We start from the raw sequence: 116,080 nt of genomic DNA, 5'->3' as shown, positions 1-116,080 counted from the left end.
AATTCCAAGATTTTTATCCAGACCTCTTGGTAATTAAATCACACGCTGAGTTTTGTAAATACTGTCGGCCCAAATCATTTCTACGGAGGCTTGTTTATTAAAGCATTGTGAGACAGAATTGTATATATACTTATATATATTTGACATTTCAGAACAAAAAGATTCCATATACACAAAGAGATAGAAATGTATACATATTTCTACCGTATATACACATAATGTTTTTTTTTCTTATTGGCAATTCTACACTTTTTCATCTATCATATCAAGCAAACTTTATTTTGAAGAAGGTACTCTGTGAATATAAACTAATTAAATTAGTGATTAGGCCTGCAAAAAAATTGTTGTTCTGTAACCAAGTTAGACTTCGCGGGTACATGGCACAGCTTTCTAGTCCCCTGACGATAAAGCCACTTGTAAATGAGGTTCTCCACCCTGGTTAGTCCAGCTGGAAGAGAACCAGAGTGAAGGCATGCAGGCAATAACAGAGTGATTACTCATTTTCTCATGGCTCCAAAATACGCTCCTAGTCTTCGAGCCCGGCTTCCACCTGTGGCTTTTCTTCTGCAAACCACCTTCATTGTTATTTTCACCTTTTGTGTGGAAATCGAGGACTCTAGGAATGAAAAGGAAAACGTGTTTATTTATTCATATGCAAGTAAGTGGATTATGCATTAAATAGATGTATGTACATTGTGTGTATGCATCAAAGTTGTGTTATAGATATATTATAAATAGATAAATATATTATCTTACAAAAAATATGTTGTACGTTGAAGCAACGATTCAGCACATATTTTATATCTTTTCTCCTTATTTAGCTAAAATTTGTATGCAGATGTTCCTCTGCTGTATTAGTTTGTGGTGTAAAACCTGAGATGTGAGTTGTACTGGCATCATCTAAGAATTCTATATACACAGTATAAAGAGAGTTACACATATTTATGTCAACAAATTTAGCGTAAAAGTGTGTACGATTGCCATGTCGTTGGGGCGGGGATGGTATACACCACTGGGCTTGGGTGATAAGAGGAATCCAAAAAGCCAAGACAACACCTCCACCCTTTAAAACAGCACATGTGATGTCACTTGAGTTTGTAGGCATTGATTAAAAACAGTATTACACGCACAAATAAACTCTAAGGAAATGTCAATGTCAATAAATATTGTAAGTCAAATGATGTTGGGGTTACTCCTGCATTGTTTCTAACCAGATCGTTTTTTTTTAGATTGAATGAAATTCAATGAAATTATATTTGTTTTCTTATGAAAATGAACATATGGTGATTCGTTACATTCATTAATAAAAGCAAAATTGGAGATGTGAAGGATTTGTTTTATGTTTTGGTATGTAGACAAACAGGACATAAAAAAAAGAAATTTAAGATTAGATCAAATCCTCCAACGTAAGGCATAAACAATTCAAATATGGTCTATTCTTACCTCAGTCATTCATGCTTGCATATAAAATGACCACTGACAAAAATATTACATCGATATCTGCATATATAATACTAATACTAATGCACATATTTTTTCTGTGATGTCTTCTTGCTAGCTAAAATGTTGACCTTCCATTTTAGACCAACAGCTATTACAGCTCATATTATTAGACTTGCCACCACCATAGAATCACTGCATACCATTTATTCTGTACATTACACATTTATACTGCTTTTTAAAATAGAAATTTCCATGCAGAGTTCCAGGACATCCATGTGATGGTGTTTCTGGGCTTTGGCTTCTTGGCTACTTTTCTGGTACGCTACGGTTTCAGCAGCTCGGCGTTCAATGTGCTGGTTTCTGCCATGGCCGTGCAGTGGGCCACCATCCTAAATGGCATCCTTATGTCTCAACATTTTGGGGACAGCAAGATCCATATCAACCTAAAAAGGTAATGTAATCACTAAAAACTCTGCTCTGTACCAGACCACAGCACACTGCTTTGTGTGTCATAGATTTTTCTCTATACCAGCAATTACACTTATTTCTCCTGCAGTTTGGTAGACGCTGAGCTGTGTGCGGCTTCGGCTCTTGTGGCTATGGGTGCCATTAATGGAAAAACCAACCCAGTCCAGCTTCTGATATTTACCCTTATTGAGGTCACTGGGTTTGTACTAAACCAGTGGCTCATACAAACCTTGTTAAAGGTGAGTTGATGGGGGAAGAAAAAAAATAATAAAATAAAATAAAAAAATGTTGGATGGATTAACTTATATAACTTACAGAACTACTACACAACTACTGCTCTTTTATTAGAGACCGATACAGATGCATTGGCTGTACAGCACCACGCTCATCAACATATTTGGCGGTCTCTTTGGTTTGATGACAACACGCGTACTTTTCCGTAGCAAAATGGAGCCGAAGCATGAGAAAGAAAAGGTTGGCAGGACGTCGGGCCTCTTTGCCATGTTTGGTGAGTAAACACGACACCTAAACTGCTCGAACCGTCTTAAATCCTGCAATGATTTTTCTTTTCTGATAATTATGAGTCACATCATTTAATTTAAGATAAACTCTCGCAGGGACTTTGTTTCTATGGATGTTCTGGCCCAGTTTGAACTCAGCACTGGAGAGCAACATCCGAAGATCGGAAAAGCGCATCAGTGTGTTGTGCAACACGTATTTGTCTCTGGCCGTCAGTGCCATCACAGCGATGGCTTTCTCTGTGCTCTCCAGCTCTAAAGGCAAGATGAACTTGGTGAGTCAGTGGCAAGTCAATGTTATGGTGTGTTTGAGGGTAAGAATAAATCCATCTCTTTGTAAACTTTACTCTGAGAATGATGGAGAAACTGCTGTTACATTACACTAAACTCTTAAACTCTGAATAATAATTTTGGAGACAGTAAAACTGTGTCAGGTTTCTGTATGTAGAGTATCATGACCCTGTGTTTAGCTGCCGGTAAGCAGGTTGATTGGAAACTGGAGAACTGTGAGCCCCCTGTTGGCCAAATCATCCACACCCCCTATATTTCACTGGTTTTGAGATAAAACACACAGAACAATTAAAGCTTTTTAGATAACAAAAATTGTACCTAGTAAGCTAGAGAAAAAACCCAGAGTGTCTACTTTCATATTAGCCATTATTTACTACTGTGAACATCACAAATACCTTCAATGCTGAACAATGCATACTCAAAACAGGCAACAAACAAAGCGTTGAAATAATTGTTTTGAACTGTAAAACACATCAAGTTAACAGCAAGTGAATACAAGTCAGTTTAATGGGTTATCCTCTGAAACACCAGACTACAGAGCTAGTCAACTAGTTAGTATTGTAAAATGGTTTAGATGAATAAACAGTGATGTGATTTCACCTGAAGGTGCATATTCAGAGCTCCATGCTGGCTGGTGGCATCGCTGTCGGTGGTACCGTGACCTTGGCTCCTGCTCCCTGGGTTGCCATGACGATTGGCTTTTGTGCTTCTCTTTTGTCGACTCTGGGATTTCGATATTTGAAGGTAGAATACACATCTGGATACCTGATAACAATCACTATCACTGTAATTCAATGTTCAATGTAATTTGATATTTTACTACTACAACGGAGAACTACATTCATTTCATAGTATTCAATAAATAATTACTGCTACAGTAATTTATTTAAATTCACTACTTTCATTCAGTATTGATTCCAATTACTACATTCTTATATGCAGTACAATAAATCAGTATTTACATAGAATTCAGTACTATAATTCAGTATTTGATTAAAATACAGGAGAATAAAACAGTTTATTAGAATTACTATATCAGTATATAATATAATCCAGCACTATAATAAAATTTCCGATTTCTATTAATTAAAACTCAGAATTCAGTATTTGATTAGAATGTAACACTTTTTTTTTTATTATTTGATTATACGTCCAATTTAAAATTCAATAAATAAATAGTACTTGAATATACTTGAATATAGTACTAAAAGCAGCTTTTCCTCAGAATTCAATACTATAAAACTGTTTCTTTTCTACGTTTGGTTTTAACTCTATATCTTTGTCCCTCAGGACCACATGCTATTTGCTTTTGATTGCCACGATACCAATGGTGTCCTATTTGTTCATGCAGTGCCAGGAATTCTGGGATGGTTTGCTCAACTCATCTTGTGTCTGGCCAGTATCAGTCACAGCATAATGTAAAACATTTTACACTTCCTATAACCATGAAATCAATAATTAAATAAATAAATGAAATCCTTACTTACCTTTACTAACGTTATACAGAGCATGTATATACAGTTTTATATATATACAGATATATATATATATATACATATATATATATATATATATATATATATATATATATATATATATATATATATATATATATATATATATATATACCTGCTTGGTATAATATTTTATATATTTTATTATATTGGTCAAATTTAGTAATCAATTAAATTGGCACAAATTCAATTGATTAAATAAAATTAAAAAAATGGAGAAATGTGATTAAAGTAAATAGTTTACATTGGTTAGACCCAATTTAAGTAATACAGATGTGTATGTAAGTGTGTGTGTGTGGTTTATATTTAATATATAATTTTCTAAAAATATGAACCATACAAGTAGACAGTAGTCCTAACAGTTGTCTGGAGTGTTACCTATCATGGATGTCCTGCCCAGGGGATTCACTGGATTTTGGGATTCACTGGATTTCAAGTTCAGAAATAAATCTCTAATTAATGATTTTGGTATTTTGCTGAAAGTCTGGAGAATAGAACTGTCTGGATGCTAAGAGGGCATAAAGCTGCTAAGGAAGGATTTAAAAAAAAAAAAAAGGTGCAAAATCCGTACATTTATATATTGGTGAAAGTAAATCTTTATAATGTTACTTTACCAAATTTGTTGCATAGAAACAAAAGGAACTTGCATGTGACGTTTGTTAAAAGTCACATGCAAGTTCCTTTTGTTTTTATGCAACAAACTCAGTAAAGTAACTAAATAATGCTGAACACCATTTTTTGTTTATTCTCAGAGCTGTCCGGTTTGCTGTCCATCACATCTGTATTTTGCTCATCACAGTCTCAATGAGTCTGGTTATGGGTGTTATCACAGGTCTGTATTAGTATATGTCAAGTGCTGATAAAATCAAAAACCCTTGATTTTAACCTGTCAGTTCGGATTTAGTACTACTGTTTGGTTAACATGGTAAACCAAGTGACCATGTTTTAACCTGATGTTTTCTAGTAATGAGCCAGTTATGGGTGTTACGCCAGTTAAAGTTTATTTCAAAACTGTATTTCAAATCTGTAATCAAATGCTATTATTATTATTAAATGCTAAAATTATAATTTAGTGTTTGTACAGTATTTTTTTTATTAGGTTTTACTCTTCTAATTGTGTATTTCATTATAGTTCATGATTATATTTGAATATTTAATTAGAATTCAAAAGTAATTTGGAATTTGATCTAAATTTTATATTATGATTCACTATTTAATTCTGAATAACTGAAGTATCATCACGATTATCAGATCTTATTAGTAAAATCAGTTCTTAGGTTAATCACTTCTGTTATGAAAGCTGATGCTCCACAGCACTATCTTATGCAGAATAATAGAGATTTCTCTCTCTCTCTCTCTCTCTCTCTCTCTCTATATATATATATATATATATATATATATATATATATATAAAATTATATATTTTTTTTTCTACAGGACTGATTTTGAAATGGAAATTCTGGAAACCTCAGCTGGACAGGAATTGCTTTGATGACCAGGCCTTCTGGGAGGTGTGTGGGTTTTTTCTTTTTTGAAGTAACATGAGACATTCTTTCAAGTTCAGGGAAAAATCTAAAAAGTTTTTATTCACTTTCCCTGTGCACACCCAAGGAAAGTGTTTAGCAATATATTTAAGATTCGGCCTTAAGAAAATGCATGACACATCTGTTTTCTGTATAATTCTAGGTTTGAATTCTTCAAACCTCCTGCATAGTAAGCCTTATTAATGCTTTTTGTCTTTGTTCCAGTTCCCGCATCTGCTTACGCACAAGTAAGACCAAATGTTGAAGACCCTGGAAGAATTGATTATAAGAATATTGAGTGTTGTGTATATGTTTTCTGTGTATGATTGTAAACACCCCCCCCCCCTTTCAAGGTGTTTATTTAGAATTGTTGCATTGGTCCTGCTTAAAAAAAAAAAAAAAACGCAGATATTTTGGGTCATTTTATTTATTTCGACAAATACAGTTGCAAAAAAAAAAAAAAAAAACCCCAACCAAACAAAAACTTGTTAGACAAAATTAGAAATTACATTCCTCTAGTGTTTTGATTTAACAAACAATTCAAATGGATCAGCGCTGGACAGGCTGCATTTTTTTTTTTTTGTTTTTTTGTGCTTGCTTTTAATGACGTCTTTTGCTGTACAGCAGCCGTGTAACATAAATAGAGTGCAAACGTAAAGCAAAATGTGTGTGTGTATGTGTGTATATATATATATATATATATATATATATATATATATATATATATATATATATATATATAGACACATAATAGCAAAAAAAAAAAAGGGGGGGGGGCATTAAAAGCACTATTTGTGTATACAATAGGAAAATCTTATCTAATCTGGATGCTTATGATTTTGTGACAAATAAAAAAACAATCAGAGCAAAATAATAAAAAATTAAAAAAGACCCAAGTGAAAATGTTACCTTGCATTCATTTACAGGTGTTTTTCAATGGATAGAGTTGGATAACATGAAGACTTGCGCTTTAATTTTACATTTTCAGATACAAGTAGCGAAAAAATGATATAAATGGATGTCACACCTGTTTATCCCCCCACAAACTTCCAAAAGCGAGTGTGGAAGCATAACAGAACATAATGGTCATGCAGGTAAACTCCTTATGTATCCCAGTGGAACACAGATGATGACTTCCTCTGACTGTGGTAAATATGTATGGTGGTTTTGGAAACCTTGGAGTTGTGGCTACAGTGTGAAGAAGGAGATCTAGATACACCTAAATATTCAATATACTGGACAGAAGTGAGTGGAGGAAAGGAATCGGCGATCATTTCTTACCGAGGTTTAAGAGAAAACAGAAAATTCGATGAAGAAAAAGGTGATGAGATGTTGGTGATGTAGCAGATGGATGTAGAGGAAAAAGGGGTAATTTTCATTGGAAAGCTTTCAATACTAGAAACTTAGTTCTCTTCAAGAGCATGTGTGTGTTCGTGTGTGTGTGTGTGTTTAAATCTGACTGATAAGAGTTCTCCCAGGCCGCAACACGAACCAAGCGTGAACAAAGAAACTAAAACACAGTCAAGAAAACACCTTAAACTAAATGTGAGGTAAAAGAACAGTGCAACGTGTCAATAACAGGAGTGCAGGGTGTCGATGTTCACTACGTCAGTTTTCCCCGTCTCTTTCTCTCGATTTTCTTTTTACACCTGACATGTTTAAAAAAACGTCCAGTACTTTGGAATTCAAAGCCTGGATCCGTCACGCTTGGTTTGGAAAATGCAGCTCCTCACCACATCTATCTATCTCAACACATGTGCTTGTGAATGGGGAAAAGCGGCAATGAGGGAAAAATAGGGAAAAGAGAAAGAGTATAGACTGATTTAGGGGTGTGTGATGGTCAGGGAGGAACTTTTCACTGCCATAGGTCCTCTGTGCGTCCAAACTTAAACACCAGACCCCTATAATAAAAAATAAAAAAAAAACACAAATTCACTGAATATATAAATATATAATATACCAAATATAGGCATGGTGTTGTAAATATCCTGAACATTCTACTGAAGAAAAAACAAAAACAAAAAAAATTCACTTAAATAACATCTAACTAGTTAATTAACACTTAATTTAAATTTTTAATTAACACATTTGATTTTTTTATCAAATGTGTGTGAGACGTTAGGCTTTCCCTGATTTTACATCATACCCGAAGAAGATGAAGGCGTTCTGGAAGAAAACCGCAATCCCAGGATACACTGCATCCTTCGCTGTTAACAGCAACATCAAGAAAGAAAAATCTCAAATGATCAAAGTAAAAAATTCATTCTGGGTTCTAATAAATCCATTATATTTTATTGTATTGAATGCAAGACTTAAGACACAAATCTACTTTCATGACATACGAGGTGGTATTAAAGTTTCAAGTCTAGTTTTGTAACATGCCAACAGATGGCAGCAGAAGGCTGCATGCACAGTCACAGGGAGCACTGACCTTCATAAGTTATTGTGCCAAAAGACATTGTCCTGTGTACGTTGGGAGCTGTGCAAATGGTGCTATTCTGACCACGTACGTTACCACGTCATTATGCCATTATGTCAACTTGTGCACTTGTCACCTAACTCTTATCGCACATGAGTTTCTCTCTGGAAACAACATGATCTCACTTTTGCACCCATCCCACTCTTCATTTGAGCAATGAGGCTCAAAGGTCATCGTTTTGATACCAGTGAGGAGATCGAGTGTGAACAGCAGAAGGTGCTTGACATTCTTCGAAAAGAAGACTTCTAGGACACATTCCAGAAATGGCTGGAACGCTGGAAGTGTTGTATTGCTGTGCAAGGGAACTATTTTGAAGGTGACAGTGTGTAAACGTAGATAAAAAAAAAATGTTTAAACTTTCTTGTAAACAGAGCCAGTCTTGAAACTTTTTAATATCACCGCGTATATAACAATAGAATGTGTTGTATTGAAGCAGAACTGCGTTTATATTGCGCAATAGTGAGAACTATTCATATCATTTAGACCTGATGTCATTCCAGCCTCTACACTTTTAAAACTCCAACTATCCTCCCACCTGGTTCACACTAGTCTCAAGTCTCAGGTCTTGAATTTATTTCGATGTCTTTTATTTTCAAGGATTACACAGGAAGTGTTTTTAAGGAATGATGAAGAAATGATCTATATTCCCAAGAACACCACTACTTCACGTATAACCCCATGACTGTTGTAGCTATAATCTGGGAATACCACATGATATCACGTGACTGAAAAAAAACCCCACCCAAATGCATTTCACAAAAATAAATGAAAAAAAAAAAAAAAAAAAAAAAAAACTTACCAGGCACAACAAAGCCTCCAAAGAGAATCCACATGGAAGCAATAAGTGAACCAAAGGCCAGCATGAAGCCGATAAAGAGCCACACTCTCGCACCTGTATATAAATATAATAAAAACAAATTTCAATAAAGCAACACACAAGGTCCCTGCGCTGGTATTACAATCTTATAGCACATGACCTACACATCCACTCAACCGTCTTATAGCACATAAACTGTTACTTTACAGCAGAATGACATTCTTTCTTCGAACACCCTTCTGATCAGTAACCTTAAACTATAAGTATAGATGAATAAACATTCAGTAAAATGGTGAGAAAGTTTTAGCTCCCTCACAACGTGTGGATCATAGCCAATGCAAAGAGCACAATTATATATCATTTTGTGCTTAAATACTGATTTATATGAATGCAAAATATGAAATTGACTAAATACTGATATGAGATTTAAGTTTTTCTTCGGTCTAATATACACAACATTAGAACCAGTGAAGTGAATAATACTGATTATCTCTTCATCATAGCACCTGTTAGTGGGTGGGATTTATTAGGTAGCAAGTGAACATTTTGTCCTTAATTTTGATATGTAGAATCAGAAAAAAATGGGAAAGCGTAAGTATTTGAGCGAGTTTGACAAAGGACAAATTGTGATGTCTAGACGACTGGATCAAAGAATCTTCAAAACTGTATTTTTTAAGGGATGTTCCTGGTCTGCAGTGGTCACTATCTATCAAAAGTGATCCAAGGATGGAACTGTGAAGAACCGGCGACAGGGTTGTAGGTGGCCGGGGCTCGTTGATGCACGTAGGGAGCGAAGACTGGCCTGTGTAGTCCGATCCAACACAATTCTGTTAATGTTTGACATGTCAGAACTGTTTTGGCAGCAAAAGGGGGACCAAAACAATATTATGCAGGTGGTCATAATGGTGTACCTGATCGGTGTATATAGTGTGTTGAGGTTTGACTCCTGAATGACCAAATCAGTACAAAAACTCTCAAATCAAATTCTTGATTTCCAAACATGATTTTTCCAACAAAAAGTACTAAATACTACAGAAAACAATGTGTTCATATAAAGTAAGCCGTGATATTTTCAGAGAGAACATAAGAAACATCATGAAAATACTGCTTTACAGCTTTTACAGGTATGGTGTAAAACTTTTGCCTACAGAACTTTGTCAGACTTTTACACTACATTATGATTTTTGTGGAAAATATATTTCAATGTAGATCTGAGCTGACTTTATGGATGGCACACTACAGGGTGAGTGTGAGATAAGGAAATATGAGCACATCTGTAATGCGTGCTTTCATGTGCTAGATTGTTAGAATAACATACCAGAATTGCCTTTCTACAATCCTGAATGCTTGGTGTTGCACATAATACAGTTTCTGAAACCACGCAATCTCAGCTGACACTCAAAGTTCATACACACTCACTCTGAAAATCAAGCCAGACGAGTTTGTCTACTCAGGGGCAGGTTATTTATACTCACCGCTCCCGTTTAACGTTCAGTATATAATAGTGTAGGACTTAGAAACATGTCTTAGCGGCATATCAGAAACACGCACCTGTCTGTCCCATGCAGCCTTCGCTGTAGCTGTCACCTCTCACCTGCCCATTTGACACGGCGTTGATCCTGCACGAGACAAATAAATACAGAAATTAACCTGTGCCGTGTGACTGCTCTCAATTGCAATCCAGCGTATGTGAGAAACCTGTGCCTTACATGAGAAACGCAATAGTGGCGATGACCCCACAGGCATGGTACGCGTGGTGAAAGTCCTGCTCTTTGGGGTACATTATTGCCGCATCGATGATGATCCACCATCCTGTGAAAAACTGCGATAAAAAAACATCATGGGGGAGATGAATAATAATTCGGCTGAGGTAAAAAATATTATGATCAGCGTATTTGCATATCCTGAGGAGCTTGCAGGAACGATCTTAACACCACAGGATCGGTTTCTCTATTTCGAAGACACTTTCAATTAATGTCTACAATAATAATTTACCATAAATTATATTTGTTTTATTGGGAAACTTGCTGTTATTGAAATTCAGGACAAGTTCACTACAAACAAATCATCATAATCATAATTTAGTGTCCGTTTTTTTGAGTGTACACATACTAATAATATGTTGTTTCAAATATTCTTCACCAAACCACTTATTTAGTGAAGCTCAAAGCATTTAGAGCTCAAACCATGACTGTAAATATGCCCCGGTCCTACCAAACATACAGATAGATACAAGAACTGAAAAATGAAAGTCAAAAGAAGGTCCACTATTACTCATAAATCCACAGGGATGTCACTTAGGAGTGATAAACATTTTATCAATGAATTCAACACAAGCTCCGGATCAAACCCAAAACCCTGGAGATGTGAGAAGGACCCACTAAACCAGGTATAATGTCTTACCTGGTCTATAATATTTCAGTATCAGCCAAAAAAAAACCCAAAAAACAAGTAGAGAACCTCAAGAAGAAAAACGTCATTTCTGCAGCCCTGAGATATTATATTTAATATTATTTATGACTGTAGTTGTATAGTTGAACTTGAGTACACAAAAAAGATATGAAATAAATTAGACACGAATTACCAATACTCCAGCTGCTATTGAGGCAATGGTGTTTCTTTTTTCTGCCCAGTCTATGTTGCATTCACAATCCCCACATCTAATACCATCCAGGAATCCGGACATCTTTCTGTGCATGCATGCACACACACACACACACACACACACACACACACACACACACACACACACACACACACACACAAAGCACTGCATTTTTAGCATTTATATTTATTTACATAATACATGTAATAATATTATATTATATACTTGATAACATAAGTCTTAAACTATTTTATAATAAATTATATAATCTTCCTGAATTATATTTGAATCATACGCTTTTACAATAATTTATACATGTAGCTTTTATTTACACACAACCCAAACATGCCTTATAAATAAATACGTTGCACAATTAGGAACAGGCTGAACCCAAATCGCTTCTTCCTCTCTTGATTAGTGCACTACATTGCCATTGAGATAAACTACCAAGGAGTGCACTACAGGCGGAGAAAGTAGTCATTTGGGAAGTAGGCAATAAATACACTGTATTCAGGACGGATTATAAAGAATAGCCTTTGTGTAAACTATATTTTAATTATATGACATTATGATTATATTTTTAATCCAGTGGGAAAAAAAGAACTGTCGATGCGCAGTCTAACTAAACAAAACAAAAAAACCTTTCTACACGCAGCTAACCAGGAAAAGCTACAACTGGCTAATAATCCAGCTAGCTTTCAAGCTTGAACGGAGAATGCTTAACAAATCTACAATTACAAATACGCAATAATTCTAAATATATGCATTATAGACAATGTCAAGTTACAATTACCCTAAATCTCACATCATCTTTATGAGCTAGCGAAAGTAAGCACTTAGCGAAGAATCTAGAGCCGAATCTCAAATTGCGGCATCCTCCCTAGTTTAGCGCACTACATTGGCGGTGATAACAGGGCGCCGTGCCACACTACGTAGTGCACTGTGTGTCAATTTGAAACACAGCCATCGAGATTATATCGCTAGCGCGGTATTGTTTGGGGAATAATTGTTCCATTATCCATTTCAAAAAGCAGCCTGTTGAGCTCGTCTCGGATTTAAAACCGCACTGGTACATTTATTCTATAAATGTAGATGTTTATACGAATAAAATGCGTAAATGTCCTCACCTTCTGATGCTGTTATCGCCTGTAGTCAACAACCAAACAATTCAGTGTCTTCCTTTTGAGGCTTAGGAGTGCGCATGCGCAGACAAGAACCTGTCTGGCCCTGCAGTACACAATAACATTTGTTCATTTACGCGTCATAAAAAATGAGAAGGATTTATGGTATCATATTTAGTTAGGAAGGTTTCCTATCTAGCTCGAAGGACCAAATAAGGGGTTTCACTATCTGGTGTCCGCTAATCAGGGGATTGTACTCGCCCCAGCGTGTCAGTAAAAACATGGTACAGGATTTAGAATACTCAAACTTTACTGGGTTTTTTTTTATACTTTTTTTTAATTAAATGCCAAAAGAACAAGAGTTATTACTGTAGCAAACCCCCAGCCAGACAATGGTGAAGCGTACTGATGTTTCAAAAAGCCTTTATTTTGTGTTCAGCCGTCAGCCTTTTCTTGGGAAACACAAAATCTACCTTTCCTTGATGAAAAACCTTTTATAAGAAGCCCTTTTGTGACGTCACACATTGATGTCACAGATGTGACAGTGTCATGTGACACTGACGTATCATATGACATAAGTGATAACAACACATTAAAACACTTCTTCACAGTTAAATAGATTAACCCACATATTAATGCATATACACATGAAACAAATCAAACACAGTATCTTGTTCCCGTTCCAGCTAGGTGATTAATTATCCCTTACTTTTATTGAGAACTTTGTACGATTTCAGAGCATTTTAGCGACATGAATTCCCTTTTCCATGTATGCGTTTTACTTACTAGTGGGGGCGGAGTTAAAGGACTATACCGTATGTGGGCGGGGTTAAAGAACTATACCGTATGGGGGCGGAGTTAAAGGACTATACAGTATGGGGGCGGAGTTAAATGACTATACCATATGGGGGCGGGGTTGAAGGAATATACCGTATGGGGGCGGAGTTAAAGGACTATACCATATGGGGGGGAAGAGACCAAACAAAATGGAGCTCAAAAGGATTACTTTATTTATTTTTTTCTTAGAGTTAGTTAGACTCCCACCAATCATGAGTGAATAATGGGATGTACACAGACTGCATTAAGCACGAATCATTTCAACTGAAAATTGCCTTCCCGGAACCCGTATAGGGGCAAAGACAACTTGTGCCAAAGTTGGAAACTTAGCAATAACTATGTATTATTATGCACTATAGAGGGAAGGAGCAGATTTAATTTGACTCCAGCAAAAGAACAAGCTTCTGGATTGGGCGCTTAACTTCTGACAACTCGTGAAGACGCTCCCCTTTCTTGCCAAGCTTACGGTCACCAAGCTGGAGTTTAACTCTCCGTACAAGTCCATCTTTGTCAGTTGTGGCTTTTGAAACTCTACCCAATCTCCACTCATTCCTGTGCAATCCTCTCCTTTCAGGATTACAATATCTCCAACTTGTAAATTCCTTCTTGGAGCATGCCAACGCTGTCTAAGAGCTATGTTGGCGAGGTATTCCTTTGTTCTGCAAGGTATTGAACATGTCTCCACCTTTTCTTGCCATACATATCTTCCCTGGCAAGCTGAATAGCATCTTCAGTGTTTTCGGCACTTGCGAGCCCATTGTCCACATAAAGGTCCCTCATAACAAATCTCGAGCCTTGAGGGTAGATGTCACGATTCTCCTTAGCTAGATTTAAGTGGAGAACTTCACTTAAGTTGTGTCAACATGTCGGGCCCAGAGAGGAGGTGATCATTCAAGCTTGTTCCTTTGTATCTGGCTGAGCAATCAAACACTACACAAAGTTTATCTGGCTTCTTCGCGTGATGCACACCATGATGGGGAATGTACCATCTCTCCTCTTCACTCCCACCGTCATTGACCTGCTCAGCATCTCCCTTCCCAATGACTTCCTCCATGAACTCAACATAATTTTCCTTATACCTTTCATCCCGTTGTAATTTTCTTTTAAGTTGAAGGAGGCGCGTCATAGCAGAGCCTTTGTTGTCAGGCAGGCTGGGTCTGGTTTTGAAGGGCAGAGGCATTTCATAATGTCCAGACACATTTTTCCTTATTCCCTTCTCCAGTATGTTAAAGAATGTGATGTCGTCTTGTGACACAATTTTGCTGTCGTCATTGCCATCTTTGAAGTCAGACTCTAGAATGCGAATGACGTCGGTAGGAGTTAACGGAGGTAGCTCTTTAACTGTAATTCTGTGACACAGATGATGTGTGCTCAACGCATCCTGGGTTTGTGGTGAGCGCCCTTCAATACTCCATCCTAAATCGGTCCTTACAGCATAGGGTTCCTCGTCGTCTCCTAAAAGGACCTTCCTTGGTGCCATAGCTCTTGAGCAGTTGTAACTGATCAAAAGACCTACTACACAGTCCTTCGGTAGGTTGTATTTCATGCCTTATTTCTGCCAGATGACTCCATTTTTTAGCCGTCTCACAAGTGGGAATGTGAGAGCGGTTGACAGGTATGCAGTCCTTTGTATAGGTGACCGGAAGATCGACTTGAACTGCAGAACTATATCCTCTAACACGAAGCCCAAAGACACCTTCGCTTGTGATCACCGTATCCCTGCCACTCATAGTCGTCAACTTCAGTTTCACTGGATACTTATCAGCATTAAGACCATCACTCACTTCTTGGTCAATGAACATAGTATCGCTTTGAGTGTCGAGCAGTGCATAGACGAGTTTCTCAGTGGTTGGATAATTTTTAGATGAAACCCAGACTGGTATCACCATAGATGTGTTTGATGAGCCTTCACCTGCTACTCTGAGTGACGTTGCAGCAGCGCTTTGATTTGTTTCTGGTTCTGATGTAGTCCTTTCTCTTTTATAGTTGTTATCATGCAGGGCTGTAGGATGCTTTCCTTTACAGTGGTCACAGAAAAGACGATGACGGCAGTCTCTCACGCTGTGGCCGGATTTCAGGCATCCATAACAGAGTTTCTTCTCCTTTATATAGTTGCGTCGCTCAACTAACACCATCTCAGTGAACTTGTAGCATGCGTGTAGTTGGTGTCTATTATCTTAACAAAGGATACATGAAACCTTAACTTTCCCCTGTTCTGACTTGTGTTTTCCATTTTTAGTGACTATTTGAGTGGTAAACACACTAGCTTTGGTTTTCTTCACATCTCTGAGGTTTCTCTTCTCAGTGATAGAATCTGACAAATGAAGGGCATGAAAGGACGTGATGGGATTACAAGCAATCTCGGCTTCATCTGACGTAAATCTAGCGAACTCTTTAAAACTTGGGAATTTTCATTTAGGCTTTGCGTGACTTGTCGGTTCCAGCGTAAAGCTGCCCAGTCTGGTAGTTTGTGAACGAGCTTCTGATTTTCTTCCCAGTCGTTTAATATGTCGAAACCCTTGACATGAGGCATGGCATACTCATGTTAAATTTACACTTACACTTTCCATATGGTGAAAGTTCATGCGAGCAAAACCTAGAAACATTAACTACTAATATGATAAAAGCTATCGCGATTTTATAAACAGGTGCCACAAGTTTGTGGACAGCCTACTGGCATACCATCGTGTGCTTTCAGAGAGTTCAGAGATTAATTTTCGGTAAATAGACCTTGGGTGCAGTCTGTGTTCAATTTTATTTTTTTTGACACCTATACATTACAGCAGTAACAGTGAAATGCTTCTAACAAGCTGGGATCAGAGCACAAAGTCCAGCCATGATAAAGCACCCCTGTTTGTTCTCATAAGGTTTACTTCAACATGGCAGCCCATAGTACACTTCATACACATTTAGTGACATTTAGCACAGTAATAAAAGACAGATATCTTCCTGGAGATTATTGTATATACCACTTAATCACTATAAGACTATAAACAGGGCAGATTTAAACTCATGTTTACACAAAACAACACAACTTCAGTTATTCTGATTCTTTTGGTCAACATTCTCCTATCAATAACATCTAATCATTACAAAATCTCAGGATTTTCATCCATGCAGCATTTTAGAAATGGCTTGATATTAGGCCTATAAAATTAAGGCCTTCTAGCAACCAGTATGCAAAGTCTTCGTGACTTCTGGTCTGGTGGAAAATCTTGGCCCCCTTGATTAAATAATATTGAAATGTTTTTTGCATTACATTGACATTGGTTGTATGAAATCTCAAAAGGTATTGTTTACTTATTAAAAGGCACTCAGCAGACCATGTTCATTATTTCATTCAACTGTTTTTTTTTTTTCCCTGGTCAGGGTTTTGGGTGATTTCATTCAGAAATCTACCAAGGATTCAGAGTTCATTCAGAAAACAGCGGGCTTAAGTTGACTCATTTCATGTTACCGTTTATTTAATATGTAATATCTTCAATATCTACTCTATATCTTTTAGCATTAACAATTCTATCGTTTTACCTCAAATCTAATTTAAACATAACAGTGGTTACTGCATATTTAACATTGGATATCCAAGTAAAACAGAATAAATATATATAAATAAATATCTTTATGAAAATGTAATGACAGTTTAAAATATGAATGTATTTTATTCTGATGATGATTCCAGCTGAAATTCAAGGCACATGAAAGTTACAAAATATGTATATTTAGTTTACAGTAAAAGTTCGTTTCACTGTATATTTATGATAGAAATACAAATGCCATGACTAATGCTTTAGAAATGAGTGTTCACAGTTCTACAAAAAAACATTTACTGCGTGCATATATGTGCACATTATGGTCAAGGATATGGAACAATGTATCTTGGGATTACAGATAAATGAGTGAATAACTGTGAAAATTATTAACAGGATATACAAAAATGTTTTTTTTCAAGAGAACTTGGTCAGTGTTATATACGAGAGAAGAGCTTATTTATATGCTCTTAAATGACTCCAAGCAGTTGCAGTGCCACAGACATTGACAGGAAGATCAATCCGAAAAGGCCAATGTAGCCATATGCCCCGATCATCCTCTTGGCTGGGTCTTAAAGAAAAGAAAGAGAACACAATGAATACACTCAGGATGGCATGAGGTGCCTTAACTTCCTGGTTGGTCACTGATTTCATCACATTGGGGAGGAACTAGTGACCAACCAAGAAGTTAAGAATCCCAGTTTAAAACCCTAGCTTGGGCTTCTGTCAGACTTTCTCCGCCTGTTTTCACTTTTTGTCAGGGTTCTCTGGTTTCCTCCCACTTCCCCAAACACATGTCAGACTGGCTACTTTAAATTTCCCCTCACTGGAAGATTAATTAATAAATGTTGATAATCACCGAATCAGAACCTCTTTTAGAGGTTGCAAAGTGTGGAAAAAAATATTTCATGTATAAAATACAGTGAACTCATTCAAATCTCCACTGGGTGACAAATCAAATAAAACCAAAGAACTTACCGCCAGTGTAGTAACCCCAGGCATATGAGAATCTGCTGGTCACCCAAATAACCCCCAGAACAGCGGCAGCTGTCTAAATAGAGAGAATTGAGACAAAAAGAATTAAATGAACTTCTAGAACCTTAAAAAAGGAACTTTGATATTCAGTATACATATTTATGTGGCCTTGTATATAAAAAACAATGTATACTATTTATTTATACTATACAGGTTTTGCATACTGCCACTTGTCTGTTTGATTAGGTGTTTCTGTTTGCTTTAATCTGCCCTGTTAAACATCAACCAACAACTAAAAACCTACAAGTTTAGAAAGAAGTTTGCGGACACCAAACACAATGAAGAAAGCTAAATACAAGTGCTGTGTAAAGTGTATGGGTTTTTACACCAGTGATACAAAGCATGACAATTTACACAAAAACAAATCACCACACATACACAGCCCTCAATGCACACTCCTTTTTGAGGCCAGATATAATGAGGACACAATAAAATTATCTACTTACAGGATATACCAGTGCAGCAATGGTCTGGAATACCAGCCACTGTGGATAAACCTCTAGGGTGTTCTGATGAGCTCTCTGGATGCAGTTAAACACGTCGTCCTTAGTGCTGTACATAGTGGGGTACTGCAAACACAAACAAAATAAGCCAATGTAAGTTTGACCCAGGTATCACACTAAGAGCACACAGTTTATATAACATTAAGTAAAGAATTTATACACAATTTACACAATCACGTTATAACTGTTCTTCGGAAGCTTTCAAATGACACAGAGGACGAAAGATCAAATGCGGAGATCAGGCCTTTTTACCCCAAATTGTTTATTTCTTTTAAATATGGCAAACATGTAGTAAACCTTATTTACAATAATCGGTGTGCAAAAAATGCACAATTGTATTATTTCAAGATTTATGATTCAGACATAAAACAGGACTCTTCTCAGTCACAAAAAGACTAGTTTTAGTATTTTTATATCCTTAATCTTTGATGCTTCAAGTTTACCCTTTGGATCAGCCTGTGCCCATTTCAGCTTTTCCATTATTGTTTGTGACTGACAGAAGTGGAACCTATTTTGGCCCATTCACCTCAAGCTTCAATAATTTGTGTATGCGTAGATGTTTTTTCTATGTGGATGTAAAGTGTGCTTATTTGAGTTACTACAGTCTTCCTATCAGCTCAGACAAGTCAAGTCATTCGCCATTGAAATCTTTCATTGTGGCAGAATGTTTTTTTTGCCACTAGCCGCTGGAAAACCCTGAAACTGGTCCGTGATGCAAATACGGTTGAGCAATGCCAGACATCCATACCACGTTTGGTCTCAAAGATTACTTTTCTATTTTGATTTTTGTCTGTACTGTACATCTTGACTTGCATGTCCATGCGTGTCCTGTAACAGGATTGGGTGACTCATTGAGCATGTTTACACTGATTGCACATACAAACGTAAACTAAAATCACAGACTTTGTGGTCTGACCGTCAGACCAACAGTTTTAAGATGTATTACTTAGTTATAACAAGCCTTATTGAGTAATAACACATTTTTTACACAAAGTGGTATCCATTGTTATACATTAGTAGCTAGCATAATCCATTAACCATCTTTAACATGTCTGGTGTGGTTAATATCGCGAGATTAATGTACCGCCATTTGGTAAATGGACGATGGCCCCGGGTTTGGCCGAATATTAGCAATAATACCACTACAGAAGGATTAAACTTGTCGTAAGAGACTTATTTTTTTAACCCCTTTTATAAACTTTAATATTATGCAAATTATTATTCGAATGCAAATAAGCTAGGATCGATCGGCCTGACAGGTAAACAAACGCGCGACATGTCAAATCTTCTTTCTTAAATGTTTACCTTGACGTCATACTTCTTCCGCGCTCGGCCGACGTTCACGCCGAGGTAAGTCAACATGACCCAGCTGTAGAAGTAAGTTAGGATCACATAGCCGAAATTGGCAGGGAGAATGTCCAAAATCTCCATGATCAAACTCTCGAGGTGAAAGCTTTCCCAACGACAAACAAGACGCACACTCCTAATCTATTTAACAAGGCCAATAAAGTGCACCGTCACGATGATGCAAGCGATTTGTATCTGTACAGAGGGAAAGGGGGGTAACGAAGCTGGCTGCGAAATCTCGCGATTAAACGCGCGACCTTTCCGAGACGTGTCATTTGTGGTTCGAATCGGCTTGTTGGTTGATGGGAGCCGACTCGCGTATATTATACGATAATTTGTTTAAAAAAACATAAACAAACATGATATATATCAAGTATATATATTAAACTTTTGTACAGATAAAAAGAAGCAGCAATGAATTGTAAGTAATGAGGTGTGTCCTCGTTTCCGGGGTTCAACCAAACGAACCGACTCACTAAAAAGAGTCGGAGCACTAGGAACACTCGGGGTCAAAGTTTCAAAATAAAAACATGCACCCTAATGTGACTCTGTACACATTAACACACTGATTCCCCGCCCTGATCATGGAGTAACCCCTGATTTGGTTATTTTTTTACCTTTTAACCTTTTTTTGTGTTTCTGTCATGCATGAAATATATCTTTGTGGTATAATCAGCCAAATCAGTATATTTAAATAAGTAATTAATGTGTGACTAGAATCAGTAAACCTAAAACAGTTAAAGATCACAAATGATCTTCTTCTCAAGGCGTGATACTCATCAAGAGAAATAATTGTGGATAGAGTTCATGAAGCAACAGTAAAACCATAATCCTGGATTGGGAACTGCCATAAACATTAGTCAGTGTGTGTTTGGCTAGTTACATTACACAACTGACTACATTTTGAATTGCAATCTTATATCAACATTTAGCTATAACTAAAATGTCATGCAAAAGAAAAAGATTTTGTCAATAACTGCTATAAAAGTGCACTTTGTTCATGTACAGTTATAACATAGACCACAGTTTCCACATATATATTAAATTTATCAGACTTTAACTTGACCCAGAGTAAAAACAGTATATACACCTGGCCTGTATGACTCAGACATAGAATCATTGCCTACTTTATCAGGAGTGTGCCTGCTATAAACATGCACTTTGTTCATGTATAGTTACCACATACACCAGCTCAGTTGCCCTTAGCCTAAAGATTACTTTGTTGATACTGTATATGATGACATTTTCTATGAGAAATGTATTAGTTCCTTTTGCAGCTGGATGTTTAAAAACCCCTCACTGAAATATAGAGATAAACTATAAGAATACTGAATACCTTGGAATAAAAGCTAAAGGCACTCTAAACACACTCAAAACTGTGGAGATGATAGTGGACATTAGGTAACACCCCTCAACACTACTCCCCCTAACAATATCCGACAGTCCTGTGTCATCTGTGGAGACCTTCGAGATCTTCAAGTCCAACATAAACTCAATTTTTAAAAAGGCCCAGCAGAGGATGTACTTTATATGCCAATTAAGGAAGTCTGGTCTGCCACAGGAGCTGTTGATGCAGTTCGACAATGCAGTCATTGAATCTGTCCTGTGCACATCCATCACCATCTGGTTTGGAGCAGCAACAAAACAGGACAGGAAAAGACTGCAGCAAACAATAAAAAAATAAAAAAAAATTGGTGTGCTCCTACCCACGCCTTGGACACAACCTCTTTCAACTCTTCCCTTCTGGCAGGCGCTACAGAACTTTGTTCACCTAAACTGCCAGTCACAGGAACAGTGTCTTTCCCCAAGCAATCACATTCATCAACCACTGACATTAATTATATTCCCTGCATCATATCTATAAGTACTTGATTATCAGAACAGTCAGTCATTAGATCATCCCCATATGTTACACACACTGTTACTGCTGTATGTTGTACAAATGTTCTCAAGTAACCTCTTTATCTTACGTGATGCACAATACTGTTATTTGCACTACCATGCACTCTCACACTTTACGTACATTACTGATCTGTATTATACTCTGTACATTGTTTTATTTAATACTCATATTGCTTATATTGTCTCATATTTTCTGTATTGTTTCGTATAGTCTGTTTTGTCTTGTATTGTCTGTTTTGTCTTGTATAGTCCAAGCTAAATGTACAGTGTTTTTTTTGTCTATACTTTTTAAAATCACCAACAGCTGGAACCAGATTTCCTGTGTGTGTGAACACACTTTGCCAATAATGATTCTGATTTTGATGAAATATTTATATATATTTACGGATGTAATAAACACAGACATTCACAATCAAGAATGACAGTAATAACACAAGTAGAAACAATACTGATTCTACAATACAAGAGAGAATTTAAGAAATACATTGTGCTATGTATATGATGCTTTGTGCAGTAAAATTGTAGTCTGTACATTCTCATGAATACTAAAATACTAAATAAAGTCAATGTTCAAAAATATTTTGAGATCATATTTAACAAAATTGTACACACATACACAGACTTATGTGGCTTTTATGCAACACTTCAATATTAAATAACGAGCTGGAAAAAAAAGAATTGAAAATAGTTATAAGATCGTATTTTTTTTTTATTGAAATTAAGCAACAGTTTGAAGAACCATCCCAGAAAGTATTTAAATGAATGCTGTTGTTTTAATACATACACTATATAGACAAAAGTTTGTGGACATCTGATTATAAATTCTTATGTGCTTTTCGAACATCCCGTTCTATAATTAGTCACAATAGGCTGTTATGCTCTTCTGGAAAGATGTTCCACTAGATTTTAGAGTGCGCTTGTGATGACCTGTGCTCAGGCACATATGTGTAAGTAAAGTCAGGTACTGAAATAGAGTGAGGAGGCCTGGGGTTCAGTAAATGTTCCAATTTATTTCAAAGGTGTTCAGTTGGGTTGACGTCAGACGCTCTATAGCAGCCCGGGTTGAATTGAAGCTCTTGTGTTGAAAGGCATTGCCATGCTGGAACAGGTTTGGGACTAGTAGTTCAAGTGAACTTGAAGCACATCCAAAGAACCACACCCTATGCTATTGTGTGCCTCTAATTTTGTGGGAACAGTTTAGGACCCACATATGTCTTGTAAAGTCAGGTGTCCTAACACTTTTGTCTGTGTAGTTCATCAATGCCAGGGTTATACAAGAAAGAAATCCAGTCACATATACAAAACAAAATTGCAGAAATAGCATACAGAGGACACAGTGGGCATTGGAGTTGCTGGAGGTAATAAAAATGTCCAGATAGGATTTAAACCCCATATAAAATTTTTTGGAAAAAATAGGGCTTAGGAATTGTATTAATTAATTATTTATTTATTTTTAAATCGTAATAACCAAAATAAAAAATCCTTGCATTACAGTGATTTAACGAGAAACCACTACTTCCTGTTTCTACGCATTTGCGTCACCGATGACTAGCTTCAGCGTAAAATCTTATTGGTCAACTGGTGTCCCGTCTCTACGCCCTAATATCTGTCAAACGAAACTTTGCCTCGTTTCTTCCACCTAAAACGAAACCAAAGCCGAAACACACACCGGCAGCTGGTTGTGTTTACGTGGAGCAGGAGTTTAAGTATTACAGTTGGTCAGATATCACGCATCTCTGAAGTTGTATTGTTTCTATTTGATATTGTTTTGTTATTTTTATATTCTCTAAATGGACGCCGGCCAAACGAATTACGTGGGAAGACTGAATGAATGTGCACAGAGAAACGGCTGGTCTGTGAAGTTTGATCTGGTGCAGTCTGTTGGACCAGCACACAGCAAGATGTGAGTATATCTCTAAAACCATATTCTCTAAACCAGAAGAACTCCGTTTCTCTTCTCTTAATCAGGACAATAGGTGTGTAAATGTACACTATATTGCCAAAAGTATTGGGTCACCTGACCTTTCCTGCTATATGTTGTTCTTTTTCAAACTGTTACCACTCGAATTGTAAAATTTTGCATTCACTTGAACTTGGAAACCCAAACCTGTCACCAGCATGACAATGACCCTGTGCACAAAGGGAGCTCCTTTAAGATATGGCTTACATGCTTTGGAGAGGATCTTGAGTAGCCTGCTATAGAGCTCTGATCTCATCCCTACTAAACACCTTTGGGATGAATTGGAACGCTGACTTCACCCCAGGTCTCCTCACCTACATCAGTACCTGCTTTTTGTAATACCCTTGTGGCTAAATATCCATAAGCACACTCCAAAATCTAGTGGAACATCTTCCCAGAAGAGTGGAGGAAATTGTAAGAGAAAATTGGGACTAAATGTGGAATGCAATGCTCAAAAATCACACCGTACTTACGACCAGGTGACCCAATACTTTTGGCGATATAGTGTATTATCAAATGCCTACTCATACTCACTGCTACAGTTTGTGTGTGTATGTGTGTGTAGGAGTCATGTGAAGTAAATATGTACAAAATCTTGAATACAAATTCATACTTCACCTTTTTTTTTTTTTTTTACCAGCATCACTCCTTTCTAACTTTAAGTTGTTTGTCTTCTAGATTCACTGTAAAGGTAGTGGTGAATAATAAGACTTATCCTGAGGCAACGGGACGAAACAAGAAGGATGCCAAGCAAAATGCTGCAAAGAAGGCCCTCTCCATTTTAGAAAACGATGAAACGGTTAATACAGTATGGACATGTTTTATTTATTACGTTTTTTCTTTCTTCGGTGCACTTATGGAATTGAATGTTTTTTGTGCCCATTAATATACACTTATATATAGCTTTAAAGAAAAGGTTTAAGAACAAATTAGTGCTTATTTTAAAGATATGTAAGACAATATAATAAACGTTACAACAGGCTACTGAAAACAGAGCTCTATTAAACACTTTATAACAGTTCATGATTGAGGAATGTGATTGAAACAGACATGTAATGGTTTCCTGCAGGAAACAAACGTGTCCTCTTCTGTTACTTACTTATGTTTAACTCAACCCAACTACATATGCTGGCTGAATGAACACTCCCAAAAGAATAAGCTACATTTTGTTCCGAAAGAAACAATGCTGATGAATTTGGCCTCTAACCTCCAGTAAGTATCAAACCTTTAAAACGTTAATTGTTGAATAACTGAACAACAGGAGATTTTTGATTGTGAATTTGTTTTTTCTGTTTAGGATATGCACTTATGCTTGTAATTATGTCTGTGGTGATAAAGAATTCCCTGAAGCCATAGGCAACAGCAAAAAAGACGCCAAAGAGGCAGCAGCAAAACTTGTTTATGAGCTTCTTACAGAACAGAATAAAGAGCAAAGTAACAAAGTAAGAAATGAAATGTTTTCGCTTATTTTCAAACCTGGTACATTTTTTTGGGCTGTTTTAAGTAATTAAATCAATTTCATATTGAAGTTCCTTGATGAAAATGGCAACGGGGAAGAAGATTTGGATGGTGCGGATCTCAGGTACGCCTCATTTCCTAATTTTATTCTTATCAAACTTATTTTGTTTCTTACTGTGCAATATATAAAATCTTGAGTATGCCTGGGTTTGGTTAAATGGAACTAAAGAATGATTTCTCAACATGTTGTTTTAGTTAGTTCCATTAACATATCCGCTATAGTTTATCTAAATATTTTTCATAACAGAATAATGGCAAAATAATGCTAATTAACATATTCTAATACATATATGAATTAATATTATTAGTCCTGCTAATTAATCTCTGTCATCCCTCAGCACCAGTCTTCAAAATCTAGAGCTAAACACACCTGCAGATACTGGAAATACAACACCGGACAGTAACTTCATAGGAATCCTTAACAGCCACTGTCAGAAATATAAACTTGTATGTGATTTTAAACTTGTGGAGCGAAAAGGGCCTGCACATGATCCTGAGTGAGTACTGAATGCATTATTTTATTGTCCCAAAATGTATCCTGTATGACAACCTTTTTGTCTTCTAGCTTTGTATACAGAGTCGTTATAAACAACGAAAAATATCCAGAAGCACAGGGAAAGAGTGCAAAAGAGGCAAAACAAAAAGCAGCTAAGCTAGCCTGCCTTAAACTTCAGGACTCTGGTTTAAGCAGTCCGGTAAAACGGATATATATTTGTTTAATTTGTTTTAGTTTTGAAATAGGCATCTTTTGCCTTAGTAAAATATAATTACTTTTTTTTTCAGATTTCATCATCATCCAAAAACATGTAAGGTTCAAATAAAATTGTTACTTTATGATATGTTACCTATTCAGCAAGAAACAATTTTTGAAATTTTGAAAAAATGTTTTTGAATTAATATTGAAAGATTAAATATGCTATATATGTGTTTTGTTTTCCCCCCCTAATTAGTGAGTCAACAGACGACGCTAGCATGTCTGAGAAAACTTCTCAATGTCATAGCAAATCGGAGTCTGTCACATTTAGAGATACATTTTCTGTAAGTCTACTATTTGTGGTACTTCATGTAATAATACTGTAAAATTACACACAATAAACATCCAAGTACTGTTTAAGGCACATTTCAAAGAAATTAATTTATGGATCTAAAATTGCCCATGTGATGTAAAGATAGATGGGTTGGATGATTTGAGTTTTGAAATACTTGGATAATATGTAAATTGTTAGGTTAAAATTATGGTTCTATATTTGAATGTGATTTTAGGTACCAGAACCACAACCACCAGTCGTTAAAACAAAAATAAAGTAAGTGACAAATGCATTAAAAAAGCAAATTTATTTTGTACACAGTACATTTAAGTAAGTTTTGTCTCCTCTTTCAGACTGGCTGCAAATTTTAACTGTTCACCAGTAACTAGTAAAAAGGTATTTTGTTAAAATTCTACTTATTTTATTTATTTATTTTTTTATTCTACTGTTGCATTTCACCAAGGGCGCCGTTAGGGGGGGGTGCAGAGTATGCCAGGCATATGGGCCCAAGAGAACGTTAGGGGGCCCCACAATCATCAATTAAAATTTTTCCCATTATTATTATTTTTTTTATCGTACATACACACATATATTTAAATAATAACACTGTGGTGAAATAAAATAAATTCCCTGTAAATAAAATTAAACTATATTAACTTTATTTTTAATAATATAACATTGATATATATATATATTTTTTTTTTTGGGGGGCCCAAAATTTTGTCTTGCATACCCCCCTTAAAACTGTTAATTGCGCCCCTGCATTTCACTGCCATTGCAGTTTTACTATGAAACTCATTTAAACATTTCTGGTTTTTCCCCCTTCACAATCTGCTTTGGAGCAATCTGATATTAATGTGCTCAAAAAACCAAAACCCTCAGTGAAGAATACCACACTCTCCAACCAATCAACAAAATCAAGGTATGTGATCTCTAAATTGTGTAATTTTTGTGCATTTTTAAGGTTTTAAAATGTTTGTGAAAACCTTTTCTCTTATTTGTGTCAGTGTTTGCCCTGTAAATATATATATATATATATATATATATATATATATATATATATATATATATATATATATATATATATATATATATATATATATATTATTATATATATATATATATATATATATTATATATATATATATATATATATATATATATATATATATATATATATATATACATACATACATACAATATATAACAATAAATGGAAGCTTCATACTTCACTAAGAATGCACTAAAGTGAAATCACATGTTCTTTTTTGGTTTCCCTGTAGGTTTTTAGAGGAGTTTGATTCAATAACTACAATCGGAAATGGAGGTTTTGGTCGCGTTTTCAAGGCCAGGCGAATGCTTGAAGATAAATTCTATGCTGTCAAGATAGTGAAGTTCACTAAGTAAAATCTAACAAAATCATTCCACTACTGTTATGTACAGAGTGAAGACCTTATCATTCTACTGTTTTTTTATCATGCTTATTTGTTAATTGTTTGTGCTCTAGAAAAGCTTGCAGAGAGGTCAAAGCTTTGTCCAGTCTTGTCCAAGCTAACATAGTGCGTTACTACACATCATGGATAGAGGAGACTGCGTACAAAGATGAAGCATCAGAAACTTCCAGCAGTTCATAGTAAATTATCTTTATTGTGTTTTTTGTGGGTTTTTTTCAGATATCAGAGGCATTAATTGAGTAAAAACACTAACAGTATATATTTTGCTCTTAAATGCTAAAAAGTTATAATGGTTTTTTACATTACATGTAATTTTGTCAGTCATTTATTTTTATTGTTTCTAGCTGTGACAGTGGATCACAATACCTCTATATTCAGATGGAACTCTGTGAGGGAGAAACTTTGCGTGAATGGATTGTACAAAGGAACGATCACCCTGAAAAATACCCAGAACGGAGGCAGGATGCAACAATGATAATAAAACAGGTCTTGGAGGCAGTGGATTATGTCCATTTAAAGAATCACTTTCACAGGGACCTGAAGGTAGACCAATGATTAAAGCAATTCATCAAAAACACTAGGAGAACTAAAACTAAAATATAGATGATAAATGAATCACTGAATCTTATACCTGAAGTTTTTCAGTATTGTAATTCCTAATGCTGCTTTGTTTATTTCATTTAAATCAGCCAGCAAACATAATGTTTGGACATAACGGCGAAGTGAAGGTGGGAGATTTTGGACTTGCTACCAAAGAAAAGGAAGAAGAAGACGATAAAAGTCTACTGGAACGTTCTAAAGCCGGGACTTTTTCTTATATGAGCCCCGAACAGGTTAGACACCTGTTCTCAATATTCACATAATACAATTAAAATGTGTGCTGTACATTCTGTCTTTTTAACATTTGTATATACTTCAGAGAGAACAGGAAGCTTACAACAGAAAAGTGGATATTTATGCTGTGGGCCTTATTTACTTTGAGATGCTATGGTGTTTTAAAAAACAAAGTGGAAACGGAAAGGTTGGTTAACTTATGCATTTGTTACACAAATGCTTATGTTAGAAATTTAAAAAAAAAAAATTGAAATGTATAGCTGAAAAATATTTTCCACTTTTGTCATTTTCAGCTGTGGAATGATATACGAAGTAAAAAATTCCCAGAAGACTTCTACAGAATGTTTGCTTTTGAAGTAAGTGAGATTTTGCCTCTTTAGAACGCATTTGATGTATGTAGTATTAGTGGTGCAGCTGAATTTAAATATATTTTCCACCATGTATAAATCATGTCTACTGGTAAGAAGGTTTTTAATTGTCAAAGGTCAATTTTATGAAGGTTTTTATACTTGAGAAGGCATTTTAACACAACACCATTTTATAATGTTTTGAAGCATTGTTTGAAAAGTGTTGCTATTCTATATAGTGCATTATGGGCCTTATTCAAATGTATTATTTGTAGGTGTGCAAATAAAATTAATATATTATTGTGCAAATTGGTATTCAAACCTCAGTCGTAACTACAGACTTTTACTGTTCGGATAGTAGTGTGTATTTTGTGGTGTTGGGGTTCTCTTGTGCAACATCAGTTTTAGTGTGTGGCAGTTTCTTAGTCCGGTTGACAGTCTGGTTGAATTACATGCAGAAATGTATGTTTTGGCTGGAAATACACAAGAAACCTGAATGTTAAGCACATGATTATACCACTATTCGTCAATTAATAGTATCAAAAAAGTTGAGGCTAAGTTTTTTTCAGGTGGATTAGTTGTCACTATAATTAAATTTTGTACACAAAATTAGGAACTTACAATTGTAGCAAAATTGAGTTTTTCTTTCATCATTGCCTCATGCAATTGACATTATTTTATCAATCTGACAGCTCAGAAAGTCTTTATTCTGTGCCCATATAAAATGTGAGTTTGATTTTGTAGCTACGAAAACTTATTGAATAATGAAGGACAAAGCAATTGTGATACGTTGATAAGTAATTGTGATATTAAGACCAATGTGATAATTGTAACCGACTATTTATCCAGCAATATATTGGCAATATTAAAGACTTTGCATAGATTTTTTTCAAAACTTGCCACCTTCTTATTCATTTTAACATGATCATATTGATGGTTTCGTTTTCTCTTAAATTTTTTAAAAATGTCTCTTGCTTTTCTGTAACATTATATTCTATTTAAAAGAACAACAAAAAAAGCTATAGTCTTTTTCAGTCTATATTGTTTGTCATTCATTTTATTTCATGCTTTTCAATACTACAATCAGTGTTGAGTGCTTTAATCTTGGCCATACTTTTAGACATGAGTTTCCAACTCTGAACGTTCACAATGAAGATGTAGTTTATTAGTGTGATATATAAGGCATCAAATATGATTGCATGTCTCCAAACTCTTTTGTTTTTTTGTAATTGCTTTTGATTTTAGGAAAATGTTTATATGCTTTAAAGTTTACCATTTTAATCTAATACTTGGTTACTTGCATTTTCTTTTTATATAGAGCAAGCTAATTGAACAAATGCTATGTGGAAATCCTGAGAAACGACCAGAAGCTAATCAGCTGCTCAAAAACCTGAAGCAGCACCCAGCCCCCACAACCTTAAAGTACGATGTAACCAAAGAAAACAAAACATACTAATCTGTAGACTTTACTCTCACATTTTTTAATAATATCCAATAATCCACTGTGGAAATAAAGATTCTGTAAATTATTATGTAGATAGTTTCATCTGGCACTTTATGGATATTAGAAAACTGCATGCTGTGCTGTTTGAAGCACTTTAGCAAATTGTGTAATTTTTGTGCATTTTTAAGGTTTTAAAATGTATGTGAAAACCTTTTCTCTTATTTGTGTCAGTGTTTGCCCTGTGTATATATATATATATATATATATATATATATATATATATATATATATATATATATATATATATATATATATATATATATATATAAACAATGAATGGAAGCTTCTTACTTCCCTAAGAATGCTCTAAAGTGAAATCACATGTTCTTTTTGGTTTCCCTGTAGGTTTTTAGAGGAGTTTGATTCAATAACTACAATCGGAAATGGAGGTTTTGGTCGCGTTTTCAAGGCCAGGCGAAAGCTTGAAGATACATTCTATGCTGTCAAGATAGTGAAGTTCACTAAGTAAAATCTAACAAAATCATTCCACTACTGTTATGTACAGAGTGAAGACCTTATCATTCTACTGTTTTTTTATCATGCTTATTTGTTAATTGTTTGTGCTCTAGAAAAGCTTGCAGAGAGGTCAAAGCTTTGTCCAGTCTTGTCCAAGCTAACATAGTGCGTTACTACACATCATGGATAGAGGAGACTGCGTACAAAGATGAAGCATCAGAAACTTCCAGCAGTTCATAGTAAATTATCTTTATTGTGTTTTTTGTGGGGTTTTTTCAGATATCAGAGGCATTAATTGAGTAAAAACACTAACAGTATATATTTTGCTCTTAAATGCTAAAAAGTTATAATGGTTTTTTACATTACATGTAATTTTGTCAGTCATTTATTTTTATTGTTTCTAGCTGTGACAGTGGATCACAATACCTCTATATTCAGATGGAACTCTGTGAGGGAGAAACTTTGTGTGAATGGATTGAACAAAGGAACGATCACCCTGAAAAATACCCAGAACGGAGGCAGGATGCAACAATGATAATAAAACAGGTCTTGGAGGCAGTGGATTATGTCCATTTAAAGAATCACTTTCACAGGGACCTGAAGGTAGACCAATGATTAAAGCAATTCATCAAAAACACTAGGAGAACTAAAACTAAAATATAGATGATAAATGAATCACTGAATCTTATACCTGAAGTTTTTCAGTATTGTAATTCCTAATGCTGCTTTGTTTATTTCATTTAAATCAGCCAGCAAACATAATGTTTGGACATAACGGCGAAGTGAAGGTGGGAGATTTTGGACTTGCTACCAAAGAAAAGGAAGAAGAAGACGATAAAAGTCTACTGGAACGTTCTAAAGCCGGGACTTTTTCTTATATAAGCCCCGAACAGGTTAGACACCTGTTCTCAATATTCACATAATACAATTAAAATGTGTGCTGTACATTCTGTCTTTTTAACATTTGTATATACTTCAGAGAAAAGAGCAAGCTTACAACAGAAAAGTGGATATTTATGCTGTGGGCCTTATTTACTTTGAGATGCTTTGGTGTTTTAAAACACAAACGGAAAAATACAAGGTTGGTTAACCTATGCATTTGTTACAGAAATGCTTATGTTAGAAATAAAAAAAAAAAAATTAAAAGTATAGCTGAAAAATATTTTCCACTTTTGTAATTTTCAGCAGTGGGATGATATACGAAGTGAAAAATTCCCAAAAGACTTCTACAGAATGTTTGCTTTTGAAGTAAGTGAGATTTTGCCTCTTCAGAACGCATTTGATGTATGTAGTATTAGTGGTGCAGCTGAATTTAAATATATTTTCCACCATGTATAAATCATGTCTACTAGTAAGAAGGTTTTTAATTGTCGAAGGAAAAATTTTATGAAGGTTTTTATACTTGAGAAGGCATTTTAACACAACACCATTTGATAATGTTTTGAAGCATTGTTTGAAAAGTGTTGCTATTCTATATAGTGCATTATGGGCCTTATTCAGATTTATTATTTGTAGGTGTGCAAATAAAATTAATACTTTATTGTGCAAATTGGTATTTAAACCTCAGGCGTAACTACAGACTTTTACTGTTCGGATAGTAGTGTGTATTTTGTGGGGTTGGGGTTCTTTTGTGCAACATCAGTTTTAGTGTGTGGCAGTTTTAGCAGTAAGTTTAGTGTTTACTAAACTTACTGCTTTGACAGTCCGGTTGACAGTCTGCTTGTTTGACAGTCTGGTTGAATTACATGCAGACATTTATGTTTTGGCTGGAAAAACACAAGAAACTTGAATGTTAAAGTTCAAGCAAAGTTTTTTTCAGGTGGATTTATACTATATATTATAGTTGTCACTATAATAATATTTTGTAAAAAAAATTAGGAACTGTAAGTGTAGCAAAAGTGAGTTTTCCTTTCATCATGGGCTCATGCAATTGACATTATTTTAATCAATCTGACCGCTCAGAAAGTCTTTATTCTGTGCCCATATAAAATGTGAGTTTGATTTTGTAGCTACGAAAACCTATTGAATAATGAAGGACAAAGCAAGTGTGATACGTTGATAAGTAATTGTGATATTAAGACTAATGTGATAATTGTAACCGACTATTTATCCAGCAATATATTGGCAATATTAAAGACTCCCCATAGATTTATTTCAAACTTGCCACCTTCTTATTCATTTTAACATCATCATATTAATGGTTTCGTTTTCTCTTAAATTTTTCGAAAACATCATATTCTATTTAACAGAACAGAAAAAAAGCTATAGTCTTTTTCAGTCTATATTGTCTATCATTCATTTTATTTCATGCTTTTCAATACTACAATCAGTGTTGAGTGCTTTAAACTTGGCCATATTTTTAGACATGAGTTTCCAACTCTGAACGTTCACAATGAAGATGTAGTTTATTAGTGTGATATATAAGGCATCAAATATGATTGCATGTCTCCAAACTCTTTTGTTTTTTGTAATTGCTTTTGAATTTAGGAAAATTTGTATATGCTTTAATGTTTACCATTTTAATCTAATACTTGGTTACTTGCATTTTCTTTTTATATAGAGCAAGCTAATTGAACAAATGCTATGTGGAAATCCTGAGAAACGACCAGAAGCTAATCAGCTGCTCAAAAACCTGAAGCAGCACCCAGCCCCCACAACCTTAAAGTCCGATGTAACCAAAGAAAACAAAACATACTAATCTGTAGACTTTACTCTCACATTTTAAAATAATATCCAATAATCCACTGTGGAAATAAAGACTCTGTAAATTATTATGTAGATAGTTTCATCTGGCACTTTTTGGATATTAGAAAACTGCATGCTGTGCTGTTTGAAGCACTTTATTTGTTTATACTGGATGTTTTTAATCATGTTATTTAAGCACTTAAGTGTTTTATAGCATCTTTTACCTGATGTTTTAGAAGGTCCATAAGTCATGAATTATTCTAATATCTATTTATAGAGTATACTATTAATGTATTAGTGGAGAATAAGCAAAAATATTTGTTCAAATTGTGTTACATTACTGATTACAAATCATTGTCGTGATTATGGCTTTTCCATAGTCCTTATGTGTGTGTGTGTGTGTGTGTGTGTGTGTGTGTATATATATATATATATATATATATATATATATATATATATATATATATATATATATATATATATATATATATATAAAATGTTATATTATTGGATATCATGGGAGTGTAATGAAAGGTCAACTGGGATGTGGAATCATCATATCAAAGATATTAAAATTCATGATTAAATTCATGATGATGGTAAAGTCTCCCTCATCCTCGTTGTTATATAATTTTATAGGCATTTTAAAATAATGTAAACATATATGTTTGATATGAATTATTATGAATGGATCAACACATTCAGGAGTACACATTTTCATGTACACTAGCCTTCTGAGTAAACTTATGTCTATTAAATACTGTGTACATTTCTAATTCTATTACATCGAGTTTGACTGACTTAAAGATATGATTATATGTATGGTTTTAATTAAGCAGCAAGTAAAATTTGTAATAATAGGTGTTGAGCTAACATACTGTACATAGGGTCAGTGTTGATTGAGTTGTTGATTATGGTTGGAGGGTTAGGGCTCATGTGCAAACATACATTAGTGGTAAATCATGTGCTGTAAGAAAGATGGTCATTTTTTTAAGAAGAGGAAAGAGAACACGTTCATGGATCAATTTATGGCATTTGGCAGATGCCCTTATCCAGAGAAAAAGGTCTAAGAAAAAAAAGTGGCAAAGATGAAGCACTTAATGTAATTTGTTTTGTTTAATTTCATTTTTCTCCAATCAATGAAATCTGTTTTTATTTTATTTTATTAATTTTATCTAATTTTTATTTTTAATAATTCAAATCATTTGGGGAAAAAATGTATTATGTAGGGTTGCTGTTTTGAAGAAATTGTAAGTCTGTTATTAAAACAATTTCATGTACATTTCTACACATCATACCCATGTTTATGGGTTACTCTTAAAAAAAAAAGCTCATGTTTAATTAAAATCCAATAAATGTTACTAATTGTTCTTCCTTTTTACTCTCAATCATTTGTCAATTCTCAAATCTTGTGACTGTTTACTGTTTATTGTCTGCTCGCAGAAAAAAAACTTAAAATAATACAAAATAAACTTATTAAAAAATATTGAAGAAAAGAAGTGTGTGTGTATATATATATATATATATATATATATATATATATATATATATATATATATATATATATATTATTTTATGTAAAAAAATAAATTTTTTCCTAGTTTCTTTCGGTAATTTTCGGTTTCTTTCTAGAATTTTCCTGTTTGTTCTTGTGACGTCAGCACGCTTGTGCGCGGGCGCGCGCGCGTGTGTGTGTGTGTGTGTGTGTGTGTGTGTGTGTGTGTGAAAACAACCGGTCTGTTCCGGTTCCCGTCATTTAGTCAGCGGCAGTGCTAGGGGAAGGTTCTGAATTTTCAAGCTCTGAACAGCGACTTATAAAACGTTTAATTTCGCTTTTTTTCTCAGAGGATATACCATAATTCGATAAGGTAAGCTGCATGTCAATGTTATGTTTTTTTTGTACGTCGTTAAAATAAATGATTATCTATGAGCCGTTTTCGATTTTTGTTTGTCCGTCGTGTTAGCCTGTGCTATTAGCATAATTCAGACCTAATGTAAACAATGAAATGTCTTATTCATGTTCTTACACATGTTTAAATATTAAAGATAAATTAATTGCAGCGATTTAAGGTCTATTTTATGGTCTATATTTAGAACTAAACATGGTGGACAAGTAGGGAAGGATTCTAATAGACTTTGCCTTATGAGGTAAGTTGTCGGTTATAAATAGGTAATAAACACGTCATGAACTTAAGAACTGCTACGCAACTAATCAGCGTTGGTTTTGAAAAACCCAAACTGGAGTTAATAAGAGAGAAATTATTGAACACTTGGTCATTTTGTCGAGTAGATAAACAGGGTTGTTTTGCTGTAATCCTGGGCTCAGTTGTGTAGGATGTGTGGGAGAAGTTTCCACAATGTGACCTGAATGTTCCAGAAGATTCGTGGCTCAGCACCCTGCTCTCTTTTTCCATTTCTCTGATCATGTCCTAAGTATCTTATCATTACATTTATTCATTTCTTTTCTACTCTGCCACCTTTATTCATCACTCTTTCCCAGTCATTCTTGACACTGATTTGAAAAATGCATTTTGCAGGTCTGACAATGAGGACTGAAGAGTCTACTAGGCTTAAAGGCTCTCATCTTAGTGAGGGAACGCCGCCTGCTTTCGTCCAGGAATCCTCACCGACGCCCCGATCTTCACGCTTGAGCAGTCGAAGCATCAGTGGTAGTAGTATTAGCAGCAGCAGCAGCAGCAGCAGTGGCCATTCTTATTCCAGCAGTGATCGAAGCAGGTCACCCTCAGTGTCACGCAGGTCACAAAGACACTCCCGTCACGGATCACGCTTCTCTTCAGATTCAAGCAGCAGTTTCCGCTCTCGCCCTCGCTGCTTCCGAGTTTCCGATCGTTCGCGTTGCTGCCGTCGCCACCGATCTCGCCGTTACAGCCCGAACCGAGGGCGCTCAACGCGCCGAGGAGATCGCCGGTATTCGCGGTCTAACAGCCGCTCTTCTTCCCGGGAGAGGTATTACAGAAGGTCGAGGAGGTCCCGTTCTCGCTCATCAAGCTACAGGAGAACAAGAGGCGCTCACATTGGCAGGTACCGGTGCAGATTCTCCCCTTCACCTGTGAGGAGATACTCCAGGGACAGGTCGAAATCCCCAGAGCGCTCCATTCGTCTTAGTCAGAAAGGTAAAACTAAATTACTCCACGTCAATTTGATCGATGCCAAAGTATATCTGAACCTGTACGTATTACATATTTTTTTTTAATACTGTTTCTCTCCAGACAAAAAGGAACTTCTGAAAATTGCCAGAGAAAATGCAGCGACGATTCTCGGGGTAGATGTCGTGAAAATGCCTACCAGTGTGAGCTATCATGAGGAACAAGTGACAGAGGTGTTAGAGTTTGACTCTGATAAGAGAGTGAGACCAGACCCTGTGCCACTAAAGAAACGATCACAGGTGAGTGTTGTAATGATTCTCATTTTTACCAACTGGAATCCATAACAAACTGCTTTAAAGGCAAGAGATCTTTTCTGGTTCTAGATGACCCTATTTCATTAAAAGCTGGTAAAATGAGAAGTCTCTACTATGCATGTGACATGGACTGTTTAATCTTTGGCTAAAGAGAAACAGAATAAGTGTCACAGATCTGTCATAAAGCAACGTGGATCATCATGCAATTATCTCCTCAGATATGATTGTTTTTCACTGATGGATGTAATGGAATCGTGACGAAGACAAAAAATATAGACCACCTACATACTGTCTTGTCCGGATTAGGTAACAGTACAATACAAGAGTGTGTGTGTGTGTGTGTGTGTGTGTGTGTGTGTGTGTGTCCCTTTGCGAACAAGAAAAAGTGAGATGCAACACATTTTTTCTTGAATATCTTGGTGAATGTCTGCTGGAGCACTTCAACTGCATTGTGTTTGTATCGTTTTTTTTTGTTCCTGTAGATCACATGACAGTGGTCTGCACTAATCCACCGTGTGGAGTAGGAGAAAGGGGAAAATCATTTCTCTTGAGAGACGCCATTTTTCACGACGGTTTAAAATCTTGTAATGCGCAAAGGTCAAGTAAATTCAGTGAAACAAATCTCGTTAGTCCTAGAATTTCCACATGTACTGTATTGACTGATGCAGCACTTCATCACTTTTAATGTTGTACCTGATATGAGGTACCTGATGGTTGAACTGGGTGCATTGTTATTTACCAGAGTTTTCCTTGGGTTCTGTGTGTCTAAAGAACCTCAGCTGTACGGACTGGCTATTAAAGGGCCTTAAATCAGAAGAACCTGCATATACAAAGACAAGCCTGCGCACAGAGCGCTGGATGGGGGTTTGGACTTTCTTTTTTTTACTGAATGTTATTCACGATTCAGTTTTATTATTTTATTAACTCTCTTTAGACATTTTGTTCATTTTCTCTCTGACTGCAGCACAAGCGGTTGGCAAAGATGGGTACAAACATATGCACTACAATGCCAAAGCACTATAAGTAGACTTGGTTTCCTTGTTTTTTTTGTTTTTTTTATGCATGTAAAATGTTTTGTTAAAAAAATAACTTTTCATTGTGTTAGTGTTCATAATATCGTCTCTTCTTTTCATTTCCGCAGAATGAAGGCATGGCAGACGAAGACGTTGGGATTTCAAGAGTGTCTCCAGCAAGAAAACCAATAAGCTTCAGTCTAAGTGTAAGTAGAGATCTGCTTCATGCCATCATAGACTTGCTTTTATATTTTTTTCTTTAAATATTTTTGACATATAATGTAAATGTTTAACTTACGTTTTCTCTCTTCTCAGAACACTGTTGCCAAACCATTAAGCACCTCAACAGTTCATGTTACAGAGAGTAAGGTAACATCCAGAGCAGACAGCACGGGGAACAGACTGCCATATGGACATTGGATCCCTGTCAAGATGGTTTCCTATAAAAAGCACTGATGTTCTTGTGTTGGATTTATTAAAAACTGTATATACTGTAAATATTTTGTCAGTGTGGTGAGGAAATGTGCAAAATAGTGCATTCATAAGGCGTGTTTTCTTTCAGATGTAAAGTGGTTTAAGTTGGAAGAAGACAAGTGGATTTCAAACAGGTGGGAGGTTTCGTACATAGCGTTTTTTTGTATTTATTTTTTTACTTTTTTGTTTTTTTGTTTGTTCTGTAAATAGTTTCTGATCAAGATTTTTAAGTGAAATGAAAGAAAACTGTACAATATAAGACAATAAACTACTACATTAAATTCACAAGTCACTGGTTACCTTTGTTCTTACTGTTACCACATTAGTGTGTGTGTGTGTGTGTGTGTGTGTGTGTGTGTGTGTGTGTGTGTGTGTGTGTGAGAGAGAGAGAGATTGAGGGTGTGGGTGTGGGTGTGGGTGTTTAATGTTCACCAATATTAAACCATTTGTCAATTATAAAACGTTGATCTCAGACACATATACACACACACAAAGATCCATAAGTTCTTACTTCTTAGAAATACTGCATACATAATCATTACTGCATATTGCATGAGGTGAGAACTGCATATGCCTCTCCTGTGTTGGTGTAATGTGACTGATTTCGTTATATGTCCCTTATGTTTTTTTATTCTTTCTATTGATGCTCAGTTAAAAACAAGTGTGTGTGTCTTTAATATTTGATCAAGTTAAGAGTTGACACATTTATTCCTACTGAAATTAAAAGCTGTCTTTTGATATGAGTAACACTTGTATGTGGTGGTGTTTTTTAACGCTGAGCTCTGAGTCTCTCATTCCCAGTTTATTACAATCCATAAATAAAGCACAGCTCTGTGTGTAGAGTAGAACAGTGGGGATTTAGGTTATAAATATTTAGGGTGAACAAAGTAAAATCATTTTCAGTACATTAAATTATTGTAGTAGATGAAGTGAATGTGCAGTGTAACACCATGACAATGTTCACATCTGCCTTTCAAACGTGCATAAGAGGTTCTCAGATCTTCAGTTTTGTACCTTAATAAAGATTAATAGAACAAAACCAGCTGCACTCCTGTGTTAGTCCTCATCCCCAACAAATCCTGTGAATCTCGCAAAATATGTGTACAGTCAGCTGTAATGTTGGTTTATTGTTTACTTTATAGCAGCTCTATGATCACACACTGTCACATAATATCAACAGAGCACATAGAGCAGAGCAGAGAGATGTCTTTACAGGACATGGTTTTGAATCTTCCCAGGCTGGAAATCATCATGAACTAAAACGCAGAAAATATTCATTAGGAGAAATACATTATATATGTTATAAACAGTAGATTGTATATTATGTACTCACTGGGTTGTTTATACTGAGTCAGAATTGGATTATGTCATAAAACTTCATCAACTGCACTTCTTGGTTATGAGTGTCAAAGGTTACATGTGTTATAAGAGCAGAACATGAGTCTCAGGGTTACAAAAACATCTGAGCAGCAGATGATCAGAAAGAGCTGATGAGATTAATTCTGCATATTTCATTTAAAATGATGGTTTAGAGCCTGTAAAACATCCCTACCTGCACAGATAAAAAAATATTGTGATTTAGTTGTTAAAAGCAGTCAGCTTTGTACTGCAGTCATCACTGCTCGTGTTCCAGATCACCAGAGGTGGAAAGTAAAGAAGTACAAATACTTTGTTACTGTACTTAAGTAGATTTTTTCTGGTATCAGTACTTTACTCCATTATTTATTTTTCAGACAACTTTTTACTTTTACTCATTACATTTTTACACAAATATCTGTACTTTTTACTTCTTACATTTTCAAAACAGACTCGTTACTTTAGTTTTAATCCATTGATTTGGTGAAATATTATTTTTTATTTTCAACCGATTTCCTGTTACTGTGCGTCTTTTTCAATCCGCTGGTGTATAAAGTCCTGACTCTCACCACAGATGTAGACTAGTTTACGAAGCTAAGAATCAGCAGGGCAGAAGGCAGTCAGAAGTTTGGGTTTAATGTGGATGAGACAGAGGGAGTCAGTGATGTAAACATGACTGAGAACAGACACATTTCTGATCATCATCATCTTTTTTCTGCTTGTGTTCTATATGTGGATCTTCAGCCTGAACACATTCATTAGGTAACAACATTTTTTATTAGTTTTGTATTAATAAATAAATAAATAAATAAATAAATAAATAAATATATATATATATATATATATATATATATATATATATATATATATATATATATATATATATATATATATATTTGGCTGTCAAAATAAAAATAATTTTAAACGGCACGAAATTTTATTATTTCTTTCTTTCTTTACTTAGATATAAAATAAATAAATGAACTCCAGATAATAATATTTTTAATCAGTAAACTTTTGTTTTATTTCTGAGTCTCAAATCAAACACCAAAATCCGCCATGATTATTGATCGTACAGATAAAAAACAATACATCATTTAAATCTGTAAAATGTCTATAATTGTATATATATATATATAAAAGCTTTCTGACTTGAAGAGGTGCATTTTCTCCGGTATCACCTCATTAACTGTCCGTGTGGAAACATAGCAAAGGCTCTAAATGATGTCCACACGTCTCTGCACTGATATAGACTTTATGTTTAATCACTGCACATATGCTTACATATATATCACATGCTGTACATATGATACAGGTTTAACATCTCCAAGCTGCCAGTTTTGGGCACCTGAGCAAGCCCTTAACTCACTACTGCTCATTTAGTAAATAAGATCATTAAGAGTCACACGGGATAAACACTTCCAACAGGAAGTGGCTATATCTCGCTATCTTTGTCTCTCTATTTTCTCTATCTAATTGTCTCTGTGTCTCTTTTAGTAAATGTCTCTGTCTCACTGTATATGTCTCTCTCTTGCTGTCTCTCTATTTGTTTCTCACTCTTTCTAAAGCTGTGTCTGTGTCTCTTTGTCTTTGTCTCTGTCTTTCCTGCTTATTTACATGTCTAACAAAGTTTTGAGTTTTGAAGTAATGCCATTAGTGATCTATGATGAAAGACTTCCCTGGTTCGATTCTTACCTCTAGTTTCATATTGAACATTATAAGAAGTTTTTAAAAACAGAACAATGAAAGATCATTAAAATTGGTTGCTGGCAAATCATGGTATATCAGTGGTGCAGGTGTTGGAGATGTGGTTCTTGTACCTGGGTCACTTCTCATAGACTTCGAGTTACTGAGAGAATGTACAGAAAGGAGAAGTTTTGACCCTCTACCATCATGATCTAAGAGAAAACACTGGCCTCCTAACTATAGAAAAGCCAAGAGTCCAATAAGCAAAGGCGTGTTGGTATAATGGTCAGTGAAGTGGTCGCTGCTATCTGACTCACCCGGTTCGATTCCTACCCCTTAGCTTTCCTTTAAATTGTTTAAAAAGTTTTTAAAAAGAACCAAAAAAGGTCCTAAAAATCAGGTTCTTGCAGGAGATCCTGTGGCTCAATTGGAAGAGCTTTACCTCTGGGTTGAGAGGTTGCCGGTTCAAACCCTGGCCAGGGCTCAAAGTTAAGAGTGTGGAAGGTTCTGGTGGCTGTAGTAAGGAAGGTGTCAGGAATTGCTGCGTGGGAGGTTGGATGTGGAAGGTTTCAGAGGGCGTATCCTGAAGCAGGGGGGCAATATCCGGGCATCTGCCCCCCCGGTGTCTGAGAAGCTGAAAACAGGGGGTTATGAAGCAAAAACGTTCAAAAAAGTATCGACTTAGTTTTGCATATATAGGGAAAAATTCTGCCAAAAACCTATCACCCTGACTTTTTCTGAGGCTGTGAAGCAGCAGGTCTTTACAGCCTTTGTTTACAGTCAACTACATCATTGCTTACCAGACACTACTTTCCACACCACTTACCCTGTGTGGGTACAAGCCAGATTTGAACCAGCAACCTCTGGGCTCAGAAGCAAGGCTTTTATCACAAAGCCATCAAGTCCCACAATACACCTTCTTTTTTTGGGGGGTTTATCGTTTGTTTCATGCTTCAAAACAAGAAATTCAGATCAGACAGAAACACAGAAAGTAGGATTCGAACCCTGAACCCTACCAACAGCAAAGTATCAGTCTTAACCCACTGAACCATCGGGAAGGACCTGCTGTGATGATTGTTTAGAGCAGGTCTATCTTTTCTCTCAAACCATCAACACAAGAATATAATGCTAAAGACAGATATAGGAAGCAAACCCATAACATGACTAGCAGGGACAAAGCAGGATTCAAACCCTGATTCACACCATTAGCGAGGCACCAGCATTAGCCCACTGAACTATCAGGAAGGACAAGCTGGGAAGCTTGTTTAGAGCAGGTCTATCTTTCTTTTTACCCCTCAAAACAAGAAGATGAAGATGGAGGAATCAGGAATTTAACCTACCTCATGACTAGCAGACAGAAAGCCAGGTTTGAACCCTGACCACCAACATTAGCAAAGTACCAGCCTTAACCCACTAAGCAAGCAGAAAAAACCGGATGGGAAGCTTGATTAGAGCAGGTCCATCATTCATTTCAAACCATCAACACAAGAATTTAACAGTAAAGAAAGCTGTAGGAAGCGAATACAGATGTTAGTAGCGCAAGTTAAACCCACATTGTAAATAACAGGAAGAAAGCAGGATTCGAACCATGATCCCCACCACCAGCGAGCTACCAACCTTAACCCATTGAACCATTGGTGAGGACAGGCTATGAAGCTTATTTGGAGCAGATCCATCTTTCTTTTCATCCCATTAAAAACAAAAATATATTGCTAAAGAAAAATGTAGGAAGTGAATCCTGATCGTGACTGGCAGACAGAAAGCAGGATTCGAACCCTGAACCCTACCAAAAGCAAGAAACCTGATTTAACCCACTGAACCATCAGGGAAGACCAGAAGGTTGTTTAGAGCAGGTCTATCTACCTTTTAACCCTTAAACCCAAGACTATAAAGCTAAAGATAGATTTAGGAAGCAGAAAAATAACCTACATCGCAACTAGCAGGATTCAAACCCTGATCCTCACCATCAGCGAGACACCAGCCTTAACCTACTGAACCATGGAAGAGATCAGACTGGGAAGCATGTTTAGATGAGGCACAAGCCTTAAACCACTGAGCGACCACTGCTGAAAAGCATGTGTGCTTTTTGGAGAGTTCATACTTTGTTTCATCCCAGCGCAGTAAGAAAGAAGGCATGTAGGACTGGCTTTGAAACCTTATAACCAGCATGGACTATATTAAAGACCATGTTCAGGCACAAGCCTTAACCCACTGAGCTACCACAAAAGTGCCTTTTTTTTGGTGGAGTTATCTTTCATTAAAGACCAGGAAATCAAGAAATTAATCCAACACAGAAAGGACAGAATTGAAATGTTTCCAGAGTGGACAAGGTCCTATCTATCTATCTATCTATCTATCTATCTATCTATCTATCTATCTATCTATCTATCTATCTATCTATCTATCTATCTATCTATCTATCTATCTATCTATCTATCTATCTATCTATCTATCTATCTATCTATCGATCTATCGATCTATCTATCTTATCTAATCTTATCTAATCTTATCTATCTATCTATGATGTGAGGTCCAGTTAACAGCTAAAACATTTAGAAGTAATAACTACTTTTTACTTAAGTACATGTGAGAGCCAAGACTTCTTTACTTTCACTTAAGTAAAAAAGTTTAATCAGTACTTCAACTTTTACCTGAGTATTTTAAAACATGAGTATCTGTGCTTCTACTTAAGTAAAGGATGTGTGTACATTTGCCACCTCTGCAGTTCACTGAGAAACCAGAAAGTACAGAAATCTTCTGTCTGAGTTACACAGAAGGCAAACCCTTATTGGATAATGGTGTTGGCGTTATGGGAAAGCTTGGCTTTTAATTCCCTTTAAGCATATGCTCTAAAAGCTGTTAAAAAAATGTCCCTGCTGGAATACCTGGTGTGAAGGAATAAAAGATCTTTGACAATATTGTTAAAAAGAAAAAAAAAAAAATCTATCATCCAATAAAAACTGCACATGCACCATATGTATCAAGTCAACATATGAAACTGGAATGATTGGCAGCTGGACAGATGTTTCGACTCCGATAACTATAATTAATATGCATGTAATGAAACCTTTTATTTATGCACATTATAAACGAAATAATACCTGTTTGTAAAACGTCCTTTATCTTCACTTAATGTCAATATATTATCAGTGAAATTAACTAAATCATACCCTGCACCTGAACGCAACTAGAACAATATCCACTAGATGGCGGCAGTGCTACAGAAAAGCAAGCCTCATATAAAGTTTTAGTTTCCTTTCTGTGCATGCGCGTCACAAGTTCCGTGAGACGCTTTAACTCAAGGGTGTACAAACTTTTTTTCCCTGAGGGCCACATACAGAAAATTATACGGAGGACTGGTCCAATCACTAGACGTAAGGTATACTGCCTCACTTTTAATGCACTAATATGGGTAAAATCAGTCAAATGCAGGTAAATTACGTTGGATAATTGAACATGTTTGAAGAAGAAAAATGTATTTATCACAGCTCTCCATTATTAGATTTTTTCTTTATATTTTACAAAAAGGTTGGCAGGTAATTCTCTTAGTAGAGCCTCAGATTGGCACGTCTCTTCGGTTCCGCCATTACAATGAGCAATTTTATTTTTGATTGCATGCGTTGTGGAGGCGCTGCCTTGTTCAAGACAGTACTCCACCTAGTGTTGAAATTAAGAAGTACAAAACATTTAAGCGCATAGGCCAGGGGTTTTCAACTGGTTCTGTGCCAGGGACCACCATTCTGACTAACAAGTAATCCGCGGCCCACTATTGTGTGTGTGTGTGTTTCTTAACTCCGAGATGCTGGTCTATTTCGCGCGCAAGATGAATGTGTACGTATATGACGCAAAACACAACGTTAGCAAAGCATAGGCCTGATAGGTGCAAAGCTAGCCTATCCTGTGTCAGTTTGAATATTTTAGATTCATTCATTCATTCATTTTCTACCGCTTATCTGTAATTCGGGTCACGGGGACAGCAGTCTAAGCAGGCCCCTGCCTTCGACTGCTGCACAATCCTCACAGCACCGTCCCTTACGGTCCCTCCTGCAGGTGGTGAGCCCACGGGAAGGCGGCACCACGTCACGCCGACGTCACGGACCTTGATATTTCCCTCGTAAGGGACCCCCGGAGCATAGAGGGTTAAGGGCCTTGCTCAAGGGCCCAAGAGTGGCAGCTTGGCGATACCGGGGCTTGAACCCCAGACCTTCCGATCGGCAACCCAGCGCCTTAACCGCTGGAGCCACCACTCCCCCTGAATATTTTAGATATTTTCATTAAATTCAGTTTTCCCACTAATGTGCAAATATTCTGGAAATGTTTGGAAAAATAAATTATGGGAATAAAGTGATTTTAATATTGAAATTATGTAGGCTGTCACGGACCACATGCAATGCCGACGCGGACCACCAGGGGGCCGCGGACCACCGGTTGAAAACCCCTGGCATAGACTATTAGAATTTAAGACTTTGATACGGGCCAATTTAAAATGGATGGCGGGCCGTAGTTTGAACACCCCTGTCTACGGCTTTCCTAATCTTTCTCCCCTAAGCCTCACTGAACTGCACACGTTAATGTTTTTAATGTTCTATCACATTTATGATACGAGCAAGAAAGCAAAAGAAAGCCCATTTCCATTATATATATATATATATATATATATATATATATATATATATATATATATATATATATATATATATATATATATATATATCGTAAAGCCTAAATTTAGACGAATTCAGTCAATCAAGCGATAGCTTATCATTTACACTTACGGCATCTGGCAAAACCCTTCTCCAGATTGACGTACGACTAAGCAGTTCTGGGATTTGAACTCATTACCATCCAAAATATATATCAATGCCTTGACCATTGAGCTCCCACCTTCCTCTTGATGATAAGTTAGTTATGTTAATAGCAGCTATAATCAGCCCCTCTCTTACCAGCCCCACTTTTCTGTTTCTTGATGCAACACTTTGTTATGTCAGTGAAATGCAAACTCATCCGTTCTAAAAAGTTCTCCAAGTTCTCACTGGAGACTCCTTCTGTTAAATTTCCTCTCAGAAAACTATATAAATAACACCTTTCGATTTTAAAACCCGTTAGTCCCTATGTAAGATTTTCCTATAGAAACAGTAACATACGAGAACAAGCACAATAACAGAACCCTGATTTCTAGCCAGAACTACTTTTAGAGCTTCTGTTATAAAACAGTTGATTAGCAGTCAGATTAGAGAAGTATTCAGTACTGAATGATGAATTAAACTACAGCATTGATTTTGAATAATGTGCTATTAGTTATCAAACAGCAGAGGATCCGGTTTCCTTCTGATAGATGACATTTTAAATTTATGACGACTGTCAAACCATCATATCTATAAGTTTATACACATCAAATAAAGCTGTCAGAATGAGGCTCGGGTTTTGGCAGACGGCCATGTTCAACCGACTTTGTTCTTTCTTTCGATTATAAATACACCAACGAGCCTTTTTGGCTTCCTCGCTTTATATGTCGTGTCATAGATTCCTGAAGTTTGCCTTGGCATGCATGCTTTTCCATTATACAGTCATTTCCATTAATACTTTGGAGTGAAACTTGCTTATTTCTGGAACAAGGTCATTGTGGAAGACAGGTCATCAAACTCAATTTTGGTGGATTTTTTTTGGTCTGATCACAAGATCTCCTCATGTCTGAACTTCAGGGCACAGTGTGAATAGTTGCCCTTAACCATATACATAGATGAGGTTTTGTCCTGCAATCCTAACAAATTAGCTAATTCAAGTTGACACCAAGTAGACTGCACCAGCTGTACAGATCGAAGGAATCAACCACAGAATTCACCCTGGGGGCACTGGCACCTCTCCTACAGACAAAGACGTCAAAGTAAAAGAAGTCAAAACTCAATATTGCACAGGGGCCAACATGAACTCTATTATTATTAACTCAAATCTTAATCGTTCCTAATCATTAGGCACTTTAAATGTTATGGAAAGGTGTAAAGTCATACTGTACAAATAGCGCAAAGAGAGAACAAGGGGAATAAAGGCACATAAATGACCTGTTGTTAGATCTGTGAAACACTTTCCCTCTCAGAGAAACTGCACTTGACATCTAATTAGCGGTCCTTAAAGCCACAGCTGGCAGGCACTTATTAAAGCAAATCACATGTGTAAAATGTTCTCCGAGGCGCCTGACTCTACAATTATTCAACAATAAAACAGTCTAATAAAATGCACTGACAGATTGTGGGAACTGTTTGGTATTTCAGATGAGCTGAGAATCAGTAAACCCTAGAGCTTCTCACCAACATATTATGTTCAAGTAAATGATCTGAAACCTGATTCTATGTTCCTGGTATTTCTATGCCGCTCTAAAAATACGTACAGAAGGCCATATTTTGTGTGATTCTAACCAGTAGTGTGCACTTTATTTTCTTATAACAGCACAATCAACAACTGGGTGTTAAAAATGCAGCATGATGCAGGAAGTGACTCCAAACTTTAAAAGGGATGTATTTTTCCTTTAATGGGAGATCATAAAGTAAATTACTAAACTTTAACCACAGCAATCTGGCAACGACATGTTTTATATAATAAAAGAGGACAGTTTTATAGGAGTTGTAGTTAAATTTAATATTGTAGAATGTCTACGAATCAAAATCTTGCTTTACACAGAGAAGGACAATCCCTCACCTGTCTGTCGTTTATTCATTGTATGGAAAGAAAAAAAAGAAAAGAAAAAAAAAGTCATTAAAAAAAAAAAGTTACGACAAAACAAACTCCTCTGCACTGAAAACTTTCCCCAGAAAATGGAAATTGGAAAAGAGATTAACGGTTCATATACATCAAGGCTGATCAGAGCGGTGTTCAGAGTATAAATGGACCACATTAAACACAAAAAAAAAAGATGTAATGGCAGCTCGCCATGATAACGACACTGACGGCTACACCGCGGTTCCTCTCTCCAGGTTTTGTTTGATCTCGGCGGTGTATTTTCCGTAGAAGCGCTCGGCTTTCTTGTTGAACTTGGCGTTTCTTTCGTTGATGTAGTCGATGTCGGCGTCGTCGTTGTAGGCTCTGCGCCGGCTGAATTTTAAGCGCTTCTCGATTCTGTTCGGAGAAAACCAGAAGATGTACAAATCAGAGTCTGAAAGGGTTTAAAAAAATGGTGTTTTTTTTTTTATTTTATTTTTTTAGTTTTTTCTATCATGTTTTTTTTTTTACAGACACGTATCGCGAACACAAAGAACCGGATATATAATTCACTACAGGCTCTCTCTTTCCATCACACACACACACACACACACACACACACACACACACTTCTAAAGCCAGTCTCTGTGACTCTTACTGTTTATCGATGTCCTCCTGCATGCGGTCGATGGCGTCTCTAGAGGGAACGTGTGTTCCGTGGATCAAACTGTTGGAGGTCGGATGGAAGTCTTCACCGCTGAAAGGAAACACGAAAAAAGAGCTCAATATCAATAAACTTTATTCCAAATCAACTGTGAACTGACTTATGCTGCAAAACTGTACAATAATATAACAATATAATTAACACTATAATGATAAAGTAGAAATGAGCAGTGATGAGTAACTGGAGTATATGGACGCTCACCACTCCTCTCTTTGCCTTTCGTAGTCTTGCATATCAGGCTTGATCTGTTTCGTAAGTCTCTGGTATTGCCTCAGCTGGGCCTCGGCATACCCTACAGAAAGAACCAAGACGGAGAGACAAGAGATGATTGATGACAGAGGACAGAATGTAAATACTGTAACTGATCGCAAACTGTCCGACCAGGCACACTTCAATTTCTAGATCTGTTAATCTCCCCACATGGGAGACAAATTGGAGCGAGACGGCTTTTAACTCACTAACAAATCAAAAAGTGTGAACCCGTATTAGGGTAAAAAAAAAAAAAAAAGCCAAATTAAAAGTCACATTTAATCTTCCAGAAAATATTTCTAATCAGAGATTTTAGATATAATCAATTATATATAATACAATTTATATCTCTAATATCTATTATTCTAGACATTATACACACTAGACTGTATGACATCCTCAGTAACTCAATATTTATATCAGCTTAGACCCAATGTATATGATGTAGCACCAAGATGGCTGCCTCAGTGTGTTGGTTTGTGTATGGTTAATATATTTGTCTTTATTTGTTATATTTCCATTTTTTTTATTTTTTTTTTTATAGTTTTCCTATTTTAATAGTACCGGCACACCACAACAAAGTTCAGGACAACAAAAATCCTTCTGCCACTCTATCAGAATCACACTGTTCATTACCTAAACTTTGCATATTACTAACATCGGATACACTTTATGTGATTCAGAATGTCGCTAATGACAGAGTGTGTGTGTGGTGTGTGTGTGTGCGCGCACGCACATATTCAACGGAGGATTTCAGGAAGTAAAAAAGAGCCCAAATAAATTTTACAATAAATGTTTCCCCTCATGTAGAGATGGAAATATTCTGAGTGCTTACTAACAGTAGAAATATGTAAAACCTAATAGTGCTAGAAAGCATCTTTTACCTGAGAAGCCAGGATCAGGATTTTTCTTCTTCTTTTTCCTCTCCCATCTCTCAGCATCTTCAGCGCTGATCTCCAACAGTTTCACACGATTATAATCCTCGCCTCGAGCTGCACACTCCTGATAGACATACAATTACACTGAATTAAACTGTAGACTGGTGCATTTTTATACTTGCATTTTTTAGGCAGCGCTAATATAAACCTGTCCTCACACACACACACACACACACACACGAGAAACTCTTGTGCAATGGCATGGTACGCTCTAACGAGTTTACTCAAAGCAGGAAAACATAATGACTGTTTTGTTTATCATTGCTGCATAAAATATGTCAGTACTCAGAGTCTCCAAGTGACACATTCACAGGGTGGATCACACGGTAATTTAATTAATACATATTATTGTAAAATGTTCAAAACAAATTTCCTGTGCTGAAATTCATGACATCATCATGCTCTTTACCTTCTTCTTTTCATCCACCATAAGTTCGTACTCGAGTCTGGCTTTTTTAGCCTCCCAGTTGGAGGGCAGCTTTAGCCGCTTGTCCTCCTCCACTACTTCCTGATGATTCAGTTTCCGAGCCTCATTCTGCAAAACAGAACAGGGACAATTTATTTATTTAACAACATGCAATAAATTATAGTTTATTAGATTGTTGCCAGACGCTTTAATGTAAACTTGAACTATAGATCAGAAACAGTTCAGTTCAAACACAACCTGAAACCATTGACTTGTGTTGTATTATGTGTTTCGTCTCCATGGAAACACAAACACTAACAATAACACCACCATACTTACATTTATGTAGTAAAATAAGTTAAAGCAGAATAAATTAACAAATAAAGTGTAAAAATGCAAAACCAGGCAGGACACTCACTCTCATAAGAATAATACGAGATGACAAAACAAATAATGGCACCCCTGACATTCTCGCTTTCCAGAAACAATCCTAGACAATTCTCTGGTACATTTTCTATGATAGTTAGCTTTCTTAGCATTTTTGCATTAATGTATGTATAAGTCCAGGAAAGGTAAATTTGAAGAATTTTATATAAGTAAATCTTCAAATAAATAAGTATGCAGTGGTGTTTGTTTTCTCTTACTCTTTTTAAATGAAGCTCTCGGAACTTTCGCAGTCTTTCCTCTCTCTTCTGTGACGCTATAGTTTCTGTCGATTCTTCCTCGCTGGCTGCTCCACACACCTATATTCAAAACAAGGAGATGATCAGCTTGTATTTTATCACTGGACGTGAATTTAGTCAATTCACAACATAAAAATCGTACGAAATCACACAAAACCACAAAGGCATCCAAAATCCACGCTAATTAGCAAGAAAAGCTAAAGCTAGCTAGCGAAATGAACTCACACATTCAAAAAAAACGTCAATAACCAAAATGACAAGCCAATAAACGTGTCTTATACATTTTCCTTGACAAACAAATACAACAACAAACTCGATGAGATAAAACAAATCACTTTTCTTGAGGTGTTCGTTTGTGTTTACCTCTGCGCCGGACGCCATGTTGGATTATCACAAAAGCAGAAGTGGTCCGTCACTGTATTACAGTCCTGACGCACTGTTCAATTTTAAAAAGTAGTTCCTACCCTGTAGGTGCGCGTGTGTTGCTCTTAAATATTTTTCACCTTAAAAAGTCAATCGTTAAACACATATTTTGCTAAAACTATTCAAATTAACAAGTGTTTAATCTGTCATAATAATGAAACAATAATGCTCTCATAATAATAAGACAAATAATAAAATAAAATCTTTTTTATAATGATATTATTTGTAATTTACATTATTTTTTTTTGTAAAATATCTGGAAAAGACACACTGGTAAAACAATATATATATATATATATATATATATATATATATATATATATATATATATATATATATATATATATATATATATTTTTTTAAACAAGACACTACAGGCAACTAAAGTCATATATATTTATAAATAAATGCACATTTTGAATGCACAATTGAGGCTTTATCTTAATAAATATATGTGCATTTGCATACTTCAAAAATCTTGTCTTCAGATAAAGCTGATGAGGCTCTCAAGAACTGTTTGTTGTGATATTATTAATTTGTGCCTTTATTTAATCATAAACGTATTGTGAACTGTTATAAAAAATATATTTATTGTGTATGAAATTAGTCCATCAATTAGCAACATTTAAGGAGGTTCGTCTGCATAAAGTTTTTTGTTTTTAATAAACAAACTGACATGCAACTAAATGAACTAATATCATCTAGAACAGTTGTTTGTTTATGAATAAAGAAAAAATATTTTTTAATGCAATGAAGCATAAGGTGTTTTTTTTAGTCTAGGCTGTGTAGATTATTAGGTTTATAAAGGTAAGGGTTCTAGAGACAAAGCTTCACATTAGGAAATATATGACATGATGTGATTGTGTTGAGTGGGAGAAGCTTAAAGCTTTGCTCAGTGATAAGTATCAGATAATGTAGTTGTTGCAAGTCGAGGAGTGTTTAGTTTTTTAAAATAGAGGACAAGACTTTAATGCTGAAGGTGGATAAATTATTATTACACTTGAGATAATTTATATGCAACACATGCAAATCAACCAAAATCAGAAAGAAAATCTACTTGTAATGACTTTCCATGCAACAGTCTCCAGTCTCAGTGAGTGCGGGACATGGACCAGTCAGCTTTACAACTGCCTCTGAATGCATCTGTTCAGAGAGATAAAATCTCACCAGGAAACTAGTCACAAGTTCACACCCAAAAAACAGTTTACAATGAAGAAAATTTTTCTGACCCACTATTCACTTAACAGCTAAGCAGAATAGATGAAGCCGGTAGAAATAGTTAAACCCTCGGGTCTCTCATCGTCTTCAATGCCTCATTAGCAGCAACATGTTGCTCAGACCCAGTGGCCACTTTTCCTTCACGCTTAGTGTTGTTATAATTAAGCGTGCTTTTTTGGAGGATGTAATTAAGTGGAGTTTATAGTGTTAGATTAAAGCGATCTCCAGATCACAGGCAACGTTAATGGACTGATGCACTTTAAGTGTACACCAGATGGAAGGGAAGCATCGCAGCTACAGTATAAGATAACTAAATAAAGCTCAGCAGATCCTCATTTATCAGCTCGGGCTTCTGGATAACTGCACACGAGGGGACACTATCAGGCTTAGCTGTATGTTTTGTGCACTGGTTACAAAAAAAAAGCAACACATTTAAAAGTATTTCGCACAAATGAAATAATTCAGGACATTTTCCTTGACATTGAATCATTTTCTTGCCACCCACTGTTGCTCCCCACGTTGCAGCGCAGTCTAATGCAGCTGCCGAACATCTGGTGGGATATAAACTTTGTGGGCAGTAAAATCGCCCAGTTTCCTTAATTACTATTTCTGTCATTTCCACAGCCAAAAAATTATTAACACTGAGCCAAATCAAACATGGCCCCCTTCACTGGAGGCGCTGCTGCGCTGTGCGCCAGGCCGAGTCTGTGCACATACCCACTGAGGTGAAACCACCATATTGTTCACCACATCACCTCAAGCCATCGGGCACATGTAAATAAAATGTATTGTCATTGGTTCTGATACCACCACCTCTACGAACCACAGTTACAATCAAATTAGCTCCGAGATACAGGCCACGTTCAATTGCTTTATAATTGATTTCGGTGTTTCACAGATTTTTCCTTTTTAACATTTGGCCTCCTCCTTGCTTCCCTTTTTTTCTGCTCAATAACTCCCTGCACAAGTGGTTTGGCTTTCTCTACAGTCTAGCAAGAAAGAAACATTTCGAGATCTCTTCCTGTCGGAACAGTTTCTCACCTGAGACAAGACACCATTCCGAAATTCATAGATCGGCTGAAGGAAAAGTGGTTAAAAAAAAGGTGAATGGACAAGAAAAAACTCTATAAAAACCTAATTATATTCTCTTCACACAACCGAGACATGCAGACTGAATCAGGAAATCTCAGTTGTGATCTTGAAGAGCCGAATGCTTGGCACAGATTTCATGCTTTTTAACAACGCTGATAATAGTCATAGCCATGGGGTGTGCAAAAAAAGGGCTGCCTCAATAAATGAATATAATTGTGGTATTTGTGAAGAAAATGCCTCGCAGATCCAAATGCAGCCGTTTCATGTGTTGTTAGACGTAAATACTCAACATTTTAGTCGAGTTTTTATATGTGCTGTTCGTTATTGGCTACAGGCTAAAATATAATATGGAATGCGGATCAATTTGGAACAAACAATGCAAAAAAAAAAAAGAAGCAAGAACTGAAAACTTCAAGAATGCTATAAAATATTTGCATTTGTGTGTGTGTTTTTTTTAAAGCCTGCTGGTGGCAAAGAAACACAAAAAATTGTGTTCCTGACTGGACACCTCCTCTGTTATTATGTGAAACATAGTGCAAAAAAATCTTTATACACATTTAGTACTTTATATATAGTTCTTAAAAAAAGATTCAGTAGAGTGTAAATATCCCCAAAAGTCAAAAGACCTTTTTAAAAACTGCATTTATAGACTTCATTCTGACTGTGATCTGATTACAAAATCCCCAAAAGGCTTGTATCTATTTCACTAAAATATATATCTATCCAACAGTTAAATGCACTACATCAAACAAATATCTAACTGAGATAGCGAGGTCTTTGACATCTCTATAAAGAATGCCTTTTTTTTTTATTTCCAAGTTTGTTCAGATGTACAGTAAATAAATGTAAATAAAACACTTTTTGTCATTTCTGTGAAATATACTCATGGATTCATCAAAATTAAGTGTCAAAGTATGTTACAGGCAAAACAAACCAATCTGAATTCCTCTTTTCTGACTCAAATCAGTCAAACTGACAATGATGGGTTTTCCCAGACCACCACACACACCTTATGAGTCACATTTTATAGAGAAAGGACATGGAAGGTTAGATCATGTCAAAAAGATGCTACAAATATTTAAACATACAAATATATACAAATGTTTTATGGTCTGCAGAGTAAACAGTATATAATCATATCTTCATCTTCTAAATTGTGTCTTATTCTTCTTCATCTTCCTCTTCCTCCTATTCTTTAAAATTGAAACATAGTGAAAATATCAATGTGCATTTGCCAGTAAAATATCGAATCATCTGAAGCGAGTTAAATAAAGCACTAAGATGCATTACAATCATTTTTTAAATCAGTATATCTTATATAACTGTGTGATTATGAAATTGTACATAAAACATCAATACTTGAATTAAGTAATTATCAGTAACTGACTTTCACTAACAGTAATTATCATTATATGACTCACCGCTACAACTTCATTGACTCTTGAGACAGTGAAATTTTATGTTTGCATAGATATTTGCATTAATCGTGTTTTATGATTCTTCCACCTGCCTTCATGTGAAAAGAAACCGATTATGGGTGAGAGTCACATAGTCCTGTTTAGAATCTGCTACACACCATGGGCATGTGACTACTGTAGTGAAAAGAGTTCAATTAGGAGTCAATTAAGATTAAGAGTCCACTGTGTCTCTCCATCAAACCTGAGATTTTAACTCACAACCTTCTGTAGATTAGTTCAGAACCGGTAATCCTGCATGCGCCGAGCTGTACTGCAGGAACAGCTGCACATTGAACATGGAACATCCTGTTTTTGTGACTGATTTTACATTACGTGAGTCGAAAGACACTGAAAACAAGTTCTGAAGGACACTGAGTTGTAGTAAGCTGTAAAAAAAGATGGGAAATCAGTAGGGGGAGCTACGCAACACACAATGATGGCATGAGCGTTTTGATCCGTACGCTGCAAAAGAATGTTTTTAAATGTATATAATATTTACTAATTTCACATCAGTCTTTGTCTTTGCTAGTTATAAGACCATTACAATTATTCCAATGCACCTATTTGTAATTGCAAATTGTCTTAAGTTCTTCACCTGAAAAACCTAAAAAAAAAAGAATATATAAATAAATATTTACATAAATAAATATATATATATATATATATATATATATACATACATCCAACATACATACATTTCACTTTAAAGCTCTAGTCTGGCGTCAAGACACACATTTGGCCATATATGTTATATATTTCACAGGAATCAGACAAAAAAAATACAATACTCGAGTTGTATATAAAAAATGATTGGAATTCTGTTATGGTAAAATAATGAACGACAGGGATTTTTTATGAAGCACAGTTCCTCTAAAACCTCAATATGTTCCTGTGTTTGATTCCTTTTATTTTTCCACAGCAGCATTTTTCAAAAACACATCATAGTTTTTAATAAATTTATAGTAATGTTGTGCAACTTCTGCCAAACAAGTTTGTTCCTGTTTTTAATGTATGGTGAGGCAACACCAGCATCATCATCCTTCCATGAATTCTAAATAAATCTCCTTACAGAAAACTTCACCAAAGCAAGAGAGAGACAATTTCAAAAATGTTCACATTGAGCATCCAACTGTGTAGAGCGTACAACATATGATTGGTTACCATAAAAAACATAACATATTATTAATGTGTTCATTCAAACTTAAGATTTGAACTACATTTAGAGCTGCAGTTGCAAAAAACTAAGCAAAATTCTGATAAAAAAGATATAAGAATTGGTATACAGTACAATGGATAATATGATTGTTGTCATACATTATAGCATTCATTACATGCCATGCATATAATCCCAATATTCATATTGTTTAGCCTACAAAAATATCTAGTGCAGTTCACCTCAGGCGACACACACACACACACACACACACACACACACACACACACACACACACACACACACACACACACACACATCCGAGAAAAGAAGACGAGCTTCCACATGCAAATGTTTTCTATGCCACCCCTCTCTCCCTATCTGACCTTAATTAGATTGCGTGTTTTTGAACAGTAGGCTGTTGTGGATGTTTTTTGCTTAGCAAACAGCCCATGGACACGCAGCTGTGACGAGACAAAACCCTGTATCTCATCTTATAACTCTCCGTCTTGTCAAGAATGACATAAAATGAGAGACAGAGTGAGAAAGAAAAAGTTCTTGATTTTGCCAGGGCCAAAGAGATTCTTTGTTCATCCTGTTCATGCCGAAACACAAACATAAATGTATTTTTTTTTATATATTTCACATCCCGACCTGATCATGGAGCATTTTTATAAGGACACTTATTCTAAGAAGTGTTTTTTCCTCAAAGAGTAAACAGATTAAAAGCAACAAAGGAATGCAAGAAAACTGGGATCAATGATCAGATCAATTATGGCAAATTGTACATTCTTCCATTTACATCTTATCTTTCAGCCAAAGTGACTAACAAGTGACACAAAATCCAATCTGAATACAGACACTGGTACAGAACCAGCGCCTAATGTTCACTGACTGAACAGAAAGCAGTGCGAGACACATGCTGGAAGATCAGCGAGCCATAACTAAACACAACGGCACAATAAAAATGACTTGAATCCTTATAAAATGTTTTTTCCCCCCCTTTTGTTATTGAATCCTTTTTATGAAAAAGAAATTGCTGTGGTTTTGTATTAAAAAGCAAGCGATGAAAAATGTTCGGAAAATCTGAGTGTCCAAAACAACAGACGGCTGCATCTCGAATCCTTTCTGTTCAGCATATTAGAAGTCAGCACAGTGCTAGCTAAAATGGTTTAACTTAACAACATTGCAAAGATATATATGGTTATTGCTAACAAATATTCTGATCAGAAATAAAAGCTTTTCTTTTTTACAAAAGACGAACTTGTCACAATTCCTAGATTCAATATGCAAATACAGTTTATACTCTATATGTACACTTGAAATATTCTATAAACAATTTCTCATAATATGACTAAAAAGGCCAAACCCTGTTCTACCATGAGAGCTCAATGAGGATATGATGGGTTAAGATGCAAATAGAGGAACTCCTGCACAGAGCCCTGACCTCAAACTCAATAAACACCTCTTGGGATGAACTGGAACTCAGACTGCACCTTGCAATTGGCATCAGTGTCTGATCTCACTAATGCTTTTTTAGCTGAATAAACAAATATCCCCACAGCCACACTGCAAAATCCAGTGGAAATCCTCGAAGAGTGGAGTTTATTATAACAGCAAAGGAGAAGAACCCTGGAACGGATGGATGTTCAAAATGTACATATGGATATCAAGTCCAGGAGTGCACATACTTTTGGACATGAAATGTAGTGCCAGTGGTGGACAGTAGTGGACAGTATTGTAAATTGTAAAACGGAGGGGCATGTAATTTTCGAGCCCCAAGTTTGAAGAGTTTGTCAGAAACTTGTTACAGATTAAGTTAGGCAACATAAAGACAAGTTCATGAAGCTGTGATAAACGTTTATCTCAATGAAGCAGATGTAATGTGGAATCTTATTACAACTCAGAGGGCTGAACGAATTCTCTGTCTGCCAGGAAAGGTTGAGAGATGCGCTGAACCGCGAGTGTGTTTGGTTTATTGCTCTCTTTCGGCGATTATGGAATATCTTTCAGGACTGCTGGCAAGGATTACATCATCGCCGTTAGATGTTGTATTATTATAGTGCAGATTGCCAGAAACTGTAGTCTTGCTTCTTCTTATGCAGAAAAGAGGTTACAGTAAGAATTGGGGTCTCAGTAATATATAAGTAACAGATGAAACGCAGCTGGGCATACCTTAGCCTGTGCCAAGATACCAAACCAACCTTTGTTTTTGTTAAGATCTGCTAAAAATCCTTCAGAGAAAAAGTTGTGCACTTTCTATACCTAATTATATTTTCCAAGGATAAGTGGAAAAGCGTAATTTGTGACATCGCCATGAAAAAGATTTGACTTTCTTTTTTTCAGCAACGTGTCCGTCATACATTAGAGAGTGAGTATAAATTACATGATGCCTTTTCAATGAAAAACTGTAAATAAAAAAACCTATATGACAGTCAAGAAGTGATCACACACAAAAATGATCTAAAGCCTCCTCGACTTATACAATAATCACAAAATTGTTAGCTAGAATGTGACCTATAGGCCTGCTAGATACTGTAGCTGCTTTTTGTGTTATTTTGCTAAAAGCTGGACCACATCATTAATATACGTGAGCTGCCTGCAAGCATGGCATTAATTGCATTAAAATGGGGGAGCACATCCAGTATGATCCTCTCTTTCTGGTCCACCGAGGGTCTCTTCCTCACCCACAGTGGTTAGTGGCTTTTGGAAAAACTCACACACACACACACACACACACACACACACACACACACACACACACACACACACACACACACATGCATGTAGATTATTAGAAAGCTGCTGTGCCACGCTGTGCTGTGCCAAGCCATGGTGCATGAGCTCACTTCCCTTTCCCAGTTACGGTGGTTTGAGATTGGCCTCTCGCGGGCGTGACGGTTTGCGCCCCTGAACAGAGGCGAGCGTTCGCCAGATGAGACTCTTGTGGTCGTCATCTTCAATCTCTCTCTCTCTCTCTCTCTCTCTCTCTCTCTCTCTCTCTCTCTCTCTCTCTCTCTCTCTCTCTCTCTCAGGGCCCTTAAATTGCTCTTTTCCTCTAATGCACAGGAATTAACATTTTGGTAATCACCCATAGATCTAACCCACGCCAGGTGTTATAGGCACAACAGTGCGAGGTAGGACTGAAATCTTGGTTAATGCATTGATAAAGAATTTGGAGGTACAACCAGGTTTTGGTGGTTGTGGCCAATGTGGGTGCCCCAGTTCTTTACCCAGTACAGTTATCACAGATGCTAATCACCTCAAGCCAGACCGCTACTGTGGGATATGGCTTTGTAACCCAAACCCATGAGGTAGTCAAAGTCAGAAATCAAGCATTGATGCATGTGCTCTGAATGACTGTGTGGCCTGGAATGACTGCTAAACCTCTTGTTATTAGTAATGGATGCACAGTTTGCTCAGGAATAATTTTGTGGCATCGTTTTTACATCACACACAGTGTCCCATTATAAGACTTAATCCTGGGTTGGAGATTTCGGGGTATATTTAAAATCCTTATTTGCCAGTTTATTCAGTTCTATTTGTACCACTGTATAGGAATCATTACCTTTATAGCTTTTATACAAACACTTACCTAATGAACTGTCAAATATAATATTCAATTCACTTAAACTCAAATCAATCGTCCATCTTCAGTAATCGCTTTATCCTGCTCAGGCCATTGGTGAATCCGGGGAACACTGGGAATAAGGTGGGATTACATTCTGGTTAAGATACCAGTTCATTACTCTGCACATTGCATACACACATTCACAGTTTTGGGCAATTTACCATAACCAATCCAAAACACCGTTGGGTTGTGGGAGGAAACCCAAGATCCAGAACACACAATGAGAACCTACAGAGAATCTACACAGCGCTACAAAGGATGTGAGATGGATGTTTATTAACAACTAAAATCAAATAAATTTGTGATTAAAAAACAGGTGAGGGCTCAAACAGCAGTCGAAGAAAGCAATAGAAGAAAATAGAAATAAAAATAAGGAATAATTAACAAAGAAAATAACGCAGATGCAGATGAAAATTCTGGCATGTTTCTTTAATTAAAACTATTTTTTTAAGTCTCATTTTGTTTATCCCGAAATGTTTAAAATGGGAACGGTGAGGTGAAAGTAGGCTTCTGAGCTGAACAACACTATTTCCTGTACAAAAGCAAAAGCAGCTACCAATCGGAGTATTTTTCTGTACCTCCTGTTTTTGTGGCTTTATAGTTTCACAGTCGAGCGACACTGCTTCATAGGCGCCCGCCTCGCTGCACCAGGGCCAGGCTTCCAATAAAACCTAATAGTTTCAATTTCCTCATATCTTATTTCACTCGTTTGCTTTAATCTCTCTCGCTTTTTGTAGGGATGCCAGTGTTACCCATGAACAACTGTGGTAAAAAGAGAAAGAATCAGAGACAGAGAGAGGAAGGAAGGAAGACAGCAAAAGATGGCAGAAAAAAAGTGAGTATGAGCAAGAGAGAGAAAGAGAGAGAGAGAGAGAGAGAGAGAGAGAGAGAGAGAGCATTTACTGTATATTTTTACATTGAGTAAGTTTTATGGCTTTGTAAATGAGAAGTTTGAGGGATTTCCTCCAGATTTTCCTTAAATATGTAAATTCTGTTTTACCTACAGCAAGGAAGTCTGCTTAAGTTAAAAACATAATCAGGTTTTTCCCTAATGGTACAGTAATGCACCTAAAAAATACTGCACCTGAGCAAAAAAATGGCAGCCCTTCAATGTTACTTTTTATTTATATATTTCTGAAACATCATGGCTTCTGTAGCCGACCCGCTGCTGTGTCCAGGCACGTGAATTGTAACAATAATGAAGATTTTTTTTTTACATGCAGAACTTTTAATTTAAGTTTCGCTTAAAATTCAAATGAGGCATCTCACCCGTTCACCCAAAGGTTTTACCGTGAAGTGCCACTGAGAAACAAATACTAATCAATTCAAATTACTTATAGCCATAAACTAATTGTTACGCATTAAAGTATATGCATTAGAGTATAGAGCCAGGTCACTTCTGTATGTATAGCACTGATCTAAGGCACATATTCATATAAGTTTGGTCTATTTGTTATAGATATGTTGCATTTGCATGTTGCAAATTTGATAAGCCTTCTGAGATGATAACATTTACTGCTCTTTCTGATGAATACAATGACATATGAAGTGCATTGTTCGTTCAAATTATTTAACTTTAATATTTGCTTAATAAAATCAGTGTATTCAGGATAATTTTTATGTCCGGAGGAACCCATGAGTGTTTGTGAGGAGTCCCCCCTTCGCTGATATGAGTGTGTTTATTGGAATTCGCAAAGCACACAGTGGATGAGCGCTGAACCACTGGCACACCACACATTCAGACTGCACTTTGTGTTCTTCGGACTGTGGTTAGCTGCATTTGCTGGAAGTGGGCTGTGGGTTCGGGGCTGTTTTCTGCCATTAGTGCTTTTTTTTGCATTTGTTTGCGCTCTGTGCTGAACGGCGAGTACGGTAAATGCCTCCTGTCGGTCAGCCGCACTGGAGAGAATGGCGGCCACAAGAAACCCTGGAGATGGAAGACAATGGATGAGGTGTGTCTCGCTCTCTCTTAGCGAAAGAGTGTATGAGTTTGTGTATGTAAGGTGTACATTATTCTGATTCAGACTGTGCGTATTAGTTTCTGTAGTGAGTCCAGATATGTGTGCTTTCGCTAGCTTTGCACATTCTCTTTTACCCGATCCTAACCGAAACCTCAGAAAGTGTAGCTTTCATGTGGAAAAAACCAAATCAACAGAATCATTCGGTTTTGTGTGATGTGGAAATAAGATTTTTCCTCATGGAAACTCGGAAAATCGTGCCTCGAAATGTCATGCTTTCCTGTAAAAGTAGGGATGAGTGCATACACGGGCAAACACACACGCACATATTACACATAATAGCTCTATATTTTTCATAGTTTCTCCACTGACTTAATCATAAATCAATACATAAACTGAATCATCAGCCCAAACCAAACAGGAACATTTCTGAAGCTGTTTAAAATAAAACCTCCAATCTGGTGTACATAAAAAAAAAAAATCTCATCAAAAATAGCAGCCATGATGTTTTTGCAGACTATTTTCATCCAACATAATGGGTGGCTTTAATTTCCTCTTCCAGGCATGCATTATGATCATTTTCATATTTGCACAAACCTGCAATCCCTCACTGTGGACATATAATCATTGGCAGCCAGGCCAGAGGATACCTGGATAATGTGGTTAACAGAGAAGAACCCGTTTAGCGCCGGACTCTGTTTGAGAATCAGAAAGTGCTGATGGTCAAAATCAATTTCCTCATGGCCAAATTACTCCCTCGCAGGCTTAAGGTTTCATCTAAATGGCCAAACCTGAAAACACTGATACTAATAACATTAGCTTAAAGCCCCAGTCATATAGTTCAAGTTATGCTTAATGCTATTTGGTTTATTTATTGATGTATCAGGGGAGGCTGTGTGTGTGTGTGTGTGTGTGTGTGTGTGTGTGTGTGTGTGTGTGTGTGTGTGTATCCTTTCAACAGACAAATGTGTCAGTACTTGCAGTGATAGCACCCTGGCTACAAGCTTCATTAGATATTAAGATGTCTGCTTGGAACAGGAAACAGAGTGAGAAGAGACAGAGAGAGAGAGTTCATTATGTGTCAAGACAAGCTTCACCTACTGTTAAACACACACACACACACACACACACACACACACACACACACACACACACACACACACACACACACACACACACACAGACACACACACACACACACACACACACAGACACACACACATACACACAAACACACACACTGGCAATTTAGCTGTATCCATCCATGCTTATTTTGGAGGTGGCAGGAAACTGGAGAACCAGCAGGAAACCCATGCAGACACGAAGAAAACATGCAAAACTCTATATAGACAGTAACCCGAGCTCAGGATCAAACCCTGAACCATGAACCACGGAGCTGTGAAATGGCACAAACCGCCTTCCCTTTACACAGTTTTCAAGTCTGTTAAAGACTTTGGAAACAGTTTATATTTCTAACATATTAATTAAATGGTTCAGTTTTAGACCATCGCTGGTATGTTGTAGGTACTCCAGTAGTCCACTGAAATTACTAGGTCTTTTCGCTTGTGACTCCACATTGAAAAGGAAGCTATAGATCTGTGGGAAATGTGGGCACTTGGCAGACCAACTGAACAGGCCACACTATAAACTACATACACGCCTGTCGCTTTAGTCTAAAAGAATGACAGGGAAAGACACAAAGACACGTCTTATTTTAGATCAAAATTAGTGATCGTATGCGCTTTCCTGCTGCATCCGTGAACACCTCAGTGATAAGCCTAATTAAAGCCCTCGGCTCGATGGCCGACTGGTGAAAAAATCTCTTCCCTGAGGAACGGCTCCCGGGTCACTATAATCACTTCTGACAACTCTTCAGGCACGAAAAGGGTGTAGGGTGTCCAACGTGACCGGCTTTCCCGCTCACACATACACGTGTGCTAAAGTGACATTAATGGGGCATCGATGACACAACGAGGTGAGCGCAAGGGACCACTTTCCCGCTTCTTCGTGCTCACCGATGTCGCCTCGAGTTTCACCGTGCCCTCTATCTGCCACGGCCAGGCCGGGATCAGGATGTCCTGGTGCGGAAATGGTCACGTGATTTACTGTTGCTCCCGCGCTCCAGGTGCTACAAGTGGCGGGGATAAAATGACGGAGGAGGCTCTGCGTGCTCTGGATCTGCTCCTGATCTGACAGGATTGGGGAATATGCCGTCACCTTATACTCTGGAAACGCACTCTGGGCACTGGTTAATTATTAATGGGAAAATTAGAGCCTGAAAGGCCAATGATCATTGTGGGGCACATAAAAATCATCACAATCTGTGAGATATTTATAAAAAAAAAAAAAATAAAAAAAAAGCATGGGGGTTAATTATAATTAACTTGGGCTATGTTTAGGAAGTACATATTGCAAAATATTACGTGTAATGTGACACATTGTTATTTGCCATTTGAGAAATATACCATTGCATACCTTTAGAATGATCAAAGTTATATAATTAGGCCTTCAAGATTATTGTATCTGAGTTTAAACGTTTTAACAGTAGACTAAATGTACCTCAATCAGTAAAATGTACTGTACGTATATATTATAAGGCAATACCTCAAAAACAAAGTTTTTTCTTAGTGGACAGACCCCTTATAATACACTATATGGACAAAGGTATTGGGACACCTGACCTTTCCTGCTATATGTGGTTCTTCTCCAAACTGTTACCACAAAGCTGGAGGCACTCAATTGTATAGGATGTCTTTGGATGAGGTATAATAAAATGTTGCCTTCATTTGAACTTGGCAATGTTCCTGTGCACCAGGCGAGCTCCATGAAGATTTGGTTTACATGGTTTGGAAAGGAAGCTCTCCAACACCTTGGAGATGATCTGGAATGCTGACTCCACCCCAGGCCTCCTCACCCTACATCGATACCTGACTTTACTTACACCATCGTGGCTGATGAACACAAATGCCCATAATCACACTCCAAAATCTAGTGGAACATCTTCCCAGAAGAGTGGAGGGAATTATGAGAACAAATTGGGACTAAATATGGAATGCGATGATCAAAAAGCACATGCCATACTTATAACCAGGTGGTCACAAACTTCTGGCAATATAGTGTATATAATGTGCACTATTTGCACATTATAGATTGAATTCAGTTTTAGTCGACGTCACTATAACGTCTGTTTCCGTTGTTCTCACAGTTCTTAACGATCAAAACGGTCATCCATTTACATTCATTCACATTCATTCATTTATTCATCCCATTCATCAGCCTCAAGCCACATTGCATCATCTGATACACCGAAAAGGCCACTGTGGCCTTCATAATGAAACCGAATACCAACATGTCTTTCTCTCTCATCCAAGCCTTTTGGTCAACCAGTGTATTTGGAGACCCAATTCAGGCCAGACATAAGTGCTTAATTTGCGATGTGTGTGTGTGTGTGTGTGTGTGTGTGTGTGTGTGTGTGTGTGTGTGTGTGTGTCACCACGGCTTCTTGGATAAAGTCGAATGGTATCGGTAGACCAGAGTGTATGTACATTTAACAGAATGAACCCACACGAACACAAACCTTACAGTACTGAGTCTTCTCTTAGACAACATCAACAGAATTGCAGTGTTAATTCAGACTGTAGTTGGCAGGATTTCCAGTGTTTTTTTTCACACCACTCACCCTGAGAAAACCTCACACCCAAAATGCACTGCATCCATCGTGTATAAAAATTTCCCTAATGCTTCAAAATGAGTGACTAAACAATGTGCATTGTTTTAAACTATGCTTGCTTTGTGTTCTATTTTTTCCTATTTTTCCCCCACATATCTTTCATCCAATAATACACTGCAGCAGAGACTGTCTGCACAGTCAAATACATATTCAAATGGCTTCAGAGACATGAAATGGATCCTAGCTTTATTGGTATAAAAACATATGCAAAGCCAGAACCTTGGCGCTGCAGAAGACTCGCTTATGGAGATCTCAACATTAGTGTCATGGAACAAGTTTTCAATAAATCTGTTTATGTCCTAAGGCCTTCATTTGACTACAGTTGCCTGGTCAGACCCTCATTTTTCAGCTGTCTTTTGTTTGTTCATTCTCGCATCAAAATGATATCCAAATACATCCCTACTCTTTTCTGGTAAAGACACATGATCCAGTAATACTAGGAATATAGCACATTAGAAAATAATAACTGCCTTGATTTTTTAATTTTTTTATTTTGAAATTCTAATTCCTGATTACACTTTCTTACTATTTACATTAAGCCCTGGAGCTTGTTTTGATTTAAATTCTACAAACGAATCACACAGCTATGCATTGAGCTCTCTATATACTAAACATATAAATATCAAATAGGTGTTGTTACATCTGCAACACTACAGGGAATGATATCTTGTGTGTGACCGAAACAAGTTCCTCTTTACAGAAAACAATTAAAAGGTCATGAATAAGGTGAAATTCACATGCCATCCTGCTGGTGTGCCCTTTGAGCATGACACGTAAATCTAACTGAACCCTGGAGCATGTCGGGGATAAGCGATGGGTTTAAACAAGTCAAAAGAAACGTTATTACAAACACAATATGTTTAATAGATTTAATAGATTGCACCAATAAGTCTATTAATGCTGTATCCTGGCAAAGATTGGACCCCCCCCCCCCACCTCTCTCTCTCTCATGTGAACCTATCCATTCACATCGATCTTCAGCAGATTCATTTCAGATCCTTGTTACAATATATCTCATTGATCCTCACATCTCCTTTGATTAGACGTTTGAGCACAACACACGGACGTCGCTGGTGGGCTTCAGATAAACATCCTCAAGAGGGAGAAATGAAGGAGGGAGTTTGTATTTAAAGGGTTGGTTATTTCCTGTATTATTTTTTGCCGCCCATTACATTTTGGTTGCTATGTTGCCTTATAGAGCGCTCTAAGCTCTTCATACTCTCTGTCCATGAAACTTTTTTTTTTAATCATTTGTATTACTCACTTTTCCATGATTCCCTCGGGACTTTCTTCTTTTAGGATCGAATAGGCTGTTAATGGCGGCGGTTGGCCACCCTGGGGGCAGACAGAGTTCTTAACCAGACCTGAAAACTGTTTTTATTTTAAGCCCTGCCAGCAGGCTCATGTGCCAGGAGAAGCAGTATGTAACACATACACACACATGCACAAACAAACAAACACACACACACACACACACACACACACACACACACACAAACACACACACACACACACACACAGAAGCCACACCAAGTCACCAAGTCCCTTAGTGCCTGCCATTACAATTCAATGCGCCAAGGCAGAAATCATGCTTGATCAAATATTATATTAATTATATAATAATTTAACATTTGGAATATGGGATTAATTTAGAGCAGGGGTCACCAAACTTTTTAAAACTGAGAGCTACTTCTTGGGTACCGATTAATGTGAAGGGCTACCAGTTTGATACACACTTCTAAAATAACAAATTTGCTCAATTTACCTTTAATTATATGTTATTATTAATCATTAATGATACTCATCTATGTGAAGACACTGATCATGTTAATGATTTCTCACAATAATTATCAACAACGATTTAACAAGGTAGGAAACAGATAAATATCAATATGCAAAACTAATTTATATAACTTATATAAACTGATATAACTTTATATAACTTTATACCAATGCAAGTGTTATTTAAAAAAGAATAGCAACCAAAAAAATGAGATGCAGCTCACTGGTAAGTGGCGCTATGGTGAGCTATTTTTAGAAAAGGCCCGCGGGCGACTCATGTGGTCCTTGCGGGCGTCCTGGGGCCCGCGAGCACCATGTTGGTGACCCCTGATTTAAAGGGTGTTCATTTTCCTTTGTCTCAAAACCCGGACACTACAGCAGAAAGCGGAGCATAAGAACTTGAAGAACCTGATAAAAAATACCTCAATTGTTTATTTAATATTAAAAGATTTATTTATAGTACTTGTTTTAATGAGCTGTTTTGACAGTCATATTCGAAATGTGATAATTGACAGACAGATGGCTGTACTTTATTTAGACATTGGGTTAAATGCGTATGTTGCTATGAGTTATTATGCAAAGTAGACAAAAAAATCCAGTCTTCCCATGAATCTAGATTGACTGACATTTGTATATGTGTGTCAAACTTATTAATAATAACTGATCACTATGTAAGCCCTGTCACCTTGTTTAATAAAATAACACATTAAACACAAGTGGAGCTGCTACAGCTTAACAAAACTTGTCTTACAATAAACGGAGACTCTGCCTCTTTTGAGCAAAGTTGTTAATGCAAATATTGTAAATAATTTTGTTAATAATAAAGAAATACCATGTACATCAATCCAAATTTGTATAGCACACATTGGATTAACTGAGTTTACATGTATTTGCCTGATAGTCAGTTTGAAAAGTAGGAATCATTATAATGAAGGACTTAATACTCAAATTATGAATATATAAACAACAAGGCTCTGCTCAGACCACCAGGCTGACGACCAAATCATTTCAAATCAAAGAAACCGTAAAGAATCCAGTGTTGACTTGACTAGTCTAAAAATGAAAAACATACGAATGTGCACCTTCAAACATGCTGAAGCAACTTTCAGTGTTTTGGTAGGTGCACATGCAGACACACACACACACACACACACACACACACACACACACACACACACACACACACACACACACACATTTGTGGGAAGTCTGTGAACACTGGTTTTGGGGGCGCCATCATGACCGTACAGAGAAAACTGCTTCTCTCAGCTCTTCTCTATGGGTGGGCTGTACTGTCTGAATGTGGGCATGAAAGATGGGCACCAGGCACACACACACACACACACACACACACACACACACACACACACACACACACACACACCAACATACAGGCATCCTCCAAGTGACCCACACACACACACACACACACACACACACACACACACACACACACACAGCACACCAAAAAATCCTCATAGATGCACACCTTATAATTTTAACTAAAATAAAAATATTTTTTCTTCCTTTTTCTCTCTCTCCTTCTCTTTGCTGCGGTTATTCGACTCCTGCAGATCTGCAACATTTACCATGTGGACATTAAACAGACACTGAGGGGATTTTCTTTTCATCAGTTTGACCTTTAAGTCTGAGGTTACTGCAGGGTGCAAAATGTCAGTGACCTCCCTAGAATTATTTATCATATTTCATTCATCTATTCATCACTTAGTATCTCATAATTCGAAATTGTGTTTCCTTCCTTAAGCACTTATATAATAGAGAGCTATACTGTATTTCCAAGCTGCTTCAAATGAATCTGATTAACAGCTGAATATCAGCTCAAATATTTCTTCCCTCTTTGCATTTATTCAGAGAACAAGAGAGAATTTTGATACTATACTTTATGGTCTATTTCTGTTTTGGAAAATATTTTCAGGCTAGCTAGACATAAACACCATTCTTTTACTTTCACACTATTTGGCAGATGCCCCTATCCAGAGTGACTTACAGCTATCTCAGTGGCTTTATAGTACTGGGATTCAAACTCACGTCCTTCCTATCAGAGGTCCAACATCGTAAACACTGAGCTCCGCTTTCCAGTTTAACAAGACAAGTTTTCTGCATCGCTCCTGACTTCTAGGTTTGAGACGGTTTGGATGAAAAGGCCCTTTGAGTGCTGTAGCTGTGTTCAATGGGCCTCTATGGTAATTCAGCCCACCTCTGAAATTAGACTGCTACATTCCCCTACTCATGTTCACACATTTCCCTCTAGACTAAAATTCAGTATTAACATATGCTATAATGTCTATCTATTTATCCAGTTGTGAGTCAGTTTTCTTATCCACGCACTCAATCAAGGATTCATTCGTACACCAGTATACAGCAGTATCTGGGATCCGAGAAAAGCTTATGGAAACTAAACTGCTTTCTTAATAGATAATACTCCAATATAAACTCACAGGATAAGTATAATGTAAGGCATAAAACACTTGGGGGAGTTTGGGGGATATTTATATTTTGATCAAAATCTCATGCAGTATCTACAACTTTGAAAAGCTCTTCTGAAAGCTCTAGAACCATTCCTGTCTTATTATTATTTGATTACATGTAATAACATTAAGCATTGCTTGAGTGGTATGTGTGAGAAACCAAACACAAACGGCACTTCCATCAGAGGACCAAAGAGCTATTGGCCGACTCCAAAAAGAATTGTGGGCAACCACCTTCTACAACCTCACCCACCACTCCACAGCAATCGTTACAGATGCTCCTGGTGACTTGAGTGTCTTTGCGTCTGCAGCCGGCACTCAGCTGTGGTTTTCTGAGGCACTTACACTCCTCCAAGTGGCCATAACTGCCAGAGATGATACAGTCCTCGGCCGCTTTTCTCTCTTTTACTGACTTCCTGCGATCGACAAGCTTGAAACCAAAGAGAACTGGGCAGGAATCGTGGCTAGAGAGACTAACCTCAAGGAGATCCTAATGCAGGAAAAGCTCTTCGCCAGATGCCTCAACTAGCAATGGCACGCTCGCATAAAAGGCAATGGCATCAATAATTAAGCGCTGATTGGGTTTAATATTTAATGGTGGCGACATGTAATTTACACTCACGGACCAGAAATCACAAGGTGCACACCCTGAAATAAACAAGCATGTCGGTGCATGTAACATGAAGCCTTTTCACTGATTTCCATTCACCCTCTCTCTGTCTGTGCCTCTCTCTCCGTTTCTCTCCCTCCCTGCTCATAGACGAGGGATATTATTTAAAAAAGAGACATTTCCATTTGCATTCATTTCCATTTATTCATTTGCTAGATGCTTTTATCCAAAGCAACACAGATTTGAGAAAGACCAAATATATACATGCAGCTGAGGTTTAAAGACCGTGCTCAGGTGTCCGGCAGTGGAGTTTGCTTCTGAACTCACAACCTTCTCTTCACTAGCATGAAAACTGGCTGTAAATGTCTGCATTATTCTACCATACCACCATTAAGGTTATTGGAAACATCCAAATAATGCATTTTACATTATATAAAGCCTACATTCAGATGATCTGACACAAATATGGACTTCATATATATCCATCTTTTGACCAACTCGTTAGATCTGAAAAATCAAACGATGCACGTTCATCCTATGAAACATCAAAACATTTATATACAACATTGTGGAAGCTTTTTATTTTGAAATCAGTAGAACTGTGGCATGCTGAAGTGAAATGAACCACAAGAGGATGGTATTGAGTCTGTGTTCAGTAAAGGTAGTTTCTCTCTACGTTTATAAGTTTAAACACTGCATGTCAGTGTCTTATCTCCTTACACTGGTTTCAAAAGTCTTGATCGGTTTGTGAAATGATTTTGTTTATACGGTGAGATTTTCGTTGGGAGTGATGAAGATGGACAGGATAAGAAAACAAGTTTATTAGAGGAACAGCGCATGTAAGACGTTTTGGAGACAAGGTGAGGGAGGTGAGATTGAGATGGTTTGGACATGTGCAGAGGAGGGGCATGGGGTATATCAGTAGAAGAATGCTGAGGATGGAGCTACCAGGAAGGAGGAAAAGAGGAAGACCAAGGAGGCGGTTTATGGATGTGGTGAGGAAAGACATGCAGGTAGTTGGTTTGAAAGAGGCAGATGAAGAGAACAGGGGGGTATGGAGACAGATGATCTGCTGTGGCGACCCCTAATGGGAGAAGATGAAAGAAGAAGAAGTAGTGTCACTATAGGCATATTTTCTTCGGTTTAATCCAGTATATGCCATCTTCTAGTTGAATACTTCCTTTGTGGACCTCAGCGAACACAGGTTTAATGTGTTGATGATAATAATATTGACCACACATGAACTGTGTATATTATTAGAATTTGTGACTTTAAGCATAGGCAGCCATTGTTCGAATTTGAGCGCTGCCAATAAATCAAATGTGCCAGAGTCAATAGAACATGAAGTTTCAAGGCATTTACTTGAACACACTGGACAGATGAATCAATATTTCCAGTTCTTCTGGAGCTATGTCATATAAACAAGTGATTCGGGGTTCTATTTATACTTAGTATTTAAAGGTTGATTTTTAACAAAAATATGTTCATTTTTATACACTATTTGATTTAATATTTGTGCATTCTATTCCTGTTTAAAATTATGGAAATACAGCAAGAGAACGTGTGCAATAGTGGAAAAAAGAAGACAAAAAATTGGGAAGGAAAGAACATGAGATGGTACCACTTCTAGCCAATATAAGAAGAAATAAATAAATATAAGAGCTTTAAAATGCAAAACAAGTGTCAAGTTATTAGCACAGTGCTTTCTCTAGAGACTTTCTCCTTGTAATACATTTGTAAATTGCCTGGAAATTAAAGCACAGTGACAGTGGCTGACTGAAATTAAAGTGTCATTGACAGTCATTTCTTTCTTTTTTTTATTTTTTTTAATACAATTCTTACAATACAATACAAGCTGAAATAAAATCTGCTCATAGTAAAAGACAGGATGAAAGGGATGAAAGGGATGATAATGTATAACACACAACAAGGAATGTATTAATCTGTATCCCAAATAAGTGTAATATAAACTATGTAAAGAATGTGCAACATCGCTGAAGTGTTAAACTCATTGGACTCTGGATGTATGACTGGGACAAGACTGACTGGAATACTGATTGTACTTGAAACCAATATGGCTGCTGAGGGGACAAGCCGAATTGCAGTGTCCACATTGACCATGCAAAAGCAACCAAACTCCAAAACCAAAAACCTCAGCAGCAATCTTAAAACCAGCTTCCTACTTCTGGTCACATGACTAAGGGTCAACAGGAAGCCAAGTCGTGGGAAGCGGCGGTGTCCGTAGTTACTTGGGTTTCTTCTCACTTGCATGTGATGGTCATTTACAACCACAAAGGTTTAACTTCCCAGGAGGAGCTTCCGTGTATGATGTTGGATTGCAGGGTTTTGAGAAGTCGTAGCTGCTGGATTATAGGGCTTTTTTTTAAGATTATATGTTTATGAACGGAGCATAATTCACCCTTTGTTGTCTCAGAGTGAAAATTGACCAGTAATGAATAGCTTGGCGTTGCCCAAATAAACTTGCAATCATTTTCCTGCTTTTGAAATGTGTATTCTGATAAGCCTGTAAACTGTTAAAGAAAAATGCAGAGGTTTGCAGTTTAATAAACTATATTTCAGGGCAGTGGTGAGAACTGGGACAATCAAAAGTGGGAAGGAGAAGCTAGTGGGGATGAAAGAGGATGGAGAAATAAAAAAACAAGAAAAATAAATGGAGGAGAAATATGGGATGAGCATCAATACACATTAATAACACTCCTAATCACCCTAATACCAAGTCCAGAACCAGTACATTCCAACAAAGTCTCTCTGTCTTTCTGTCTCTTATTGGTATGACCAGTGTTAAACAGGAGGTTTTTGGTAATACATCGGCTAAGAAAAGTTGCCGGAAACCTTGTATAATTTGTGTGTTTGTTTAAAGAGAAAGATGAAGAGAAATGGTGATTTTTGAGAATGACAGAAGAGACCTTCTTATCCAGCTATTGTTTTATTTACTGTAACATTTTGCTTCACAACAGAACTGTTCACTGGTGCAATCTAAATACCAGATTCAACCCAAGTCCAAATTCTTAAAGATACATGGCAATTTAAATAAATTGATTTATTGATCAGGGCTGCTGACTTGATGAATTAAAGAACGCCACATCACAATTTATGCGTCTTTGTTCCAAAAGGAACACTTAAAGAACTGTGTTTTTCTATGAGCACATAAACAAAGACAAATCACAAACAAAAATGTAAATCCAAAACTGGGAAAAAGTCCAAAAAACAGTACAAGAAACCAAATACCAGGAGGTAGGGCCCAAACATGAAGCGACTTGAGAGGTGAAATCAATAATCAGGAGATATAGTGTATGTTAAACGATTTCTTGTCTGATTATGACCTGGAATATCCCTCATATGTCAATAATTCATCATATGTTACAATACTTATATTGTAACATATGATGAATACTTATATATAACATTTCTTGAAAGAAAAAAACCCCCCAGAACCTTATGGAAAATGCTCAATAGCAATTTTAAACAAAAGTCTCAACTATTGTTAGAAATGAACTCAATCGCAATCAGAATACTTGGGGAATTCATACCAGCTGACTCTTTAATGCATCCATGTATGTGTATATTCATTTCTGTATTTCCTCTGCTGCTTTACTAGAGGACTCCTGGAGATCAATCAAGCTCTGATTCATTTGGATGTGATTTGGTTTCAGAAATGAAATTTGCAGTACGGAAAAATCTCAAGTTGGCAAACCTCACACTTTTATTTAATTTAATTTAAAAGAGAGCCTGACAGTGTTTCTCCAGGTTGCCAATCAGAGCACACAGAAAACACTGAATTTACAATGTGACTCACGTGTATGCTGAACTATTCCTGGGTTTCTGGATATGACAGGAAAGTATACAAAGCGTTTGAGATTGGCTGCTGTGTACAGAAACTAACACACTGACCACATCACATTTGTATAATAAAGGAGAAACATTGAATGATGATATATAAATATGACTTTTACATTCTTGTAGAACAGCTTATGGCAAAGAATGTCGGAAGTATTCCCACCCTTTACTCAAATACTTATTTTGATATTAAACCCACCACATATCAAAGTAAATGTTGTAGAGCAGAGTGAATTAAAAGAACAAGTAGTTGAATGTAGGGCACTAGGTAGGGTGTACAGCGGCATTCTGTTATGTCCAGTGTAAAACATATATATTAAAAAAGGAAATAAACCCTTAATTAAGCAAAATCAAAGTTTTAACACAGTTAGGGTTAGCCTATCTTTGTAAAATGTAACCACTGACCCAAACCTTGACCTTAACCTTGTGTAAGGGTTTACACAAACCAAGCTGCACTTCCAACATTAAAGACAAACACTTTTTTTCATCCTTAATTCCTGGCCTAGAAAAGTTCTCAGGTTGTGAGGTAGGACAGAAAATCCTCCGTTCAATCATCTTTCTACCATAATGGAACAATCACCTCCTGTCCACAGATGCATCTGTTTCCCAATGCCCAGATTATCACATCCCTCAGTTGTACAGGACACAATATGTTCGCAATTGGCACCGTACATGGCTGGGCAGTGCAGGAGTCAACAATGCTTCTGGATATGGCTATAAAGTGACGTTTTTCGTACAAATTTTTTCCGAACATAAGGTTAGATGATAGCTGATATTACAGGTCAATTGCACATTTGGTCAGACATTACTGCTACTAATTATTGGCTCAAATGTCTGCTTAATAGTGTAGGCTGATGCTAAAAGTGTGACCCCTCTCAGGCCAGTAGGGCACAATAACAGGGAGACTCATTGTCTTCGACGACGTGTTTCCTCTCTCTAGCAGCTTGTCCGTGCCACGTGCCTGACCGCAGGAGCAACAGGAAATAGGCACTCGCTGCTTAAGGACAAAAGCAGGGGTCACGACCTCGCACTTGCCCAGACGGACCTGCGGTCTGCCCGGTACGTGAACACCACTGCACAGCTGAGACCTTTTTTCCCTGGAAATGGGACCTTCAACCCTTGACCTTGAACTTGACCTTGAAGCTTGTGTCTGAGCAGGGCCAGACCTTTTCAAAACCCCAGAGGTGAAAATGCTGGACCTTGGGAAGAGTGTGGCAGTAATGGCATTGATTAGGACAGCGATTAGGGAAGCATGTCATTTGTTCTTTCTTTCTTTCTTTCTTTCTTTCTTTCTTTCTTTCTTTCTTTCTTTCTTTCTTTCTTTCTTTCTTTCTTTCTTTTTTTTTTCCACCGATGAAAAGTCGAATGAAGCAGTGAGGAGAGGTGAAGGGCACAAAGTGGGCCTCTAAAGTGAAGGGGCAGGGTGTGAGGTGATGCTAATGATTTTTAGAAAGCAGTTTGAGCAGGAGCAAAATGCTTTAGGTACTTGTTCCTTTTAGTCAATTGTGAAACTCATATAGAGTTCTGTAAAATGATAAATAACATGTTGGAAGACTGAAAAACTAGAAACATTTGTATTGTCCTACTCCAAAATACCGTATGACCCATTAATTGTGCGACAAAGACTAAAATCCACATCTAGTATGAGCCATGAAAATGGGCATCTCGAGGATATAACCTCCATGCCATTGTCTATCAGGGGTTATGGGGATTCAGCAGCCGTCATGTTTCTTTGTACGAGATTATTAGTCATTTTGGATAAAAGCATCTGCTAACTGAATAAATGTAAATGTATTTATAAGAGGACAACAGGGGTTCATAAACCCATGTGACTCGTCCTGAAAGTGGATGAACGAATGGCTTCTAACGGCACATTCCCACTCTCCAGAGAGTTCCACCTTAATTGGACACTGCAGGACATTAGGCAGATGAGGACTGATGGCATGCATTAATATTTAAAAGCACATGCTGGGATGAATGTATTTATGACATCTTTGGCAGGAATAAAATTGAATAGAAATGAACACTAAATAAATACATAAATGCAAGGAGAAATACACACTTGGGAATGTCTCTTCTTTTATTTATGTGGTGCTTCTCCAAACTTTTACCACAACGTTGGAGGCACACAATTGTACAGGATGAAAAATCTCTGGATGAAATTTTCCCTTCATGTGAACTAGGAGACCCAAACGTGTTCCAAACATGCCCCTGTGCACAAAGCCAGCTTCAGGACGATATGCTTCAGATGGGCTGGACTGGAAGATCTTGAGTGGTCGGCTACAGAGCTCTGACCTCAACCTTATTGAACACCTTTGGGATGAATTGGAACAGTGACTGCACCCCAGACCTCCTCAGCTCACATACATGCTCTTTTACTGCTATTTGCACTGCCATGAACTCTTACACTTTATGTACATTACTGATCTGTCATAGAGTCTGCATATTGGGGTCTTAAACTGTGTAGTCTCGTCTAGTTTGTATTTTATAGTCTTGTCTGTGAGCTAAATGTATAATGTTGTTATTGATGTCTGTGCTTTTGAGAGTCACCAACAGCTGGAACCAAATTCCTTGTGTGTGTCAACACACTTGGCCAATAAACCCGATCCTGATTCTTTTCTAACACCCTTGTTGCTGAATGAGCACAAATCTCCACAAACACACTACAAAATCTAGTGGAACAGCTTCCCAGAAGAGTGCAGGTTATTATAAATGATAAGTATGAAGTGCTATTTTATATTCAAGCTGCTAAAAAAGTAAGCCTTGTTAAATCACTGTACCCTGCATGTCATCATGATCAGCATATCAGCAATGTACAACCCTTGTGAGATCATTATGTCAGTGCCATCTTCTCATTCATGTGTCAGTCAGTTACGTTACATGATGTTACAAAAGATTTTGAGTCTACATTGTCAATCTCTTGGTTGTTTATTCGCTTAAAGGCGGTTTAGATTCGAATGACAAAACCCTGCCTTGGTCAGTTCTGCTCAAGCTACTACTGTGTGTATGCGAAACTACGCCCAGCTGATTTAAATAATCTGAATAATCTGAAATGTGTGTAGCTCGGGCCCTGAATACGAATACTCAGAAAACCTACATTTAAAAAAGCATTGAATTATTTTCCAAAAAAGATTGAGTCTCTACTACTAGGTCTTTGCTGAAGATGAACGCACACATATACACACAATTTTTTTTTTCTTTTTCCCAGTTGTACCAAACACTGGGATGGCGGAACAGACGCTGCCGCTTCGTCTGTAACATCTAATCATTTCCAGGAGTTCCGCTTGATGCAGGATTTAACAGCTGAACTTATTTTTCACTTTTTCACATCAGTGACATGCATGCCCTCCCTCTGGAGAAAAAAAAAGAGCATCACTTTTGATGCAATTAACACCATATGCCTGCAAAGGAAGATGAAATAAGGAAAAAAGGCAGGAAGTATATGCGTGTGTGTGTTTGTTTGTGCATGCGTGCATGTGCGTGTGCCTCTTCTTCCTAACGCACTGCTTTGATCAGTCCAGTCTTTTCAGGGATCTGAGTTTGTGTGTGTGTGTGTGTGTGTGTGTGTGTGTGTGTGTGTGTGAGATAGTAGTTGATTCCAGGCCGTGGTATAAGGGAATAAAACATTGTTTTTTTGAAGGCACGGCTTTTCACTAAAGAAGAAAGATGAGCTGTAACCTCAGTGCAGTAATCCGTTGATGCCGAGATCAGTTGCCTCGTGGACACGTTTACGGAGTATAGACAATACTCAAAACCACAAAGCGTGCACACAAAATCCCACAGAACTTTTATTTCATCGTGGATTTTTTTCCCCTCATCATAGTGGCTCCACATAAACTGCTTCATGGGTGAAGGTTTTTGGAATCTTTGGTATCATGCCAAAATCCTTAACAAACTGCTGGGTAATGTAGGGAACCATCCAAGCAATTGTGATGCAAGCCACAACAAACAAACAAAAAAAACCTTTAGCAATCAAGAAATAACCTAAACCTCAACTTCTGTCAAAGGTAAAAAGGAACAGGCTCTGTTTTTGATGGTGATTTAATCTGAAATCAAATCAGAGACCAGAAAGTGGAATTTGAACAAGCAAATATAGATATCACACACACACACACACACACACACACACACACACACACACACACACACACACACACACACACACACACACAGAGTAACCAGATCTCAGGCTAGGAACCAGGAATCAGGGACAATGTAGATTTGAGGTAGTAACGATACTCGCTGCACCACCTCCCTGAATAAATTTAATCATTTGTATGATTAAGCCAAAATGCAATTTCCATGCCATACCCTGTTAACCCCTGCAGATGCATGGTTGCTACCAAGCTGCATGATCAGAGGATTACCTGATAAACTTGAGGGGCAGCTTCATGGGCATATGTATGTACTTTGAGAAGATTAACTGTCTCACGCAACATACATGAGCTAGCTGGAAAGTAAACTTGGTGTAAAATCACAAGTCTTCTGTGAATCTTTGATCTAGCTATAGGACTGGACTCCGAGACCACCTAAACTCACTACATAACACAGAAACTTTTTATCTCTATGAAGTTCTGTTCTTAAAAAATGAGACAGGACAACCAGCCTGTGGATGAAGCACATCATCATCTTATTTTGGCTGCAAGTCCTGATAAAAATTTTTGTTTCTAAAGATTAAGTCCTACGGTATGAACCAAAAACATTTGGGCTTAAAAAGAAAAAAAAAATTATCTGATTATATCATTATAACTACGATGGCATTTTAGTGTCACGTAAAAAATATCAAAATCTAAGATCACGAGAATAAATTTAGCACTGGCTGTAGTGTTACTTTATTCTCATAGTGTTACGACTTTATTCTCCTAATTTCGACTTTATATTCATAGTGTTACAACTTTATTATCCTAATTTCGACTTTATATTCATAGTGCTATGACTTTATTCTCCTAATTTCGACTTTATTCTCATAGAGCTACGACTTTATACTTGTAATCGTAATTATATATATATAAAAAAAAAAAATGTGGCACTAAAACGCCGTTGTATTAAACTCGTTTGAAACGTTCAATCGAAATATATTTGGTCTCATGACAGTGCTACTTTCCATAACATGAGCAGGAAATAAAGCAAAAACGATGCATAAAGACTGACCTTTCCATGAAATTAGACTCGCATGTTTTGGATGAGGGAGTTTATTAATCTTATTACCACGTGCAACATGCAAATGCAAGAAAATTGAAGTCAAAGTTGTTTCAGAGATTCTACCAGCTAATCTAATGCGCAAAGCCATGCTAGTAAGTCCGTAGAAAGGGAAAATGCCCAGTGTCAAGCAGACGCCCATCACCAGCCATCATCTTCATTGATTTATTAATGCCAGTGCAGCCTGCTCCGCTAATAGAGTTTAGATCCAGGAAGTGAGTTAATGTAGCTGACAGCGATACAGGAATGTAATATCCCTGGTGTGCGGAATTATGACTGCTTTCTATCTGTGCTGTCGGCGGGGCACAGAGTAAATCAATCTCCGCTTCAACCACCACGGACAGACAAGTGACTCTTCATGAATGTTTATAATTCAATATTTCTAGAAGTTACGTTTGCTTAACAATGTAGCTTTTTTTTTTTACCTGCATTTCTCTCTTTTTGCTTTGTAAATGACACGCTGATGTGTCTCGTGACAAAATGTAAACAGTTTACGCTGCTGAGACGGTACAGAGCCTGTGTGTGTGTGTGTGTGTGTGTGTATGCTGCAGCATATGGTGGTTAGTGTGTATATGTTTGCTTGGATCGAAATGGCTGATGGTTGGTTGGCTGAAGTAAAGCAGAGATGTCTTGAATTGGCATCCAGACTCCATTCATTTCAGCATTTACACTAAGATTATAGAGGGTTCTATAGTCACACCTGGGCACCTGGGAAATCTTTGCTGATATTTTGCTATTTTGAGTGCCTATACATTTATATATCTATACTATCAGTAGCATTTTTTTTTTATTATTTACAGTTTAAGTTTTGTCATTAATATTCTGCTATTTGTGAATCCACATTTCACATTTCATGTCAAAACAGTAATGTCAGGATCGGTGTTTGTATAATCAGGGTTGCCAGATTGGACTCAAGCTAAAACTGTCCAAATAACATTTAAAGTTTGCTGATTGCAAGGCACAATCTAAAACTGAATCATTGATCTAGTATTAACATTTATAAATGAAAAAAATCCACGAAAAAAAAAATCCAGATATGATAACCAGAGTTACCCAATGGCACGTCTGGAGTACATTTAAATATTAAATAATTGCATGGGCATGTAACCCACCACTGGCACCGACACAAGCGAAGTCATACAAGGAAAAGGAAGGGAAAAATAGTGAATATAAATCGAGTGGATTAAAATAGAGAGTACGAAAAGGAAAGAGGGAGACTGAACAGGAGACATGAACACACACAGACATGCTGTGCAACTAAATGGCCAGATTCATGTGGTTTGAGAAGGGGGAAAGCTTCTCCTTTTTGATGGTTCATAAATGCATGAGTTATACATTTATTTTTTGCCTCTTTCATCCTGAAATGCATTGCGCACATCGCCAAGGCCATCCGCAAGTTTCCTACTGCCCCTGCCAACGGACACGCGCGACAAAATAAATACGGCGCTGCTAAAAACATCCCTGCTTTAAACGACTTCCTCCTCTTAACACAGCTGGAAGTGAGTGATTAGTGATAAATATTTTGTCTAAAATGGACCTTTGTGTAAAGGTTTGCACTGTCATCGCGTCTGCACCCCAAACCGCAGTTAAAAAAATCTAGCTCTCTGAAAGAGACAGAAGCCGCCGCCATCTTGAAGAAAATGGATGGTGAGATGGACACTGCATTAGAGGACTAAGATTCGAGACCTGTGGTCTCTCAGCCTCTCTCTCTCTTCTGAGTGCTTAACTGGGCGAGGAAAAAGACCACACTGGCCGCAGTCGGAGTCCTTGTGCCCCGAAAACCACATCTGACCACCAGGACCTCAGGGAAACCACTGTCTGATGGAGAGGAAAAAAGCATGGAAAAGAAATCAAGAGAAAGTGAGAGAGGTGAGGGCCATGGCCCCACTGCAGACTGATGGAGGTATTAAGATATTAATTGCTTTTTGACATGATTTGGTTGTGGGAAAGAAGGGCAAGTTGCGGCTTTTTAGACTCACGGCCACAGAAGGCTATAAAAGCAGATGGCACATTAAGGTCAATGTATGGAAAATAAACAATATTTATTTATTTATATAAAATCCGAAGCGAATTTGTGGAAAATGCGGGTCAGCAATCTGAATATCACAGACTAAGCAGAATCACTTATTCCGATATCAGTAAATGACACACACACACACACACACACACACACACACACACACACACACACACACACACACACACACACACACACACACACACAGAGTGAAAGAGAGAGAGTGAGAGAGAGAGAGAGAGAGAGAGAGAGAGAGAGAGAGAGAGAGAGAGAGAGATCCCAGAACTGGTGAATAAGCATCTCCACAGCTCTGATCTCTGATCCCCCAGCTAAATAGAAGGAAGAGAAGAACAGATGAAGAACACAAGTGTTTATAGCCCTGAGGTGAACACACACACACACACACACACACACACACACACACACACACACACACACACACACACACACACACACACACACACACACACACACACACACAGGCACAGAGTAAAACATTAAAGGATTAGGAGAAATCCATGTGTTATCTTCTCTATCCTCAGCATTAGACATTGTATATGTCTCTAAATCCTGCAGATCTTCCAAACACTCAACTGTAGACTTCTGGCATTTTGGGGATTTTTTTTTTTTTTTGGTAGCTCATAATGGAATAATGTGATAGATTTAGAGCACACGACAGCACTATACAGATTCATTGCAGAACATAAAATTATGGCCACCTAAATTAATGAAACCAAATTTCTGCTTAGTTTTTCCTAAAAAGCAATTGTTTTGCAAATACTGGACTTTTTCGGATCATTTCTTATACATGAATCCAACATGAGATTCATTTTCCAACACCAAAAAAACCCAAAAAAAACCCAAAACATAATTGTCTCATAGAAGAAGGACGCAAAATAAACAGTGTAAGATCAACCGTGGCCCAACGTCAATTACGCATCAGAATGAAGCACAGGATCAAATTTGGCTGTAATGTTTACGGCTAACTAAAATCTCATCACATGGCAGTAACCCACCCTAACATTTACTTGTCAGATGTTGCCAGCTGTTTATAGGATCTTTCACAGTTTCACAAAACAGATGTTTTGCTCAAATGTAACTGAAAGGTATTAGACATTTGCTGTTTATGTCATCTAATTTCAAGCTTAAAGAAAAAAAAAACGAGGGGAAAAAAAGTAGTTCAAAGTCGTACTTTCTCCTCCATCTATCTTTCTGTGTGTACGAGATTCAGAGACAAGTTAATTAGGACTTTCAGCTCATTTGATCGATTACACTCTGTCTCGATGCAGCTGCCGGTGCCAGATGAATAGTGCACCTAAAAAGATGAAGTGGGGAAGAAGATAAATGCCTACGCTACTGGAACAGACACAAACCTCCACTGACAGGCCTGTCCAAGCAACAAAGGGACAGCCAACCCCCCCATTCCACCATCCCCCCACCCCAACCAAACTAATGATATAAGTTTATATCATACAGAAAAAGACGTTACAAGCAGAAAGATAATTGAAGACATGTGACTATGCTTTCAGGAAACAGAAATTCTTTGATATATAAAAATTCCTGCAATAAAATTAATGTTGTTGGAAATCTGATCAGAAGTTTAAATCCCATCACCACCAAACTGCCACTGCTGGGCCCCTGAGCAAGGCCCTTAACCCTCAACTGCTTGATTGTCTCTCAAATGCCATAAATATAGTCTGGAAAAAATATTTTTTAACTACCAAGAGTTGGTGAAACTCTTATGATAACAATTTACAAGAAAGAAGCCAATAAAAATGTGTTTCTATAAAAAGAGAAAGAGCTTGTGCGTGTCTCTGATAGTGAACAGACACACTTTAGTGGCTGAGCTGCTTTACTGGAAAACCGTGTTTTCTCATTTTCAGCTTTAGGTGATTTATTTCTTTTTTGCCTTTTGAATAGCTCTGTGGCTGTCACTAAATTTGATTATAGTTTGGTCTACAAAAGCACTGACACAACTGTACTAAACAACTGATAAATAAAGCCAACTGTTTTTTCCCTCTTCTTTCAATTACAACACGAGCACATACTGTTTGTTTCCATTCAACAAAACACATAAGATACCTGGCTTTGAGAACATGTTCTTCCCCCATGTATAATTCACCGCTCTTATGAGCAAGCCGAGTTTGCTTGCACAGTCTGCTGCAAAGCCTATTGTCTCTCATTAAAAATAGAAGGGGCATTTACTGAGAGTAATAGTCATAATGTAAAATCTTTAGCAGAGGCTTAAGCACAGTACAGCATAGGAGCTGCATTTTTGCTGAGTTCGCGACTTCACTAAATTAGAAAACTATGACAGAGCGAGCCGTGATGGCAGGCGTTTTTACTGCGTACTGGGGTTTCTTTTTTTTCCTTCTCATTAAAAGTCGTGGAAGTCATGGAAGAAAAACAAGGTAATTGATGCTTCCTGTTTGGAGGCGACTGTGCTGTTTACTGAGGCACATGTTAAAAGCTTTGCTGTTTAAAAACCTTTTCGTGTGCAATTGCACATTAGAGCTCAAAGCTCTCGCAATCTCCCCCACCAGGCCTCTCTTCTTATTGGTAATAAAAAGCCTGAAAGTGCAAAATGTCCCCCAATAGGCAGCGGCACGCTACAAGTAACGCGTTAAAACGAGTTCCAGACTGCACTGATTTCTGATCAAGGAGAGGAGCAGGCTGGGGGGGAAACACAAAGCGAAATAAATGATTTGCAAATGTACTGTAGAGCAGTTGAAAAGACGAGAGTGACGGAAGAAAGGAGAGCAGAGAGGAAAGGGAGGAAGAGCTGGAGGTCTGGTCCTGGTTAGGCTGCGATCGTGAGGGCTCCGGGTGGGCCGAGGAACACTGACAATGATGAAGGAGCTGAGAGATCGAAAGACAGTCGAGATCACTCAAACACCTGTGCCAAGCAGCGTATAGGTCAAAACGGTGAATATCAAAACAATATGGGTATAAAAAGCAAAAGAAAGGAGTGCAGTGGACCTCGAACATCAACAAAAGCCAAAAGGGCTGGTGATTTTATGGAAAGATGATATGCTGGTAGTTACATCTATTTTGCACCAAATTACTTTAACCTTGCTATGATTGTGTGTATGAACTGTCTCTAGTCCTGGACATTTCATTTGCTTTAATCGTTCTTTACCATTATAATGAAATAAAGGTGTTTAAAATGCCCATTAACACTGCTGTTAACACTGCTCTACACACTCAAACCAGCACCACAGTGCCACTCTGGATAGTTACTTGGTATCAAATAATATCTCAACATTGTTATACTTATTTACTCCAGCTTGATTTAAATCATAAGTGATCAGAGACTCAACCTCACTGTAGGCAGGATGCAAACATTTTCTCTGAAATCAACACTTTACATGCTCCCTTTCCACAATCGACTTCATCCAGATGCTAGATTGAAACCAAAAGAAATAATGGTCGGTATCCTGATAAAATGGCCAATGAGTACGAGGCAGACGGCAATCTACCGAACACTTGCTAACAATTGAACCCTTTTGATCAGCGTACCATAAAACTACATGCGAAGTGCATCTTTACAAACAATGTCCTTTAGTTCGAATGCTATAAACCTGATAAAGCGGTATGTTCACACCACATTCAGCAGTTCCTCACTAAGGCCAGCCAGTAAAAAAAAGAGGCCATATCACTCACTGTGATGGCACGTAGTCAACATCGTGTTTTAATATTCCCCCGCCTGGTGATTTCATATGATTGCAGGCCGTAAATCATCTTCAGATGATAGCTACTAAGGTTATGGACTCTGAGCGACGTTTCAAGCACCACTCTGCTAAGTTGTTGGCTTGTAGGAAGGTTTTGCTGAACAATTTGTTCGTGCTGACTGATTATAAGTGACGTTTTTTCTCTGGTTCTTGTTAGACTCCAGTAGTGTGTCCTGAAGATGCTGCAGCAAAGTAATGGGTGTAAAAAGTACTACAGGCCGGCTGAAAGCCCACTTTTGACCGAGCTTATGCTGATTATGGCCTGAAATACAATAACCCCCCCTTTATTCATATATATATTTTTTATTTTGTATGCAGACAATATTTCTGTCTGTTCTCATAAAACAGGTTTATACAGAAATGATGTAACATTAACAATCTCTCACTATAGAAATATTCTATTTGGTTTAGTACTAAACAGAGAAGTAAAAATCAATGTACAGCAAATGTATGTATGCAAGGCTGCAGTATGTTGCAGTGTTGGATGTATATATCTCTCTCTCTCTCTCTCTCTCTCTCTCTCTCTCTCTCTCTATATATATATATATATATATATATATATATATATATATATATATATATATATATATATATATATATATACACACACACACACATCCATGAATCATTCTAATTGTAACGATTTTTATGTTTTTATGTTCATAGTCTTGTGTAGATGTGCAGTAGGTTAAGATCATAATTTCTAATATAAATCCAAAGGATTATATGAGAGAAGAAACGTGCCAAACAACTAATGCACTGGCCTCCGACTATTAGCATGCTTCAGTAACACACTCCCCTCGCTTCCCTCCTGATCTCTGATCTCTGCAGACATAATCCGATCACTGTTGACAGCAAATATTTTTCTGTGTTGGAGAACGTTTTATGAGGGTAAAATTGAATCAAGTCTCAACCTGCAGTGCACTAATCTCCCAAGGGGGAAAGAATAAAGTAACAGCACAGAGCGAGATAAAGAGAGAAAGGGCAAAAGAGAGAGATGAAAGTGAGAGCAACAGCAGGGTAAAATGGCATAGTGGAGCAAGAAATCTCGAGGAAATGTGTCATCGCCTAAATGTTGTATTTATTATCGAAAATATACAGCCTGTATGAATTATAAATTACATTTAATTGCTGCTTCATTCTTCCTGTAACTATCCCTTTAAAAACTATTGTATATTTGTTGAAAACATAATGCCAGCCATGAACTTTGTTCACTTATGGATTCACAAATAAACATTACGAAGATGTAGATTTTACAAGGCAGCATTTGAGCAATTCAGCTGCTTATGCATTAATATCTTGGACTGTATACTGTATATCCAGTGATGCGCTTTACAATTCTGCCAGTAACATTAGTGCTGTAGTGAACTAGTAAGTTCTTGAGTCAAGAGTCTTGGTCTCTTTTCCAACTCTTCCAACTATATCTATATATAACGTTTCAAGACTCTGTTTACAAGAAAGTACTTTATTTATCTACATTTACACACTATCACCTTCAAAATAGTCACCTTTCACAGCAATTCAGCACTTCCAGCGTTTCTGCCACTTCTTCTATTTGAGCTGGATCCTCATCTTTGGGACCAGGGAAAAGTCTGCTAGTCTGTTCTCTGATGATCATCATGCACAAGTTGCCAAATGGTTTTTTCAAACAACATTTTTGGGGGTTGAGCTTGTTAAAGATCTTCCTGATCTCTTGTCGTCTTCCAGTGATGTTCTTCAGCTCTTGAAGTGCGCGTGCCACTCAAAACCCCTCGAACGACTCGTTGCAGCATCTGTCAACATCAAAGGTCATGCCAAACGTATGTCATGTCAAATATCTTTGTGGCAGATTTTCCCAGTATATACATATGCATACATGCATACATTTATGCTACAGGGCACATGCATGTCCTTTTGTTACAATGCAATAAACAAGGTAATGTAAAGGTACGAAGATCTAAACTGACCAAACAAATATATAAATGTACAGATATGAAACTTGTTCCATTGAAAAATCCCCCCTTAGCATGGATAACAATTTTACACACTCTTGGCACCCAGACAGATCATTTCTCCAAACATTCAGCTGAAATACTTTCCATGCCTCTTGTACAACTTGCCAAATGTGTTCTTTACTAATTGGAGATTTCTTTCTGACCTTGTCCAGTTCATGCAAGAGCAGCTTGTTGTATGATGACGTTCCAATGAGCCGCAGTCCAGACGGAATTCCATGGTGTTGCAGTTGGTAGCCATGTTGGTTCAATATTCCTTTCACAATTGAAGCTAAATTGATCTACAGGTATATAATGAGTTAACATGTTTTTAGAATATTAACAGATACTTGTGAAGTGGGACGTGACATACCTACATGACATACCTACAGTACTTAATCAAAACCATCTGTTATTGCCTGAGGTGACAGTTTGATGAAAAGTAATATCGTTAAATTCCCTACCATGTGTCTCTCGAAAAAGATAAAAGACTTGGGGTTTCCATACTTTTGGCATGCATTATTTATATATATATATATATATATATATATATATATATATATATATATATATATATATATATATATATATATATATATATAAGCGTAAAATTATTAGCTGCAATTGTAATACAGGGTGTCCCACACATGTCCAATTATTTTAAAGCTTAATATATCTTCCTGACTGGTTGTAAAATAATTTGTCTTCAGGAAGCCACATATTTCTGTCTGTTCCATGCACTACTTGTAGATTTAAACAGTGTCTCGGAAGCAGACATTGCTAGGAAACACGGAGTGGTTTGTTTAAGGAAAGCTTTAAAGCCACAGTCCTTTGGAACTAATAAAGCTGTATTATATTATAGACATGTGTCAAGTGTCCCATGCCGTTACTACCTGCAATCACTTCCTCCATCCTGTATGAAAATAAATAAAATCAAATCAAATGGTTGGCCTAATGAAGGTACTCTCTTTGGAGTTAATGATGTGAAATTTATAAGTTAGGATTAAAAAAAAAAGAAGAAAAAAAAAAAAACACACTTGGTTTTAATGTAGTTCATTTTAGTTCAAAAGAGACTTTTACAACCACTAGTTTGAAATTAAAATTAGACCATGATTAGTCTAAAAAAGTAGGAAATTAGTAGGAAAGTCATCTGAGCTGGCTTTTCTCTTCCCTCTCTTCTTGTGCAGAAGGATTAGTCTGTCTTTCATTCCCCACTCCACCACGGCTGCTGAACGCTGTATGTATCATAATTAGAAAATGTTATATATAATATGCACAGCTTGGCATTGGCTCCTGAGGAATGTTTTCAAAGAAGCCTTTTTAGCAGTGATCTCCACACATCTCTCATAGAAATCTCCACTCCTTCACCGGCCGGACACGGTGCATTGCTGAGGGAAACCACTGACTAAAAATACTCAAGTTCTACAAACACAAGATCTCCTCTTTCTCTCTCTCTCTCTCTCTCTCTCTCTCTCTCTCTCTCTCTCTCTCTCTCTCTCTCTTTCACACACACACACACACACACACACACACACACACACACACACACACACACACACACACACACACACACACACACAAATGGCATGGCCAAGTTTACCCTCAGTAGCAGCCACATTGGAAGTGTGAGACATCTCTTGTGGACACACACACACACACACACACACACACACACACACACACACACACACACACACACACACACACACACACACACACATACACACATACACTCATAGAGAGATCAGGGTTTGGTGTTCTGCCACTCCAGTGGGTGGTCTAACTTCTGTGGTTCTGGCAGTCTGCTCATCCGCCTTGCCGACGACTACTCTCTCTCTCTCTCTCTCTCTCTCCCTCTCTCCCCCATTATTCACATTCCTGCATTTATTACTAAAGTACTGAGTCTGTCTATTTATCAATCTACAAATCTGTCTAACTGTTCATCTGTCTGTCTTATTATCCACTTGATAATTAAGTATCAGTCTGTTTATCGGATTGCCTGTCTGTGTTTCTGTCTCATTATTCACTTATGTACATGTAATTAAGTATCTATCTATCTATCTATCTATCTATCTATCTATCTATCTATCTATCTATCTATCTATCTATCCATCCATCCATCCATCCATCCATCCATCCATCCATCCATCCATCCATCCATCCATCCATCCATCCATCCATCCATCTATCTATCTATCTATCTATCTATCTATCTATCTATCTATCTATCTATCTATCTATCTATCCCCCTCCCTTCCCCTCTCTTCTCTCTCTCTCTCTCTCTCTCTCTCTCTCTCTCTCTCTCTCTCTCTCTCTCTCTCTCTCTCTCTATATATATATATATATATATATATATATATATATATATATATATATATATATACAGTGAGGAAAATAAGTATTTGAACACCCTGCTATTTTGCAAGTTCTCCCACTTAGAAATCATGAAGGGGTCTGAAATTGTCATCGTAGGTGCATGTCCACTGTGAGAGACATAATCTAAAAAAAATATCCAGAAATCACAATGTATGATTTTTTAACTATTTATTTGTATGATACAGCTGCAAATAAGTATTTGAACACCTGAGAAAGTAAATGTTGTTTGCAATTACAGAGGGCAAACGTTTCCTGTAGTTTTTCACCAGGTTTGCACACACAGCAGGAGGGATTTTGGCCCACTCCTCCACACAGATCTTCTCTAGATCAGTCAGGTTTCTGGCCTGTCGCTGAGAAACATGGAGTTTGAGCTCCCTCCAAAGATTCTCTATTGGGTTTAGGTCTGGAAACTGGCTAGGCCATGCCAGAACCTTGATATGCTTCTTACAGAGCCACTCCTTGGTTATCCTGGCTGTGTGCTTCGGGTCATTGCCATGTTGGAAGACCCTGCCTCGACCCATCTTTAATGCTCTAACTGAGGGAAGGAGGTTGTTCCCCAAAATCTCGCAATACATGGCTCCGGTCATCCTCTCCTTAATACAGTGCAGTCGCCCTGTCCCATTTGCAGAAAAACACCCCCAAAGCATGATGCTACCACCCCCATGCTTCACAGTAGGGATGGTGTTCTTGGGATGGTACTCATCATTCTTCTTCCTCCAAACACGTTTAGTGGAATTATGACCCAAAAGTTCTATTTTGGTCTCATCTGACCACATGACTTTCTCCCATGACTCCTCTGGATCATCCAAATGGTCATTGGCAAACTTAAGACGTGCCTGGACATGTGCTGGTTTAAGCAGGGGAACCTTCCGTGCCATGCATGATTTCAAACCATGACGTCTTAGTGTATTACCAACAGTAACCTTGGAAACGGTGGTCCCAGCTCTTTTCAGGTTATTGACCAGCTTCTCCCGTGTAGTTCTGGGCTGATTTCTTACCTTCCTTAGGATCATTGAGATCCCACGAGGTGAGATCTTGCATGGAGCCCCAGTCCGAGGGAGATTGACAGTCATGTTTAGCTTCTTCCATTTTCTAATGATTGCTCCAACAGTGGACCTTTTTTCACCAAGCTGCTGGGCAATTTCCCCGTAGCCCTTTCCAGGCTTGTGGAGGTGCACAATTTTGTCTCTAGTGTCTTTGGACAGCTCTTTGGTCTTGGCATGTTAGTAGTTGGATTCTTACTGATTGTATGGGGTGGACAGGTGTCTTTATGCAGCTAACGACCTCAAACAGGTGCATCTAATTTAGGATAATAAATGTAGTGGAGGTGGACATTTTAAAGGCAGACTAACAGGTCTTTGAGGGTCAGAATTCTAGCTGATAGACAGGTGTTCAAATACTTATTTGCAGCTGTATCATACAAATAAATAGTTTAAAAATCATACATTGTGATTTCTGGATTTTTTTTTTTAGATTATGTCTCTCACAGTGGACATGCACCTACGATGACAATTTCAGACCCCTCCATGATTTCTAAGTGGGAGAACTTGCAAAATAGCAGGGTGTTCAAATACTTATTTTCCTCACTGTATATATATATATATATATATATATATATATATATATATATATATATATATATATATATATATATATATATATATATATATAGTTGTCTATTTATCATGACTCACTTCATGTGTCTACATGTGACTTATGATTTATTTTCATCATATCATTATCATAAAAAAAAAAAAAAAAAAAAAGCTTTTTGGTTCACACACTGTAAAGCTCCTGGTGCTGGAACAGGAAGTGCAGCAACAGGTGCTGAAACAAATTAATATATGAGACAGAGAGTGGAGAGAGAGAGAGAGAGAGAGAGAGAGAGAGAGAGAGAGAGAGAGAGAGAGAGAGAGACAAAAAGAGAGAGAGACTGGCCATCTGGTTTGTGTTAGCTGCTGTTGCGGTCCGAGCGCCGAGGTTTTGCTCCCTATAAATGTATGTTTGTGCAGGTTTGTGTCACAATAACTTGAGCAAAGGAGAAGCAACAGTTCCTTAAAAGTTAAGACTGTTCTCCACCCCCTCAACCACATTAGCACACACTCTACCTTCCCTTTTTGGATGATCCGAACCTTCACAACCTTTTATTGCTTCAAGGAGTCAACGGTAACGCGACCCAGGCAATGGATCGAGATTCCCGTGCGCCTTTTGATAATGAAGGCATGTGGAAGTGATCAGGTGATGCTAGCACTGGATGTCCACACTTAGCAAGACTACTGTGTGTACAGGGACAGAGCAAGGCTTAAAGACTTTGGGCAGTGATGGTTTACACATGTGGGGGAAAATGGGAAACTTGTGTTTACGACATTTTCCCTTTTCTTTCTGATTTGTGGGTTTTACCTGGGATTTCTTCTCTCCTCTCGATTTCGGTCTGCCATGCATAACACCCAGGCCAGGGATAAAGCCTACAAAAAAATTTCCACTTTACTTGATGCTGTTGCTGCCTATAACCACTATAACCGCTTACATTACTCATTTGTACCCTTATTAGGAGGTTTTTGTTCTATTAGGTCACATGATTAGATGACTTCACGTGTTTGTGTGTGAATAAATAATACATAGAACACCTGTGCTTTACAGTGCTGGAGTCCACCCAAATTTATTTGAGTAGTATTTTTTAATAAGTAAGGAATTTTGGGGATCATTTTGGGGATTTTAATGACTGAGCACTTCCAGTAATTCCAGAATCCCATAACTGAAAACTCCACAATCCCACAACTGGAAACTCCATTGAAGAAGTTGTGCAATTCTTATAAAACCAATCTGATTCACCCAAACTTCAGACTCCCTTTCATTCAACTATTCTCCTTCTCTCCTCATCTTCTTGTCTCCTTTCTCTTAGCCCTGTATTGTAATAAGTGCTTCAGCCATTCATCTGTACTCTAGCCAAAGAAAACTAGTCTCTCTCTCTCTCTCTCTCTCTCTCTCTCTCTCCTCTTTCTCTCTCTTTAGACTGCCTTATACTACTGGTCTGATTGCGGATGATTAAACTCATTAGTGGTCTTCAGCAGGCGTCTCTTTCAGCTGACTCTGCTTTGTGGGTGGGTGGGAGAGAAAAGGTGGGTGGCATTACTAAACATGTGGAATGGGCTATGTTAAGTCTCTCTCTCTCTCTCTCTCTCTCTCTCTCTCTCTCTCTCTCTCTGTCTCTTTCAATTCCACTAAAGCAAACCAATCCTGGATCGCACAATGATTTTTTACGAGGTTATGAAGAATTTCCAGCTATGGCTCTACATACCAGGATGGGCATTTCTGCTTGCTCTCCTCGCGTCTCCTCTTTCGTATGAACCCTTCTCCTGCTCTCAATTTAGATTCGTCTCCCACAATTCTCCTTTGTTTCTGAAGTTTACTGACTGGTGACTGGAATAAATAAAGCTCTGTGCGTGCTCTGTAATTATGTGGATACACGACCCGTTGCTAGATTGGACCAAATAGCATGTTTAACATGTTCAAGGCCGTTTCTCTGCTGATCTCATAACCGTGCTTGACATCACGAAGCTCGGCTTTGGCTTCTTACCGCTGTGCCTTCACACTGTTTTACTTTCGGCCTGTTTCGGAGAAAGGAACATAATGCTCGACAGCTTGCAACCGCAAACAAATGCAACGTGCGCCGGCGTCCCAGTATAGAGGGAGCCATTTTATAACATTAATTGACCTGGAAGCTCATTTTAGTCTGATTTGGGTAAATTACTAAGAGTTGAGCGTGCACTCATTAGGACTTAACGGTGATGTCAGTGCACTACAAAGTTCCAGAGAAACAGAGAGTTTACTTGTAAGCCGACTGTGCTTTCAGAAGCACTCGTTTTCTTATGTTTTTATTTTTTATTTGTAAGCAAAGGTCAATAAATTAACCAGCTTTCATCCCGGCTCTTTACATTTGCCATTTTTATTTCCTGAACCTTAGGCCTTTATCTAAAGTGTTCGGTGTCCCAACCAGCAGCAGGCACATTAGTGCATCCCAGTGGACAGGCAGAACTCCTCAGAGGAATGTAATGGATTAAAAGTCAAACACCAGAGGACCCGAGCAGGCATGATGGCGGCAGATGTGCTGAAAAGGCGACCGTTGTAGAGCAGCATTAACTTTGTTTTAATGAGGGCAGTGGTGAATAAGGGACAGAGAATACGTCCGTGTAGTTCAGAGGGAATTCAGACATCATTTGAGAGCAATAAAACCATGAAGAATGTATTTAATGCAGACACATGACATCATTGCCCTTAAAGGGGAAGCGGGATGGAACGGGATAAAATGAGGGCAAATGTCTATAATATGATAAAAAAAGATATTTAGAGAAAAATAAGTTTCTTATATTTTCCTATAAATTAAATGAATAATGTAATGCTACAAAGTCAGGAGATGCCCTGAAATAGATTTTAACATCACTGCTAAGTTGCACAGAAGAAAAATGATTGTAGCCTATTACTGAAAACTACAAATCAGAGTAAATTGCAATTCTATTGTCATTTTAAATTGTATTTATTGAACATTTCCACTCATGTGAACATGCGTGCACAAAAGATCTCTCTCTCTCTAGCTTTCTTTTTTTAGGTTACGCAGTTTCCAGAAACACCATGCTTTTTAAAATGGCTCGTGTCTATTAAAGCCCTGGGTGCATGCTGGAAAACACACGCATGATGTTTCCATGATCAAAGATCTGCCAAGTACCTTAAAAGCAACACAGCCGAAGGATTCTTCATAACACAGGCTGCTTAAATCTTTCTCTCCAACCTATGTACAGTAAAACATATCTTCATTGAGCTGGCTTTGTACACAGGGGCATTGTCATGCTGGAACAGGTTTGGGTCTCCTAGTTTAAATAAAGGGTAAAGTTAATCATACTGCTTTCAAAGACATCATATATGATTGTGTGCCTCCAACTTATGGTCACAGTTTGGGGAAGAAACACATATGGCTGGAAAATTCAGGTGTCCCAATACTTTGGTCTATGTAGTGTATAATGGTTATATATTTATACATTTTTATTTATCATGTATTGAAGGAATCTTCAGTGTGAGAGCTTTGTAACAGTCTACAGGGAAAGTCTTTACGAAAGTCTCCAAACTTTCCAGTGTGAGCTTCTATTATTCTATTATTGACTTCTAGAGAATACAAAAAATTGATGGTGGATGAAATAGCTGATTATAGCTGCTTTATCATAAGCAGAAGGTAAAAAAAAAAAAAAAAAAAAACATTGAATAAATTGCAAAATTGATGTGTAATGAGGAATAAAATACTTTGGGGAAATCACACCAGCATGTCACGCCCCATGTTGTTTAATAAGGGATTTATTGTTTTCTTCCTTACATATTAACGATTTTGTCACGTGTTGTGTATCAGTCCAGTGTGTGTGTAAAATGATTTAATATTCAGGTTCAACACCTGATAACCGGCATAACCTTTAATATACTGTACATGGATTGAGGTATAATAGGTAAATAAGTGGTCCTTGTCTCAGTTATAAAAAACATGTCTAAGAACGACTCAGAAACTTTGTAAAAGTTTTCAGTGGCTTTTTGATCATGAATAAAAATAAAAAAAGACTACACAAAGAGTGTGTGGTCTTGGCGCAGTACTTTGCTGGATGGTATGGATTTACAGGATTATTTTAAGCATGTTACTGTATTTGTTACAGAGTGCATGGCCGGATGAACAGATAGATTGATGAATGGATATGATGCTTTGACAGACTGGTCTTCCCGGTAAAGGGCTGCAGATCTGTTTGCAGCTGGTCGTGAATAATAGATGGTGTTTATGAGTGTATGTATTCAATCTGACCCCAGAGGTTACAGACTAGAACGAGAGTAGCTCTCCCTGAGGAGGAAAAAGAGGACCAGGCTGGAAAAGAGAGGGAGAAAAAAAGAGAGAAAGAGAGATGGAAAGGAATGACAGATGACGTTCATTTAGGGAGGTGATTAGCTGTCAGGTGGACAGGGACTCTCCGTCAACCTTTGTTGACAAGGCCAATCAGTCCAAGAGGTTACAAGTGAGGCTAATATCATCTTAATCACAGCATCGAGACAGACACAGCAGGTGCAAGTCACAATGAAAGTTCCAGAAAGAAGCCAGAACTGACAAGCTAACAAGCCGATGTGTTTAAATGGAGAAACTCATCAGGGCTTAGTCTGAAGCTCTACTGGACGTGTCCTTATTAGATAAGAACCTGTTGAGATGTCTACAACGTTTCAAAAAATTGTGGAGTTCCTGTTCGGGAATTCAAGAACCCTTAACCATTCAAGTAACCCGTTTGAGGAACCCTTTGTTTTAGGTGTAAAAGCTCAATCCTAACTGCATTTACACAAGCAAGGGAGACACGATACTGTCTAAGCACACAGTAGCTGATGCTTGAAGATCTTATACAACAGTGGCTCTGTGGCAGTCCTGGGATCTGAACGCAATGTTCTGATCACTTTAAACAAACTTTTTCACAAACTTCAAGCCAAAAAACTGACCCCCATAACATTAGACCAATAAAAATTTCCGAACGGAAACGAAAAAACGCACCTCACCTGTGTTCTGAGCTGCACGGCATCGGGAGAAAAAAAAAGTTTTTTAAATGCACGACGATGCCGAAGGATAAACTCCCGAGAGAAAAAGTTGTGAAAGGAAGGAGGAAGACAGTAAACAATGACTTTCTTGGTAGGCTACTGTTTAGATACAAGCCGTTGTAACGTGTTGAATCTGGGTGAAGGGAGAGCTCGCTAACTCCAGTTGCAACAGAAATCATATAAGCACAGACAGGTTTCCAAAACTTGTGCTTTTTTTTTTTTCTTGGCAACAGCGTTATGGGTTAGTCAAAGAAACTTAGAAATTAGCATCAGAAAATAATAAGGACATAATCCTCGTCTTGCACACATGCAGTAATAGCAGAAAAATGCAGTGCCATGCTATTCCCAAAATACCGCTGTGCTCCTAAAAGAAGCGCAACATATTTCACCCGTTACAACTGTGTGTCTTTCGTTAAAGCCTGTGTAAAGTTCATTAGTTTCAGTGTAGACACGGCTTATAGACAGGTGCGGCTTATTTATGTTCAAAATAAAAATACAGTGGAACCCACTCATCTCGACCTCGGTTAACTGGACAACCCTATTAAGTCGACGGTTTTGAAGTGGAACCGCCAAATTCTCGCTTTGTCTAAGCATTTTTTTATCGGTGATGTTGACATTTTTTGGTCACCGAACCCTAATATCTTGAGCACAAGGGGGGAAAAATTTGCCATTTAACGTCGGTTATCTCGATCGGCACTGTGCAGCCGCAGAAGAACTCGCGAAAGTGGCGGAAAAATCAAGCCTTACAGATGCTACAGGTGTTGTATTGTATACTGGTGAATCTCTGCTGTTAGTTAGTGCACATATGCCTTTTGTTGTTAAATGTTATGCGATGAACGGGAGGCAAAGCCGCGCTTGGTAGGAGCGCGGAACGTGGGATGAGCAGCAAAAGCATAGAATTAACAACGGCAGGTTTGGGGGAATCCGCGATGCGCTTTGGGAAGAAAAAAGCAGCCGTTGAGAAAGTGCCGGTGGGAAGACACGTACCGGGATACGCATGAGCGAAAACAACGACCGCCGTGAACCAACATATACCAACAACAACGGACAGTGAGAGTGTGGAAGTTTAAATAGGAGCTGGTGATGAGTGATAAACGAGCACCATATGTGCGCGATTGAAGCCGGAAGCTTCAGAGAAAGCAGCCGAGAAAGCACCTGCCACGCCGTAGGGGGCGTGGCAGGTGGATTCCTGACAGTTAACAAACATGTACTGTATGTAAATTTTTATAGCATGCCTTTATCAAACAAATCGCGGCAACACTGTTGTGTAAAAAACCCCTCCAAAAACACGTGCATGTACATTCTCATTTATTAACACACATCATGTACATAAAGAAATTTCAAGCACGTTAATATATTGCCACCATATTGATTTTCGTTTATCTCGATCATCGGTTATCTCTATGCTTTTTGGCAACCTCCAAGGACATCGACATAACCGGGTTCCACTGTATTTGTAAAATTCAGTGGGTGCGGCTTATATATGGGTGCGTTTTATAGTCTGGAAATTACGGTTTGATGTTATGGAATATCTGTAAAAAGAATTGTTCTGGTCATCGCTTACATTAAAACGTCTGACTGTTATAGTGGTGTTTCAAAGCTGTTACTATTGTGTTTGTTTTCACTTATATTCTACCATATTCTACGTCTCAGTGGTCCAAGCTGAGAATGCAGCCAACATTACCTCAATAAACGATAAATATATACTGTGGCTCAAGATAACGAATATAATTACACATAGAACTGAAACCTAATTACTCTGTTTATCTGTGTGAAACCTTCATCTGGCACATAGCTCTGTCTGAGACTGAGTGCAGAGGTTAAGGACAGATTGAAAGCAATTAGCAGGGCCCAGTGTGTGTCCATGTGTGTGTTAATGAGAAAGGGGTGATCACAGATTTAGCCTGTTTAATAATTCATTTGGTTTGAGTCGTGCGCTGACACTCACGACACTGTCCATTAGGGATGTGTTTAGAGGGTGCCGCTGACACTTATGCACACATATGTGCAAACACACACACACACACACACACACACACACACACACACACACACACACACACACACACACACACCTCCTTTCTCCAAATGAGATCACTCAAAAGCCAGGTCTCTGACTGGTGCAGGGTCATAGGTTAGCCTAGTGAAAACATTGCCTTAAATGCTAATGCACTCAACACATTTAAAGCCCTTTAGCAGGTTAAAAACCAACACGTGTGGTTCTTCGACATACCCCTGACACACACACACACACACACACACACACGCACACACACACACACACACACACACACACACACACACACACACACACACACACACACACACACAAACAGTGTTTGGAAAATCTTTGGAAAATCAGAAATACATTTGAAGCAAGGGTTGCCATGTCTCAGCAAAACATTCCAGTCAACATTCAGAAAGATTGCACAAAATGGCCTGGAGAGACAAGAAATATATATTGATTTTGAGTTTTTGACATATACTAATATGTATAGCTATTATCTACATTTCTTTTATCTCTCCCAAGATGAAGATATGCTAGGTATGCAATACACAACAGAAACTATTCAATAGATTGTAGTTCTATTTGTGTGCTATAGTCAGTTTGGATAAAATTCTTAGTACTTGCTTTAAATAAAGATCTTGTTGAGTTCAGTAATGGCTCAAAAGTATTTGAAACAAAAAACACCTGCAGACTAAACCAGTTTTGTGGAAAAACTCCAACCCCACAAGAGTTCATCAAGTAGCTTATAATGTGACTGTTTTATTGGCAGATGTGCATTTCTTTTAAGTGTGTTGGATCCACTCTGGTCTAATCAACACCATTGGGTTGTTTCTTATATACATTATGTGCATAGGCTATTTCCAAATTTAAATTTGGCTGAAATCTTAAAAAAAAAAAAAAAGCTAAACAATCCCTGTTTTGTTTTGTATTTGCTAATTACTATCTTCTTTTTTTCTTTTTAATGCTATCCATCATTGTTAAAAATGGTAAGATTCATATCTGTGGTGTCCAATCTTATCCACAAAGGCCTGAAAGGTACATTTTCATTCTAATTAACCATCAGCCTCCTGTGTTTCCACTTTGCATAATTAATCCTTAGTGAGCTGATTTAGGTGTGAAACCTGCCGCCTCACTGACTGGACTCTCAGAGTAAACGCTCTTTGCTTAGATGTTTTTCTCTGATATCTCTTGCAATTCAATAGGGATTCAACCTAGAATTTAACATCTCTCTCTCTCTCTCTCTCTCTCTCTCTCTCTCTCTCTCACTCTCTTTCTCTCTCTCTCTCACTCTCTTTCTGAAGAAAAGAGAATTTGGATTTTTCTTACAGAACATCAGGAACTTTTTAATCGATGTTAAATAGCCTTTTCTGTTTCTTGTCCAATGTTTAGTATACAGACAGATTCAAATAAAGAGACTTTCATTTCTGATTTTCAGGTGTAATTTATTCTTAACATTTTAGTAACTTGATAATTTTAATGCAAAAGACCTAAATATTGACCACACTCACATAATTTACAAATGTATGAATACAACGACAACTACAATAGCGGGAATATAGAACACTTGGCACCTAGTACACCTTTTCTAAAGAATACTGATTACTAAAAAAGTATTGGGACACCTGACCTTTCCAGCAATATTAAAGTTGGAACACACAATTGTATAGGATGCCTTTAGATGCAGTAGAATAAAACTTTCCCTTCATGTTAACTACCCAAACCCGTCCCAGCATGTCAATGCCCCTGAGTGGCATGCTATAAAGTTTTGACCTCAAACTTATTGAAAACATTTGGGATGATTTGGAACTCTGACTGCACTCCAGGCCTCCTTGCCCCATCTATATCAGTACTTTACTAACACCCTTGTGTTAGAATGAGCATAAATTGCCATAGGGAAAATCCAGTGGAACATCTTCCCAGAGGAATGGATGTTATTGTAAAAGCAAATGGGAATTAAATATTGAAAAGCACATACCAATCGTATGTTCAGGTGTTCACAAATCTTTGTCCATATATCATGCTTATGCTTATTATTGCATATACAGTGAGGAAAATAAGTATTTGAACACCCTGCTATTTTGCAAGTTCTCCCACTTAGAAATCATGGAGGGGTCTGAAATTGTCATCGTAGGTGCATGTCCACTGTGAGAGACATAATCTAAAAAAAAAAATCCAGAAATCACAATATATGATTTTTAAACTATTTATTTGTCTGATACAGCTGCAAATAAGTATTTGAACACCTGTCTATCAGCTAGAATTCTGACCCTCAAAGACCTGTTAGTCTGCCTTTAAAATGTCCACCTCCACTACATTTATTATTCTAAATTAGATGCACCTGTTTGAGGTCGTTAGCTGCATAAAGACACGTGTCCACCCCATACAATCAGTAAGAATCCAACTACTAACATGGCCAAGACCAAAGAGCTGTCCAAAGACACTAGAGACAAAATTGTACACCTCCACAAGGCTGGAAAGGGCTAGGGGGAAATTGCAAAGCAGCTTGGTGAAAAAAAGGTCCACTGTTGGAGCAATCATTAGAAAATGGAAGAAGCTAAACATGACTGTCAATCTCCCTCGGACTGGGCCTCCATGCAAGATCTCACCTCGTGGGGTCTCAATGATCCTAAGGAAGGTGAGAAATCAGCCCATAACTACACGGGAGGAGCTGGTCAATGACCTGAAAAGAGCTGGGACCACCGTTTCCAAGGTTACTGTTGGTAATACACTAAGACGTCATGGTTTGAAATCATGCATGGCACGGAAGGTTCCCCTGCTTAAACCAGCACATGTCCAGGCACGTCTTAAGTTTGCCAATGACCATTTGGATGATCCAGAAGAGTCATGGGAGAAAGTCATGTGGTCAGATGAGACCAAAATAGAACTTTTGGGTCATAATTCCACTAAACGTGTTTGGGGGAAGAAGAATGATGAAGAACACCATCCCTACTGTGAAGCATGGGGGTGGTAGCATCATGCTTTGGGGGTGTTTTTCTGCACATGGGACAGGGTGACTGCACTGTATTAAGGAGAGGATGACCGGGGCCATGTATTGCGAGATTTTGGGGAACAACCTCCTTCCCTCAGTTAGAGCATTGAAGATGGGTCAAGGCTGGGTCTTCCAACATGACAATGACCCGAAGCACACAGCCAGGATAACCAAGGAGTGGCTCTGTAAGAAGCATATCAAGATTCTGGCATGGCCTAGCCAGTCTCCAGACCTAAACTTAATAAAGAATCTTTGGAGGGAGCTCAAACTCCGTGTTTCTCAGCGACAGGACAGAAACCTGACTGATCTAGAGAAGATCTGTGTGGAGGAGTGGGCCAAAATCCCTCCTGCAGTGTGTGCAAACCTGGTGAAAAACTACAGGAAACGTTTGACCTCTGTAATTGCAAACAAAGACTCCTGTACCAAATATTAACATTGACTTTCTCAGGTGTTCAAATACTTATTTGCAGCTGTATCATACAAATAAATAGTTAAAAAATCATATATTGTGATTTCTGGATATTTTTTTTTAGATTATGTCTCTCACAGTGGACATGCACCTATGATGACAATTTCAGACCCCTCCATGATTTCTAAGTGGGAGAACTTGCAAAATAGCAGGGTGTTCAAATACTTATTTTCCTCACTGTATGTATATGCTTAGCCATGACAATATATCAAAAGGAAACTGTACAGTATTTTGCTAATAGTTCAGAGCCTGTTTCAATAAAAAACGTTAATTGTTCTAATAATGAACGAACTATATCTAGCTAGTGTCAAACATACAGCTGCTTTTAGGTCAAACTCACTTAACATACTACTATAAACAGTAAGTATGTAGGGAGTCTGAGTGTAAGCCCCAGAGAAACCAGTTTGAAGCTGAAGCTTGCTGTGTGTGCACTTATACTAATGAACTGAGCTCTGTTGCACATCTGATATAGCAGACTTGCTGATGTGTGTGTATATTATCAACCAGTGCCGTTCTGATAATTTGCCTCTCTCTCTGGGGTCCTGAAGCACCGCTGCGACACCGGACACCACCTGAGTGGAGCGGGGGCCGTCTAACGCGCTGCCTGTCAGCAATTAGCTCACGTTAAAATCCCCCCTTGAGTGGCAAATTGAATTAGTCCGAGCTATCACTGTCTGCCCTGTCTCCAAACTGCAGAGTTCTAAACTCGATTATAGGTTATAAACTCGGACTTCTTTAAGAACTAGATCTCTTAGCCTGCCGATCGATCGCTCTGTGTGTCTACTGAGGCCCGAAAGTCAAAAAGGTCTTTTCTGTTCTTCGGGGCTAATCTGTATTTATTTGCTTTTATTTTAGCAAGGAGGCCCCAGCTGAGGATATGAAATGTCATAAAAAGGCATTAATCAACAAAAAGGACCTTTATTAATAACTTAAAATGGAAAAAGCAAATTGAATTGTAAGTGAACACCGCCATGAGCAAGCAAGAAGGGACAGAGGCAGGATAAACTGCCACTTATTAGCTAAGGAAGTTAAGGGGTCATTCTGTGATTTAAGTGTATTGTCTGCATCAGGCCCTTAAGGCTAAAATTGTGCCTCATGAGCATAGATCAATTCTGCCTTCGCATGCTCACTAGATGCTCCCGTTTGCTAGTAACAGTCGAGTGGACAGTTCACATTAGACAGCCTGATCTATTTTAGTATTTTATTAACATTTTCCCTATGGTGGAAAAATGTACACAATGATGGTAAGAGATACAATACATTACTCTATCACTCTCAAGGGTTCGAGGGGGAAATATTTCTAACCCTGGTGTAATTGAGACTTTTTCGAAAGGGAAAAACAGTTCATTTGTGCTCCTTGTAAAATGTTTATATTATGCTAACTTTAAATTAAAATAAGGAATTAGCATTCATTAGGGTACAAGGTGGGTATTAGCATTTATTCTGCTGCTTTCATACACTTAGATAAGAACAGTTCCTCAGGTCTTCTTTGGAATGTTAAGAGTTTTAGATGAAAAACTTCCATTTGTGAGCCAAGTTTCCGGGCCGATAATGGCCCATAATTAACAATTTACACTTCAGATGTATATACAGTACATCCTCATAATTCTACTTCATTTTACTAAACTGTACCTTTCTTTGCATCTGTGGTGTTACGCTTATGATTTATACTTTTAATATGTAACTTTTGGGGGAAAAAAGATGGAAAAGCTTTAAAGTACATAACTGGTGCTTTTATAGGTATATGCATGCACATTATACACCATGAGGCAAAGTTATAAAATATATACACTTAAGGGGAACCAGCCCAAAGCCAAACATTAGTACATCAGCTGGCAGAGAAACCCAGTTTGACTAATGTATGCATGTACTTAGTTAAGCCAGAGCTTGCTAGCAATCCAGTCACTGATGCTACTAGGATGCTTTTATACATATTTCTGAACCATGTTTGATATATATTTTATAATGTTGGCCAGCCTAATTAAAAGCTACCGATGTTTGATAGATATTATAGATCGCAATCACATTTCAGGTAATGTGAACTTTATTTACACATTTTTTTGACATTTTAAATTAATAACCAATATTTAATGTGCTGACAAACAGTAGAGGATTTGTAGTGTCTAAAGCAGACTATCATGATTAAGTGCTATCTTTTATCATCCTAAGTCATAAACAATAAGTGATTATATGCTGCTTCTTTTTGCAGGGTCAATAATTAAAAGTTCAGAGAGAAGCGATGGTTAGTTTGGCACACACACACACACAGGAGAGGAAGTGGTCATGGGGTGGCACTGTAGAGCTGCTTATGTTCCAGAATTGGCACACTGTGATGGACAGATGTCATGTGTGTGTGCATGTGCATGTGCGTGTGTGCGTGTGTGTGTGTGTGTGTGTGTGTGTGTGTGTGTGTGTGTGTGTGTGTGTGTGTGTGTGTGTGTGTGTGAGAGAATGATGTTTAATGGTCACTGCATATGACTGAAGCCTCTGCATATCATGGGTCAGACTGGAAAGCCAAAATAAAGAGGTTAAGTGGATGTGTGTTCGTGTGTGTGTGTGTGTGTGTGTGTGTGTTTGTGTGAGAATGATGTTTAATGGTCACTGCATATGACTGAAGCCTCTGCATATCATGGGTCAGACTGGAAAGCCAAAATAGAGAGGTTAAGTGGATGTGTGTTTGTGTGTCCGTGTGTGTGTGTGTGTGTGTGTGTGTGTGTGTGTGTGTGTGTGTGTGTGTGTGTGTGTGTGTGTAGAGTTCTAAATGTATTTGAATGAGTGTGTGGTTAGTGTGGGGGTCCGTCTCTGACCACGGTGACTGTCTTAGGCTGTTTGCCAGTCCCAGTCTCTTTAATACTGCTGGACATTAGCATTTGTTAAGTGCATTGGTCAGAAACACTTAACATGGCCTGTGGTCACTAAAAGAAATCAGCAGGGTAAAATATTTATTGTGGAGGATTGGTGGTTTTTCTTTAGGCCCGTACTAAAAGCTCAGCCTGTTGTTGTTTTTTTTTTGTGTGTTAACCGAGACCTTTAAAGCAGAGACAATACCACTTTTACTACAGACTTTATCGTAGATGGCTTCTGCATGTGTGTGTTTCCTGTGTCAATTTGCTACAAAATCTGAGTTGATAACTTTATTGTATCAGTTATCTAATGATTATCAACTTTATATAAGTGCATCGTTTGAATTGTTCAAAAATACACAAACAATTTTGACTTTTGTCTAATTCCTCAAACTTCTCATTCAAATAGTAAATTTCATCATTGTTTATATAACATTTATTTCTAGTATACTCAGACCTCAGATTTTTTTTACAAATTTATGAGAACCCACGTTTCTGCAGAACACTCTGACTCATAACCAGATGCTTGCATGTATCTACGTGTTTCTGACACATGCTTTTCTCAAAAGCATCATCACCCCCTGATCCCCCTCCCTACTTTTACAACAAACTGCTCTTCTCTGTTCTACTCTGGGTTTTTTTTTTCCAGCGGTCTCCTTCTCTAAACCACACACCACATGTCATGGGGCTGACCTTTAAAACAGCCTCGAGTTTCTGTCACTCTTTACTGCCCGCTCACTAAAAGGAGGTGTTGGGGAAAAAATTTAATAAAATAAAGGTGACCCACAATAGGGGTGAATTCTGGCTGCCAGCTGAGAATCATAATTATCGGAATATTATTTCAATTCTAACAGCAAACAGGTACATGGTCTTTAGTGTATGATATCATTTTACTCAGCCGACACACTTTCAAAGTGTTTCTTTTCTTTTTAAGGGCATTAGAAATTGTCATTTTTAAATCTACACACACGAAGAAAAGTAATTGCAAAACATTAATAAAATTAGAAGCTACCAGATTATTGTTTTTAACAGGTAGAAGGGAAAATGAAGCCGTCAGATTGCCGTCATGTATGCTGGAGGCCGAAATCATGCATTTTCACAAAACCAAATAAATCACTGGGGAACAGTTCAGCTGTTGTGTTTTAATTGAGGACTGTGTGGTGGTTCATTTCGACAAACAAAAACCGTAAACGGCAGGGTGAGATCTGAAGGGCTGCTGCCATGGGAAATCATCACACTGTGGTTTAATGGTTTCTGTGTAGAAACTCACCTTTTACCAGAATCTGTGACGTACAGAAATAACACTCTAAATGCAGAGGAAGAAATCGATTCAAGATGGCTGCTGCAATGCTTTTTTCATTGCAACCCCCTTTTGTCTATTTGTAAAGATAAAAGAGAAACAAGGTTTATGCAAGTCTGTCTGTGATTGAATCATTTAGATTAAACAGTGCCTCTCAGATTTGAGTTTCCGGCTAGCAACATTAGTCTTATAGTTCCAGTGCAAAACTAAGTAACAAACTTCTCACGTCTGATTGGGTACCTTTAGGAATTGGCTACTTTACTGCAACAAAAAGCAACTCTGGAGATTTTTTAAGTATTTTAATAGCACCTGGCAAAACCATTTTTACTTTTCCTAGCAATATATACTGCTTACTGTATGCAATATTTTCAAATACAGCTCTTTTTAGAACCACAGGATTTTCCACCAGATCCACCAGAGAATCCAGCTCAGTTCCACAATCTTAGATTTGTTGTTAAGATGTCAATAATGTGGACCAAGATTAATACATCACCCCTCATTGTTCTACATTAAAAACCCTTATATTAAAAAAAAAAAAAAAAAAAAAAAAGACCAAAAAAAACCCACTCTAATTTAATGTTTCGTTTTAAGATTGTAAGGTTGCGTGTGATAGTATTATTTTTATAATTATTGAATAAATTATTTAATAATAAGTCATATCAATACGACTTGTAATAAACATTTAATATACATTATTATATTTTTCACTGCTTGGAAAAAAAAAAAAGTCTTGTGTGAAATATGATTAGTCTGATGGTGTGATGTGCAGTTTTGCAGTTTGCTACGCTGCATATTAGGAGGCTAAAGGCATGGGAAAAGAGCATCGCACTGTGGTTTACTGCTCTCTGGGTAAATTCACACATCACTACATCACAAGCCTTTGTTGTAACTGTGGCTGGTGACAGATTTGCAGTCATACCACACCATCACACTAAAGAACAGAGATAAACATCCTGAAGCCTGTTGAGCAGAATGCAGCATTAAACTAGTGCACTGTGCTCCTCAGACAGTGTGAAGGACTGAAGTTTTTGCTTTTATTTATTTATTTTTTAATAAAAGCTAAGAGTCAGACCTACATAAAAAGCACAGCATAAGAGAAAGAAAGAGAAAGATGGAGAGAGAGAGAGAGAGAGAGAGAGAGAGAGAGAGAAAGAGAGAGAGTTCAGTGATGAGAGAAATAGCACAGCCATCATGTCTGTATGAAATTCCATCTTGCTTTAAGATACGTTGTGTCTATGAAACTCTGTACAAGGCGGATGACCGCGAACTACTCCACAGCGGTGCGACAGCAGGAACAGATTTCAACTCTCTGTCTCTCCCTGTGCCTCCTCTCCTCTCTCTTTTCACTCTCCCTCCTTTCCAGCTCAGGCTTCTAACATTTGAGACTCAATTGACATTACTGTCTTCTGACGGGAGAAAACCGAGCCATAAACCGAAGCTCTGTGACAGCATGTCAGGACCCGGGAATAAAATACACTGACTGTCCATGGTAACAACAGTCATTTAAAATATTCGGACACACACTTTGACTGAAACCTCAATGGAAAATCAACCAAAATGCAGGTGTATAAGGATATGTAGTTGGGAGTGGAAAACCATTTCCCACAAGGAATAAAATATCCAAATATGCCAGATCTCATCTAAAAATAATATTAAATGCAATTACCGTATCTGCGGCTATCTGTACTTACATGTCGGTGCAATTTCCACATAGTTCTCATTATCCAAGATTTTTTGAACTTAAAGCAGCATATCATAGTGTAACTTTTTTCATAGTGTAACGCATGTGGAGCTGCTGTCAGAGCTGCTGTTATTAAGTTCCAGGTGGAGGAAGAAATAAATCTGCAGTGCATTCAGTAATAGTGATGGAAAGTCCGGATCATTTTAGCCACTTGGTTCTTTGAATCCCGTTCATCAATACAAACAAATCTTTTATTGAGTCATTCGGTTCGTTCCATTCCTTTAATCCCCTTCATAGCATATATGGAGTCATATGACTAAAGGATAAACGAATTAGACCAGAGGACTCATGAGATGAAGTACTCAATTCTGTTTCCCATGTAATGCACTGCATAGCGTGTATGGGAGTCACGTGATATAAGAACTAACAACTCGGACTAGAAGAGTCAAAATGTAAACTACTTAATTCTGTTTCCTGTACATAACCTACAGAGATTTTGCGATGCTTTGCTCATTCGCGTCCGGTAGAAAATGTACAAATCACTCTTTGAGAATACTCGCTCTTCTGAGTCACATTAAAGACTCAGAGGAATCGTTTATAAAGGACCCATTACTATTCAGTAACTGGGACTGAAAAGGCACCTGCTTATATTCATGATATTCATGATTACTGCATGTCTCCACTTTGATGTAAAAAAAAAAAGTCTGCTTTCAAAAAAGCTCACCTTTGGTCCATGTGCAGCTTCTGTCTCGGGCAGTGATCCTAGACATCAGTCCTGATGCAGTATAAAATGCATATTCACTACTCTTGACAGAAATGAGTGAATGTGGGATAATCTGAGTGGCTTTTAATAACCAAACTACAGCAACCATACTGGGTCTTACCACACTGATTCAGTCACTGTGGACAGCACAGGAGTGTGGCAAATCATCTTAGGTTAGTGTGGGCAATAGTGACGGGGCCTCAACACCATTATTATATCACAATGCTGTCTGTTTACATGTGCTGACAATGCTGCTCTTTTTTTAGATTAAAAAATTAAGTAATGAAGATTCAACTTTGATGGCCATGCATGATGAGAACATTCTTATCAGATATTTTGATCCGATTTCTGATTTGGTCATGCACATACATACAACACATGCCTGTAATTGCAGTAAAATGGCAGCATTCACCGAAATTGTGGTTTGCTATTTCAAATTAAAATAGTCTCGCCCCTTTTTCCCACAGCAGCCATCTCTAATGAGAGAAGTGGCGAAACCGCGTCGATAGCCATCAAAAAACCAAACGACTTCCTCCGTACTTGTTTCACTTCTTGCTTCTGCATCTGAACAGCGCAAAAATGGCCAGGGCTTTGCGTGAGAGCTGCGTACACAGACAGACCTCCCCACAACATCTAGACCGGAAATAGACAGCACTCACTCTACTGAACCGTTTCTCACTTCTGCTGTCTCTGATACAGACACACACACACACACACACACACACACACACACACACACACACACACACACACACACACACACACACACACACACACATTGTCTGAGAGCTCTCTTGAAATGGCATTGTTTTGCTGCTGATGCGAGACTGTGGAGTTTTTTAATGTCTGCAAAATTCGGCAGATGCCTCGCCAAAACAGGAATTGATACAGATCTGTCTCAGTCACACGCACTCACACACTCTCACACACACTCACACGCACAAAATCATGTCTATGTAAAAGAGCTGATACAGGAAGTAATGAAGATCTAATGCAGACTAGTCATAATCTCATTTGATTGTCAACAGGAAAATCACACAGACACTGTGGCTTGCATTTGAAGTCAATTCTTTCCTTCTGCTGTTTTCAGCCTGAGATTCTCACTGATGTCCATCAGAGATAAGCAGCCTACTTGTGATTCACGTATGAAGAGTGAAGTATATGTTAATGAGTGGTTCAGGTAAATGTGATAATGACCTGAATAAAGCGTTACCAAAAGCCCAAGACAAAAATGATCATTGAAAAGAGATCAGTCCCAGGCCTCAGGTCATTATTGTAATGGTCATTGTAAGGGACAGGTTTAAGTTGTAACCTTAGAGCTTTTGTATCGAATATTCAACAACAGTGTGTAGAATTGTCTTTGTGTTTGCTTATGTGTGTGCTAAATGTGCTGTTTTTCTCATTCTCAAACCAAGCTCTATAAAAGAGCTGCACTGTCGACCGCAATCCTGATTCTACTCTCTCTCTCTCTCTCTCTCTCTCTCTCTCTCTCTGTCTCTCTGTCTCTCTCTCTCTCATTTTCTTCATCCCGTCAGAGTATTCGTTTACTCACTCACTCGTTCGTTTATTCATTATGTAAATTGTGACTCACCCGTGAATGCCAAGGGAGTGAATTAAACGTTCTCATGAAGTCTCTGCAGGTTTTTCCGTAAATTACTCAGTCATCGTACATGTATCTGTCAAACAGAGACAAAGGTCAATTTCAGCTGAAACAGATTAAAAATCTGGCATCATTCACTTTGTACATCAGGTGTTATGTTCCAGAAATACATATTTATTTGTCTGTCTGTTTGTCTGTCTGTCTGTCTGTCTGTCTGTCTGTCTGTCTGTCTGTCTGTCTGTCTGTCTGTCTGTCTGTCTGTCTGTCCTCAAACATGATGTGTTAGAAGCAGAAAAAATTGGCAAGCGGATTTTAGTGAGTTTGACAAGGCCAGATTTTAATGTCTAGACGACTGGGTCAAAGCATCTTCAAAACTGCAGCTCTTGTGGGGGTCCACAGTGGTCAGTATCTATTAGAGTGGTCTAAGGAAGGAACAGTTGATGATTTCTTTGGATGTCTTCGATTTAGTTTTCCCTCAATAATAAAAACCTTTGTCTAAAAACTGCATGTTGTGTTTACTTGTGTTATCTTTTACTAATATTTAAATTACATCTGAAACATTAAAGTGTGACAAACATGCAAAAAAGTAGGAAAGGAACTTTTTTACACCACTGTGTTTGTATAAACAGGAACACAGTATACACACACACACACACACACACACACACACACACACACACACATATATGTGTACACTATATATACATATATACATATACTGTGTGTGTGTGTGTATATATATATATATATATATATATATATATATATATATATATATATATATATATATATATATATATATATATATATATATATATATACACACACACACACACACACACACACACACACACACACACACACACACACGGCCATGGCCAAACATATCGAGACATATATATTCACACACACACACACACACACACACACACACACACACACACACACACACACACACACACAGCCATGGCCAAACATATCGAGACGCTTTCAGAAAATGCAACACTTCTCTCTCCGAAAATTGTTCCAATTCTTATTGTTTTTGTTTGCACTGCAACAACACAAAAAAAGAGAAGAAAAGTCAAACAGATTTTACACAGAACTTAAAAATAGACTGGACAAAATTAACAAAGGTAGAGCTTTTTGGTAAAAGACATCATGGCACTGTTTACAGAAAAAGAATTATGGCCTTCAAATAAAAGAACCCAGCCCCTACAGTCAAACATCATGGAGGTTCTAAGATGTTTTGGGGTTGCTTGGCTGCTCCTGGCACTGGATACCTTGACTGTGTGAATGGTATCATGAAATGTTGATTACCAAAGAATTTTGGGTTGCAAAGTAGTGGCCAGTGTCAAAAAGCTGCGTCTTCACCAGAGGTCATGGGTCTTCCAGCAGGACAATGACCCGAAACACACCTCATAAAGCACTCAGAAATAATAAACAAAGAGCTGGAGATTTCTGAAATAGCCAGCAATGAGTCCAGATCTGAATCCCATAGAGCACCTGTGGAGAGATCTCAAAACTGCAGTTGGGGGAAGTCATCTTTCAAATCTGAATGATCTGAAGCAGTTTGTAAAAGAAGAGTGGTCCAAAATTCCAGTTGAGAGGTGTAAGAAACTCATTCATGGTTACGTGAAGCGACTAATTTTAGTGATTTTTTTTCCAAAGGTGGTGCTACCAAATATTAAATTAAGGGGGCCAATAAATTTGTCCAGTGCACTTTTGGGGTTCTGTGTGGAATTATATCAGTTTTGACTTTTCTTCTCTTTTTTGTGTTCTAATGCAAACAAAAAAAAATAACATGTGAGTAACAAAACATTTGCAATTGCAACAGTTTTCTGAGAGAAGGGTTGCTTTTTTTTATTTTTTTATTTTTTTTACTGCTGGAATCACATCATCAAGATTTTTTCTGATGACACGTTCTGTAGCTAATTAGCAACAACGATGAGTCAGCATGCAGACAAGAAATGGAGTAGTTTACAGACTGGTATAGAAACAGCCTTTTTGCTTCCTAATGTGGCCAAACAAAAGAAATGATTGTTGCATTTAAGATGACTCACAGTGGTCACTTTCCACTGTGCATCAATGGCGCCACTGTAGAGACACTGATGTACATAGACATTTGTTCCAAGTACAGCTCGCTGACTTGCATATTGAACATCAGTGGGACCTTCAACTCTTACCTGCCTAGATACCAAACAAAGAACGACGATTACCAGACTTTGTATCATTCTTCTTTTCTAATGAATTTAGGCTCTTCAGGGCCCTCCTACCCCACCTACCCAAAACCACCTGATCCAAATTTAACTAAACAAACTAACTCAAACACCAAGCACCATTATGCACACCTACACTTCATAGCACAACTTCATCTTCAAATCAAATATTTTTTTTTGCATACAATTCATAGTATTCGTTATTTCTAATCTGCTGGCACATGGTTTACAAGCAATCAAATGGGAAAAAAATAAAATAAATTACATCAGCAAGTAAGTGTAATGCGGTTTAAGCTTTAAACAGTCTTGTTCTATAGTTAGACATATTTATATTTATTTTTAGAAAATAAAAAACTTGAACGTAGCTAAAACCCTATTTTCACTCTTTTTTTTTGTCCCATAGTTATTTCTATTCATTTGGGGGGAAATGATCATTGCACTGCCTCATATATAGGAAGATGTAAAAGCACATGCTTGTCTGTGTATGTCTGTTTTTCTGGTTTCTTCCCCTGTGCTGAGTGCTCTGCCTCCACCTTTCTTTCTCCAAGGAGGGTATGGATGCCAGTGATCCTGAAGAGGATACACCCCCACAGTTCAGTGTGAGGAGCTTTTGGAGGTAGTGACTCAGACTGTAGTCAAGCTGGATATCACTTGGCAGCCGATATGCAGAAACAATGTCCCCTAAGAATTTTCCTGCAACTGACGTCGCTGCCTCCATGCCGGGGTCTGTCTTTTCTCCCAGACCTGCACACTGAGGTGACCAGATTATGGAATAACCCTTATTCTGCCCGCCTCTTCAGCCCCAACGTTTCTCTCTACGCTAATGTAGTAGGGCTAAAGGAGTGCAGTTGTGGAACAAGGCCCAGGTTAAAGAGACTGTTTTTTCACGATAGATTTTATTTTCAGAGAACCACCTATCTCCTGCACGAGTTGAGTCTATCCTCACACCTGTCAAGAGCGTGAGAGAAGGCCAGCTACTCACTGTTAAGCAGTTTCAAAGACAGCTGCATCCAATGTGGTGCCAATTGGCCTCCTATACATGTGACCCCTACAGTGGTGACTAAGGGACCGAGGGATCTTCCGAAAGGGCAACCCACTCCGCACAATCAAGGTCATGCGGTGAGCCTTACGGGCCTTAGACATGTGGAGAGATTCGGGGTTTCTGTTACAGAGCCTAATGTTGGGGGCTCCTTGTCATTGCATAACATTAAGGACGGACACCTCCCTCACGGGTTGGGGCAATCATGAGTGGCTGCCTCGCCCAAGATCTATGGAAAGGGCCCCATCTCTTGAGACACATAAACTACTTGGAGGTGTTGGCCGTGCTTATAGCGTAGAAGCATTTCCTCCAAGACCTAAGGGGCCATCATATGCTGGTTCATACAGACAACACATCTGTGGTCTCCCAAATCAAAAACCAGGGAGGTGTCTGTGCTCTCACCTCCTTTAATAGATGGCACGGCAGATCCTCCTGTTGTAGATGCTCCTGTCCTCCAGATTCCCCCTTACTCACCCAGCCCCTCTTGCACTTAGGTGTGACCCAGAGTGCCTGTATGGGACCTGGCAGTTATTCTGGAGGCCTTGTCTAAGCTTTCCTTTGAGCCCCTGTCTGAAGTGCCTTTGAGATTTTTGATAGTCAATAATGTTTTTCTACTGCCCATCTTGTAACTCATTCTATTCTCCTTCTTTTCAGGCCTGCGACCAGGAGAAGCTTAACCGGGCTTGTGGAGAAAGTCAGACTAGCGGTTTGTCTGCTAGGGTCTGTATAAAAAGGGGTTTCCTGTGTATACTATTCACTCCTCTTATGAGTCCTCTGGTCATTTCGCCCCTTTTGGGGTCAGAGCTCACTCAACCCGGTATGTGGTGGCCTCTAAGGCCTTGTCCTCTGGGGTATCGCTCCAAGACATTTGCAATGCTGTGGGCTGATTTACTCCGTTGACCTTTGTCAGGTCCTATAGCCTTGACCTTCATGCCACACCTGGCCTCTTAGTGCTTTGACCTAGCTGTGCCCATCCATACTAGGCAGGGATTGGTCAGTCTAGTGGTATTGTTAATGCAGCTGGAGTTCCTGAAAGAGAATGTAACCCTGGTTCCCTGAAGCAACGAGATGTTGCGTCTCCAGACCACACTCCCTGCATCCCTGCGTGCGCTTTCTTCACTTTCGAAGCTAGCTCCGTCTCCATGGCATGTGCTTTAATAGCTTCCTAGTCGTGTCATCACCCCGCCGGTGACGTCGTGCTTTTCCATTGGACCGATTACACACGTGATTCAGAGCGCGGTAACACTGAAGCGTTCCCAAATTGTTGTTGACAGCGTCTCGTTCCTTCTGGGAAGTAGGGTTACATATGGTACCTAGAGAGAGTGCTCAATGTCTGATTTCACATTAAAAAATATTTAACAATGCCTGGGAAATTCTGTAGACGTATATTCTGTTCTAATCAAATTCTGTAAATTAATTTTTTTATTGTTTTTCAGTGCATCAATGTAGCAACCCAGCCATTAGGGGGGCACAAGCCAGTGCACTTTTAGTGCCGGTCCCAAGCCCGGGTAAATGGGGAGGGTTGCGTTAGGAAGGGCATCCAGCGTAAAACATGTGCCAAATCAAATATGCGGATCACAAATGAGAATTTCATACCGGATCGGTCGAGGCCCGGGTTAACAACGACCGCCACAGGTATCGTTAGCCGACAGGGTACCGGTGGAAATTGGGCTACTGTTGGCCGAAGGAGGAGAAGGAGAGGAGGAAGACATCCACAGAGACGGCAGGAAAAGGAGCAGTGTAGGAGAGTAGAGGTTCGGGTTGGTACTTTAAATGTTGGTACTATGATGGGTAAAGGGAGAGAGGTAGCTGATATGATGGAGAGGAGAAAGGTAGATATGCTGTGTGTTCAGGAGACCAAGTGGAAAGGGAGTAAGGCCAGGAACATTGGAGGTGGGTTTAAACTGTTTTATCATGGTGTGGATGGAAAGAGAAATGGTGTAGGGGTGATTCTGAAGGAAGAGTACAGTAAGAGTGTAGTGGAGGTGAAGAGAGTTTCTGATAGGGTGATGATCGTGAAGGTGGAGGTTGAAGGGATGATGATAAATGTCATCAGTGCCTATGCTCCACAAGTTGGCTGTGAGATGGAGGAGAAGGAAAGATTCTGGAGTGAATTAGATGAAGTGGTAGATGGTGTACCTAGGAAAGAACGATTGGTGATTGGGGCAGACTTTAATGGGCATGTAGGTGAAGGGAACAGAGGTGATAAGGAGGTGATGGGTAGGTATGGTTTTAAGGAGAGGAATGTGGAAGGGCAGATGGTGGTAGATTTTGCTAAAAGGATGGAAATGGCAGTGGTGAACACGTATTTTAAGAAGAAGGAGGATCATAGGGTGACGTATAAGAGTGGAGGAAGGTGCACACAGGTGGATTATGTTCTGTGTAGGAGATGCAACCTGAAGGAGATTGGAGACTGTAAGGTGTTGGCGGGGGACAGTGTAGCTAGACAGCATCGGATGGTGGTCTGTAGGATGGTTTTGGAGGCGAAGAAGAAGAGGAGGAAAGTAAGGATTGAA

At 37.8% G+C, this 116,080-nt stretch overlaps 6 protein-coding genes and 1 long non-coding RNA gene across 11 annotated transcripts; 3 read left to right on the top strand and 4 right to left on the bottom strand.

Moving 5' to 3' along the window:
• The first annotated feature begins 413 nt into the window (after positions 1-413).
• On the top strand, positions 414-6,241 carry rhd (Rh blood group, D antigen). The gene is made up of 10 exons (XM_083540360.1): positions 414-658; positions 1,702-1,894; positions 2,000-2,150; positions 2,260-2,419; positions 2,529-2,704; positions 3,327-3,464; positions 4,011-4,138; positions 4,987-5,066; positions 5,672-5,745; positions 5,983-6,241. The coding sequence occupies exons 1-10, from the start codon at positions 508-510 to the stop codon at positions 6,007-6,009; spliced, it is 1,278 nt and encodes a 425-aa protein (XP_083396486.1). The 5' UTR covers positions 414-507; the 3' UTR covers positions 6,010-6,241.
• Positions 6,242-6,654: 413 nt separating this feature from the next.
• Positions 6,655-12,904, bottom strand: tmem50a (transmembrane protein 50A). Its single transcript, XM_083540359.1, has 7 exons — positions 12,786-12,904; positions 11,638-11,743; positions 10,763-10,875; positions 10,605-10,672; positions 9,036-9,128; positions 7,904-7,964; positions 6,655-7,658 (listed from the first exon to the last, which is right to left on the bottom strand). Exons 2-7 carry the CDS (start codon positions 11,737-11,739, stop codon positions 7,613-7,615), a joined length of 483 nt encoding a protein of 160 aa, XP_083396485.1. The 5' UTR covers positions 11,740-11,743; positions 12,786-12,904; the 3' UTR covers positions 6,655-7,612.
• A 4,351-nt stretch (positions 12,905-17,255) lies between these two features.
• mgst3b (microsomal glutathione S-transferase 3b) lies at positions 17,256-20,273 on the bottom strand. The gene is made up of 4 exons (XM_083540584.1): positions 19,987-20,273; positions 18,625-18,747; positions 18,122-18,194; positions 17,256-17,714 (listed from the first exon to the last, which is right to left on the bottom strand). Exons 1-4 carry the CDS (start codon positions 20,110-20,112, stop codon positions 17,614-17,616), a joined length of 423 nt encoding a protein of 140 aa, XP_083396710.1. The 5' UTR covers positions 20,113-20,273; the 3' UTR covers positions 17,256-17,613.
• Positions 20,274-23,558: 3,285 nt separating this feature from the next.
• Positions 23,559-35,215, top strand: eif2ak2 (eukaryotic translation initiation factor 2-alpha kinase 2). The gene is made up of 27 exons (XM_083539646.1): positions 23,559-23,833; positions 24,569-24,698; positions 24,960-25,102; positions 25,188-25,332; positions 25,420-25,472; positions 25,747-25,905; positions 25,974-26,103; positions 26,192-26,214; positions 26,359-26,446; positions 26,672-26,712; positions 26,790-26,832; positions 27,279-27,358; positions 27,720-27,839; positions 27,944-28,069; positions 28,235-28,433; positions 28,580-28,723; positions 28,810-28,911; positions 29,018-29,080; positions 30,390-30,493; positions 30,921-31,040; positions 31,145-31,270; positions 31,436-31,634; positions 31,781-31,924; positions 32,011-32,112; positions 32,217-32,279; positions 33,592-34,075; positions 34,283-35,215. Exons 1-26 carry the CDS (start codon positions 23,721-23,723, stop codon positions 33,727-33,729), a joined length of 2,898 nt encoding a protein of 965 aa, XP_083395772.1. The 5' UTR covers positions 23,559-23,720; the 3' UTR covers positions 33,730-34,075; positions 34,283-35,215.
• Positions 35,216-35,470: 255 nt separating this feature from the next.
• rsrp1 (arginine/serine-rich protein 1) lies at positions 35,471-37,693 on the top strand. 4 transcript variants are annotated; one of them, XM_083539602.1, is made up of 5 exons: positions 35,471-35,584; positions 36,254-36,850; positions 36,947-37,122; positions 37,356-37,443; positions 37,620-37,693. In XM_083539602.1, exons 2-4 carry the CDS (start codon positions 36,262-36,264, stop codon positions 37,359-37,361), a joined length of 771 nt encoding a protein of 256 aa, XP_083395728.1. In that variant the 5' UTR covers positions 35,471-35,584; positions 36,254-36,261; the 3' UTR covers positions 37,362-37,443; positions 37,620-37,693. The 4 variants fall into 4 exon arrangements, with proteins under 4 accessions (XP_083395728.1, XP_083395726.1, XP_083395727.1 ...); XM_083539601.1 differs by lacking the exon at positions 35,471-35,584 and having other exon boundaries at positions 36,132-36,850; XM_083539600.1 differs by lacking the exons at positions 37,356-37,443; positions 37,620-37,693 and having other exon boundaries at positions 36,947-37,316.
• Positions 37,694-48,166: 10,473 nt separating this feature from the next.
• On the bottom strand, positions 48,167-110,351 carry syf2 (SYF2 pre-mRNA-splicing factor). Of its 2 annotated transcripts, none has more exons than XM_083540535.1 (7): positions 110,301-110,351; positions 51,321-51,419; positions 50,680-50,805; positions 50,217-50,334; positions 49,285-49,375; positions 49,018-49,116; positions 48,167-48,776 (listed from the first exon to the last, which is right to left on the bottom strand). In XM_083540535.1, exons 1-7 carry the CDS (start codon positions 110,334-110,336, stop codon positions 48,611-48,613), a joined length of 735 nt encoding a protein of 244 aa, XP_083396661.1. In that variant the 5' UTR covers positions 110,337-110,351; the 3' UTR covers positions 48,167-48,610. The 2 variants fall into 2 exon arrangements, with proteins under 2 accessions (XP_083396661.1, XP_083396662.1); XM_083540536.1 differs by lacking the exon at positions 110,301-110,351 and adding an exon at positions 51,723-51,830.
• LOC310725558 lies at positions 87,167-89,435 on the bottom strand. Its single transcript, XR_014533421.1, has 3 exons — positions 89,278-89,435; positions 87,845-87,979; positions 87,167-87,479 (listed from the first exon to the last, which is right to left on the bottom strand). It is a non-coding gene; the product is annotated as an uncharacterized lncRNA (long non-coding RNA).
• Positions 110,352-116,080: the final 5,729 nt, after the last annotated feature.

This window comes from Silurus aristotelis (genome assembly GCF_946808225.1).
Source record: "Silurus aristotelis genome assembly, chromosome: 4".
Taxonomy (NCBI): domain Eukaryota; kingdom Metazoa; phylum Chordata; class Actinopteri; order Siluriformes; family Siluridae; genus Silurus; species Silurus aristotelis.
This window is presented reverse-complemented; position numbering and strand designations above follow the sequence as displayed.

Coding starts and splice junctions, on each gene's coding strand:
- rhd (XM_083540360.1), top strand. CDS start 508: ATGGCTCCAAAATACGCTCCTAGTCTTCGAGCCCGGCTTCCACCTGTG. Junction 1,895..1,999: donor ATCCATATCAACCTAAAAAG/GTAATGTAATCA, acceptor TTTCTCCTGCAG/TTTGGTAGACGCTGAGCTGT. Junction 2,151..2,259: donor TCATACAAACCTTGTTAAAG/GTGAGTTGATGG, acceptor CTCTTTTATTAG/AGACCGATACAGATGCATTG.
- tmem50a (XM_083540359.1), bottom strand. CDS start 11,739: ATGTCCGGATTCCTGGATGGTATTAGATGTGGGGATTGTGAATGCAAC. Junction 10,876..11,637: donor CAATAGCAGCTGGAGTATTG/GTAATTCGTGTC, acceptor TTTTTATCGCAG/TTTTTCACAGGATGGTGGAT. Junction 10,673..10,762: donor GCCACTATTGCGTTTCTCAT/GTAAGGCACAGG, acceptor TGTCTCGTGCAG/GATCAACGCCGTGTCAAATG.
- mgst3b (XM_083540584.1), bottom strand. CDS start 20,112: ATGGAGATTTTGGACATTCTCCCTGCCAATTTCGGCTATGTGATCCTA. Junction 18,195..18,624: donor TTGCTGCACTGGTATATCCT/GTAAGTAGATAA, acceptor CTCTCTATTTAG/ACAGCTGCCGCTGTTCTGGG. Junction 17,715..18,121: donor CTGGGGTTACTACACTGGCG/GTAAGTTCTTTG, acceptor CTTTTCTTTAAG/ACCCAGCCAAGAGGATGATC.
- eif2ak2 (XM_083539646.1), top strand. CDS start 23,721: ATGGACGCCGGCCAAACGAATTACGTGGGAAGACTGAATGAATGTGCA. Junction 31,925..32,010: donor CTTATATAAGCCCCGAACAG/GTTAGACACCTG, acceptor TATATACTTCAG/AGAAAAGAGCAAGCTTACAA. Junction 32,280..33,591: donor ACAGAATGTTTGCTTTTGAA/GTAAGTGAGATT, acceptor CTTTTTATATAG/AGCAAGCTAATTGAACAAAT.
- rsrp1 (XM_083539599.1), top strand. CDS start 36,241: ATGCATTTTGCAGGTCTGACAATGAGGACTGAAGAGTCTACTAGGCTT. Junction 36,851..36,946: donor CATTCGTCTTAGTCAGAAAG/GTAAAACTAAAT, acceptor GTTTCTCTCCAG/ACAAAAAGGAACTTCTGAAA.
- syf2 (XM_083540535.1), bottom strand. CDS start 110,336: ATGAGAACGTTTAATTCACTCCCTTGGCATTCACGG. Junction 50,806..51,320: donor GAGAGCTTCATTTAAAAAGA/GTAAGAGAAAAC, acceptor TCTGTTTTGCAG/AATGAGGCTCGGAAACTGAA. Junction 50,335..50,679: donor TGGTGGATGAAAAGAAGAAG/GTAAAGAGCATG, acceptor TATGTCTATCAG/GAGTGTGCAGCTCGAGGCGA.